We start from the raw sequence: 102,065 nt of genomic DNA, 5'->3' as shown, positions 1-102,065 counted from the left end.
GGCCGTATGAAGAAGGGCTTCATCGTGAATGAGGCAATCATTTGGTGACCAGAACCAAAAAAGAAGAAAACAGAAAAGAGTAAGATCTGTCTTGGGAGGTCGTTGGCCAGGGGGAGTCACACAAGTCTTTGAGCAGTGTTACCATTTACTGTCCCTCCCACCCCGAAAAAGCTAAACTCAAAACTATAGAGAGAATACTTTGGCTGATTATGTGACTGGTTAAATAAGGACTGCAAAGGAGGCAACCTCTGAGACCTGGGTGGTAAGTATGCGGAAGGCACTTGCTCCCCAGGGAGAGGGCCGCGGGTCATGAGGCTGGACAGCCAGGGCCAGCAGCAGGTCTTGCGGGGCCCAAGCCTGAGAGGTGACTGGAGTGAAGATCATCTGTGTGGTTAGCCAGACAGGTGAGGGTCAGTGTGATTTCACAAGTAGAATAAAATAAAACATTGTTTAATGGAAAAAGTAACCGCCTCTTTTTTTGTTTGTTTTTTTTTTTGTAAAGGGGAGACTTAGCAAAGGGAAGAATATGAAGCAGTTTTTTTCACTATTTACAAAATGCCATTTGGAGTGTATGTGGCCTCCTTCAGTAACTGAGGAAATGTCTTTCACATGAGGTGGTCACCGAAGTGTGGTTCCTGGAACTGGCTCAGAAAGGCCACACACTGTTGTGGGTGGGAGAGTCCCCTGCTCTAGGGAGCACCAGAAAGGCTCAGTCTTCCGTCTCCTCATACGTAGTTTCATCAAAGGGCCTGTCCAGTAAAGGCACCAACCGATGACGGGAGTATTTCAGCTGCAGCAGGTCCCCGACTTCATCTATCTCCTTTAAAGCCTAAAACACACAGAACAAGACAGAGGTCAGCTGGCCAACAGGACACAGACATGCCCAGTGCTTTACTGTAGTGACTGAAAAACAGCGGCAAGGTCATGCTTAGGGGAATATGCATCAAATGCTAGTAATCAGGTAAGAGTGTAGATAGCTGTGGCTGGAACAAGGAGGCCTTTAGGTTGCCCATGCAAAATGAGTTGGACATAACCAAGTATGCAGATAAAGGACGTAAAGAGAAACACGCTGCCTGTTCTGTACTGTAACTATGATTCTGTAAGAAAATGTAGTATGCCTTATATTTTAGAATTGATTTCAGAATAAGAACATATTTACTTTGTTCTTTAAGCTTTAAATTAGCATGTAAAAACAAAATAACAAGGGCTATAGAGATAAGATGGTTTAGTGGTTAAGGCATTTGCCAGCAAAGCCAAAGGACCCAGGTTCGATTCCCTAGTACCCACATAAAGCTGGACATACAAGGTGGCACTTGTGTCTAGAGTTCATTTGCTGTGACTGGAGGCCCCAGTGTGCCCACTTTCTCTCTGTCTTATGTTCTCTTTCTCTCTAATAAAGAAATAAAATATTAAAAAAAAAAACAAAATACGAGTCACATTTTCTTACATGTTTTAGGACTAAAAAAAAAATATATGTATTTTTTGATTTCTAGGTAGGGTCTTTCTCTAACCCAAGCTGGCCTTTAATTCACAGTGATCCCCCTACCTCTGCCTCCCAAGTGCTGGGATTAAAGGCATGCATCACCACACCTGGCAAGAAAAATACTCTTTCTTCTAAAATGTGCAAAATATAAAAAGCAATTAAGAGTTATTCCAAGAGTGATACTTTTTTTTTTTAAATTTATTTATTTATTTATTTATTTGAGAGCGATAGACACAGAGAGAAAGACACAGATAGAGGGAGAGAGAGAGAATGGGCGCGCCAGGGCTTCCAGCCTCTGCAAACGAACTCCAGATGTGTGCGCCCCCTTGTGCATCTGGCTAACGTGGGACCTGGGGAACCGAGCCTTGAACCAGGGTCCTTAGGCTTCACAGGCAAGCGCTTAACCGCTAAGCCATCTCTCCAGCCCAAGAGTGATACTTTTGAAGTTTGAAAACTCCATATGGAAATAATTTCAAAGTGAATTTCAGGTGGTAGAACCCATTAACTGTAAATTTCCCTGATACATACTAATAATTATTAATTTAAAACTGTACATGACTTAGAACACAAAAACATTTATGAATGGTGACTTCAGAACGATCTATTTTTTTCCATCATTATAAAAAGAAAATGATTAGACTAGGCAGGCAACAAGCCAAAACAAACTCCTAGTAGCCCAAGGAGAACTAGGTTGTAAGAGTTCTTCTGACCATCCATGTATGCATGCATGTATGTATGTATGTATGTATGTATGTATTTGTTTTTAGGTACAATCTTGCTCTAGCCCAGGCTGACCTGGAATTCACTATGTATCTCAGGGTGGCCTTGAACTCACAGCCATCCTCTGCCTCCCGGGTGCTGGGATTAAAGATGTGCGCCACAACGTCCAGCTCCCGTACCAAATATTTTAAAGCCATTGCTTGCTTATTTGAGATAGGATCACATGTAGTTCAGGCTGGCCTCAAATTTGCTGGCCCACGGGTGATTACCTTGTACTTCTGATCTTCCTAGCTCCACCTCTGGAGTACATGGTACCACTCCTGTTTCATGCAGTGATGGGGATCAAACCCATGCATGTTAGACAAACATTCTACCACTGATTCACATTCACGGACCTGAGCATTTTATCCTTATGCTACTATATACTGCTTTCAAGAAAAGACTTACTATGTATACAGCACAGACTAGCCTTGGATTCATGATCTTCCTGCTTCTGCCTCCCAGGTTCTGGGATTGTGGGTCCATAGAATCTATCGTAGCTTGAAACTCCCTTTTCACTGTGTATTGCTGGTATATACTTTGCCAAATTCCTTTATTACTTTTTGTGTATTCTATAGAATTTGGTATATACTGGCCACTTTGCCAAATTCATTCATTACTTTTGTGTATTCTATGGCATTTTCTTTTTTATTTTTGTGTGTATGTCTCCCCCCCCCACCCCCCCCCCCCGCCAAGGTAGAGTCCAGTTCTAGCCAAGACGAAACTGGAATTCACTATGCAGTCTCAGGGTGGCCTCCTACTCATGGTGATCCTCCTACCTCTGCCTTCCAAGTGCTGGGATTAAAGGCGTGTACCACCACGTCTAGCTGGTATTTTCTATATAAAGAATTATGCCACAGGATTCATTACTGAGTTAAGAATTCATTTAAAAAACAAATATTTGTTTATTTCAGAGAGAGAGATTGAGAGAGAGAGACAGACATGAAGAGGTCGATAGAGAATGAGAACACCAGGATCTTCTGCCACTATAAACTCCAGGTGCATGCACCACTTAATGCATCTGGCTTTATGTAGGTACTAGAGAATTGACCCTGGGTCGTTAGGCTTTGTGGGCAAGTGCCTTAACTGCTGAACCATCTCTTCAGCCCCTCCAAATTCATTGTTTTAAAATATGACTTTATTTTTTAATTTGAGAGAGAGGCAAATAGAATGGGAACACCAGGGCCTCTAGCCACTCCAAACAAACTCCAGACACACATGCCACCTTATCTGGCTTTGTGTGGGTACTATGGAATTGAACCTGGGTCCTTTGGCTTATGGATTTGTCGGCAAGCACCTTAACTGCTAAGCTACCTCTCCAGCCACCCCTTCCCCAATTCATTTTTAAAAATGGTCTTATAGGACTGGAGAGATGGTTTAGCGGTTAAGGCACTTGCCTGCAAAGCCAAAGGACCTTGGTTTCATTCCCCAGGACCCACGTAAGCCAGATGCATAAGTTGGTGCATGCATCTGGAGTTCTTTTGCAGTGGCTGGAAGCCATTCTCTGTTTTCCTCTCTCCCCCTCCATGTCTTTCTTTCAAATAAATAAGTAAAAATATTTAAAAATGGCCTTGTAGCTGAGTGTGGTGGCACATGCCTTTTATCCCAGCACTTGGGAGGCACAAGTAGGAGGACAGCCATGACTTCGAGGCCACCCTGAGACTACACAGTGAATCCACGTCAGCCTGGGCTAGAGGGAGACCTACCTTGAAAAATCAAAAAAAGGAAAATAAAATGCAAAAAGTATTTACTTACCGTATCAAGTATTTCTTTGGTATGAGCAGCTGACAGGCAAAACCTGGCTCTGGACTCAATAATTGGGGTAGCAGGAAATCCCACCACGACTACACCAACGTTTCGCTTCAGCATCTCTCGTCCAAAGGCGCTGTGATGGAGAAATAGGAGAAGAAACCAAGTAAGTGGAATAAAGCACACAGAACAAGGTATTACTGAACTGAATGATTTAAACTCTTGCTGCTATATGTATCAGTGACTTCTAAAAGGAATTTTTACTTCTACAGTTAAACCTAAAAGCTCAGAGGCTGGGGAGATGGCTCAGCAACTAAAGGTGCTTGCTTGAAAGTCTGCCAACCTGGGTTCTATTCCCAAGCCAACCATATAAGCCAGATGTAAAAAGTGATTCAAGTATCTGGGATTCATCTGTCTGATGGGTACACGCGTGTACACCCCCCCCCCCCCCCCCCACACACACTTTAAAAAACCCTGACAGTTGGGCTGGGCAGATGGCTTAGTGGTTAAGCGCTTGCCTGTGAAGCCTAAGGAGCCCGGTTCAAGGCTTGATTCCCCAGGACCCACATTAGCCAGATGCACAAGGGGGCGCATGTGTCTGGAGTTTGTTTGTAGTGGCTGGAGGACCTGGCGTGCCTATTCTCTCTCTCTCTGTCTCTCTCAATATAAATAAATAAATTTAAAAAAAGAATAAAACAACCCTGACAGTTCACACAAACTCCATTTATCGGTTCTATGGTACTCTTCTTCCACATGGCTTCCTTCCTTCACAAAGGCCAAAGAACATATTGGCAAGACCCTGGTCTTCAAATAATAAACTTGGCAGCGTAAAAGCTTCATAAGACTACCAAAGGGTCAGTCTTCCTCCCTTTCCCCCCTCCAGTCCCCGTCACCTGCTGTGCACTGGTCAGGATATGACTGAGTGCCCTGCCCTGCGGCTCATGCTCCCAAGCGGCTGCATTCTCTTCACAGCTCATTTATCCATCATGCACACAGTGTCACCTAGGGACAGGTCAGACGCAATCCTCTCTAAAGGAAGGGTTCTAGACCAAGTCCTTCAGATCAGGTTATCAAGCTTATCTCTAACTCCATAGTGAATAATGAAGAAAATCTCCCATTATCTTCATTGGAAGACATAATGCCAATAGTCCTATGACTTGGTAGTGAAAATCAAGCTCCTTTTTCCTTCATTGGGCACTTCTATCTCATTTCTTTCCACCTTTGTAATTACCATACTTGTAAAGCTTCTGATGGAATTTTTTTCTCTTGATATTCAATAATGTTTGCTCAGCACCCTGAGAGTGCAGGGACTATGAAATTGGTGGGTACTGGGAATCAGCAAAGAATTACCTTCCTTTAACGAGTGCAACCAAATCTGAGAAAGCATCCTTATTCAATTTCACCACTGAGATCCAATTCAAAATTTACCCACCCAAATAATGTACCCTTGGCACAATAAAGGTGAAAGGACTTCTGGTGTCCAGGAGTTTGGGACTAGTCTGAACAACCTAACAAGAGCTTGTCTCAAAAACATCTAGAGTTGGGCATGGTGGGACATGCCTTTAGTCCTAGCACTCAGGAGTCTGGGGTAGGAGGATTACTGTGAGTTCGAGGGCCTGGACTAGAATGAGACTCTACCTCAAAACAAAACACAACAATCTAAAATACAAAATCTCAGCAACAAAAGATGGGCATTTTATTCTTTTAAAAAATATTTTTATTTATTTATTTGCAAGAGAGAGTGACAGAGGGAGAAGGGGGGAGGGAGGGTGGTGAGAGGGAAAGAAAGAGTGGCCAGGATCACTTGCCACTGCAAACAAACTCCAGACACATGCACCACTTTGCTCATATGACTTTATGTGGGTACTGGGGAATCTAACCCAGGCCATCAGGCTTTGCAAGCAAGCTCCTTTAACCACTGAGCCATTTCTTCAGTCCCATGAGCATTTTGTGAAACTGTACTCACTCTTATTCTACAGCTCCAGTGCAATTTTGCATATAATTACATATGTCCAATATATAGTCAATATAGTTGTGGCTTATTTGGTTTTCAAATGTCATTTGGTTTCACCGTACATTTGGATTTCTAATACACTAAAAGCTCTCCCAGGTAAGACCCACTTGACTCTTGTCTGACTAGCATGTAAATTTCACAAGGATAGTAATTTGTGTATTTTTTTTTTTCACAGATCTCTCTCAAGCACCTGAAAGCATACTAAATTCAAATGTTTGTTTAACAAAGCAATAACATTAACATGGAATTTGGTTTTGTGTTTGTTTTTGGCTGACATGGAATTCACTATGTAGTGTTAGGATGGTCTTGAATTCATGGCGATCCTCCTACCTTTGCCTTCCAAGTGCTGGGATTAAAGGCACAGGCCATCACACCTGCCTATAATGCAATTTAGAGTCTACTTTGTTAATTACAGTATGTCCAATAAAACACAAGAAATAACAAAATACATAACCCTAGTCTTCCTAATATAGATTTCTGAAGTCTAATGACAGAACAGCCTGTGACATTCAACTGAACATACCCTATTTTGGCTGGCATATACAGCATCAAAGGCACCACTGGAGAATCTTCATTTCCATAGATGATGAACCCCATCTCCTTCAGGCGTCTCCTGAAATATCTGGTGTTCTCAGCCAACTGCTGCACACACTCTTTGCCTGGAAAATTGTACAAGAAAGAAAACAAAATAACACTAAGAAAAAAGGCATGGAAGAAAAAGAGCCATCTTCTCTGTCTTCATTTTATCTACTCAGGCCTGTCTCCCCCCCTCCCTTCTTCTGCAAACAGTGTCTCACTAGGCAGTGCAAGTGAGGGTCCCAATGCTGGGATTCCAGATATACCCCATCACTCCCAGCTTGTCTAGTTGTTTCCAATCCAACAGAAGTAATTTTTCCACAGCAAACTATGGAATATAAACATTCCTTACTGGAATTCTGTCATTCTAACTTGTGATCTTTTTTGTTTCGTTTTGTTTTGTTTTAAGTGCTGGGTATTGAACCAAGGGTCTCAGGCTAATATGCAAGAGCTCTGCCAACGAACCACACGCCCAGCCTGGCAGCAGGTTTCAGATCAGATTTCATACTGATATGCAAAATAAAGCCTGATGACTAAAGACTGGGTTTGTAGAGAAGTTACGTAGCATGTGCAAAGCTCTTGGTGTGCTCCCTAACACCACAGAAACAATCCTTTAAAAGAAAAAAAACTCATCAGGGATGGAGAGATGGCTTAGCGGTTAAGGCACTTATTTGCCTGTGAGGCCTAAGGACCCACGTTCAAGTCCCCAGGTCCTATGTAAGCCAGATGCACATGATAGTGCATGCATCTGGAGTTTGTCTGCAATAACTAGAAGGCCTTGGTGTGTCCATTATCTTTCTCCCCTCCTTGCTCTAACAAATAAATAAAAATAAAATATTTTTAAAAAGAAAAAACTTCTGGGTGTGGTGGTGCGCGCCTTTAATCCCAGCACTCAGGAGGTGGGACCTAGTTAGAAAACATAGGTCATGGGCATGCCTTTGGAGTTTAGACTCTGTCTGTATGCGCACGGCCCAGCACAAGGGGGAGCTCCTCCTCCCCCATGACTCTGCCCAAGCCCACCAGTGCGGTGAGCAGGATGGAGGCCTCTGAGACTGTGAGCCAAGATGAACCCTTCCTTCTTTACGGCACTGGACATAGTGATGAAAAGCACAACCAGACAAGCACCTTAACCACAGCATAATCTCTCCAGCCCAAAAAGTACATCTCAGATATCAAATTTGTTCTTTTCCTCATCCTAAGGAAATTAAAATTACCAGTGAAAGAAAATATGGAAAACAGATATGTAAAAACCTCCACATACAGATTCTCATGTTGTCTGTTAAGCAGTATTCCATGGTGAAGATATACTACAATTTTGTTTATTCATTAGTGTGCTGGTGGACATAAAGAGTTGAGATTATCAGCAGGGTGTGGTAGCGCACACCTTTAATTCCAGCACTTGGGAGGCAGAGGTAGGAGGATCACTATGAGTTCGAGGCCACCCTGAGACTACATAGTGAATTCCAGGTCAGCCTGAGCTAGGGTGAGAGTGAGAATGAGAATGAGACCAGGCCTTGAAAAACCAAAAAATAAAAAAGTTGAGATTATCAACTTTCATTTGGCAGCCATAAAGTTCACATAAAAAGGAATCTGGGGCTGGATAGATGGCTTAGTGGGTAAGCACTTGGCTGTGAAGACTAAGGGCCCCAGTTCAAGGCTTGATTCCCCAGGACCCATGTTAGCCAGATGCACAAGAGGGCACACGCATCTGGAGTTCATTTGCAGTGGCTAGAGGCCCTGGTGTGCCTATTCTCTCTCTCTCTTTGCCTATTTTTCTCTGTCTGTTGCTTTCAAATAAATAAGTAAAAATAAACAACAACAATCTGTCCACTGGGCCAGAGTGAGACCCTACCTTCAAGGGGGGGAGTACAAAAAAAAAAGAATCTAACTTTAAGAGTGCTGAGCCAGGCATGGTGGCACATGCCTTTAAGTCTAGCAACCCTGAGACTACATAGTTAATACCAGGTCTGCCTGAGCTACAGTGAGACCCTACCTCAAAAACCAAAACCAAAAACAAAAAATATTTTTTACTCTTGTGGTTTGTTTTTTTTTTCTCCTTCAAAAGCATTTTATAAAACTGCCTTTTCCAAGACATCTTAAGCTGGAACATGAGAAAGCAATGGAAATAAGCTTAGATACTCTCAATGTCCCTGCCTGTGTTATGAATGGGTCTTCACTGAAGCCTAAAACTAAAGCTTGTTCTTAAAGACAACGTGTACAAGTGTGTCTAACAACAGGGAAGTCACAACAAGGTGCAAACTTGGTTTTAAACATTAATCTTGTAGTAATTATTAGGGAGGATCTTAGTAAAGATTCCCCTTTAAGGCAAAGAAGGTATGTAACATAGAAAGCACAGTGCCAGATTCAATAAATATTTGTTCCTTCTTGAATTTTCCAGTAAAGTAATTTCTCATCCGGGAAATTCTATTTTGTTTCTGCATCTCTATATGCTACTAGGCCAACCCTTCAGATCCCTCTTGCGCTGAATACTTGTGCCATGGATTTATACAATACCATACCAATGATTTCTAAGAGGAAAACTGGACTTAGGCTTTTTCCATGTCTCCCTTTTAGAAGCAAAGCATATCTAAGAATTATTTCACAACTGAGAAGCTAAGCTGCTGCCTAGAGGTTAAGTAACTTCAAGTGGAGGATGGGGATTGAATGCCCCAGCCCTTCTAGCTTGCCTGCATGTGGCACACTGATATTCTAGCTCTTACTGAGGGGGTCTGAAGAAAGGCAACATTCGGCCCATTATTTCCCCACCTTTTTGACCACATCAGTGCTCTGTATCTCTTTGATATCCTGCCTTTACTCCATCAGTGGAGGGTCCCTGGGAAAGAGGGGGAGTACTGCAATCTTCCTTTTTGTTATGTATGTTCCTTTCTAATTTCTTTCTTAAAAAATATTTTCTGGATTTATTTATTTACTTGAGGAGGGGGGAAGGGGGGGAGGGAGGAAGGGAGGGAGGGAGAGGGAGGGGGAGAGACAGAGAGAGAGAATATGGCATGCCAGAGCCTCCAGCCACTGCAAACGAACTCCAGATTTATGTGTCACTTTGTGCATCTGGTTTATGTGGGTCCTGGGGAATCGAAGCGTGGTCCTTTGGCTTTGCAGGCAAGTGCCTTAACTGCTGAACCATCCCTCTAGGCCTTCCTTTCCCACTTCTATTCTAAGATTTCTGCCATCTCCCACCTTCCAGAGGGAGGCACTGAATAAATTCCACTCAAGCCATTTCTAGTGTTTCTCAGTGGGCTGCTTGCTAATGGCAGTGCTAATACACAGGGCAATTCCTGGTTGTCAAGGTTTTCCAGTGCTCTGCAGAACATTTAGAATGGCTGACCTGTATGCCATAAATGTCCGTAATACCTTTCTACAGCCCAGTCTGTGACAAAAAGGAAAAAAAAAACCTGAATTTATTCACAGGCTTCCTAGGAAGGTGCTGTACTTGGCTGCTTGAGAACAGCCTAACCCTAATGGTTACTTTCTCAAATGGACTGAGTTCCTTTTCTCTTTTATTTATTTATTTATTTTGGCTTTTTGAGGTAGGGTCTCACACTAGTCCAGGCTGATCGGAATTCACTCTGTCCTCTCAGGGTGGCCTTGAACTCACAGCGACCGTCCTACCTCTGCCTCCCGAGTGCTGGGAGTGCTGGGATTAAAGGTGTGCGCCACCACGCCCGGCTCTCTTTTAATTTTTTTTTGGGGGGGAGAGAGAGAAAGAAAGAAAAAGACAGAAATTGGCATGCCACCTTTCACTCAGCACAATGCTCTCTCTCAATGTTGATATGTGTTGTAGGATATACCACAACTTCATTTCTTTCTTGCCAAATAGCATTACTCATATGGATATACTACATTGTATGTATTCATGAGCTGATGTGCACTTAGCCTGTTTTAAGTAGCATGTATAATGCTGCTACAATACTTAAAAAGTTTTTAGTATACTGAACTTAGTGACTAAAAGCAGTTCTGATGCAGACATGAAGGTCTGAGGTAAGGTAATGGGTTTCTAGACAAAGATATGGACAAAGTGATATAATGACAGACCTCAAACAGCAGATGTGTCTGGGAGGAGGAATGGGTGGGGAAGAGGCACAAGGAAGGCTTCTGGGTGACTGAGAAATTCTACTGTGACCTGAATGACAGGTGAGTACAATGTGCACCTAGTATCTGCTAGTGTCTATACTTTGCTGTGTAAATATCAACACAGTAATAAAAATTAAAATAAAATTCTAAATGCCTAGTAAATCACCTGAGGTTAATAAACAACACCTGGAACTGAGGCTACTTTTGACCTCTCTATTCATAATGTTACATATAACCAAGTACCATTTATTTTTTTAATTGTTATTAGCATTTTCCATGATTATAAAAAAATATCCCATGGAAATTCCCTCCCTCCCCCCCCACTTTCCCCTATGAAATTCTATTCTCCACCAAGTACCATTTAATACTAACTTTTTATTAAAGAAAAAGCCAACAAAATGGAACCTTCTGGGCATTATAGGGCTGGGCTTTAGGCACTCTTCTCTTAGCCTTTGTTGCTTAAAACAAACCTTAAAAAATAAAACAACCCCCCCCCCCCAAGATTTTAATGCTGGGTGTTCCTAGAATTTGTAAGACAGAGGAAGTGTTACAAAAACACCACTTCAGACTTAAAGCCCTTGTTGTGAGGCAGGAAATGAAAACATAAAGGGACAGTTCTTCCTTTCTTTCCCCTTTATTCTGTAAAAACAATCCTGCGAAAGATACACAGATCAGACAATGCCTGGCTATAAAAACATTTATTTTCTATCTACTTCCCCTTCCAATCCCTAGATATTTTAGTATTAGGTTTTTCTTCTGCATACTCTGCCAAGTGGGAGAAGCTGCTGGCAGGTTGGCATAGTTGGTAACAAGACAAACCTTGTTCAGACTGCTTTCTAGGAGAATGGCAGAGCAGGGTGCAAAGAAAAGAGCAGAACAAGTTAACATGACACCTTTAGAACACTAAAGTAAGAGCCAATCTTCATGTTCATTGAAAAGGTCAACTGGAGGTGTAAAAAGCTTAAAATAACTGGATGAACATAACATATAAGAATCAGCAGTTTTTGTAGGGGAAAACATGCTCTCTACAATGACTGGAATCTGAGATTGTGAACATCAAACATGGCAGCAATGGTAAATGCAAGCATTTCTCAGGAATGCCTTCATGGGATTCGAGTGTTCAGCTGCCATCTTAAAAGGAAAAAGCTGAGCAAGGATGTGCAGGCAAGGTGCATGGACTTGCACAGGGCTTACGGTGTTGCTGAACTTATGAAGTAAACCTTAGGTCAATAGGACATTCTTTACATATGCCAGCAAATCTTTTAATAGTGGGAATTGCTAAGATTCTTGACTTCACATATTCAGGAAATCAGATTTCCAAAAATAACTTTTAACTCTTCCAAGAAAGGGGAAGAGGGCTGGGCAAGAAAACATTTAGATTTGATACCAAAAAAAAAAAAAAAATACTCAAGTTTCTGGGTTTTTCTAGTACCCAGAGAAAATCAACTGTACTTTGAATTCTCACTGTAAATGTTATTTATATTACAAGTATATATGTGTATCTCTAAGTCTCAATAAACTATGTAAATTTGTTCTACCTCACATTCCTTACTTCACATAATGAAACATGTCCTTAAATTTAATAACTCAATAAAAAAGTGCTCAAGCCAGGCGTGGTGGCGCACTCTAATCCCAGCACTTGGGAGGCAGACTAGGAGGATCGTCATGAGTTTGAGGCCACCCTGAGAGTACACAGTGAGTTCCATGTCAGCCTGGACCACAGTGAGACCCTACCTTGAAAAACTTAAAAAAAAAAAAAAAAAAAAAGCTCAAGCCAGGTGTAATGGTGCATGCCTATAACCGCAGCACTCAGAAGACTGAAAGAGGAGGGTAAGTACAAGGCCAGCCTGGGCTACACAGTGAGTCCCTGTCCTCAAAGAAAGAAAAAGTATCCATTAGCTGGGCATGGTAGCATATGCCTTTCATCCCAGTACTCAAAGAGGCAGAGGTAGGAGGATTAATTTGAATTTGACGCCATCCTGAGACTACAAAGCGAATTCCAGGACAGCCTGGGCTAGAGAGAGACCTTACTTCAAAAAATAAATAAACAAACAAACAAACTAAAATAAGAAGTGCTCAAAAAAAAAAAATCAAAAAGAATGAAACTTGCCAGCCATGGTGGCACAAGCCTTTAATCCCAGCACTCGGGAGGTAGAGGTAGTAGGATCACTGTGAGTTCAAGGCCAGTCTGTACTATAGAGTGAGACCCTATCTTGATTTGGGGGGGGGGGAATCAAAAGGAAGAAAAGGAAAGAGAGGGCTGGAGAGATAGCTTAGCGGTTAATGTGTTTATCTTAGATTCTCCAGGACCCACATAAGCCAGATGCACAAGATAGATGCGTCTGGAGTTGGTTTGCAGTGGCTGAAGGCCCTGGTGCACCCATTCTCTCTCAAATAAATAAATAAATAAAATATATTAAAAAAAAAAAGCCGGGCATGGTGGCGCACACCTTTAATCCCAGCACTCGGGAGGCAGAGGTAGGAGGATCGCCATGAGTTCAAGGCCACCCTGAGACTCCATAGTGAATTCCAGGTCAGTCTGGGCCAGAGTGAGACCCTACCTCGAAAAACCAAAAAAAAAAAAAAAAAAAAAGAAAGAAAAAAAAATATATTAAAAAAAAGACAGAGAGAGAGAGATGAAACTTCTGGCTGGGGAGATGGCTCACTCAGAGGTTAAAGGTGCTTGCCTGCAAGGCCTACTGGTCAAGGCTTGATTTCCCAGCACCCATGTAAAGCCAGATGCACATCTGGCAGTGGCTAGAAGCCCTGGTGTGCCCATTTCCTCTCTTTCTCTCCCAAATAAAAAAAAAGGAGGGGGCGGAAAAGATGGCCAGCCTGCCTACGCTGTAAAGACCTTGACTCAAAAAGGGGAAAAAAAAAAAAAAGGCTGGGCATGGTGGTGTACATCTTTAATCCCAGGATTTGAGAGGCAGAGGCTTACGTAAATTTGAGACCATCCTGAGAGAAACTACAGTGAAGTCCAGGCCAGCCTGAGCTAGATCGAGAACCTACCTTAAAAAAACAAAAAAAGTAGGAGGATTGCTGTGAGTTTGAGGGTAGCCTAAGACTACACAGTGAATTCAGGTCAGCCTGGGTGTGTGCCAGATCCTAGCTCAAACCGTTCCCCTCCCCCAAATGGGAAAAAAACCCCACACCTTCACCACAAACAAAGCCCACCCCCAATTCTGTCAAGACCAAATATGCAAAGGGCGAAGCATTCCTTTCACCTTTGGTCAGCTGCAAACCCAGCCCTGAGGTGTCCAGGTGAAACAGCGCCTGCCACTTACAGGGGACTGGCAGGGCACACTGCACAGTGCTTACTAAAACAAAACAAAACAAAAAAACCACTTACAGGGTACTGGCAGGGCACACTGCACAGTGCTTACTAAAACAAAACAAAACAAAAACCAGTGGCAAAATTGAACAATACAATTATTTTTAGCCATGCCCTGTATATGTTTTTATGAGAATAGGAAGTACTACCTATTTAAAAAGTGAATGGCTGTGCCAGGTGTGGTGGTGCAGTCCTTAATTCCAGCACTTGGGAGGCAGACATAGGAGGTTCACCGTGAGTTCAAGGCCACCCTGAGACTCCATAGTGAATTCCAGGTCAGCCTAAGCTACAGTGAGACCCTGCCTCAAATAAAAAAGTGAATGGCTGGGAGTGGTTGACACAGGATCCCAGCACTCAGGAGGATGATGTAGGAGGATTGCTATGAGTTTGAGGACAGCCTGGAGCTATAGACAATTCCAGGCCAGCCTGGGCTGGAGTGAGACCCTGCCTCCAAACAAATAAACAAAAATCCAAACACCTGAATGATGATTAAAGGTTTAAAAAAATCATTAATGAAAACAATCTTTTTGTAGTGGTGGCAAACATCTGATGATGCTTGTAAAATTAGATAATTTCAAAGCCAGGCATGGTGGCACACCTCTTTAATCCCAGCTCTTGGGAGGCAGAGGCAGGAGAATCTCTGTGAGTTTGAGGCCACCTGAGACTACATAGTGAATTCCAGGTCAGCCTGGGCTAGAGTGAGACCCTACTTTGAAAAAACAAAATAAATAAATAAATAAATAAGGACTGGAGAGATGGCTTAGTGGTTAAGTCTGCAAAACCTAATGACCCAAGTTCAATTCCCCAGTATCCACATAAAGCCAGATGCACAAAGTGGCGCATGCATCCATCTGTAGTTCACTTACAGTGACTAGGCCTTGGTGCGCCCATTCTCTTTCTCTGCTTGCAAATAAATAAAAATAAAAATAAAAATTTTAAAACTTTAAGCAAGACACCAACCAAAAGAAATGTTAACTAAAATGCAGGACAAATTGCTATTAGTTTCCCCAGGAATTCCAGCTAAATAGTACTGGGAAATTGTTAGAAACCTCCAAGTCCCAAAGGAAAGGGAAATAAATGAACTTCCCACAGGCTCCTTACAAGCTAAGATAGCCCCATGAGACTTGTAAAGGGGATAGTTATTAGGGCTTCTAGGAAGCGAGAGCCTAGTAGTGTCCTCAGACTGGAACAAAGCAGTAGGTTCACCAACTCAGAAATGCAGCCTCTATTTTGCTAGAATGCCGAGGAACACCAGAGTGCTCCCCCTGGGCCACTGATGGGGAGACTGATGGACAGTAAAGCAGGCAGACCCTGTGTCTCCATGCCCTGGGAGACAGTTCCAAAGCAGCCCTTTGGCTTTCTATGTCCATATAAGAGTAGCTTTTGCTAACACTAAGCATGGTAAATTCCTCCCACAAGTAGGGCTGATTACCCCTCCCTCTTAGTGCCTTAATCCGTTGGTTCATTTCAATGCCAAAAACTAGGATTTCCTGAAGACTGCCACAGGATGTGCCACAAGCAGCAGGGGCAAAGGCTTAAAGTTGTTGATTCAATATAATCAAAAGTTTAAAAGAATGGTTGCTAATGCACAGCCAGAAACATAGGCCCCAAACAAAAGGAAGAAAAGAGGCCAAGTGCCTTTGAAACAGTAAGGACCCGAATTTTCAGGGGTGGCACTCCAGCTCAGTCAGGACAGGGTTGTGAGTATTTACTGCTGTTGTTTGAGTTTTTCAGTGTTGATTCAGGGTCTCTAAGAGCATGCTGGGCAGGCAGTCTACCACCAAGGTACATCCCACCTAGGGGGATGTACCTTCATTTGTCCAAACATCCTTTTACTGTCCTCTGATGAGGCCCATGCCACAAGCTACTTGTAGCCAGAACTACAGTAAGGGGTGAGGCGTTTCTGCTGTGCCTAAGGCCAAGCAGCATCCATCTCAGAGGGGGAAGGCAGTCACTGGGAACAGCTCACGTGGGCTCAATCTGGCCGTTTCAGAGGTAGAAGGCATGGCAGTAAGTTTATAAACTCATTAATACAGAACATTAATTTGTTCTTTTAAGTTGGGTCTTACTCTAGCCCAGATTGACCTGGAATTCACTATATAGGATCAGGGTGGCCTTGAACTCATGGCAATCCTCCTATCTCTGCCTCCCAAAGGCTGGAATTAAGGCGGGTGCCACCACACCTGGAGAGAATTTGGGATTTTTAATTAATGGGCTACAAAAATATGAGTAACTTAAAAAAAAAAAAGAGGGGAAGGTCAAAATAATTAATTTGAGCAGCCTCATGAACACTGGACTACAGGCCTCTGAATCCTTAGTTCTCCCTTCCCTAGTTGATTTCTAACTTCTCCCCTTTGTTGCTGATTCCAACTGTTTAGCAGGTTTAGGAAGGCAGTTAGAATTCCAAATCATGAAAACTGGCAACTTAGCTTTCCAACTCTTGGCCCACAGGGCAAACATTTCTCAAATTTCTTGCCTTCCAATACCTTTTCCTTCCTTACCAGCAACCAGCTGATTTGGTTTTACCATGTAAATCAATTCCATCTATCACTTTTAACAAATGATATGTGTCCTGAGACGTTCTACCAATTCCAGCACTCTGGAGATGAAGGTAGATGGATCACCATGAGTTTGAGGCCAGTCTGGGCAAGAGCGAGATCCTGCTTCACTGACTCCCATCTGCTTTGTGCCTTCAGTCCCCATTTGTCCTGTTGCACCTAGAATTGAATCTAATAGCTGTTGCCTAATGCAATGCCCCACTGCAATGGTCCCCACTGAACAGAGTCTGCTTTGCTATGTTAAATAAGTGTCATGCAGGAGAGGCTGTGTGGCTCGGTAGTAGTCACTGCCTAATCTGTACAAAGCCCTGAGTTCAATTCCCCAGAACTGAAAAAAATAAAAAAGTATCATGATTAATTTCTTCTTTCTCATTACACTGCTAAAGTAGTTGGCAAGGATACAAATTAAACATTTATAGATAATTAGAAAAACCAGAGGGGCAATTAAAATTAAATCAATTCCTCTCTGGAAAGTTCTTGTGTCTGACTGGTGAGATTTCAGAAGGGTGTCTGGTCCATCCATCATGTTACTACCCTACATGAACTAAGCTCTGCTGTAGCAACAGACTGTTGTGAAGCTTTACAACTGCTGTCTTCTGGACAAAACCCTCAGAAGCAATTCTGGGGGGAAAGAAACAATGATAATCATACTATGGCTTGCAAAGTCAGATTTGTTCAACAAGCCACAGAGATTGAGCTGTGAAGGCCACAAATTAGGAGTGATGAGAAGAAAGAGCATTAGTAAAGGTATTTGTGCTATTGTGATTCAGGTGTCCCAGATAAACTTAAGTGTTCTGAATGTTCCAAACTGGTGGCAATTTGGGAACTGGATCCTCCTGGAGGCAGTGTGTTGTTGGGGACAGGTTTATGGGTGTTATAGCCAGCTTTCCCCCTTGCCAGTGTTTGACACACTCTCCTGCAGCTATTGTCCACCTGATGTTGGCCAGGAGGTGATGTCTACCCTCTGCTCATGCCATCGTTTCCCTGCCATCATGGAGCTTCCCCTTGAGTCTATAAGCCAAAATAAACCCTGTCCTCCCACATGCTGCTCTTGGTTGGGTGTTTTCTGCAAGCAACTGACTGCAACAGTATGTCTCAGAGGGGGAAATCTTTAACATAAATTTCATTATGAAATAAAACTAAAGTAATACACCTACTTCAGTGCTTAAAATGTTTAAAAAGAGTTTGATTTTCTTAAGGCATGTAACCACAGTTCCAAACTGAGTGCTTCTAGGCTCCTTTCCCAACCCAGGGGAATGCAAACTCTTGACTTATGTTTTGTTCTAGGAACAATGTTCTACTTAATGGCAAGTGTACATTGGTTCAAAGTTTGCTTCCGGCCTGCTGCCTGCGGACACCTTAATAGCTAGCTTAAAACTAACTGAAACAAGACACAAAAAGGAGTTTCTTATTACAAGAAACTTTTACTTGCATTTGGATTTAGAAGAAAGAGATGGGGTGAAAGAAGGAGCAGACAAACCACGGTGCAAAGCTCTTGAGTGTTCAGAATAGATTTCCCAACAGAGAGGTGGTAAAGGGGTTACTGAGCCATGGAGAAGAAACAGGTAGGCAAATGCTCCAATGGCTGTCACTGGCCAGCTGACCACTCATAAGGAAACTCAGCTGTTCTTTGGAAGAGGGCAAGAATCAGAAAGTTACAAATAGGCTATAAAACTGTATGTTTTCATAAAAAGTTAAATACCATTAATGCAACTTCCAAGGTCTAAGCAGATGGAATTAGGAAGCCACATCCTATTTGGAGACAAGATATTGAGAAAACGTGCCCCATAGGTGAGCTCAAATTTCTTCACCTGTAATGTGGTCTTAATGCTTGCAGATTTACAAAGACTTAAGCCACTGGTTGAAAGGCCCTTTGTGCTAGACAAAAAAGTAGCTAACTTATAAAGGAGTTTCTCTTTGACGGTAGTTTACGCCAGTGCCCACAGACAAATTTCACTCACATAAAATGTTTGGTAAGAAATTTAAGATCAGAGCTTGCTTCAACTAATTAGCCGGCTTTAAGGCAGCTGAAGATACTTGGGGAAGGGGGGGAGGGCAGATCAGGGAGGGAGGAGGCTGTCAGGGAGAAGGAAGGAAGAAAGAAACTGAGAAAAGAGGAAGGTGAGCAGAGGGATTTTTCTGTGTTCTCTAAAACCAGTTGCTCCAGAACTGTCCTATCAGGATGGATGGTCAGCTTCTGCACAGAGCAGGGGCCACAGACCTATCACTTCAACAGAAGTAACTGAGACATGATATGCAACAAACCTAACAAGTTGTAGGCAGACTACAGCATAACCAGTGTACGTAACACTTGAAAACATGCAACAATACTGACAATCCTCATCATCAGTATGTAGTCTACTCCTAAAAGTACGTCAGGATGCACATTTTCAGGAGTGGAACCTATAGTATTAAAATCAGGAAAGAAAATACTGTGACCCTGACTCACGCAAAAACGTTAATCCTTACAAACCATTAAAACATGTAATTATCTACATAACTATCCACCAAGACTTTCTGTAAAATATAAAACATATAAGACACTAACTACTGGCTCTAAGACCTAGAAAACCGAGAACAAATGTGCATTTATTTCCCAGCAACACTGCACAGTACAGAACTTGGTGTATCTCCCACCTGGTGCCTGCACGGGTTTCAAGAAGCCTTACTGTGACATTCTTTTCAATGTACACTGTTTGGGTTTTTCTACTCTTCACAGGCATTTCCATGTCACAGGACATGTTCAGTATTGTGACATACTCAGTATGACTTGGAGAAGGTGACTGAGACATGACACATCACATTTCGAGGACTCAAGCAAGAGATGTGAGGGCAAGGCAAACCAAGACAAACACACACTGCACAAGCCCCCCCCATGGCATGCTACGCTGACCGCACTTTTGGTGGTGTGTGAGGAAGGCTTCTGACAGTGGGTTTTGGTTCAGATAGTTAAATCCCTGAAGCATTTCTGTAAGTTATTATACCAAGTACAGTGAGCCTTTAAACAGCAAGGGTTACTTAAACTATACACTATTTACGAGCACATATAGTAAAAGTATGAGCATAAACATACAGGAGACAATTTCAGAATTTATACCAAGGAAGTGAGTAGAAGAGAAATAGGATCAAGAAAAGATGATAAGGGCTAGAGAGATGGCTTAGTGGTTAAGGTGCTTGCCTATGAAGCCTAAGGACCCAGGTTCGAATCCCCAGTACCCATGTTAGCCAGATGCACATGGTGATGCATGCATCTTGAGTTTGTGTGCAGTGGCTAGAGGCCCTGGTTCTCCCATTCTCTCTCTCCCTATATCTTTCTCTCAAATAAATAAATAAAAATAAAATGTTTTCTAAAAAAGAAAAGATAATAAAATTTTATATACTTTTTGCATTTATTTTTATTTTATTATTATTATTATTGTTTTTGGTTTTTCAAGGTATGGTCTCACTCTAGCCCAGGCTTACCTGGAATTCACTATGCTGTCTCAGGGTGGCTTTGAACTCATGGCGATCTTCCTACCTCTTAATCCCAGCACTTGGGAGGCAAGGGGTGTGCCACCATGCCCAGCTTATTTTTATTTTTTACTTTGTTATCATTATTATTAATTAATTAATTTATTTGTTTTGGGTTTTCAAGGTAGGGTCTTGCTCTAGCCCAGGCTAACCTGGAATTCACTTTGTAGTCTCAAGGTAGCCTCAAACTCAGTGATCCTCCTACCTCTGTCTACAGAGTGCTGGGATCAAAGGCTTATGTCACCACATCCAGCTTTCTTTTCTTCTTCTTCTTTTTTTTAATTAGTTAAAAGCCTAAGGATACAGGTTTGACTCCCTAGTACCCAAGTAAGCCAGATGCACCAGATTGAGTCTGCTTGCAGTGGCTAGAGGCTCTTTTGTGCCCATTCTCTCTCTTTCCTTTGTCCTCTTTCACTTTCTCTAATAAGAAAATACGGGAATAGGATTTTTTTTATATGAGAGAGAGACTGAATTGGCACACCAGGGTCTCCAGCCACTGTACTTGAACTTCAGACATGTCTATGTCCTTGCACATGCGTTACCTTGTGCATTTGGCTTATGTGGGGATCTGAGGAGTTGAACATGGGTCCTTACGCTTTGCAGGCAAGCACCTTAACCCCTAAGCCATCTCTCCAGCCCTAGGGTACCTTTTAATGAAATCAGAAGAGCCATGAAATCAGAAGAGGCAATAATAAATTCGTTAACCCACCTAAAACAGGTACAAGCTTCTAACATGAAGCAGCCAATGGAAATTATTCAGAAACTTGAACTTTATACTACACAGAGCAAGGGAAACTAGTGCATGCCTGTGTTTTTCAGCCACTCGACCCTTCCCTCCTGACCTCTTCGTTGACCACTCATATCACCCACAACTACGCTCCAGCCATCCTGTCCATCTTGCTAGTCATTCCCCTCCAAGGGCCTTCAAGCGCTGGATTTTCATGTCTAATCCTTCCCTTCCCTTCAAGCCCTTGACAAAAACCTTCTTTCTTTAAAGTCACAAACTGGGTTCCCAGAACTCCTGACTCTCTCTCACCTTCTCTGCTTATTCCCCAAACTCCACCCTTAACATTTTCTAGCACACTTAAAATTCACTGCCCCCACCAGAGACCCCAAAAGTAGGATATTTCAGAGATTAGAAAAATTTATTTATTTATTTGCAAGCAGAAAGGAGAGAAAGGGAGAGAAGGAATGGATATGGGCATATCAGAGCCTCTTGCCACTGCAAACAAACTCCAGTTGCAGGCATTACTTTGTGCAATTGGCTTTACATGAGTCCTTGGAATAGAAGGGCTATCAGGCTTTGCAAGCATCTTTTTAACTGCTGAGCCATGTCTCCAGCCCAAGATGTTTTATCTTTTTAAAAAATATTTATTTATTTATTTATAATCAGAGAGAGAAAGAGGAAGGGCGGGAGGGAAAGAAAGGACACACCAGGGCATCTAGCCAATGTAAAAGAATTACAGATGCATTTGCCACTTTGTGCATCTGTCATTACGTGAGTACTGGGGAACTGAACCCGGGTCATCAGGCTTTGCAGGCAAGCACCTTAACTGCCGAGCCCAAGATATTTTATTTTTGATGTATACAAGTGTTCACAGCAGTATCTAGCACACAGCCTACACTAAAGGTTTGGTGAATAATTAGGCAGCCTTGTAGTAATTCTGTGCTACAGTGCTGACTGGGACTAATACAACGGCCAACCTTCCCCGCAGCCACAATGCTGTTCAAGTGTGCATTTCTTTTAAATTGTCTGGCTGTATGCTCACTGCCTCCAGACTAGAGTCTAGCACACAGTAAGATAATCAGTGCTTTAGGAACTAATGAAACATGAGATGTGATTTCTCTTGAGGTAAGACATTTTCCCAACTATACTCAAGCAATCAACTGCAGAGATTGCTTTCTAAAGGTCACCTTAAGACACAGTCGAAAGGCTGATGCCCTGGCCACACCTTTATTCTACAATGATATTAAAAAGATACATTCAACAATGTCATAAAAATAAGGAGTATTGGGCTGGAGAGATGGCTTAGTGGTTAAGCACTTGCCTGTGAAGCCTAAGGATCCCGGTTTGAGGCTTGATTCCCCAGAACCCATGTTAGCCAAATGCACAAGGGGCACACGCATCTGAAGTTCGTTTGCAGTGGCTGGAGGCCCTGGCACACCCATATTCTCTTTCTCTCTCTCTGCCTGTTTCTCTGTCGCTCTCAAATAAATAAATTTTAAAAAAACAACAAAAAAATAAGCAGTATTAGGCTGGGCGTGGTGGCACAAGCATTTAATCCCAGCACTCGGGAGGCAGAGGTAGGAGGATCGTCATGAGTTTGAGGCCACCCTGAAACTACATGGTGAATTCCAGCTCAGCCTGAGCTACAGTGAAACCCTACCTCAAAAATCCCGGAAATAAATAAAAATAAAAATAAAAATAAATAAATAATAAACAGCATTGGGCTGGAGATATGCCTTACCAGTTAAGGCACTTGCCTGCAATGCCAAAGAACCAAGTTTGATTCCCTAGGGCCCACATAAAGCCAGAAGCACAAGCTGTTGCACGCATCTGGAATTCTTTTGCAGTGGCTGGAGGCCCTGGTGTATCCGTCCCCTCCCTCCCTCCCTCCCTCTCTCTCTCTCAAATAAATAAATAAATATAATATTTTTTTGAAAAAAAAAAAGCAGTACCTGAGCTGGAGAGACAGCTTAGTGGTTAAAGCGCTTGCCTGTGAAGCCTAAGGACCCAGGTTCAATTCCCTACTACCCATGTAAGCCAGATGCACAAGGTAGCACATGTGTCTGGAATTCATTTGCAGTGGCTGGAGGCCCTGGAGTGCCCATTCTTCTATTTGCCTCTCTCTCTTTCTCTTAAATAAAATAAAATAAAATAAAAAAGCAGAACCTTAACACATGAAGGAATCAGGGCACCTTTAGTCAAGGTCATGTAGCAGGTTTTCTGAGAGATGGCATTTTTGGTTTGTTATTAACCTCTGTTTTGACAGAGAAATCATACAACTATCAATTTATATGGCATTAGTGCTGGCCTTGAACTCATGACAACCCTCCTGAGTGTTGCTAATTAAAATATTTATGGTACATGTTTGAATGCATTATTTAAAAGCTGGTGGGAACCTTTCTCAAAGTGGCTACAAATTCTCTGACATGTCTCCCATTTGGAAGGTGAAGTCCAATTCTCAAACCACTTCAGTCTGGGCTGGCTAACAGATGAGAAAGAGTCACGGAGTTTCTGCACGGTTCTTTTTGAATGTCTGCTCTGAGCCTTTAATCCTAGCACTTGGAGGCAGAGGTAGGAAGACTGCTGTGAGTTCAAGGCCAGCCTGGAACTACTGAGTGAGTTCCAGGTCAGCCTCGGCCAGAGTGAAACCCTACCTCGAAAAGAAGAAAAGGAAAAAGAAAATAAAAAAGGAAACTGAATGCTCTGCAAAGTGTTATTTGTGTTTACCCAGTCACCATGCCACACACAGAGGACACATAGAGGTGCTATACTCCACGTCACAGCAGGTCACGTGACACAGGATGAAGAAGTCGTCAGATGATCCCAGCCCCCAGCCATCTGAGTCTCCTCAACACTTGAGTCTTCCTACCTCGCCCTAAGCACTGTGCAGCAAAGACAAGCTATCCCTGCTGTGTTCTGACCGAATTCCTGACCCACAGAATCTGCGAACATAATAAGATGGCTGTTGTGTCGCGCCACTAAGCTGGGTGAGGGGGAGGGTGGACAAAACTGAAAAACTACTGCTAACCCAAGCTTTCACCTAACTGCCACATTGCATTTTGTCACCAGATAGTTTCAGTGAGTACAGATAACTCATTTATCCAGAAGTAATATATCACACTGATCCATGCTCTAGGATAAGACAAAAAATTATCCAACGTTAACTTCTGTAAGTTAGTAATCAGCCTTTTCTTAGTTACCTAAATCTGCATGAGGAGCCAATAAGGTAAACATACCTGTGACGTAACTCCATAAGGCTAGGGCACATACTCTCTCTCTCTCAAGTTACATGTGTGTCTCAGATCAAAGATCAGAACAGAGGAAATGAAGTTGTAGCTACTGTTAACAAGGAGCTACTCATATGGCCACAAATCTGTGTGCAAATTAATGAGGTATTTTCTTCCTGAAGAAATAAATTCATGAAACTGAAGATGAAAATAATTTGTTATTTTCAAAAATCTCTCCCTAGTCATAGCAAGGATCTATGACAGATCAGAACAAATACTAGGGGAAAATTCTGGATTAACAAAATGGTATTTATCAAAATCAGGCATATTACTTTTATATCTTTCAATGTAAACTGTATAAAATTTGGAGTGTTATATACCTATAGAGTGGAGAGTTCAAGGCAGATACATAAAATCTTTCTTTTTCTTTTTTTCATTTTTCAAGGTAGGGTCTTTCTGTAGCCCAGGCTGACTTGGAATTCACTATGGCCTTAAACTCTTACCTCACCCTCCAGACTGCTGGGATTAAAGACATACCCACCATGCCTGGAAGTAAAATCTTTTATAAGAGCCAAACAGTAGGTATGATGGTATACATCTTTAATCCCAGCACTCAGGAGGCGGAGGTAGGAGGATTGTTATGAGGTCAGCCTGGGACCACAGAGTGAGTTCCAACTCAGCCTGGGCAAGAGTGAGATCCTATCTTGAAAATGCCAAAGAGCCATGCATGTCTCATACTCGCCCATGGAGATAGTTACTTGTCCTGTTTGTTACTGTTCCAGAGAATGTCTCATGTACATTAGGCTGGTCTCCAGTTACCATTTCAGAGAGTGTCTCATATACGCTAGGCTGGTTTCCAGCTCACTCTGTAGCTGAGGCTGACCTTTAACTCCTGATCCTTCTGCCTGCACCTCCCAAGTGCTGGGGTTACAGGTATGCAGCACCATATGTGACCCCTGGAAAAACTTTTTAAAGTAAAAACAGCAAAAACAAAGTGTCCCCCCCCTTTAATGTAATTGCTCTGCAGTCAACACTGCCCTCTGGTGATACAAAATAATAGTAAAAAAAAAAAATCAGCATTATCATTTTAGTTAGGTTTAAGACAATCCATCTCATCTGAGTACACATCCCACCAATGATAAAATAAATAGATTTAACATGCCCTTCATTATTTTATGCTAAATTAAAAAACTCTAAAAAGGCATCAAATAAAAGGCACACAGTCAGGTGTGGCAGTGCACGCCTTTAATCCCAGCACTTGGAAAGCTGAGATAGGAGGATCACTGTGAGTTCGAGACCACCCTGAGACTACATACTGAATTCCAAGTCAGCCTATGAGACCCTCCGTCGAAAAACCTAAAAAGGGGACAACTTGTGTGCCAGGAAGCAACTCTTAAATGTGTTAGTAATGAAATACCACTACAGAGTAAATTACTCTCACACAAAATTATACAATTTAAGGAAGACCTGAAGGCATCTATCCTATGAGTTAGGAGTGAAGCAAGACAGTTTGGGAAAGCCTCACATGCATGTAAGAAAATTCCACAGGAGGGAGCCAGGGTAGTTCTCAAGGCACTGTGTATCTAGCACACTGAGCAGTGTCCATGGAAACCAAGGCCTCACACATATACAACAAGGCCCTATAGAGAGCTAGCAACACACACACACACACTCACACCACACACACACAAACACACACACACATACACACACACACACACACACACACACAAACCTGTAAGAACACAACTGACTGCTAAGTATTCCCTTAGCTTAGAAAATCTTTCATGAACAAAGACTCACCAAGGCTGGTGCCATCCTGCCCCATGATGCACTTCATGGAGGTGATGATCTGCTCCACCACAGGTGGCGACAGGGACGTGGCATACACGGCACTGTGAGAATGTGTGCGCAGGTAGTCTATCAGCTCCTAGGGGTCAGAGGTCAGAGGCAGATAATCAGAGGCAGTTCTTGAATTTGCTGCAAACGAACTCCACGTGCATGCTCCACTTTTGGGTCTTGCTTTAAATGTGTACTGAGGTGTTGCACCTGAGTTAGCAGACTTGCAAGCAAGCACCATTAACAGCTGAGCCACATATCTTCCCAGCCCTCTTCTTTAAATAAACTACACAAGAAGCGTATTTATTTCCTGCTGGGTGTGATGACGCATGCCTTTCATCCCAGCATGTGAGTGGCCAAGGCAGGAGGACTGAAACACCAAGGCTACCTACATACTTGATGGAGTCTAAAGGAAAAGGAAAAAAGCAGTAACAGCAAAGGACCTCAGTTCAATTTCCCAGGATCCACGTAAGCCAGATGCACCATGTGGCACAAGCATCTGGAGTTCGTTTGCAGTGGCTGGAAGCCCTGGCATGCCCATTCTCTCTTTTTCCTCTCTCTGTCTTTTTCCTTCTCTCAAATAAACAAACAAAATATTTTTTAAAAGTCACAAAATACTTATGAAATAAACTGTTACTCTCAAAATTCTAACCCCACAAAACACATGCACTTATATGAACTCCCAAGACAGTATTTGCTATCTTTTTATGCACACAACAGATTTAATTAAAGAGCAATTCAGGGTTGGGGAGATGGCTTGGCAATTAAGGCGCTTGCCTGTGAAGCCTAAGGACTCAGGTACAACTCCCCAGAACCCACGTAGGCAAGATGCACATAGTGGCACATGCATCTGGAGTTCACTTGTCGTGGCTAGAGGCCCTAGCACACTCATTCTCTCTCTTTAAAAATAAATAAGAAGTAAAATTATATATTTAAAACAGCAGTTTAACTTTCCACAGAGAGCTAGTCTCAGTAGCAAGAAGGTAAAACCTGAGGCTAAAACTATCAACTGGCTGAGAACCTGCTGAAAAATGGGTTTTCTTTAACAAGCAATCAATTATTAATAGATGTTTTGTTGTTGTTGTTATTGTTGTCTATTTCAAGGTAGGGTCTGGTTCTAGCCCAGGCTGTCCTGGAATTCAGTATGTATTCTCAGGCTGGCTTCAAACTCACAGTGACCACCCCACCTCTGCCCAAGTGCTGGGATTAAAGGTATGTACCACCATGCCCGGCTTATTTACTATATTATATTTGCAAGAGAGACTATGAATGGCATGCCAGGCCCTTTACCTGCTGCAAATGAACTTCTGATTCATGTGCCATTTTGTGCATCTGGCTTTACGTGGGTACAGGAGGATGGAGCCTAGGCTGTTAAGTCTTTGCAGGCAAGAGCCACTTCTTTAGCCCTAGAATGACTTTTTTAATTAAGCAAGCTGCTGTTTTTATTTCATTATTATTTTATTATATTTTTGAGTCAGGGTCTCATGTAGCTCAAGCTGTTCTGAAATCCTGATGTAGCTGAGGATGATCTTAAACTTCTGGCTCTCCTGACCACCTCCAGGGTTAGGTGACAGGTGTGTGCTAACATGCCCAGTCCTTATTTATGTGGTGCTGGGCCTGAACCCAGAGGCTTGTGCATGGTAGATAAAGATAAGCACTCTATCAACTGAGATACATCCCCAGCACTAAGCAAACTTTTACTGACACACTGTGTTCCAGAAATGCATTTCAAGGCCAGATGTTTTGGCACATGCCTTTAACCCCAGCACTTGGGAGACAGAGGTAAGAGGACCATCATGAGTTCAAAGCCATCCTAAGACAACATAATGAATTACAGGTCAGCCTGGGCTAGAGTGAAACCCTACCTCAGTTTAAGTCCAACCTGGGTAACTTAGCAAGCCACTCTCTCAAATTAAGTTATATTTTCAAAACTGGCTGGGGAAGGCCAGGCGTGGAGGTTTACGCCTTTAATCCCAACACTTGGGCGGCAGAGGAAGGTGGATTACTGTGAGTTCGAGGCCACCCTGAGACTACATAGTGAATTCTAGGTCAGCCTGAGAGTGAGACCCTACCTTGGAACCCCCCCCCCCAAAAAAAGGCTGGGGAATATAGCTCAGTTGTTGACTGCTTGCCCAGCATGTCTAAGGCCTTAGGTTCAATCCCCAACAAAGCAACAAACAAGCCATTTCACACATATAAACTCAACTCCAATGAAGAGAGAAATTCTGGCACCAACATCCTATCATACTAGGAAAGGTTACTATTCAATTTACAGTTTTCATTTTTCTAGGTTTTGTTCTATACAAATTTGTGTAAATTTTCATCATTAGAAAAAAAATGAATGTGTTTTCTAACCTCAAAATCCACCTCCTTGAGCACTAATCCTCACAAAATAGGAAGTCAGTGCATTTAGCTGCTGTGTTCACTCAAGTTAAACTGATAAAACTGGCTGAAAGCTTCAATGAAACATTCAACCAACAGTGTGTTCAGTATTTAAGTCACGGCAGTATTCCAACCACTTGATTTTGAAATAAGAAGATTCTATGTTTAGAAACACTTTAAAAAGGAGGAAGAGTTCACTTTATAAGAACATAATCAACTTTGTTCTCTCAGTTGTTTAAATGTAGCTAAAGGATGGCAATGTTTAAAAAATATTTATCTGAGAAAGGAAGGCAGATAAGAGGGAGAGCCACTGCAAACGAACTCTCCAAATGCATGTTGCCCCCTTGTGCCTCTGGTTTTACGTGGGTACTTGGGAATTGAACCTGGTCTTTGGGCTTTGTAGACTAGTGCCTTAACTGCTGAGCCATCTCTTCAGCCTAGAAGACAACTTTTAAAATCCTGTATTTCTAGTCATGATTTCAATGTAAAGTGTTGCCCACAGGCTCTTGTGCTTGAACACGGCCTGCAGCTAGGGCTGCTGCTGCAAGAGGGTCCAGTCTTCAGGAAGTGGGGTGTAGCTGGCAAGTAGGAAAAACAGCCTGAGGGTTATAGTCCACCTCTGGCTCTGGTCTAGTAATATGGGTGGAATGTTTTCCACCACTTCCTTTTGTTGTTGTTGTTTTATTATTATATATTTCACTTTCATTAGTATTTATTTATTCACTGTATATGGTAATGGGTTACATAAGGACATCTTCACACAGGGTCTTGCTATGTATCTCAGGCTGGCCTGGAATTCACTGTATAGCCCAGAGTGGGGACAAATTCAGCATTCTCCTGACTCAACCTCCCAGATGGCAGGATTATAAATGTGTACCACCACACCTGGCTGGAATCATTTTCTTAAAAGAATTTATGGAAGAAATTTAACTCCTGTGGTTTAAAAAAAAAGCACGAATGAAGTGAAAGTTGGTTTCAACAATATTAGCAGCAAGTATGATTTAGGGGTGTAGGGAGATACCTCAGTTTGTAAAGTGCCTATCTCAAAAGCAGAAGGACTTGAGTTTAAACCCGAATACCCATGCAAATGGTGGTATATGCTTATAATCCCAGCCCCGGGGAGGCAGACACGAGTGGGAGCTTACTGGCTAAAACCAGGTTACTCTAGCTGGTGAGCTCTAGGCCAGTGAGAATGTCTCAACAACGGTGGGCAGTGGCAGAACTGAGAGTGGCACCTGAAATTGTTCTCTGGCCTCCACATGCACATGTACACACATGTGGGGGGTATGCTCTAGAAAATGGGGTGTGCTATAGTCACTTCCTGAAACACTACCTCCTAGAGGCAGAAGTGAGGTTCTTCGGACTAGGGGCTTCTGAAAGGTAGAATTCGGAGGTGCCCTTCCTAAGGTTGTACAAACATGACAACAGCTGGAAAGACAACACTACACTGCCAACGTGCCAACAAGATGTGCAAAGAGCACCAGGCATGCAGTTTTCATGAGTTGCCACCCATGCTGAGGTGGGTTTTCAGTGATAGAGCTGCCTTTCAGTCACCCGTGCTTCTGTAGGTAACCTCCCTCTGCCTACTCCTGTAAGTAACCCCAATAAACTCATGGGTTCACTGAGCTAGAATCGGGTAGCACTGAAAGACCAAAGAGGTCTTTCACTGGTGCCATAGCTTAGGTGAATAGGCGCTTGTCACACAGCACAGAAGTAGCTGGATGTAAAATTCTGGCAGCAACTTAGTGGAACAATCCCAGATGGTAGGCTGAGGTCAACACCTAATGAGAATGGAAGCTTTGTTTGTGGAGATTTTTGACTACACATGCAGACATATACTGTGCACAAACAAAACTGAATTGCTTTCCCAAGTACTATAAAGTTTCATAGAGTAAAAGATTTTTTACTACATGTACTTCAATTCATAACAAGAGTGGTACAGAATACCCAAACACAGACTATTCATGCATTTCTAACCAAAGGATCCAGGTTGGATTCCCCAGGACCCACATAAACCAGATGCACAAAATGGCACATGCGCCCAGAGTTTGTTCACAGTGGCTGAAGGCCCTTGCGTGCCCATCTCTCTCTCTGTGTCCCACATAAAAAGAATAAAAATAGGCCAGGCGTGATGGCGCACGCCTTTAATCCCAGCACTTGGGAGGCAGAGGTAGGAGGATTGCTGTGAGTTCAAGGCCACCCTGAGAGTCCATAGTGAATTCTAGGTCAGCCTGGGCCAGAGTGAGACCCTACCTCGAAAAACCAAAAAAAAAAAAAAAAAGAATAAAAATAGGGTCGGAGAGATGGCTTAGTGGTTAAGGTGCTTGCTTGCAAAGCCCAAGCACCCATGTTCAATTCTCCAGATCCCATGTAAGCCAGATGCACAAAAGTGAGGCAAGCACAAGGTCGCACATGCTTACTAGGTGGTGCAAGCATCTTAAATTCAATTTTAGTGGCTGAGACCTTGGCATGAAAATTCCTCTCACTCTCTAAAATAAAAAATAAGGGCTGAAGAGATGGCTTAGCAGTTAAGCGCTTGACTGTGAAACCTAAGGACCCTGGTTCGAGGCTTGACTCCCCAGGACCCACCTTAGCCAGATACACAAGGGGGTGCACGTGTCTGGAGTTCATCTGCAGTGGCTGGAGGCCCTGGCATGCTCAATCTCTCTCTCTGCCTCTTTCTCTCTTGCTGTCTGTTGCTCTCAAATAAATAACTAAAACATAAACACATTTTTTTTAAAATGAAATAATATAAAAATTTAATAAAGAAATTCTATCTCCTCCTGGAAATCCTGGTGTGGGTATACTTGACGAGAAGGCTTCATGAAATTCTTATCAAAGTAAAAGGTTTGAACTGAGTGAACCCACTGTAATCCTAGTGAGCTTCCCACAAGGAGACCAGTGCTTTCTTTCAGCACCACACGTATTCAAAATGTCTTGCAAACAAACTTCAATGAATACATATGCTTCTTACTTGTTGATTTTTAAAAAAATGTTTTATTTTTTTTTTTTATTTGATACAGAGAAAGAGGCAGGAGAGAGAGAGAATGGGCATGCCAGGGCCTTCGGCCACTGTAAATGAACTCCAGATACATGTGCCTCCTTGTGCATCTGGCTTACGTGGGTCCAGAAGAATCAAACCTGGATCCTTTGGCTTTGCAGGCAAATGCCTTAACTTCTAATCCATCTCTCCAGCCCCTTGCTTGTTGATTTTTGTCATTATGACTGAATGTGTATTTTCTTGTGTATATTCTTCAATAGTATAATCCATTCACAACATGGAATAGTGCAAAAGATGTCAAGATTCATGGTTTGTGTTGGACTGCTGATAAGAGAACCAAATTTCCAAGAGTTTTCAATCCCTTCCCCCCCACACACAAAGTGCTGCTTCTATCACCCGGAGATTAGCAAGCAAAAAAATAAACTAACTCAGAAAATCAACTCTATTGAATCTTATCTCTTCTCCTACAAGTATTGCCATGGTTACTAAACTTCAAGTTTCCCTAATTTTGGGATAACTTTTTTTTTAAGGATGAATAAGACCTGATGACTTACTGCAAGTGAAGCTAATTTTCTCTCTGGTGGAAGGACAGGCAGACACAGCTCAGTCTCTTGTAGTCCAGGCTTTCCAGTTAAAAGAATAGGGCGGGCACTAGCTCATGTCAACAACCATATTGTGTCTGCTGAGAATAATTGTTCTTCAAAAGTCTCAGTGTTGAAGGTTCTTTATTATATACTTATTTGAGGGTGGGGGAAAAGGAGAGAACAGGTGCTCCAGGGCCTCTAGCCACTGCAAAGGACTTCCATATGCATGTACTACCTGTGCAGCTGGCTTATGTGGGTACTGGGGAATCAAACCTTGGTCCTTGGGCTTTGCAGGCAAGTCCCTTAACCACTAAACCATCTCTCCAGCCCTTGCAGGTTATTTAAATGTTTATTTTGCATAAGCACGCATGTGTCATGTGCATGCATGTATGTGGGGGGGTGCATGTGCAGGCAAGTGCCTATGCATATGTGTGTCTATGTGGGGAGACCAGAGACTGATGTCAGGAGTCATCTTCCAGAGCTCTCAACCTAATTTTTTTAAGACAGGGTCTCTCACTGAACCCAAAGCTCACCAATGTGGCTAGTGAAGCTAGTCAGCGTGCCCTGAAGATCTTCCTGTCCCTGTCTCTCAAGTGCTGGAATTACAGGCACACCACCACTCCCAGCACTGATGTGGGCACATGAAAACTCAGGCCCTCATGCTTGCATAGCATGTGCTTTACCAACCGACCTACCTCCCCAGCCCCCAATGTTGAGGTTTAAAGAGGAATTTAGAATATTTATGACTTCCTCCTATGTGCAGTGTTTGACATGCAATGTTTCTTAAAAATATATTCTTGCCGGGTGTGGTTGTGCATGCCTTTAATCCCAACACTTGGGAGGCAGAGGTAGAAGGATCACTGTGAGTTTGAGGCCATCCTGAGAATACATAGTGAATTCCAGGTCAGCCTGGGTTAGAGTTAAGTCTCTCTACCTTGAAAAGCCCCCTCCAAAAAAAAAAAAAAAAAAATCTTTTCATGTACTTATTTGAGAGAGAAAAGAGAGAAAGAGAGAGAGAGAGAGAGAGAGGGAGGGAGGGAGGAAGGGAGGGAGAGAATGGGTATGTCATAGTCTCTAGCCACTGCAAACAAACTCCAGACACATGTACCATCTTGTGCATCTGGTTTACATGGGTCCTGCAGAATTGGACCTGGGTCCTTTGGGTTTGTAGGCAAGCGCCTTAACCACTAAGTCATTTCTGTAGCCTTTGTTTTGATAATATTGAAATGAGTTTTTAAAATAGAATTTGGGCCGGGTGTGGTGGCGCACGCCTTTAATTCCAGCACTCAGGAGGCAGAGGTAGGAGGATCTCCGTGAGTTCAAGGCCACCCTGAGACTACACAGTGAATTCCAGGTCAGCCTGGGCAAGAGTTGAGACCCTACCTCAAAAAACCAAAAAAATAAAATAAAATATAATTTGGTTTTCTGTGCTCCTAAGGTTTGAACCTAGGGCCTCAAGCAGGCTAGGCAAGCTGCTCACTCCTGAGCTACAGCTCTAGATCAAGTTTTGTTTTTAAATAAGAGGTTTATTGAGCTATATACCACATGACATCATATGTATCTCTATAAAGTACACAATTTAATGGTTTTTGGCATATTCAGAGCTGTGTAACTTTTACTGCTATCTAATTTTAGAACACTTTCCTCACCCTAAAAGGAAACCTGGTACACATTAGCAATCTCTTTCCATTTCCTGAATCCTCTTAGGCCCCAACAACTACTGTCTACTTTCTTGTCTACACCTATTCTGGATAGGACAGGAAAACAGAAAATCACCAGGTAATATGGAACCATTTGGGGCTGACTTCCTTCTGTTAACATGTTTTCAAAATGTTCCTATGCTGTAGCCTAGGCAAACATTATTTTTTAAGCCCTTACCATGGTATTGGCAAACTAGGCCTGTTTATCTATACTAACAAAGAAACTAGAAGGCTAAATGCTTTCCCAAGGTCTCACAAAGCAAGCAAAGACACATTTAAATATAGGCCTCTGTTTCTATGGTTCCCTACTTCTATCATGTTACACTGCTTTTTAGCTGCCCGAGTTCACCATATAATTTTTAAATTGAGAGAGAAATGCTTTGTAGTGCCTTTAGAGCTAGCAAAATCTTTTCTTTCTATTGCCACACTCACCCACAATGTGTGTGACTCCAAGGGCAGGGCAACTGGTCTTCAATTCCTATTGGCTCCCATGACAACCCAACTACCTTTGAAACCATGAGTAGAACTCAAATCCAACAGAAGACTGTGGGAAACAGGAAACACCACTGTGCGCTCTTTCACAAAAGAGGATATTCTATATCACATCAGAGTGTAGTCTAGAGAGAAGCTCAAATAAGCAAACAACAATGAACAGAGCTAGCCTTAACCTCAGTGAGGCAGCAATCCCCCAGGCAACTGGAGTGGGAAGCCAATGGTACGAGAAGCACAGACTACATATAGACCAGGCTCTCCACAGCCCAGCTGAGGAGCCCACTGCTAGACACTCACCAAATCCAGCAGCTGCCCTTCATCTCTAATAGCCCACTCCCAAGGCTCGTTTACCTTCTTGCCTCCAATGTATCCTCCAGAAGCACCGAAGCTCTTTGTGAACGTTCCCATCATAACGTCTACATCCTCAGGATCCAGGCCAAAGTAGTCTACCACGCCTCGCCCAGAGGGGCCGAGAGCCCCAATGCTGTGTGCCTCATCCAGGTACAAGTACGCCTTGTACTTCTTCTTCAGGGCAATCACTTCAGGAAGGCGAACAATAGACCCCTCCATACTGGCGAAACAGTTAAAACATGTACACGGAGACCTTTAAACTCAACATTAACAACTCACCACTTTACTACTAACGTTTTGAGGCTACAGCTTTTCTGATAGTCTGAAAATTCCACCTGTAGGGTTGTGAGATAACTTAGTCTTAAGGTCCACACTACCATAGACCTTATTTCAGAACAGAAAGAATTAAAAGCACAGAAGACTGTCCCTTTCTGGGGGGAGGTGGTACTTGGGATTTGAACCTGGGGCCTTGTGCATGCTAGGCAAGTCAAGCACTCTACAACTGAGCCCCATCCCCAAAATTCTTCTAAAGTTTGCAATTACAAGCAACCTTAGACTTTGTATTATACCACACATGAAATTAAAGTTATAAAAAGTATAAAAATATTACAAAACAATAAGTGTAAGGGCTGTCAAAACTAACAAAAGAAAAACATGTCTTAAAGTTAAAATGTAGCTGGGCGTGGTGGCGCACGCCTTTAATCCCAGCACTCGGGATACAGAGGTAGTAGGAGGATCACAGAGACTTTGAGGCCACCCTGAGAGACTACATAGTGAATTCCAGGTCAGCCTGAGCCAGAGTGAGACCCTACCTCGAAAAACAAAACAAACAAACAAAAAAAAAATGTAGCCAGGCATAGTAGCACATGCCTGTAATTCTGATACCCAGAAAGTGGAGACAGGGGATGAGTTTAAGGTCAGCCTGGGATATATATGAGGCTGTTTCTCAAACAATATTTTATTGTTATTATTATTATTACTATTACTGTTTTGCCAGCACTCGGGAGGCAGAGGTAGGAGGATTCCTGTTGAGTTTGAGGCCACCCTGAGACTACATAGTGAATTCCAGGTCAGCCTGAGCTAGAGCAAGACCCTACCTTGAAAAACCAAGCTGACCTGGAATTTTACCATGTAGTCTCAGGCTGGCCTTGAACTCACAGTGATCCTCCTACCTCTGCTTCCTGAGTGCTAGGATTAAAGGCATGACCCACCATGCCTGGCAAAATTTTTAATAATTTATTTTTGGCAGTACTGGGGATTAAACCCAGTACTTCATGCATGCTAGCCAAGAGCTTTACCACTGCACGAGGTCCTTGCTGCGTAGCCTAGGTAGAACTCAAACAAATGAACTGTCCTGCCTCAGCATTCTGAGTGCTGGAATTATACTTATGTACCATCATGCCTAGCTACGTAATTTAAGAGATTAGAATCCTCATTTTTGTCTCTTCATGTAAGATTTCTACAAATAGCTGGAAAAGAAAGAGCCCAGATAGACCAGGGATTTGGAGACTGTGGAGTATACATACACAAAGACTTTCATGGTAGTGTCAGGTATTTTAACAAGCCATTAATATAGCCCTAGAGTTTCCAGAGGGCTAGTCTAGCATTCCCTGCAGCTTAAAACTTCTATGATTTCATGGGCCCAAGTTTAAAAGGTAAGAGCAACACAGTGGGATTACCTATATATGCCTTCCACAAGGATTAGGATTTTCTTCCAGGGCCTTCTTGTCCGAGGCTGACCATAAACAATGGCATCTTTCAAAAGCTTCTCTAGGCTTTGCATATCTATAGCACACAAAAAAACACTGAGTCCCAAAGTATCTTCCTTCTAACTTTATTATAAAAACAAAAATATACATTTCTTATTTAGGAAGTATCTCAGATAGCAAAGGATAATAATAGCATAATTAGAGGTAAACAGAAAAGACAAAATAGGTGAATTACTGCCACTTTCAGTTTAAATCTCAATGTGACAAATGCTCAAAGCCATCAACAGAATTAAATGACCATGAAGTCGACTGCTCTGGCTGGTTAGGTTAGCATGTTCACTGCTTGATGTTAAATATCCTATCTTTACATTAGCTTTTATGTCTTTATAACTGAACTGTATCTCTAATTCTATTGTGTTATTAAGAAGCTACGGTATGAAGAAGACCAAGCAAGAGTATTACTAATGCACCATGAACACAACGTGTGGGAGGAACTTCGGTTTCATGCTCTTCTTCCTTTCACCTTGATGTACTCAACAGCTGCTTGTTAAAACATTCTTTGTGCTGGATTTAATAAATACCAGCCTGGATGGGCATAGTGGTGCACATCTTTAATCCCAGCACTTGGGAGGCAGAAGTAGGAGGACTGCTGTGAGTAGACCAGCCTGGGACTATATAATGAATTCCAGGTCAGCCTGGGCTACATACAGCTGGACCCTACTTTGAAAAATAAAAAAAGTTAAAGAGAGATACACCAGCACACATGAGGCCATACTTAAGGCAGCTTGGTAATCAGCTGAGACTGTTCCATGTTTGGCTCCATCCATTGTACATATATTAAAAGGTTTTGTGCCTCTCTTGGTCCCTAAGATGATTAACAGATCTAGGAAACCACTTGATTGGTGCTACCATTAATGAGGATTATAATTTTCCTCTTGAAGACAAATGATGCTACATACTTCATATTTTAAATATTTGCTCTGAATGATGCCCTTGGGGGGGGCACCTAACTTGGGCTAAGCAGTTCAAGGCATTTGCTAACAACATCGGCCATCCAGGAGTACATTCCCAATACCCATACAAAGCCAGCTGCACATAGTGGCACATGTGTCTGGAGTTCCTTTGTAGCCTGGTATGCCCATTCTCGAGCTTTCAAATAAATAAATGAATATTTTAAAAAAATAATTTTAAAAGCTTCCCCAAATCTAAGCAACATTAATGACTGAGGTACAACCAATACTGATGGGAAACAGCACATCATCAAATTGGATTTTATACTCTTTATTGCTTATCACTGAAGGAAGAGGTTACTAAATTACATGACTTTGTCCTTTTCATAATAGGACTTTGACAGAAAAGAGATAATGTAATAAAAACCACACAACACAAACAAAAACAATGGCCAAAGGTTGTAACTATGTTAGGCTCCACTATTTACAGCACAGCCATCAGCAGGCTGCCTGAGACAGGAGGCACTCCTCCAGCAGTCAGTCCCTCGGCCCCGTGTGCCCATCTGCTGTTGTTGAGATAGTGCTGTGGGTAATCAGCAGGAGACAAGCAAATCTGTACTTGTTTTAGTTCCCCATGTTTATACATAGACAGGAGGCAAAAAATGAATACTCATCCAAATTTTCAGTCAAAAAGAAGAAAAATTAAGGCCAGGGGCGCAGGCTTATAATCCCAGCACTGAGGGTGAGACAGGAGGACTTCTATGAATTCAAAGACACCCTGGTCTCTTTAGTGGGTCTCAGGCTAGCCAGGGCTACATAGTTGCTGTTTGTTTATACAACAACAACAACAACAACAAAAAGCTTTAGACACAAAGTAGCTACAGCTTGGACAGGTTCTCTACTTAGGAAAACAAAATTCAATCTTTCACATCAAATGTCAGATAAACTGCATGTAACTTTAAAAATATGGGCTGGAAGCCAGGTATGGTGGTGCATGCCTTTAATCCTAGCACTTGGGAGGCAGAGGCAGGAGGATCACTATGAGGTTGAGGCCACCCTGAGACTACATAGTGAAGTTCATCAGCCTGGGCTAGAGTGAGAGAGACCCTACCTCAAAAAAACAAAAAAGGAAGGGAAGGAAGGAGGGAGGGAAGGAGGGAGGAAAAAAATGGGCTGGACTGAAGGGATGGCTGAGTGGTTAAGGTGTTTGTCTGCAAAGCCAAAGCACCCAGGTTCGATTCCACAGGACCCACTTAAGCCAGATGCATTAGGCACATGCATCTGGAGCTCGTTTGCAATGGTTGGATACCCTAGTATGCCCATTCTCTCTATGTGACTCCACTCAAATAAATAAATAAAAATGAAATATTTAAAATAATAAATAAATAAAAATATATCACAAAACTCCCAAAATAAAGTTTAAAAGAAAAGCATCGTAGCCGGGCGTGGTGGCGCATGCCAATAATCCCAGCACTGGGGAGGCAGAGGTAGGAGGATCACGTGAGTTCGAGGCCACCCTGAGACTCGTGCTCTTCAGATGAGAAAGGTATTAAGTAGGATATAAAAGTCACAAGCCAGTAAGTTTGACTAAACAAATTATTTGTTTATTTATTTGACAGAAGGAGAGAACGAGAATGTGAGCACCAGGCCCTCCAGCCACTGTAGACGACTCCAGATGCACGCCCACCTTGTGCAGCTGGCTTACGTGGGAACTAGGGAATAGAACCTAGGTTCTTAAGCTTGGCCTTCAAGCATCTTAACAACTAAGTCATCTCTACAGCCCTAAATAAACAATATAATGTGTCAACATGACAAGACACTAAAATAAAAAAAGGTGCTGGGCATGGTGGTGCACGCCTTTAATCTCAGTACTTGGGAGGCAGAGGTAGGAGGATAGCCTTGAGTTCGAGGCCACCCTGAGACTCCATAGTGAATTCCAGGATAGCCTGAGCCAGAGTGATGCCCTACCTTGAGAGGGGGGAAAAGAAAGAAAGAAAGGAAGGGAGGGAGGGAGGGAGAAAGGAGGGAGGGAGGGAGGGAGGGAAAAGAAAAATTAAAACCAGGTGTGGGAATGCAAACCTTTAGCCCAGTACTCAGGAGCCTTAGATAGGATACTTGACTTCAAGGCCAACCTAGTACTACAGAGTGAGTTCCAAGTCAGCAAGGCTAGAGTGAAATCCTTAAAAAAAGAAACATAATAGTCCATGCTAGCTAGTTAGGAGCTACAGTCACTGCCATGGTATCTGTGCAAAGAAACTTGGAAAAGTATTAAAAATTTACACCCTTTGTGCTCACTTCGGCAGCACATATCCTATATTTTTAGAGAGTACTGGTAATAAAGATTCTAATTCAAAAAAAATTTACACCCTTTTTATTAGATATTCTGGGAGTGATAGGCACAAACAGATGACTATGACCTGTGAGTGTAGAACTGCTTCTAATAAAAATGTTCAGAAAGTATCAACTTAAGGTCCAAACTGAGCACATCCAGACACTGATTGACACTTCACATTAAAAGAAGACAATCTAGGTTGGGTGTGGTGGGGCACATCTTTCATCCTGGCACTTGGGAGGCAGAGGTAGGTGGATCACTGTGAGACTACATAGTGAATTCCAGGTCAGCCTGGACCAGAGTGAGACCCTACCTTGAAAAACAAACAAACCAAACAAACAGAATAGAGTCACACAGGTAATGACAAACTCTGTTCAGTATGGTTTTATGGCTCAACAGTTAGGGGTGCTTGCTTGCAAAGCCTGAAGGCCTGGATGCCATTTTCCAATGCCCATGTAAAGCCAGATGCAAAGTGGCACGTGCATCTGAAGCTTGTTTGCATTTTGTATTTTGTTTTAAAGAAAGCTTACACAACAATGGTGTTTTTTTTGTTGTTGTTGTTTGTTTTGTTTTCAAGGTAGGGTCTCACTGTAGCTCAGGCAGACCTGTAATTCACTATGTAGTCTCAGGCTGGGATTAGAAACAAGAGCCACCACACCCAGAAACAATGTTAATTTCAATCACCTACAACAAAACACTGTTCTAGTCTCATTGTAAACCATTTCATACAAGAGAGAATAAATAAAGCTATTACCATCCATAATTCTGCCCTCCAGAAGTATAAACCTAGCATTTTGGTATATATTCTTCTACACTTTCATCTATACATACGCATTTTGGCAGAAGATGTGAAATATACAGTTGGACAATCTTTTCTTCCTATGATGCTTGAATTATGAAAATTATATGTACATTGTATGCATGTCTATATGTGGATATGGTGTGTATATGTGTGAGCATACATGAACCATGGCACACACGTGGAAGTCAGAAGACAATGTCATGGCATCAGTCTCTGGCTTCAATCTAGTCTGAAACTCAGTCCCCCTTCTTTGCTGCTGCACATGCCACACTAGCTGGCCCATGAGCTTCACCATTCTCCTAACCTCCTCTCATTTTTTAATCAGGTACAATTGGGATTACAGATATGGCGCGCTCTGGCTTTATGTGGGTTCTGAGGATGTCAACTCCAGTTGTCAGACTTGTACAGCCATGACCTCACTCTCTCTTCATTTAATAAACATGATTCACTATATTACCCAGAATGGCCTTGAATGCAAAATCTTTGTCTCAGCCTTCCAAATGCTAGCATTATAGTTATGCTCCAACATAACTTGATTTTTAACCTCTGTTTTTATTTCAATGAAAAAGAAAATACTGGAGCTGGAGAGATGGCTTAGCAATTAAGGCATCTGCCTGCAAAGCCAAAGGACTCAGGTTCAATTCCCCAGGACCCATGTAAGCCAGATACACAACGTGGCTCATGTGTCTCGCTTTCTCTATCTGCCTCTTTCCCTCAAATAAAATAAAACAAAATATCCTTCTAAAAGACTGGGCCAGGGCTGGAGAGATGGCTTAGCGGTTAAGCGCTTGCCTGTGAAGCCTAAGAACCCTGGTTCGAGGCTCGGTTCCCCAGGTCCCACGTTAGCCAGATGCACAAGGGGGCACACGCGTCTGGAGTTCGTGTGCAGTGGCTGGAAGCCCTGGCGTGCCCATTCTCTCTCTCTCCCTCTATCTGTCTTTCTCTCTATGTCTGTCGCTCTCAAATAAATAAATAAAAAATGAACCAAAAAAAAAAAAGACTGGGCCAGAACATTTTCAATGTTCTACTTTAGTTTCACTTTCATTATGAACGTAACTTACGTTACCACCAAAGAATAATCAACACTATGGTTGGTGAAACATTCTTAGACAAACTCACTGTTATGTTTGAAGATTCGAATGGTTGCTCCTGACAGCCTGGCTCCTAGAACCAGTGATGCATGGTTCAGTTCATCACTCAAAATCAGGCAACCCTGCAAAATCACAAGCACAGGAATTTAAAATGTTAAGTCATATTTTTATTCTTTAAAAAGACACCTTAGAAGTAGATGTAAAATCGTAGCCTATATATTATCTTCAATCCAACAACTTAAATATACAAATATATAGTAATAGCGTCTTATTTATACCTAAAAAATCTGGTACATCAGGCAGTCTTTAAAAAGGTTTTGGTTTGATTTGAGGGAATTTTGCTGTATCATTTATATGTAGGTAAAGGCAGATACAGGGGTAATGCTTGTAGAAATGCTGCATTTTCGCTCACTACTACCAACCATATCAAGAGTATAGGAACACATGGTCTCAAGTTTCCCTTTAAAATCTCTGAACAAAGGGCTAGGGAGCTTGCTCACTGGTTAAGGGCATTTCCTTGCAAAGCTGCAGGCTCAGGTTCAAATCCCAGGTCAGAGGAAAAAAAAAAAAGAGACACAAAAACTGGCTCATGGGTCAAGCATTTGTTGGCATATTTTTCTATTTTTCTTAATTGGAATTTTGTGGAACAACTGTTTCTTTTCCTCTGGACATAATGAGCATGAGTTAATGACTTTTATTTCTTGTGTGACAATCTAACATGATTATTATTTGTTGTTGCTTGAGGTGATTCAGTTTTGGTCATTGGGATTTTTTTATTATTTTATTTTTTAATAAAGTTTATTATTTTCTTGTTTTTAGTAATTTTTTGTTTTAAAATATTTTTTGTTCATTTATTTATTTATTTATTTGAGAGTAACAGAGAGAGAAAGAGGCAGAGAGAGAGAGAGAGAGAATGGGCACGCCAGGGCTTCCAGCCACTGCAAATGACATCCAGACGCATGCACCCCCTTGTGCATCTGGCTAACGTGGGTCTGGAGAATCGAGCCTCGAACTGGGGTCCTTAGGCTTCACAGGCAAGCACTTAACCGCTAAGCCATCTCTCCAGCCTATTATTTTATTTTTATTTTTCAAGGTAGGTCTCACTGTAGCTCAGGCTGTCCTAGAACTCACTTTGTAGTCCCAGGCTGGCTTCAAACTCACAATGATCATCTTACCTCTGCCTCCTGAGTGCTAGGATTAAAGGCATGCACCATTATACCTGGCTCCATTAGGATATTTTGAGGTCATTTTTCTTTCTTTTTTATTTATTTGAGAGAGCGTGCAAGAGAAAGTGGAAAAGAGAGAAAGCAAGAGAGAATGGGTGCACCGGGGTCTTTAGCCACTGCAAACAACAAATGCATGTGCCACCTTATGCATCTAGCCTATGTGGGTACTGGGAAATCGAACCTGGGTCCTTAGGCTTCACAGGCAAGCACCTTAACCGCTAATAACCACTAAGCCAACTCTCCAGTCCCCCAACCCCCCCTCCTTTTTTAATTTTTTTTTTTTATTTGAGAGTGACAGACACAGAGAAAAAGACAGATAGAGGGGGAGAGAGAGAATGGGCGCGCCAGGGCTTCCAGCCTCTGCAAACGAACTCCAGACGCGTGTGCCCCCTTGTGCATCTGGCTAATGTGGGACCTGGGGAACCAAGCCTTGAACTGGGGTCCTTAGGCTTCACAGGCAAGCGCTTAACCGCTAAGCCATCTCTCCAGCCCCCCCCCCTTTTTTCAAGGTAGGGTCTTACTCTAGCTCAAGCTGATCTTGAATTCACTATGTAGTCTCAGGGTGGCCTTGAACTCACAGTGATCCTCCTACCTCTTCTTCTGAGTGCTGAGATTAAAGGCAGGTGCCACCATGCCTGGCTGTCTTTTTTTCAAAGGTTTTGTTGTTGTTGTTGTTATTTACTTATTTGAAAGGATTTATGTGACAGGGAGAGAGTGAGAAGAGGCAGACAGGACCTCTAGCTACTGCAAAGGAAGTCCAGATGCATACACTACCTTATGCATCTGACTAAGGTCTATATTACTAGCAATGTAAACGACAGCATTCATCCTGACATGATGCACTGAGACAGGCATCAACTCTGTGGTCCCTTTTCTGTACTGCATGGCCTCTGTCAAATCACGACCACCCAAACCAAGAGACATTCTATAAAACAAGGGTAGTGCTCTCATGAAAATCACAGTAGTGAAAGCCAGCGATCTTAGAGTGGAGAAGACTGGGTAACGGCAACAACTGAAAGCAATGCGGAGACCTAACATAGCCAGGAAGAGAAAACGGGAAAAGTGGTTGGTGAAAAGGAAGTAAGTTTGGCACATTACTTAATGGCACTGGGTCACAGTTAAATTTCTTAGCTCTGAGAAATGTTCACTGTTACGTAAGACATCACTCTGTAACTTCTTTAAATTTGAAAAAAAAAAAAGGTTAAAATTGGGGGGAGAAGGAAAGTGGTTGTAGTTCTTTTTTGCAAGTCTTCATATTCTGTACTGACCCTGGCACTCTAGTGACCTTAACAAACACACACCCCTCACCATACAAATTACTGCCGTCTCGCTCCATCTTTTCCATCCGTTGATTTTCTGGTAAAGTCTGTAAAATCTTTTGTCTATCAGTTTTTTACACAACCGCAGTTCACCATTTCTACATACCACTTTGGTTTTCTTCTAATCTACTTTGAGGTTATTTATATCCTTGGCTTAAAAATAAAATGAATATTCAATATTAGGAAGTAGGGCTGGAGAGATGGATTAGTGGTTAAAGGCAATTGCTTGCAAAGTCTAACTGCCTGGGTTCAAGTCCTTAGTACACACATAAAACCAGATGTACAAAGTAATATTTGCATCTCATGCATCTGGAGTTCATGTAGGGGCAAGAGACCCTAGCAAACCCATTCTCATTCTTTTCTCTTTGTGTTTGCAAATAAATAAATAAAAATATTTTTTAAATATCAGGAAGTAACATTTAAGTGCATGTGTTCCAAACGGTATGTCAAGGGGTATTTTTTGCCTGTGTGTGTATGTAGAGTATGTATGTGTGGTGTACGCACGGAGGCCAGAGGAGAACTTAGAATGCCATCTGTTGCTCATCTGCATATGGCCTTGAGATGGAATCTCTCCCTCAATCTCTTCCCATTTTTTGGTTGAGGAGCCCCAGCAATTCTCTGGCCTCTACCTGTTGTGCTGGGGTTACAAACAAGCATGGGTATGCTCAGCCTTTTTTTTTTTTTTCCAAAGTAGGGTCTCCCTGTAGCGCAGGCTGACCTGGAATTCACTATGCAGTCTCAGGATGGCCTCAAATTCACAGCAATCCTCCTACTTCAGTCTCCCAAGTACTGGGATTAAAGGCACACATCACCACACCCAGCTTTTTTTGTTTGTTTGTTATTGTTTTTTGAGGTAGGGTCTCACTTTTTAGCTCAGGCTGACCTGGAATTCTCTATGCAGTCTCAGAGTGGCATCGAACTCATGGTGATTCTTCTTCCTCTGCCCTTTCTCCCCCTCCCAGTGCTGGGATTAAAAGGCATGCACCACCACGCCCGGCCACACCCAGCTTTCTATGTGGGTTCTGATGAGTTGAACACAAGTGGTGTCAGCCCCTCCCAGGCCCCCTAGCTATTTTAAAGATGTATTATTTATTTGATAGAGAATGAGGGTGAGGGAGGATGGGGAATACAAGGTCTCCAGCCACTGCCAACGAACTCCAGATGCTTGTGTCACTTTGTGAATCTGGCTTTATGTGGTTACTGGGAAGATGAACCTGGGTCCTTTGGCTTTGCAGGCAAGAGCCTTAACCACTAAGGCATCATTTTAGCCCAAAATTTATTTATTTATTTAGGAGAGATACAGAGAGAATGAATATGAATGAATGGACCCACAGGGTCTTCTACTGTTGCAAGTGATGTCCAAATGCATGTGCCACTTTGTGCATCTGGCTTTACGTGGGTACTGGGGAATTGAATCCAGGACTTCAGGCTTTGCAAGCAAATGCCTTAACCTCTGTGGTAGTTTGATTCAGGTGTCCCCCATAAACTTAGGTGTCTTGGATGCTAAGTTCCCCAGCTGATGACAACTGGAAATTGAAGTCTCCTGGAGGTGGTGCATTGTTGGGGGCAGGCTTATGGGTGTTATAGCCACTTTCCCTATGCCAGTGTTTGGTACACTCTCCTATTGATATGGTTCACCTTATGTTGGCCAGGGGGTGCTCATGCCATCATTTTCCCCTGCCATTGTGGAGCTTCCCCTTGAGCCTATAAGCCAAAATAAACCTCTTTTTCCCACAAGTTGCTCTCGGCTGGGTGATTTCTACCACCAATGTGAACCGGACTGCAACAACCTCTGAGCCATAGCTCTAGCCCTGTTCTCTTTATTTTTGTGTGTTTCTGTGTGCATTTGCATGCCAGAGTGAGTCACATGTGGAAATCAGAGGACAACTTTGGATATCGGTCTTTGCCTTTCTCCCTTGCTTGAGGAAGGGTCTCTTGCTGCATAAACCAGACTAGCTGGCCTGCAAGCTTCTAAGGATTATTCTGTCTCTGCCTCTCATAGGTACACTGGCATTCCACACATGTACCATTGCATCCAGTTTTACATGAATTCTGGGGATCCAAATTCATGTCCTCATACTTGCACACAAAGTGGTTTACCCACTGAGCCATCTCCCCCACCACCGCCCTGCTTTATTCATTTATTTATTTAGAGGGCTGAGGACCACACCTAAAACAATTTGCATGCTAATCAAGCACTCTACCACTGAGCTATATGCCCAGCCATTCTACACATCTTTACTTATCTACCTATTTTTCTGTTTGGTCTCAAGAAGTCCCTCTACCTTTCAAATAGCAGGGTTTACAGGGACGTGACACAGTGCCCAGTGTTATCCTTTTACTGTTAATCTCTATGTTTTTATATTTACAATAAGTTCATATTTACTACTGAAAATCTGCTTAATTTTATCTGAGAATGTCTGCTTTCTACTTCAATGTATAAAACATTCACATCTGGTGTCAATATAATTGGGTTTAAATCTCTTATCCTAATATTTGTTTCTTATTTTTCTCATTTATTTCTTACATAGCCACATAGCTATAACTGAATTACAGGTACACTTACCCATTTACAAAGGAAGATTTGAGGACCAGAAAACGTACTGGACATTGTTTACAGTCACATAGTCATATAGTTCCACCATATGGTCAAAACACAAATAACCACAACTTGAATTCTTCTGCTTTTTTCAATATAGCATTCCTGAACATCAATGTTAAGATAAAAACTAAAAATACCCTCAAAGGCACTTGACAATGATAATATGCTACAATGCAATTTACAAAGTAAATCACTTCAACTGCTTCCTCACATGCTCTATCTGAAGAATGGATGAACATACTATCTACATGTCTGTGTGTATATGTATTATGTTTACATATAATCTGCTTACCTATATGAAATATATTTTTTCTATGTAAGCAAAACCATCTATTAGCTCTCTGGACTAAACTCTCTTTCATCATGAATTTTAGGAGTCATAGGTTTGTACTCTTCAGAACCCCTGCAAAACTGTATGGGAAATGAAGGCGACAGTGTCACTTCATGGAAGAGGGGCAGACCAGGTGATCCAGACAGAAAATGCCACAAAATGATAAAGGGTTCCACATGACATACTGGTCCAAAAATATGTGATGAAACTATCTTTGAGCAAACTATGCTTAATCTGTAGTTAACATTAGCTTTTGGCTAGGTCTAAATGCTTTTCAAAACAAAATAATATATATAAGTGAACTGTCATAAAGACAAAAAGACACGAAAATGAGAGAGACGGGGGGAGGGGACAAGATGGAGAATGGAGCTGTGAAGGGAGAGGGAAGTATCATATTTTATTGTCAATAATTTTTAAAAAATTAAAAAATTTAAAGTTCCTTACTTTGCCAACAAGAGCAGGAATGTTCATTGAATTTGTTGCAAATCCCATTCCATAGGCCATAGCAGCTTCTACTCCCAAGAACCTTGCTACAAGTGTCTCTAGTTCTTCATGCTTGTCCAGGTTTCCTGTGTAAAAAAGTTCATTAATGAAGTCAATACTACAAAATCTTGAATTTAAGAATTGCCACTTTATAGCCAGGCATGGTGGCACACACCTTTAATCCCAGCACTTGAAGGCAGAGGAAGGAGGATCACCATGAGTTCAAGGCCACCCTGAGACTAGATAGTGAATTCCAGGTCAGCCTGGGCTAGAGTGAAACACTACTTTGAAAAACCAAAAAAGAAAAAAAAAAAAATAGGATTACCACTTTATAAAAAGAAACCAATCCATGTGTGATAACTGTTTTATTTGCCGGGGGGGGGGGGGCACTACAGGGGTAACTGAAGGAAGGTCTCACTCTAGACCAGGGTGAGCCAGAACTCACTCTGTAGCCCAAGCTGACCATGAAATCACAGCAACACTCCTATCTCCGCCTCCTTGGTGCTGTGATCAAACGGTTGGGCTACCATGCCTCGCTGTTACAGCAACTAAGTTCCCAGGGGAGTCAATACTAAACTGCATTAGCATATAAAGAACACAACCATTGATAAATTTGAATTCAGCAACCCCAGTGAAAAAGAGGTGCCAACAACTTCATGTTTGTACATGCTAGTCACAGCTCGAGGCCTAGACTCAGCAGAGTCATGCAAAACAGGAGAACTGGCCTGTTGGAAGAGAGGATCTATGGAGAGGGGCTCTGCAGGATAAGGTGGCACTGGCAGCAGCACTATTAGCAGTTCTGTGGGCTGGCGGAGATGCCCAACTGGGAAGCTAAGCCCTCCAACCTCCGTGATAATGGACCCTTGAAACCATGTGGAGCAGACATGGCATAGAGCCCTCCTCAAACTGCACAACCACAGGCAATGTATTTCTGGTGGTTTTTTTTTTCAGGGGGGAGGGTTGGTTTTTTGAGGTTGGGTCTCACTCAGGCCCACGCTGATCAGGAATGCACTATGTAGTCTCAGAGTGGCCTTGAACTCATAGTTAACTTCCTACCTCTGCCTCCCAAGTGCTAGGATTAAAAGCATACCAGTATACCTGGCTTATTACTGCTGTTTTAAACCACTAAGTTTTGGGATAGTTTGCTATGCAACAAGATAGGTAAAAAAAAAAAAAAAAAGTGGGGCTGGAGAGATGGCTTAGCGGTTAAGCGCTTGCCTGTGAAGCCTAAGGACCCCGGTTCGAGGCTCGGTTCCCCAGGTCCCACGTTAGCCAGATGCACAAGGGGGCGCACGCGTCTGGAGTTCGTTTGCAGTGGCTGGAGGCGCTGGCGCGCCCATTCTCTCTCTCTCCCTCTATCTGTCTTTCTCTCTGTGTCTGTTGCTCTCAAATAAATAAATAAAAAATTTAAAAAAAAAAGTACCTGTTCTCACTTTGAATTGGTAAACTTATACTGACTTTCACAGTAGCATTCAAATCCTTAAGGACTGAATAACTTTGAGGAGAGAAAGATACTGTGAAAGAAGACCCACAAACTTGGATGCAATATATCATGAAGACTTTATCAAGTCACAATGTCCGGAGGACTATTTTTTATCTGCTAAACATTTACCTATCTACCTTATGACACTGTTTTGAGAATCAAAAGAGATTGTTCAAGCAGTTTATAAAATACAAAGTGGTGGCACACACCTTTAATCCCAGCACTTGGGAGGCAGAGGTAGGAGGATCACTAGGAGTTAGAGGCCACCCTGAGACTACATAGTGATTCCAGGTCAGCCTGAGCTTGAGTGAGACCTCAAAAAAAAAAAAAGTACAAAGTGTCATGACAGTGTAAGTTACGTTTATTGTACATCACCACTGTACAACTCTCCCTCAACCACATCACTAGATTTAAAAGCCTGTGCTATCTCAAGCATCAGCTACAAACTTTATTTTTAAAATGGGGGATTAGCCTGGCGTGGTGGCTCACGCTTTTAATCCCAGCAATCGGGAGGCAGAGGTAGGAGTTTGAGGCCACCCTGAGGCTACATAGTGATTTCCAGGTCAGCCTGAGCTACAACGAGACCCTACCTTGGAAACCCCCCCAAAAAAAATAAAAATAAAAATGGGGGATTAGGGGCTGGAGAGATGGCTTAGCGGTTAAGTGCTTGACTGTGAAGCCTAAGGACCCTGGTTCATGTAAGCCAGTTGCACAAGGTGGTGCATGCATCTGCAGTTCGTTTGCAGTGTCTGGAAGCCCTGGTGTGCCCATTCTTCTCTCTCTGCCTCTTTCTCTGTCTGTTACTCTCAAATAAATAAATAAAAATAAACAAAAATTAAAAAAAACCTGTAATCCTCAACACAACTAGTGAAAATGGAAAGCATACAGATGGTGTTACGAATTGAACTGTGTTTCAGTGAAGGTATGGATCAGAGGCTGAGGGCAGCTCTGTGGTAGTGCACATGTGTGACATGTACAGGGCCCTGAGCCTGAGCTTCAGCAACAAAGCAACAACAACAGTGGAAAAGTCCTAACCCTGCCTCTCAGAATGTGACCTTGGGAAGCAGTCTGTATGAGATGATCAAGATAAAATAAGGTGAAGGGGGTGGGGTTAATATTCTTATAAGGGGGGAAACTGAGACAAAGAAATAAATGTGTATGGAAGAGTCACAGAAGACAATGACTGACACATGGGAAGCCAAGGACACAGAGGACTGCTGGCAAGCACTAGAAGCTGGAGTGAGCAAGGTCCAGCCAACACACTGAGCCCACGCTACTAACATCCACAACTACTAAGGTTCAGGACACCCAGTCTGTCATTCACTGTTAAAGCAACCCAGGGGGCTGACCAAGTTGGGGCTTTTAAGGGCTAAAAGGCAGGCTGGAGAGATAGCTTAGCAGTTAAGGTGTTTGCCTATAAAGCAAAAGGACCCAAGTTTGATTCTCCAGGACCTGCATAAGCCAGATGCATGTGGTGGCATGTGAGTCTGGTGTTCATTTGCAGTAACTACAGGCTCTGGCATGCCCATTCTCTCTCTAGTAAATAAACAAATAAATCTTACTCCCCCTCACCTCCCTCCCCCAAAAAAAGAGAGAGGGAGAGGGAAGGAGGAGGAAGGGAAGGAAGGAAGGAAGAAAAAAGAATTAAAAGGCCCAATTTACACCTTTACAAAGTGGACATTCAATGAAACCAAGCACCATTACTGCGTGGACCACTGGAAAGGCCTAAAGCTGGAGGCAACTGTAATCAAAGCAGACAAGGGTTAAAGTTTGGCTACGAATAAATGTTTGAAAGATGATTAACACACACACAAAGCCAGGTATAGTAGTTCACACCTGTAATCCCAGTAGTTGGGAGGCTGAGGCAGGAGGGACTACAAGGTCAAGGCCAGCCTGGGCTATGAGGACTGACACTGTCTACCCAAACCCAAATTCAAAAACCTGGGAGGCAGAGGTAGGAGGATCGCCATCAGTTTGAGGACATGCTGGCATGACAGAATAAGTTCCAAGTCAGCCTGGGCTACAGTGCAACCCTACCTAAGGGGGGGGGGGAAGGCATGGTTAGGTAAACACCTGTAATCCCAGTACTAGGTGGAGACAGGAACATCAAAAGTTAAAGGTAGGGTTGGAAAGATGGCTTAGTGGTTAAGGCACTTGCCTGCAAAGCCAAAGACCTGGGTTCAATTCTCCAGCACCCAGGTAAGCCAGATGTATAGGGTAGCACATGCATCTGGACTTCACTTTCAGTGGCTAGAGACCCGGGTACACTCATTGTCTCTCTCTCTGCCTTTCTCTCTCTCATAAATAAATAAAATATTTTTTAAAAAATTAAAGGTCTCACTTGGCTACATATCAAGTTTGAGGACAAGCTGGAAAACTTGAGGCCTGTCTCCATAAATATATAGAGCTGATAGGGAAGAAACAAAGTAATGCAGACTCACGCCGACCTCTACTCGAACAGCCAGTTAGTGCCCCTTCTGGTCCCTACCCAGCCAAATAATGCCCCTTCTGCTACCTAAACACACAAGTCATGTTTCCTTTTATCACCTCCATAAGCAACATATGAGGTTCTAACTTAAGGACATCAGATATACAACTGTGTGTATGTAGTTGGCAATGGGCTGAAAATGGTGAAAGTTTATGTGGACCTTGCCTAGTGAATTTCTCAGAAACAAAATTGAAAGAGAGTAAAACCAGGCATGGAATATAATCACAGGATAAACACTAGGGATTTATAAATAATTTCCAAAAGTTTGAGAAAAAAAAAATACTTGGAAAAGTATAACAAAATCAAAAGATTTCATTCCTCCTCTTGTAATGACCGAAGCACAAAAACAGCAGTTTGTAAGCAGACTCACAGTAAGGCACAATTTCTTGATGCACTCAAGGGAAAGAAAAGGTTTCAAAAGCTTGCTAGACAGATGTGCAAAGTGGTTTATGTATCTGGAGTTCACCTGCAGCAGCTGCAGGCCCTGGCATAGCCATTCTTTCTGTCTCTTCTGTTTGCAAATAAATAAAAAAAAATATTTTAGGGGCTGGAGAGATGGCTTAGTAGTTAAGGCACTTGCCTGCAAAGCCTAAGGACCCATGTTCAACTCTCCAGATCCCACATAAGCCAGATAGATGCACAAAGGTGAGGCAAGTGCAAGGTCACACATGTCCACTAAAAGGCACAAGTGTCTGGAGTTCAGTCACAGTGGCTGAGGCTCTGGCACACCAATTCTTTTCTGTCTCTCTTAAATTGGGCTGAAGAGATGGCTTAGCAGTTAAGGCACTTGCCTGCAAAGCCTAAGGACCCATGTTCTAACCCTCCAGATCCCATGTTAGCCACACACAAAAAGATGAGGCAGGTGCAAGGTCGCATGCCCACTAGGTGGCGCAAGCATCTGGAGTTTGATTTCAGCAGCTGAGGCTATGGTGCACCAATTCTCTCTCTCTTAAAAAAATAAAAATTAAATTAAAAAACAATTTTTAAAAATAGAGCTGGGTGTGATGGCACATGCCTTTAATTCCAGCACTCAGGAGGCAGAGTTAGGTGAAATGCTGTGAGTTCAGGGCCAGCCTGAGAATAAGAGTGAATTCCAGGTCAGCCTGATCTAGACCTTACTTTGAAAAAAAAAAAAGAGAGAGAGAGGTAGGAGGCACATTGGAAAGAAGAAGGGATTGTATTTGGGAGGGAAAAAGGGAAGATTGTGGCTTATGATAATGGCATACTGTCTATACATATGGAGCTTGTCAATAAAGTTTTTTTAAAAATTTAATGGTGCACACCTTAAATCCTAGCACACTCAGGAGACAGATGTAGGTGGATCATTAAAAGTTTGAGGCCAGCCTGGGACTACAGAGTGAGTTCCAGGTCAGCCTGGACTAGAGTGAGACTCTACCTTGAAAAACCAAAACCAAACCAAACAAACAAACAAACAAAAAAAAAAAAAAGAATTTAAGATGTAATAAAATATCCCACTAAGGCTTCTCTAGCATTAAGCTGGCATAGCATCTGACAATTGAAGCCTTCATGATATAACTAAAAAGCACATTCCACACTTTAGACATTCAGATCAAAAACTTTCATTTTTAAAAAAGAAAAAAAATCTTATTTATTTGAGAGATAAAGTGAGGCACATACACACACATGGGGGGGGGGTTGCCAGGGCCTCCAGCCACTGCAAACAATCTCCAGACACAAGAGCCACCATGTGTATCTGGCTTATGTGGGTTCTGGGGAATCAAACCTGGGTCCTTAGGCTTCACAGACAAGTGCCTTAGCTGCTAAGCCATCTCTCCAGCCCAAGACCAAAACCTTTCAAACTACGTGTAAACATAAAAAAGCAAGCTTCTTATGCTCAGATACTACAACAGAACATCTAAGGGTCCTTAAGGTAGCTAAGAAAGCATACTAGCTTAATTTCTATGAGCCACATAATCTATGAAAATCTAAGGGTGGGGGGTGGACAAAATGAAACTAAACATAAATTCTCTCAAGAACTTACTTTTAGTTGAAATCTGCATGAAAGCAACTCTGAATATTTTCTAGGAAGAGATGCTTATGCTTCTTGGCCCAGGGCAAATTACAAACAGACTTGAGAGATATGGGAGTTAAAATCATGTGCCCAGGTATGGTGGCTCACATCTATAATTCTTGTACTCAGAAAGCTTAGGTAAGAGGATGAATGTGAGTTCAAGACCAGCCTGGGCTACAGAGTAAGTTCTAGGTCAGCTTGGGCTATAGTGAGACTCTGCATTAAATAATAATAATAGCCGGGCGTGGTGGGGCATGCCTTTAATCCCACCACTTGGGAGGTAGAGGGAGGAGGATTACTATGAGTTCGAGGGCACCCTGAGACTACATAGTGAATTCCAGGTCAGTCTGAGCTAGAGCGAGACCCTACCTCAGAAAACCAATAATAATAATAAGAAGAAGAATAAGAATAATAAACCTCACCCTTCCTCCAATCCTAGCATGAATGAATGAAGAAACTGCCTAAGAAGTTTTACTAGCAATAGGAATGGAATCTCCCCCCACCCCGCAGGTAGGGTCTCACTCTGGTCCAAGCTGACCTGGAACTCACTATGTAGTCTGAGGGTCTTGAACTCTTGGCAATCCTCCTAACCTCTGCCTCCCGAGTGCTGGGATTAAAGGCGTACGCCACCACGCCCAGCCAGGAATGAAATCTTAAAAGATCTGAAGCTTGCTCAGCATGGTGCCACATGTGTTTAATCCCAGCACTCGGGAGGGAGAGGTAGGAGGATCGCAGTGAGTTTGAGGCCACCCTGAGACTCCATAGTGAATTCCAGGTCAGCCTGAGCTAGAGTGAGACCCTACCTTGAAAACACAAGAAACAAAAAACAAACAAAAAAAGACCTCAAGTTCATATATAAGGTTTGAAAAGACCAACTTGAGGTGATAATGCAGAGAATAGAAGAAGCTGCATAATTCCATCTGTACTTTTTCTTTCTACACTTCATTTTAAATTTACTGAGTTAAGTTGCTATAGTAGACTAAACTGGATGGGAACCTTTTCATCTTTTTATTAAGAGAGTCTATTAGTTACTTTTCTTATTGCTGAGATAAGTGCCTCACAAAGCAACTTAAAGAGGGTTTATTTGGGCTTGTCTTTTGAGAGGATGTAGTCCAGCTGGCTGGCAAGGAATGGAAGCAGAAGAAAGAAAGCTAATCACATTCGGTTCACAGTCACCAAGCAGAGAGATGAACACAGGTGCTCACTTAGCTATCTCCTTTAATGCAGAGGAACCTAGCCCATGGAATGGGACCTCTCACATTTAGGATGAGAGTAACCTCATCTAGACCCTCCCTCATACATATGCCCAGGGTTTTCCACTGTAATTCTAAATTCCAACAAGTGACAAAATTAACCATCACAGAAGTAGCGTCCAATCCCCAAAGCTCTTGAACATGGCCTGGCCTTAATGACTGGCTTTGACCAATGGGAAAGAGGTTAGTGATATTGTGAACTTGCAAGGCTGAGGCAGAAAAAAGTTTCAGTTTTCAGTCAGGTACTTTTGAATATTTATTCAGGGAAAAACATGCTGTCATGCAAGACAAATGATTTTTTTGAGACCACTTTGCCATGAAGAAGCCCAAACTAATGACACAGAAAAGCAACAGAGCTCCAGCCATTCCAGCCCAGGTGACACACAGGAAGTGTGCTTCAGCCACCACTGACTGCAGCGAAGCATGGGACCCTGGGCTTGGAATACCGCATTATAGTGGCAATCCCTAGACCTGTGAGAAGAATGAACTGTTAATTCAATCCACTCAGCTTGGGGATGGGTCATGTACTAAAGATCCAGAAAACTGGGCTGGCTTTGGCAGGACATACACTAAGATCCAGAAAAGTGCCTTGTACCTGCTGTACTTATTTCTGTAACAAAACAGAACTTGAAATTTTCCTTTGAATTAAATCTCTTTACATAAGATTGTTAATCCTTTATACTTTACAGACTAACATTTATTAAAGTGTTTACTACAGTCCAGGTAATTCATAAGTTAGCTTCTTGAAACAGACCTATCAGGCAGTAGTTACTATTAACTCCGATGTACCAGAATGAAAACAGATTTACCCTCATAGTACTTATATACTAATAAGGGAACCATTATTATTTGCAAAAGTCAATAAAATCAACATTAAAGTTACAAAAGAAGCAAATTACAGAACTTTGCAAGGGACTGTCTGTACATTTAACACTGCAAACATCCATGACTTCAGAATAAAAAAACACCACTCTCTGATCTAAGGCACATCTCAAACTATGTGTCTGGGTTCTCACTGCTCTGGCTCTGTATCAGAATTACTCCCTCTAGAGTTAAGGTCAAAAGCAGGACAGCTTCACTTACCAATCTCCTGCCGAGTGCTGCACACTCCAGCCCCATACTCCTCTAGAATTTTGGCAGCTGCTTCCTGACATGATCCAGTGTTTCGGGCAAATCCAAGATAGTTGTAGGAACCCATGTTGATCACACCCTTAATTATATTCCCTGTGTACCTGTGTTAACAGCACAAAAGTTAATGACACTCACCAGCAAACCCAGGGCTTAAGTATGATACACGCTGGTAACATGAAAGGAAGCACCGCCACAGGAAGCAGAGAGCAGGACAGAAAGCTCAAGCTTTGCTACCAACAAGGAAAACGGAATGTACAAAGAAAGTGGTAACTATTAAAGGTAGTGATAGCCAATGTGGGCAGACACTCTCATAAACTGGATAGCAGCCAATATGTTCTTTTGAGGACAACTTGGTAGTAGTACTTATACACTGCAAGTACTTATACACTGCTCTGACTCAGCAATTGCCACACATGAGCACATACGTGTAGGACACTTTAAGAGTCATTATGCAATTTTCTTTTTCTTTCTTTCTCTCCTCTTTCTTCCTTCCTTCCCCTCTCCTCCTTCTTCTTTTTGTGTGTGTGTGTGTGATGTATATGCATGTATGTGCCCATCAATGCCCCACATGCTTGCCTGTAGGGACCAGACGGGAACGTCCGATGTCCCCTCCGTAGCCTTACACCTGAAGGATTACAGACATGCATGGCCATGCCCATCTGTTTATGTGGGTCCTGGGGATCAAACTCAAGTGGTCTCCCAGGCCTCCTTAGGCTATCATGTTTGCTCTTAATGGCAAAGCCATCTCTCCAGTCCTATTATGCAATTTTCTATGGCTCTTCTCTAGGCCCAGGGAACCACTGACATTCAATGATAAAAGCTTAGCCAGCCTGGGCGCCTGAGTAAGGACATGATGTTTCAGTTGACTGATGGTTCCCCATCAACCTATGGCAAACAGGATGTGCAGATAAGAAATAAAGTGGCCAGTAATTTAAAAAGGAGACCTAAAGGGAAGAGAAAGGAAAGGAGGAGGGTACTTAATAGGTTGATATTGTATATATGTAAGTACAATGATTGAGATGGGGAGGTAATATGATGGAGAATGGAATTTCAAAGGGGAAAGTATCAGGGGGGAGGGAGGGAATTACCATGGGACATTTTTTTTATAATCATGGAAAATGTTAATAAAAATTTAAAAATTTAAAAAACAAAAAGAAATAAAGTGCTTTGGCCTAACTTCCCAGGATTTGAAACTTATAGCGTAGGATGACCCCGAATGGTTCCCCTACATGACACAATACTCACAATACTCTTAGCCACTGCAGACAATGAACTTGTAGGAAGCACACACCGAGGAAAGATAGCACTAATATGTTAGCAACTAATTAGTAATAATAATAATTATTATTGTTATTTAATCCCATGTTTGTGTCTCAGAAAACTACCTTACACCAGGTGTGATGGCACACGCCTTTAATTCCAGCACTCAGGAGGCAGAGGTAGGAGGATCAACATGAGTTTGAGGCCACCCTGAGACTACATAGTGAATTCTAGGCCAGCCTGGGCTAGAGTGAGACCCTACCTCGAAAAACAAAAAACAAAACAAAACAAAAAGAAAAAACCCTACCTTAGGCAGGGCATCGTGACACTTGCCTTTACTCCCAGCACTCATGAGGCAGAGGTAGGAGGACCACTTTGAGTTCAAGGTCACCCTGACACTACATAAAAATGCAATGGTCACCTCTGGAGACTGAAGGTCTAATGAGATAGTGAATTTTCAGAAGTACCAGAGTTAGGTGCCACAGGGGAATTTGTTTGTTTGCCTTCTTTTTTTTTTTTTAACTTATGTATTTATTTATTTTTGTTTATTTTTACTTATGTGAGAGCAACAGACACAGAGAGAAACAGGAAGATATATAGAGAATGGGCACACCATGACCTTCAGCCAGCCACTGCAAATGAACTCCAGACCCATGCGCCCTCTTGTGCATCTGGCTAACGAGGGTCCTGGGGAATCGAGCCTCGAACTGGGGTCCTTAGGCTTCACAGACAAGCGCTTAACCGCTAAGCCATCTCTAGCCTCATCCACTTTTTTGAGGTAGGGTCATGCTCTAGCCCAGGCTGACCTGGGACTCACTATGTAGTCTCAGGCTAGCCTCGAACTCACAACAATCCTCCTACCTCTGCCTCCCAAGTGCTGGAGTGAGAACCTACCTAAAAAAAAAAATCTGAGTAAGGGCCAAGGATGTTGCTTAGTGTTATAACACTTACCTAGCATTATGTGAGGCCTTGGGTTTAATCCCAAACATCCCCCTCCAAAAATAATCCAATAATAATAAACATTATGCAAGGAAACTCATCATAGTGTATCTAGTTTTGAAAGAATACTGTTCCTAGTATCTGCTCAAATGAAATTCCTTTTTTTTGCTAAGACATCAAATCCAAACACTACTCACTTACTTGAATGACCAGTTGTAGTCATGAGACTGTCTCTCCATGATATCCACCCTGGCTCCAGGCACACTACAGATTGGTCGGTTCCAGTTGTCTCTTATTCTCATGTAGAGGTTCCTTGTATAGAAGTTTTCAAAATCCTGATACAAGGATACAAAGTCCTGCCAGCAAATAGTGAAATGGCATAAATTAACATAAAGAATTAGATTAAAAAAAACTTCTTACTTCCCTTTTCCAATCCAGACCACCATGAAAATTTTATCTAATTAGTTGACATACCAGAAAAATATTTGGAGGGCTGGAGAGATGGCTTAGTGGTAAAGGCACTTGCCTGCAAACCCAAAGGACCCAGGTTTAATTCCCCATGACCCACATGAGCCAGATGCACAAAGTGGCTCATGTGTGTGGAGTTCATTTGCACTGGCTGGATGCCCTGATGCACTCATTTTCTCTCAGTCTCTCTCTTTCTATACTTGCCTCTTTCCCTCTCTCTCAAATAAATAAAAATAAAATATTAAAAATTTTTTTTGGAGGTAATATGATGGAGAATGGAATTTCAAATGGGAAAGTGTGGGGGTGGGGAGGGAGGGAATTACCATGGGATATATTTTATAATCATGGAAAATGTTAATAAAAATTTAAAAATAAAAAATAAAATAAAATTTTCTTTATTTATAAAGACAGAGAGAGAAAGAGGCAGAGGGAGAAAGAGAGAGAATGGGCGTGCCAGGGCTTCAAGCCACTGCAAATGAACTCCAGACGTGTGTACCCCCTTATGCATCTGGCTAACATGGGTCCTGGGGAATTGAGCCTTGAGCTGGGGTCCTTGGGCTTCATAGGCAAGTGCTTAACCATTAAGCCATCTCTCCAGCCCTAAAAATAAAATATTTTAAGAAAGTAAAATATTTCAAAAAAAAAAAAAAAAAAAAGCCAGGAGTGGTGACATAGGCCTTTAATCCCAGCACTTGAGAGGCAGAGGTAGGAGGACTGCTTTGAGTTTGAGGCCACCCTGAGACTACATAGTGAATTCTAAGTCAGCCTGGGCTAGAGTGAAACCCTGCCTCAAAAAAACAAAACAAAAAAACCACTTGGAAAGACATTAATTTTCTATGTTTAACACAACCCCCGATCAGGTACGCTTACTGAAGTTTAACCTATATTACATGGTTTTAAATAACTGACCCCATGAATGTGGAACCAACAGAGTTAATTTAATACAGTTTGTCTCATAAAAATAACATTCAGTCATATAATTCTGCCTTCAAATGGTTTCTTAAAAATTTGAAAAGGACTGCTCTTCTAACCTCCCTCCCTACAATAATATATTAAGGAGAGTGTAGTGTTTGATTCAGGTGTCCCCCATAAACTTAGGTGTTCTGAATACTAGTCCCAGCTGATGGAGATTTGGGAATTAACGCCTCCTGGAGGCAGTATTGGGGGTGGGCTTGTGGGCATTATAACCAGTTTTCCCTTGCCAGTGTTTGGCACACTCTCCTCTTCCTATTGTTCACCTGATGTTGGCCAGGAAGTAATGTCCACCCTCTGTTCATGCCATCATTTTCCATGTGCCATCCTGGAGCATCCTCTTGAGTCTATAAGCCAAAATAAGCCCCTCTTCCCAAATGCTGCTCTTGGTTCGGTGATTTCTGCCAGCAATGTGACTACCAACAGTAAATGTTGGTACTGAGAATGGGCTCATTTGCTGCTAGACACCTGACTGTGGCTTTGGCTTTTTGGAGCTGATTTTCAAGAGGAATATGGAAGGATTTGAAACCCAAGAGACGCCTTGTAGTGCTGTAAGTACAGCTTGATGGGACTATTCTGGTCAGAGTTGGAAGAACTGAATGCAATAAGAACTATGGACTGTGAGGTTTGGCTTATGAGGGTGAAAAGGAGCTTTGTCTGAACTGGGCTAGAAGCAGTTTGTGTGAGAGGCTTGCTGCTATGCCTGAGAACTTGTACAGGGTTGCCATGCACAGAAACAGACTGGTGTGTGTAGAGGGATATGGCACAGAAAGATATCTTTGGGCCAAAACTTCCATTTGTTTGTTTGTTTGTTTTATATAGGTGTTAAGAAAAGAAATTGTTCTAAAAAATGAACTCCCATTCCCACAAGTGTACTTTCTCTTTCATCCCTGAGATTAAAATGTATATAGAAGTCTGTAAAAAATGAAGTCACAGTGGAGCTGAAATGAAAGCACAATGCTATGTCCAGTGTCATATGACTCCTGCCCAGAACACATATGATCAGTTCATATGAGATCTATTTCAACTCTCAGTTCTTCAAGCTGAAGGGTAAATTAAACAAAAAGGAAAAGAACTATATATGGTTTACTTATAGTCAAGCACATCCCTGAGCTTCTACCAAACTACATTTACCTGTTAAGTAATCAAAAACATTTAAAAATCGGATACTTCATTTTGTAAAGATTTTCACTATGAAAAAGACTACATAAATTCTAATATTAACTCTTTACAGACTAATAGGACTCTACTACAGAAGTCTCAGAGTAGATACCATTTCCTTAAACACGTGAAGCGTTGTATCCTGCCGATTTGTAGCAGGTGATACCATCTCTCTCAAAATTCCTAACAACTACCTTTTCCATGAGACAGTAAATATTCATTAATAATGCATCTGTCATCACTAAGTCAAGCTTTTGCCATGTAGGCATGATACCCAGTACCACACCACATACAAGCTGCCTGTAACCACAGCGCTGGGGAGGTGGATACAGGAGAATCCCTGGGGCTTGCTGGCTAGCTAATCTATCTAAATGGGTGAGTTCCAAGTTTAGAAAGAGACCCTCTTTCAAAAACTAAGGTGGAAAGCAGAGTGTTGTAGCGCATGCCTTTAGTCCCAGTTCTCAGGAAGCTGAGATAGGAGTATCACAGTGAGTTGGAAGCCAGCCTGGACTACATTGAGACCTGATTTAAAAAAAAAAACACACACAAATAAACAACCAAGCAAGCTAACAAACAAACAAGCATCCTACATTAACATCAGAAGAAGTAAAAAAACAAAACAAAACAAAACAAAAAAACAGGTTCTGTTCTAGATTCCAGAGGAGTTTTCAAAAGCCAAGGCAGAAAAAAAGGCTGCAGGCTAGAGCATGGTAGACCTTCACAGCTCAGCCTTAGACTATGGAGATGAACAACAATCAAGTTGTCTATAGTCAGGAGAGGACTAGACAGAACTGCTATTCCGTTGTCAAGAATCTCCATTTTTTTTTTTTTTTTTTAATGAGAGAGACAGAGAAAGTGAGACAGAATTGGCACACCAGGGCTTCTAGCCACTACAATCTTATTCCAGACATGTACACTACCATGCGCACATGCATCTAGCTTACATAGGTTCTAGGGAGTTGAACCTGGGTCCTTAAGGCTTCACAAGCAAGTGCCTTAACCACTAAGCCATCTCTCCAGCCCAAGAGTCTCCGTTTCTATACAGCGTCAATGAGAACAGAGTTACGTCCTTGAACACTAACACATAGCAAACGAGGAGAAGTAGTCACACTGAGGGAGGATGTTAAGACCAACAGTAATAGGACAGAATAGTAGAAATTTAGCTTCTCTTGACTCCCTACCTAAGGTCTAGGTAGTAGCTAGCTTAGGTTGCAGTTATATACGGAAGCAGATAGAAAGGTGGCTAGCCCGACTCCATGTAGCTTAGCCAAGACGAAAAGGGATAGGAGGGCTGGAGAGATGGTTTAGCGGTGCAGACAGTTGTCAACAAAGCCTAAGGACCCAGGTTAAATTCCCTAGTACCCATGTAAGCCAGATGCACAAGGCGGCACATGCATCTGGAGTTCATTTGCAGTGGCTAGAGGCCCTGGCATACCCATTCTCTATCTGCCTCTTTCTCTCTCCCTCTAATAAATAAATAAATTCTTTTTTTAAAAAGGATAAAAAGACTATTACTGAAGATTTCAGTTCTAGGCAATGGAATATTTACTGTCTATAAACATCTTGAACCTTTAAATATTCTATGACTAGTGTTAAAGGTCACTAATTCACTCATTCAAATATCATTTAGGGTGGGCGTGGCTACACATACCTTTAATTCCCAGCACTTGGGAGGCAGAGGTAAGAGAATTGCTGTAAGTTCAAGGTCAGCCCAGACTAGAGTGAGACCCTACCTCAAAAAAAAAAAAAAAAAAAAAAAAGTATAATTTAGTGAATACTTGATGTATGTTCAATTCTCTGCTAGACTTTAAGGGTATATTAAAGAACAAGCTAGCTGTCTCTTCAAGCAATAAAATTCTCACTAATTCTACCCCCAAGTCCACCATTTCCTGCCACACCTCCCCCTTCCTCCTCATGGCTTAGTCACTGTGAAATGACTTTAGTCAGAGCAGACCTAATGCTCAGCACTCAGTCATGCTCAGCCACATTCAGAGAGAGCATTTCCTTCCAGGCGCACGCTGAGCACTATGAAGGTAATGAAGCTGCCTCTCCACTAAGCAAGACTCCTTCACAGAGGAGTCACACACACAGCATTGTCAGGGGCTGTCCAGAGACAGTGAAGATTCCAAACTGGTAGGTAAGGACTGAGATCCCAAATTCAGGCAACATTCTTTAATGTACTCTTCGTGGACATTCTTCCTGCGGTCCCTCAAGCACAAAGAACAAATAGATAGAGAAAACAGTCCCTTCCTGAGACTACAAGCTAGAATATTGAGCTTAAAGCACTCCTGTAGTCTTCTGTTTGTTTTTTGAGATAGCATTTCACTCTAGCCCAGGCTGACCTGGAATTCACTATGTAGTTTCAGGGTGGCCTCGAATTCAAGGTGATTCTCCTACCTCTGCCTCCCAAGTGTTGGGATTAAAGGCTTGTGCCACCATGCCTGGCTTCACTTTTTTATTCAAAAGATAAACTCAGGCTGGAGGGATGGCATAGCGGTTAAGGTGTTTGCCTGCAGAGACAAAGGACCCAGGCTCAATTCCCCAGGACCCACGTTAGCCAGATGCACAAGGGGGTGCATGCATCTGGAATTTGCTTGCAGTGGCTGGAGGCCCTGGCATGCCCATTCTCTCTCCCTCTATCTATCTACCTGCCTCTTTCTCTGTCACTCTCAAATAAATAAAAATAAATTTTAAAATTCTATTTAAGAGCCACGGTGGTTCATGCATTTAAACCCAATATTCAGGAGGCAGAAGTAGGAGGATTGCCATGAGTTCAAGGCTACCCTGAGACTACACAGTGAATCCCAGGTCAGCCTGAGCTGTAGTGAAACCCTACCTCAAAAAATAAAATAAAAAAATTTAAAAAGTCTATTTAAGGGCTGGCAACATGGTTCAGCAATTAAGGCACTTGCCTGCAAAGCCTAAGGACCAAGGTTTGAGTCCCCAGTACCTACGTAAACACAATGCACAAGGTGGCACTTGAGTTTGGAGTTTGCAATAGCTAGAGGCCCTGGTGCACCCATTTTCTCTCTCTTTTTCTACAAAGTCTTTACATGGCGGTTCCTAGAAAGCATCCTACATTGTATGAAACAAATAGATTCCACCTTCCTTAGAATCACAGGGAAAGGATGGGTATTCCCACTGTCAGAAAGAGGTCCGTGTAAGCTAAGTGCAGTTCTGTCCCAACACAATTGTCCATATGCTATCATATAAGGAGGAGGAGGAGGAGTAACCATTTTGATGGTACTTATTCACATTTAGTTCTAAAGCAGCCTTGTGAGCAGACTGTGGATATATGGTAACACAATTTGGAAAGAAGAGATCACTTCTTTTGGACCAGCACAGGAACTACACACCAACAAACTTCATGCTGGCAGCACCAACTGGATTCCACATTCTACAACCAAGACGGCAGCACCAGAGCACTGGTAGCAGAAGCAGTTTCCCACTTTGAGGTGGCTCACTAGCCGCGAGAAAGAAGCTCTTCCTGACCTCGCTGCCCTAGCTTTCCACAGTGTTAGACAAACCTAGTTGCCTGCTTACTTAAACAGTAATTTGGGATAATTCCACAGACAGTTCACTATATCAACAGCATAAACACTGTAATTACTGTTGAGAAACAAATATTTAGTAAGTTACCAGTGTTTTATAATTAAGAGAATAAAAGTTAAATTATTTGTCTATGTTAACCAGGCACTAAGTGATACATGTGAATGGAAACTCTAAGAGCTATTACATCCAATGAGAATTCTCAATGCCAATTCTAATTTAACAATTTTTATTTATTTCAGAGTTTAAGTGTTGGGATTTTAGATCTAGAATGACTCCCAAAGGTCCATACATTAAAGACTTGGTCAGCTGTCTGGCACTGTGGGGAGGGGCTTCATGGAAGGAAGTCACAGCACCAGAGGGGACAGCTTTCTAGTTGCTCTAAGGTGAGCAGCTGTGTCCCACATATGCTCCTCACCAAACCTCATCAGAGGGTCAAAGCAACAGAGCCCAACAACCACGGACTGAAACCTCTGAGATGATGAGCCAAAATAAACAGTTCCTTCTTAGAAGTTGTTTATCTCAGGATTTTTACACAGTGAAGGACACTTTAGGCACAAATCACAATATATCAAAGATTTCTCTCAAATGTAAGTATATGAGGAAAACAACATTGCTTTGATGATGAGATAAAAACCTTAGAAGGAATGTTCACACATGTTTCAACATCAAGATGATTTAAAGTTCTACCCTTGACATTCTGTGTCAAGTGTGCAGGGAGGAATAAAAGTGAAATGCATAAACTGGGTGTGGTGGCCCATGCCTTTAATCTCAGCACTCAAAAGGGTGAGGGAGGAGGACTGTCATGAGTTCAAGGCCATCCTGGTACAGTGTGAGGTACAGGTAATCCTGGACTAGATGAGGTCCTGCTTCAAGAAAACAAAACAAAAAAGTAAAATACATAAACTAACTCTAGCAATAACAGCTCTTAAGAACAAACTACTATCAAAATTCTAAAATAAAGCCGGGCATGGTGGCACATACCTTTAATCCCAGCAGGAGGCAGAGGCAGAGGTAAGAGGATCTCCATGAGTTCCAGGCCACCCTGAGGCTACACAGTGAATTCCAGGTCAGCCTGAGCTAGAGTGAAACCCTGGGGTGGGGGTGGGGGTTGTCTAATACTGCTATTTAAAACTTGAGTAAGAAAAAACTGAAAAGATGAAAATCTACAACACCATAGTATGTTTTAAAATATTTATAGAATCTTTTTTTAAATATTTTTTAAATTTGAGAGAGAGAAAAAGGCGGAGAGAAAATGAGTGAGTATGGGTGTGCCAGGGCCTTCTGCCACTGTAAATGAACTTCAGACACGTGCACCACTTTGTGCATCTGTGCACCTACATGGGTCTGGGGAAATGGAACCTGGCCATGAGGCTTTGCAAGCAAATGCCTTCAACCACTGAGCCATCTCTCCAGTTCAGTCCTACAAAATGCTTTTAAAGGATCAATCCTGAAAAAACAAACAAAAAAATAATAATAAAGGGTCAATCTTTTTTTTTCTTTTTTTAAATTGTGTTGGTGCAATTGAGCATGGGATTGTGTTTTTTTTTTTTTTAATTTTCATTTATTTATTTATTTGAGAGCGACAGACACACAGAGAGAAAGACAGATTGAGGGAGAGAGAGAGAATGGGCGCGCCAGGGCTTCCAGCCTCTGCAAACGAACTCCAAACACGTGCACCCCCTTGTGCATCTGGCTAACGTGGGACCTGGGGAACCGAGCCTCGAACCGGGGTCCTTAGGCTTCACAGGCAAGCACTTAACCGCTAAGCCATCTCTCCAGCCCATCAATCTTATTTTAAAAACAGGCTGGGCTGAAGGGATGGCTTAGCAGTTGAAGCGTTTGCCTGCAAAGCCAAAGGACCCAGGTTTGATTCCCCAGGATCCACATTAGCCAGATACACAAGGGCACAAGCATCTGGAATTCATTTGCAGTGGTTAGAAGCCCTAGCATGCCCATTCTCTCTCTTTCTCTTTCTCTGTCAAATAAATAAGTAAAAATAAAATAAAATATTTTTTTAAAAAACAGGCTGGATCCAGGTGTGGTGGTGCACGGTCTTAATACCAGCACTCGGGAGGCAGAGGTAGGAGGATCACTGTGAGTTCAAGGGCACTGTGAGATGACTCAGTGAATTCCAGGTCAGCCTGGGCTAGAGACCCTACCCCCAAAACCAACATGCTCACTGAAGCAACTGGATAGCCACAGATAAAAATAAAAAATGAAACCTTAGCCCTTATGACAGACACTGTTGTCTAAAGAGCTCAGAGAGGCTGACCACAACAGGGCAGACATGCAGAGAAAGGGCTGACTGGTGGCTCTGAATTCAGGCCAGTCTTTCAGCCATGCAGGATAAATAAGGAAGTTGCTCAGAATCCCTATGGAAATGTTTTTCTGAATTCCACAGGTCAAGGGCCAAGGCTCTACTTTCCTGAGGCCAGTTTACTTCTTCCATGAAAAAACAGGTGCTAATCATAATATAAGGAAACAATTCTTTAAAAAAAAATAGTTTATTGGGCTGGGTGTGGTGGTGCACTCCTATAATCCCAGCACAGGCAGATAGGAGGATCACCATGAGTTCAAGGTCACTCTGAGATTACACAGTGAATTCCATGTTAGCCTGGGCTAGAGCGAGACCTTACCTCAAAATAAATAAATAAATAAATAAATAAATAAATAAATAAAATAAAATAATTTATTTATGGGGTAGAGAAAGAATGGGCATGTCAGGGCCTCCACCCACCTTATGCATCTGGCTTTACGTGAGTACTGAGGAATCAAACCTTAAGCCATCTCTCCAGCCTAGGAAGCCAATATTTTTTCCTTTAGATTTTCAAGGTAGGGTCTCACTCTAGCTCAGGCTGATCTGAAATTCACTATGGTCTCGAACTCAAGGCGATCCTCCTACCTCTGCCTCCCAAGTGCTGAGATTAAAGGTGTGTGCGACCATGCCTGTCCCAGGAAACAATTCTTTTATTTATTTAATTAATTTTTATTAATATTTTCCATGATTATAAAAAAATATCCCATGGTAATACCCTCCCCCCCCCCCCCCACTTTCCCCTTTGAAATTCCATTCTCCATCATATTACCTCCCCACCCAGGAAACAATTCTTGATGTGAATTAACGATTCCTATCACAATCTAAATTTAACAATTACAACCCATATTATGTACCTAAATTCTATTTCTCTGTGTGTATGTGCGTGTGCCTGAGTGTGAACAGAGGTCAGAAGATAAAAGTTTCTGTTTTGGGAGGGAATTACCATGGGATTTTTTTTATAATCATGGAAAATGCTAATAAAAATTTTTTTTAAAAGTCTCTGTTTTGGGCTGGAGAGATGGCTTAGCGGTTAAGTGCTTGCCTATGAAGCCTAAGGACCCCGGTTTGAGGCTCGGTTCCCCAGGTCCCACGTTAGCCAGATGCACAAGGGGGCGCACGCGTCTGGAGTTCGTTTACAGAGGCTGGAGGCCCTGGCGCGCCCATTCTCTCTCTCTCCCTCTATCTGTCTTTCTCTCTGTGTCTGTCACTCTCAAATAAATAAATAAAAAAAAAAAGTGTCTGCTTTGCAATGGTGGGGACTGAACTCAGAGCCATGTGCATGCTAGGCCAACACTCTTCACTGAGCCACACTCCCAGCAAAAGGCAGAGGAGGGCTGGAGAGATGTCCTAGTGGTTAAGGAGCTTGCCTGTGCAGCCAAAAGACCTCAGTTTGATTCCCCAGGACCCACGTAAGCTAGATGTACAAGGTGGCACATGCATCTGGAGATCATTTGCAGTGGCTGGAAGCCCTGGTGCACCTATTCATTCCCCCCCATCCCTCCCTCTTTCCCTCTCTCAAATAAATTCCAGGGCTGAAGAGATGGCTTAGCGATTAAGCACTTTCCTGTTAAGCCTAAGGACCCTGGTTCAAGGCTTGATTCCCCAGGACCCACATAAGCCAAATGCACAAGGTGGCACATACATCTGGAGATCCTTTACAGTGTCTGGAGGCCCTGGTGCACCCATTCTCTGTCACACTCAAATAAATGAAAATTAAAAAAAAAAAAAAAATCCAGGTCAGCCTAGGCTAAAGTGAGACTCTACCTCAAAAAAAAAAAAAAAAAAAAAAAAAAAAAATCAAGTGAAGGAACAATCACAGACTAAACAACAAGCACAACAGTAGTAGTGAGGCAAGGGTATGCTTGGAGTGCTCAAGGAATTGCAAAGAGGACAGCAGATGGGGTGGTCAGGCACTTGGGCAGAAATGCATGTTGGTATGAAGTGACTAAATACAGGCTTGTCAGTGGACCACACAAGATGCGTAGAAGAATCAAAGATAACCCCAAAGTTGTTAGTCTGTTACTGGAGTTGGGGAAACCAGCTAGCTGATTAGATGGTATCTCAGTTCAGTTTCTGATATGCATAGCTTGAGGTGCTTATGTGGAAATGTCAAATGGGCACCTAGATATAGTTCAGGGAGAAAGTCAGTGATGGAGAAATTTTGAAGTTATCAGCACACAGAAGAGATTGAAAATACTCACCAAGGGCTAGAAAGATGGTTTAGTGGTTAAGGTACTTGCCTGTGAAGCCTAAGGATCCAGGTTTGATTCTCCAGGTCCCAAGAAAGATGCACAAGGTGGCGCATGTATCTGAAGTTCATTTGTAATGGCTACAGGCCCTGGCACACCCATTCTCTGTGTGTGTGTCTCAAATAAATAAATAAAAATTTTTTTTAAAAAAAAGCCAGGTGTGGTAGCGTACACCTTTAATCCCAGCACTGGGAGGCAGAGGTAGGAGGATTGCTGTGAGTTTGAGGCCAGCCTGAGACTACATAGTGAATTCCTGCCTGGGCAAGAGCGAAACCCTATCTCTAAAAAAAATAAAATAAAATAAAAAAGATGACAACAAAAATCTATTTTGGGCTGGAGGGATGGCTTAGCTGTTAAGGTGTTTACCTGCAAAGCCAAAAGACCCAGGTTCAATTCCCCAGGACCCACATTAGCCAGACGTACAAGGTGGCACATGCACCTTGAGTTCAGATTCCACTGATGAAACAACTTTGGCAACTACATTCAGCTCTGAGTAAAGGGCTTTGCCTGCATTAGGTCTTTAAAAAGGTGGGGGAGGATGGGAAGATGTCTTAGGAGGTTAAAGGTACTTGCTTGCTCAGGTTCAATTCCTAGTGTGCACATAAAGCCAGATGCAGCCAGGCATGGTGGTGCATGCCTTTAATCCCAGCACTTGGGAGGCAGAGGTAGAAGGAATGCTACGAGTTCAAGTCCACCCTGAGATTACATAGTGAATTCCAGGTCAGCCTGGGTTACAGCGAGACCCTACCTCGGAAAAAAAAAAAGAAAAAAGAAAAAAAGAAAAAATGGATGCAGTAGGAAACATGAACAGAAAAGACTGTGTGTGGCTTTAGCATTTCACATTTACATACATTAACTAAACTTATCAATTTTGGCTTTATAGACTACCAAATAGAGATAGCAACTTCATTAAGTTCTTATAGCATTTAAAAGTGCTTTAAAATGCTTTGATCTGTCCATGCCTTTAACTTTGTTTTCCGCTTTCTTTCTGGAAGGCTTTCAGTAATCTCTGTTGTTACTCTGCTTTATTTTGTTTGAGACAGGGCCTAACTCTATAGCCCAGGCTGGCCTGAAATTCATGACAATCACCCTCTTGCCTCAGCCTCCCAAGTGCTGTTTTCACAAAACTCAATGGCATTTGGAGTATTTGTCTTAACATGTGCCCAAATTTCTAAGGAAAAAAAATGTGTGTAAACACTAAGATTTCCATGAAAGGATTCCATTTACAGAACAGACTCTCTCTAACAATTACCTTTTGTTCTTCTCTCTCTGTTGCATGGTGGCACTTTTCAATTCTCCAATGCCTCAAGAAATCTCGAAGATATCCAAAGAGGGTGAGTACACCATACCCCACATATGTGAGCACAGCAACCAGCATGGGTGTTTCTTCAAAAGCTTCATTAAATGGTCTTTTATACAGTCCTCCATTTTCTGTAACATGATGGATCTAAAAGAGTAGTTAAAAATATTTATTTTAATATCAGCAAGAAAATAATTTTGACTTAAAATCTAAGCACTCAGAGATTTGTACCTTGAGAATTAAGTTTGCAATACATAGTCCAATGAAACACTAAGATCTAAGCAGGGTAAGACTTGTTTGCAACAAAAATAATTTAAAAAATTGAGTCTGGGTAGATGGCTTAGCAATTAAAAGGCACTTGCTTGCAAAGCCAACTAGCCCAGTTTTAATCTCCCCACAGCCATGTAAAGTCAGACACAAAAAGTGACACGGCATCTGGCGTATGTTCACACAGACACACACAGGGAAATAAATAAATAATAAAGATCATTCATGTACACTAAAAAGAAAAAAGGGGTAGTAAGAAGGACTGACTCAACAATGTCTAACACTGATTGTTATTGTAATTTTATTTTCTGAAATGCAGTCTAAAAACACTAGAGAAGCATAAATTTGTTTTAACAAAGAAAAAAAAAAACTAGTTTGAAAAATACTGTTTTATCTTACCAACAAAGTGCCCAAAGGTTCAAAGTAAATTCTGTTATAAATGTTTCATTACTAGCCATCCTGAAAACCACTCAGAAATAGTATTCAAAGTAACGATCAACATTAGGCTGCTGTGGAAATGCGTGGTTCATCCTTCCTCAATGTTAACCCAAGTAAGTGATGCGGAAAAGTAAAATATGGAGCTGGAGAGATGGCTTAGTAGTTAAAGCACTTCCTTGCGAAAGCCTAAGGACAGAGGTGTGATTCCCCAGTAACTACAATAAACCAGATGCACAAGGTGGCACATGCGTCTGGAGTCTGTTGGCAGTGGCTAGGGGCCCTGGTACACCCATTCTCTATCTGCTTCTTTTGCTCTCTCTCTCTCTCAAATAATAATAATAAAATTCTTTTAAAGGAGAATAAAATGTGTGGCTGTGTGTGGCCCAGCACTGTGTAGAAGTAGAAAGAGCCAGGGACGGCAGCACCACCTGTACGTCCAGCTACTTTTAGAGGCTGAGGCAAGTTGGTTGCCTGAGGCCAGTCTGAGCAACACAGAAAGATCTCTAAAAAGACAAAAAACAACATGAAGAGGTGGTGAGATCTACCTTAAGAAGGACAACTCTTAGATTGACCAGTAGGTGTCATGAACTGCTGTCCTCCATCATCTTGATTTAAGCATTCTTTTACAAAAGAAGCATGCTAAAGCCAGCGTGGTGGCTCAAGGCTTTAATCCTAGTACTTTGGAGGCAGAAGTAGGTGGATCACCAAGAGTTTGAGGTCACCCACAGACTACATAGCAAATTCCAAGTCAGCCTGGTCTAGGGGGAAACAGTGTCTTGAAAAACCAAAGGAAAAAAAAAGAATAAATGAAGGCAGCATGTTAAGATTATCCCTGTTTTTTATCCTTGCCAAGTACCTTCTTTCTCTCTTTTCTTTCCCCCACCTCCTGCCTTCTTGTTCCTTCCTTCCCTCCTTCCCTTACTCCCTCCCTCCCTCTTTCCTTCCTTTCTTCTTCTTCTTCTTTTTTTTTTTTTTTTTCTGAAACAGGGTCTCACTCTAGCCCTGGTTGATCTGGAACTCATTCGGTAGTTCCAGGCTGGCCTCAAACTCACAGCAATCCTCCTACCTCTGCCTCCCCAGTGCTGGGACTAAAGGAGTACACCACCATAGCTGGTGCTCACTCACATGCTTCCTCCCCCTCACCCCCCTGACATCATCTCATTATGTAGCTCAAGCTGGCCTCAAATTTATGATCTTGCTGCCTCAGCCTCCCAAATGCTGGGATTACAGGTGCATGTTACCATGCCTGATGGCACTTATAATATATAAATACCAAGCCACATGCAAGAGTGGCACTACTTGTAGGAGGTAAGCAACTACTTTCTGACCGATTAAGGCCTGATCTACATCGCCTGCAATGGCTAAAGGCTTCTGTCACTATTCTTTCTGTTTCTGATTAAAAATAAATAAATATTTTTATAAAACTGCCTTGTGGGCTGGAGATGGCTTTGCAGTTAAGGTGCTTGCTTACAAAGCCTAAGAACACATGTTCGAATTTCCAAGTCCCATGTAGCAGACAGCAGAGTGACATAAACATGCAATGTCACACATGTGTACAAGGGGGCACACACATCTGGAGTTTGTTCACAGCAGCTAAAGGCCCTGGCATGGCCATTCTTCCTCCCCCCCCCCACCCGCCTCTTTCTGTCACACACACAAATATAAAATAAACAAATAAAACCACCTTGGGCCAGAGAGATGGCTTAGAGGTTAAGCCCCACTTGCTTGCAAAGCTTTCCAAATTCAATTCCCTAGCACCCACATAAAGCCGTGCATGTGTGTGTGTATGTGTGCATGCATGCGCATACACATGTGCCCACAAATAGATGACCTGAAAAACCAAAATAAATAAATAAATAAAAAACCACTGCCTCAGGCTGAGTACTAAAATAGCTCAGCTGTTAAAGGTGTTTGCTTGCAAAGCCTGCAGGCCCAGGCTCAATTCCCTAGTGCCCACTTAGGGCCAGATGTACAAAGTGGTGCATGCATTTGGAGCCTGCTGGCAGGGGAAGTGGCCCTAGTGCGCCCATAGTCACTTACACATTCTTTCTCTCAAATAAATAAATTTAACTAATAAGTAAATACTGTGTGATTTCATCAAAATCCTACTGAAATTAAAATATGCATTTCCTCCCTTCCTTTTTTTTTCTGAGGTAGGGTCTTGCTCTGGCCCAGGCTGACCTGAAATTCACTTTGTCATCTCAGGCTGGCCTCGAACTCACAAAGATCCTCCTACCTCTGCTTGCCAAGTGCTGGGTTTAAAGGTGTGTGCCACCATGCCCAACTTTGAAATTAAATGTATTTTAAAGAAAAGCCAGGCGTGGTGGTGCACGCCTTTAATCCCAGCACTAAAGAGGCAGAGGTAGGAGGATCGCCAAGAGTTCAAGGCCACCCTGAGTCTATACAGTGAATTCCAGGTCAGCCTGAGCTACAGCGAGACCCTACTGAGAAAAGGAAGGAAAGAAGGAAGGAAGTTCATTTGCAGTGGCACCATGCCCTAGCATGCCCATATTCATTCATTCCCCCCTCTTTGCTTGCAACTAAACAAACAAAAATTTTTAAATTTACTTAAAATAATTTTTGAAAAAGAACTGGAGAGATAACTCAGCAGTTAAGGCACTTGCCTGGAAAGCCAAATGATCTGGGTTCAATTGCCCAGTAGCCACACAAAGACAGATGCACAAAGTAGCACATGCACCTAAAGCTCATCTGCAGTGGCTGGAGGCCCTGATGTGCCCATTCTGTTTCTCTTCTCTCTCTCTCTCTCTCTGCCTGCAAATAAAAAAATAATAAATATAAAAAATAGCTGGGTGTGGTGGCACATGCCTTTAATCCCAGCACTCAGTAGGCAGAGGTAGGAGGATCACCATGAGTTCGAGGCCACCCTGAAACTACATAGTGAATTCCAGGTCAGCCTGAGCTAGAGTGAGGCCATACCTTGGGAAAAAAAAATTAATTAATTAATTAAAATAAAGGGCCGGATAAATGGCTTAGCAGTTAAGGTGCTTGCCTGCAAAGCCAAAGTACCTAAGTTCAATTACCCAGGACCCATGTAAGCCAGATGCACAAGGTGCCACGTGCGTCTGGGGTTTGTCGCAGTGGATGGAGGCACTGGTGCGTCATTCTGATCCTTCCTCTCCCCCCCTCACTTGATCCCTTCCTCTCTCAAATTAATAAAACATTTAAAAAATAAAAATATAGGGCTGGAGAGATGGGTCATTGGTTAAGGCACTTGCCTGCAAAGCCTAACAAGCTGGGTTCAATTCCCCAGTACCCATGTAGAACTAGATGAACAAATGATGCATGTGGAGTTCATGTGCAGCAGTTGGAGGCCCTGGTGTGCCCATATTCATTCATTCATTCTCTCTCATTGCAAATAAATAAATAAAAATTTAAAAGACAATAGAATAAGCTGGGTGCGGTGGCACACACCTTCTATCCCAGCACATGGGGAGGCAGAGGTAGGAGGATCACTGAGTTCACGGCCACCCTGAGACTACATACTGAATTCCAGATCAGCCTGGGCTTGAGTGAAACCCTACCTCAAAACAACAACAAAAAAACCCAAAATAATAAAATAAAATAAAGATTATCACTACCTCATAAATGTGTAACATACCATGAGGGAAGGACCAAGCCTGTTTGGTTCACTACTGTACATCTGGCACCAGGATAATTACTATTAACAAGGAATTAATGTTCAACAACATTTCTCTCTCGTTTATTTATTTAATTTATTTTGGTTTTTTGAAGTAGGGTCTTACTCTAGACCAAGCAGGCCTGGAACTCTGGGGCATAGGCTGGCTCCAGTCACAGGGATCCCCCAACCTGGCTTTGTGAGTGCTGGGACTAAAGATGGTGTGCCACAGCACCTGACTAATAAAATTTATTATGATTCTAGAAAATGAGATCTCATAGGAACACAGTAAATATCTGTTGAAGGACTAAATGAAAACATATACTATAGTCTCTCAAAACAAGTACCCTGGCAAAGAAAAGATTAAGCTACAATAATCACATAAGTAACATTAGGGCATTTCTAGAACCCACATCTGACACCTTAATATTGTGACATGACATCATTTACAATATTCACTGTGCAAATGAATGAGGGAGGGAAGGAAGACAGGGAAAGGAAGAAGACAAAAATGACAAGCCATTCCAGTATTGCATACCTATGATCCCAGCACTTGGGAGTAAGTCAAGAGGATGAGAAGTTGAAGGTTATCCTCAGCTAGCTAGTGAGCTCAAGGCCACCCTGAACTACATGAAACCCTGTCTCAAAAAACAAAACAAAACAAAAAAAAAAACAACTAAAACTAAAAAACAGAAAAAGAATCACACACACACAGTCTCACGATGTGCCGCTTACAGTTTGGGTTGGTTTGCACTAGAAGCTATCCCAGGTTTCATGCAGCTCCTGGGACTCTAGTGAACTGCCGGCGAAATCAAGCTCTCTGAAAACGGAGTACAGGCTGCAAATTCTCAGTGTATTTCAAAGTCTGGATGTATCAAGAGGTCCCTTAATTTATAAATCATGCTAGCACAAGGGGAGATTTAGGAACACCAAAATACATTCGCTTTAACAATATTACTTTCGGTTAAGCGCTTGCCTGTGAAGCCTAAGGACCCCGGTTCGAGGCTCGGTTCCCCAGGTCCCACGTTAGCCAGATGCACAAGGGGGCACACGCGTCTGGAGTTCGTTTGCAGAGGCTGGAAGCCCTGGCGTGCCCATTCTCTCTCTCTCCCTCTATCTGCCTTTCTCTCTGTGTCTGTCGCTCTCAAATAAATAATTTAAAAAAACAGTATTACTTTGTGAAGGGGAATAAAAAGGTAGAGGAGTATCTTCCAGCTAGCACCATGACACACCATGAAACACTTGTAAGACAAGAAGGAGCAGATCAAACAGGCTATTTTATCCACAGCCTGCCAGCTGCCAACCATGTTCATAAAGTGCTTAAAAAGGTACTCTTTTTTTTGTTTTGGTTTTAAAGGCAAGATCTTACTCTAGCCCAGGCTGACCTGGAATTCACTATGTAGTCCCAGGGTGGCCTTAAACTCATGGCAATCCTCTTATGTCTTCCTCCCAAGGACTGGTATTAAAGGCATGCACCATCATGTCCAGCTCCAAAAAGGCACTCTTTATTTTTTCAATTATTATATTTTATTTATTTTTCAAGGTAGGGTATGACTCTAGCCCAGGTGGATCTGAAATTCACTCTGCAGCATTAGGCTGGCCTCAAACTTGCATCCTTCTACCTCTGCCTCCCAAATACTGAGATTAAAGGTATGCACCACCATGCCCAGCCCAAAAAGGTACTCTTAGACAAAGCCGCAATGGGAAATATAACCAATAGTTAAACCACGTACATCCATAAATGCTGTGTACAACCTAAAACTGTGTGGAAAGCAACATAAGAAATCAGCATAGAAACAGATAAGCAGAGAATGGACCCTTCAATACAATGTTCTAAAGTAGTTTCATTTTCCTTTTTACATACACTCAGCACATATTGCTGACACTGATTTTATTCACAATTTGGGCTAAAACAACTAGCAGCAGCACATGGCTATCATAAAACTGCCTCCAGACCTCAGGTGCTGGTGAAGAAGCACAGCCCCAAATTTCCTTTCGGAACTCCAAACTGACAATTCCACGTGCCTCTCTCTATCATTTAGATCCCATGGGCACCTCAAACTCAACAAACCTAAGGCTGAACTTGTTTCCCCATCTAGCCCCTCCCTCCAGCCCAGTCTGAGCCTCCTCTTCTATTATTACCTATTTTGGTCACCAGCATCACCATCCAGTCTACCCAGTCTCCCAAGTTTAAAGTTATCTTTAACTCCACCTTATTTTCTGGCTTCTAACCAGAATTAGTAATAAATTTTTATGCCTCAGATCCAGATCTTCTTGTTTGGCACCAGGGAATTTTGTTTACCCTCGTTTTACTTTTTTTTTTTTTTTTTGAGCCAGTGTCTCGCAGCCCAGGCTGGCCTCCAACTCCCTCTGTAGATGAGGGTAGCTTTGACTTCCTGATCTCTTTGCCTCCACCTCTCATGTGCTAGGATTACAGTGTGTACGACCACATCCAACTGTCACCAGGAAAGTTTAAGCAGCACGAAAATGTTGCCTATCTTGACACAGCACACACCAAGGTTAAAATTCACGTAACTATGCACTTCCACTATAGGCTAGCTTCTTGTACATAATACTGGTTCACGAAAGTAGCAGGCAGTGTGGTGGCGCACGCCTTTACCCCAGCACGTGGGAGGCAGAGGTAAGAGGATCACCGTGAGTTCAAGGCCAGCTTTGACTAGAGTGAAACCTTTCCTCAAAACAAAGGAACTTAACCAGGCGTGGAGGTGCTCGCCTTTACTCCCAACATTTAGGAGGCATAGATAGGAGGATTGCCATGAGTTTGAGGCCAACCTGAGACTACATAGTAAATTCCAGGTCAGCCTGAGCTAGAGTAAGACCCTACCTCAAAAAAGCCAAAAGAAAAAAAAAAAAAGAACAAACTAGTAGATCTAATTCCATAACAAATAATAATAATAACAATAATAATAAATCAGACTGGAGAGATGCCTTAGCGGTTAAGGTGCTTGTCTGCCAAAGCCTAACAACCTGGGTTTGACTCCCCACAACCCACATAAGCCAGATGCACAAGGTGTCACATGTATTTGGAGTTCATTTGCAGTGACTAGAGGCCCTGGTGTACCCATTCTCTCTTTCTCTCTCTCTAATAAATACATAAATAAAAATAAAATATATAAATAAATAAATCTCAGAGCCACTCCCTTCAACAGAGCATTGCAACATCCTCTTGCCATCTGGTTTTCCTTCTGCCAGGAGGACTCTCTCCACATTTCAAGAATCCTCCCCAAACAAACAGGCAAGCACTCCCCTACTCAAAAATTCTAGAAGAAAAAGTTTCAAGTCACCATGATGGCACCAACTAAATTTACAGCCTCTCTCATGGCACTACTGGTTCCTTCTTCCCACCTCCTAAATATTTCTTTCCATAGTCTTTCAAAAAAAAAAAAAAAAACAAAACAAAAGAAAACCTGAAATACTCCATAAATAATGTCCAATACTGAAAAGGAAAGAATACTCTCATGAATTTCTTTAGCCATTATCTTTAACGTTTTGTTTTAATTTTTTTGAGTTTTTCTTTTTTTTTTTTCTTTTGGAGTAGAGTCTCACTGTAGCCTAGGCGGACTTGGAACTCACTCTGTAGGCCTCGAACTCACAGTGATCCTCCTACCTCAGCCTCCCAACTGCTGTGATTAAAATTGTACACCACCATACCCGGTTATTTTTATCTTTTAACATTTGTTTCTTAAAAACAAAACATGAGGCTGGAGAGATGGCTTAGCGGTTAAGCGCTTGCCTGTGAAGCCTAAGGACCCCGGTTTGAGGCTCGGTTCCCCAGGTCCCACATTAGCCAGATGCACAAGGGGGCACACGCGTCTGGAGTTCGTTTGCAGAGGCTGGAAGCCCTGGCACGACCATTCTCTCTCTCTCCCTCTATCTGTCTTTCTGTCTGTGTCTGTCGCTCTCAAATAAATAAATAATTTTTAAAAATTTTTAAAAAAACATGATCTTATGTAATTACAGTAAAATTATCAAAATCAGGAAATAAATGTAATATAAATGGCTAGTCTACATATTATTGAGTTGTTGACAACTGTCCACATGTTGTACTTTATAGTAAAGTAAATTCTAGATTAGGTGGTGCATTCTGTCTCTAGTCTCAGGGAGGAAAAATCCAACAAAATTTAACTACAGTTTAAGTGACTTGGGACCCATTCAGGAAAAAGTTTTCAAGAGCCCAGCATGGTGGCACATGCCTTTAATCCCAGCATTTGGGAGGCAGAGGTAGGAGGATCACTGTGAGTTTGAGGCCACCTTGAGAATACATAGTGAATTCCAGCTCAGTCTGGGCTAGTGTGAAACCTTACGGGGAGGGGGGAGGGAGGGAGATTTTCCCAGACCACCAAAACACAAACTATGAAGTAAAACTTGGTAAATTTGATGATATAAAATTTCTGTATAGATCAGCATCAGAAATAAATTTTTTTCTAACTTCACATAATATCATCAAAAATTGAATAGGAGGACTAGAGAAATGGCTTAGTGGTTAAGCGCTTGCCTGTGAAGCCTAAGGACCTCGGTTTGAGGCTTATATTCCCCAGGACCCACACAGGCCAGATACACAAGGTGGCACATGCATCTGGAGTTCATTTGCAGTGACTGGAGGCCCTGGCGTGCCCATTCTCTTTCTCTCTCTCTCTCTGCCTGCCTGTTTCTCTCTGTCTGTCGTTCTCAAATAAATAAAAAGATACTGTATTTTAAAAAATAATTAGGACTGGAGAGATGGCTTAGCGGTTAAGCGCTTGCCTGTGAAGCCTAAGGACCCCGGTTCGAGGCTCGATTCCCCAGGACCCACGTTAGCCAGATGCACAAGGAGGCACATGTGTATGGAGTTCATTTGCAGTGGCTGGAGGCCTTGGCGTGCCCATTCTCTCTCTCTCTCTGCCTCTTTCTCTGTCTGTCACTTTCAAACAAAGAAACATAAAACAAAAATTAAAAAAAAATAATTAATAGGAGCCAGGTGTGGTGGCACACCTTTAATCCCAACATTCAAGAGGCAGAAGTAGAATTACTGTGAGTTCAAAGCCAACCTAAGACTACATAGTGTATTCCAGGTCAGCCTGAGCTAGAGTGAAACCCTACCTCGAAAACAACAAAAACAAAAAATTTAAATTAAACCTCCTCCGTGTAGACCAGCTCACAGAAAGCTGGAAAAAGCCACACTGCATGCAGTGCAATGGGGGGAGAGAGAAATCACCAGTGAAGATACTCAACAGTGGACACTGCAAGCCTTATATTTGGCCAGCCAGGCCAAATGAGCCAACAGCTTCAATAGTGGCAAGTCTGTTATGGGGGAAACCAACTGCCCTCTAATTGGACTGCAGGCCCGCTCCATGGGAGGGAATACATCCCTGATACTGAAAACCTACAACAGGGGTAGTCATGAGCCCCAGGGGTATAATGTCTGCTGCTGCCTGGCTAAATGTATATACTATATCAAACTGCTCAGTAAGCACTTCTCTTAATGTTCATACTCTCATATTAATGCTACTCTCACTTTTGGTTACAGAACCCTCTCTTTTCAAATGGCAATGACCTGGGGATGACTCAGAAAGCATCATGGTGCTGAGAAGATGTGACAGAGGAGTGCTCAGCACTGAAATATCTCAATCACACTTTCCAAGGCTCAGGGTCCATTGTGGAAGAGGTGGCAGAAAGAGTGTAAGAGCCAAAGGAAGGGTAGGACTCCTTACAACGTGCTCCTCCAGACACAAAATGACCTGGATATCTATGACCTCACAGAGCCTGAAACTATCTACACAAGACCATCAAATAGGAGGAAAAGATCATGACATCAAAATAAAAGAGAGACCGATTGAGAGGGGGAGGGGATATAATGGAGAATGGAGTATCAAAGAGGAAAGTGGGGGAAGGGAGGGAATTACCATGGGATATTGTTTACAATCATGGAAGTTGTCAATAAGAAAGAAAGAAAAAAAAATTATAGGAAACAAATTAATGAAAGAACGTCAAGAAGCCGCTTTGGTGCTTCACGGCTGTCACCTCAGTACCAGAAGGCTGAGGGAGAATCAGAGGTTCAAGACCAGTGTTGTATGGTGAGACCCTGCCCCCCCCCAAAAAAAAAAAAAAGCTGATGATGCCAGATTCCCATGCTACCATTCCTGCCCCATTTAAAGCTAAGCTGCCCCAAAGATTCCCACGCTACCACTACTGTCCTGTCGTAATCTGCACCGTCCCCCACACTTATGTTTTGTATGCCTGGTTCTTTGCTGATAGCACTACTTTGGGAGAGCCTGGAAACTCTGGGAGCTACAGACTTGCTGGGAAAGTAGAATACTGGTCTCTGGAGGTATGCCACCCCAATCTACTTCCTATCTTACTCTCTGCTGCTGCTGCTTCTTTATTTTTTTTTTCTTTTTACTCTCTACTTCTTGATTTGCCATGTGAAAGCCTGCATCACACGCTCCTGCTGCTGTGATCTGCCATGCTTCTCTGGCATGTCGAACTGCACCTTCTAAAACTACAGGGCAAATTGGGCTGGAGAAATGGCTTAGCGGTTAAGCGCTTGCCTGTGAAGCCTAAGGACCCCGGTTCGAGGCTCAGTTCCCCAGGTCCCACGTTAGCCAGATGCACAAGGGGGCGCACGCGTCTGGAGTTCATTTGCAGAGGCTGGAAGCCCTGGCGCACCCATTCTCTCTCTCTCTCTCTCCCTCTATCTGTCTTTCTCTCTGTGTCTGTCACTCTCAATTAAATAAAAAAAAAAAAAAACTACAGGGCAAATTAAACAGTGGCTTACATTGCTTGTATTAGATAACTAATACAGAAAAAGTATACAGAGGAGTGGGGTTCACTGCTGTAACAAAACGTATCACATGGTTCGTAGGCCTTCAGAACTGGTGTGTGGGCGAAATTGGTAAGGGTTTGGGATGAGAACTAGAAAAGCCCCAATGCCTTGCTCCACTGACTAGATGATTCCGATGAAGAGTTCAGAATACTGGAATGCCCACCACCTGGCATGGTGGCACACACCTTTAATCCTAGCACTCCTCAGGAGACTGAGGCAGGAGGACTGCTATGAGTTCAAGGCCAGACTGGGGGTACAGAATGAGTTCAAAGTCATCCTGGGCTAAAGTGAAACTCTGCCTCAAAAAGAGAGGGACTGTAAAGATGGCATGGTGATTAAGGAGCTTGCCTGCAAAATCTAAGGACCAGGTTTGACTCACCAGTACCCATGTAAGCAAGATGAACAAGGTGGTGCATGCATTTGAAGTTCGTTTGCACTGGCTAGAGACCCTGGTGTGCCCATTCATAGTCTCTCTCTCCCCCAAATAAATAAATAACACGAGCTGGGTGTAGTAGCACATACCTTTAACCCTAGCATTAGGAAGCAGAGAGAGGAGGATCACTGTGAGTTTGAGGCCAACCTGGGACTACACAGTGAGTTCCAGGTCAACCTGGGCTAGAAGAGTGAGACCCTACTTCAGGGGTGGGGGGGACCTGATGCCTCTGAATATACTTCAATGTATCTATATAATTTTGATGGAGAACCATTATTTTAAAATGTCTTCAAGTGGGCAGAGAACAAATTCCTCAGTAGTAAAGCACTTGCCTAGCATATAAAAAAGCCTGAGTTCAATCCTATTCATACACACACAAACACACAAAAATGTCTTGCACCTCTAGAAGCTTACTGGCTATGCAAACTGAATAAACTCCCTAGAAAAGTATAGAAAAGTTCTAAGAGCTTTGATTTTATTCTTTAAAATATTTTATTATTTATTTGAGAGAGAAGGAGAGAGGCAGATAAAGAAAGGGGGAAAAAATGGGCACGCTAGGGCTTCTAACCACTGCAAAAGAACTCCAGACCCACGTGCCACCTGGTGTATCTGGCTTATATGGGTCCTGAGGAATCAGATCTGGATTCTTTGGCTTTGTAAGCAAGTGCCTTAACCACTAAGCCATGCCTCCAGCCTCTAGGAGCTTTCAGGATAGAATCTGTAACTGTTGACCTTTTCCAGTTGAGAGTAATGAAAACAGACTGTAACAAAGCTAAAAACTTATTCAAAGAATATGGGTATACAAATGAAGGGGAGAGGGAGAATTGATGAGGACAAGGCTCAGAAGGATAGAAACTAGGAAACTCCGGCCTCTGTGGCATTAACCAGTGAATCTTTCCTTCTGGGCCTTGCTGGTCTACTGCACTTCAGACTCTCTTTACCAAAACTAAATTCTTTTTTTTTTTTAATTTTTTATTTATTTATTTGAGAGTGACTGACAGAGGGAGAAAGACAGATAGAGGGAGAGAGAGAGAATGGGCGCGCCAGGGCTTCCAGCCTCTGCAAACGAACTCCAGACGCGTGCGCCCCCTTGTGCATCTGGCTAACGTGGGACCTGGGGAACTGAGCCTCGAACCGGGGTCCTTAGGCTTCACAGGCAAGTGCTTAACCGCTAAGCCATCTCTCCAGCCCAAAACTAAATTCTTGAGAAGTTATTGGATTCCTTTGGCAAAGGTGTAGCCCTGCTAAACTGTTCCGGCCAAGGTGACCTCCCTACATACCAGGAAGTATTCTCAGTGAAGGGAAAGGGACGCAAACCGGGCTGGCTGCCTCTGCAGCAGTATACTCTGCCACACTAGGCAGGCTTGTGTAGGAAGGGCAAAGTGAACAGGGTAGACAACATGTCAGGAGACCAGGAGAGCACAGACTCTGTGGCCAAGCTGCACTTGTAAGCCAGGCTCCTGCCTGCATCTATTATATCCGATACTTACTGAGAGAGAAGAGCACTACAGAGGCAGCTTAGGTGGCAAGAGGGCAGCAGTAAGGCTAACACGGGGGCCGTGCCCCTCAGGTCCATGTGTATGATTGGCCCCCAGCTGATGGCATTCTGGGAAGTCAGAGAGCCCTAGCTCTTTTGCTTCTGATTCCAGTCTAGAGTTCCCGGCTTCCTAGCCCATGGCCACAAGGGCAACGAGTGTCTCCACTCCCGTCTGTATGGAACTGCTCTACCACGCTTTCTAACCGTGATAGACCGAACCCTCCAAAACTGTGAGGCAAAAGGACTCTTTCCTGCCTTAGGTATCACATATTTTCTTTTAAAATATTTGCATTTATTTATTTGTAAGCAGAGAGACAGACTAGATGCATCAGGGTCTCTTGCCACTGCAAACCAGATGCATGTGACATTTTATGCATTTGGGTTTATGTGGGTACTGGGAATCAAACCCTGGCCAGCAGGCTTTGCAAGCAAGCACCCTTAATCACTGAACCATGTCTCCAGCTGTGTCACATATTTTGTCACATGAGGAAATTAACGAAAACAGACAGACATCCTGCCCAGTGTGCACAGAATGTCGCTCAACTGGCATGGTCCAGTCTATACATAAAAGTCTCAAAGACTCCAGTTTGAGATTTTTAGTAGGAAACAGTCATGTCAAATGATGAGTGCTCTATAGTTACCTAGCTTCTGAAGTACTTCTTGGTCTGTTTTACATCAGATGTATATTGGCAAAACTTAAGAAATTTTAATTGCAAGCCAGGCATGATGGTGCACACCTTTAATTCCAGGAGGCAGAGTTAGGAGGATCACCATGAGTTTGAGGCACTGTGAGACTACATAGTGAATTTCAGGTCAGCCTGAGCTAAAGCAAAACCCTACCTTGGTGGGGGGGGGGGTCTAATTGCAAGCAAAAACACAGTCTCCATACTTCTCAGATTTTCCCTGTTGATAAAAGAGGACACTTCTAGAAGCATGCTCAGAGTGTGGTACAGCTTGTGTGACTGGCACAATTATTCTCTCCAGTATGTGTGGTATGCTGGGGAGAGGCTAGCAGACTTCAGTGAAATTCCAAAGAAAGGTCAGCTTCTTTAACCAGTTCTCAAGAGATGAAATCTATTGCCTTCCCTAATATCTAACTTAAATTCTCAAAAACTACCAACATAAGCCAAGCATTTAGCCCCAGTACTGAGTCTGAAGTAGGAGGTTCACCATGAGTTGGAGGCCAGCCTGGGCTAGAGGGAAACCCTGCCTTAAAGAAACAAACAAGCTGGACATGGTGGCATACGCCTTTAATCCCAGCACTCGGGAGGCAGAGGGAGGTGGATCGCTGTGAGTCTGAGGCTACCCTGGCACTACATAATGAATTCCAGATCAGCCTGGGCTAGAAATAGAGATGGTACCTCAAAAAGCCAAAGGGGGGGGGGACATAAAACAAACAGCCCGGTGTGGTGTCATATGCCTTTAATCCCACCACTCTGCGGAAGCAGAGATAGGATCCATGTAAATTCAAGGCCAGCCTGAAAGTGCACAGTGAATTCCTCCTGGTCAGCCAGGGCTAGTGTGAGAACTCACCATGGAAAAAAACAAAAACAAACAAGGTGCTGGAGAGACTGCTCAGTGCCTGCTTGCAGAGCCTGACTGTGCAGGTTTGATTCCCCAGTATCATGGAAAGCACAAAGTGGCACATGCACCTGGAGTTTACTTGCAGTAGCAGGAGGCTCTGGCATACCTATTCTCTTTCTCTCTGCCTCTTTCTTTCAATTATTTATTTGTAATAATTATTTATTTATTTATAAAAATATTTAAAAACAAGTACTGGAGAGATGACTCAGCTGTTAAGGCACTTGCCTGCAAAACCTAAGGACCTGGGTTTGATTCCCCAGTACTCATGTCAATTCAGATGCACAAAGTGGTGCATGCACCTGGAGTCTGTTTGCAGCAAGAGGCCCTGGCGCACCCATCTTATAAAAAAAAATAAAAGAAAGAAGGCTGGAGGAAGCCTTGCCCACAGTATGCACACAAAATAATGAATTCCATGGCTTCTGATTGCCTGAAAACACTGTGTGTCCTCCTTAATGAAATAACCTCCATATCCTTAGGCTTTCTCACAGCACTTCCTGTCAACTGCATTTTTTGCACACTTGGTTTTCAGCAATATACATGGGAGGGAGGGGGCTGCATGTGTGTCTACTCCAAGGAGCACCCTTGGTACCTCTTCTAGCTTAAGGCTCTCCTCTATCTACTTTGCCAACTCTAAACTTCAACTACCACCCATTCTCCCAACGAACATGTCCTGACCTATTACACAGCATGCACAATGTCAAATCTCAGATGTTTGGTTAAGAATTTACTAATTAGTCTGCAACAGGATTCTTTAGACTGATTCAAGATCATCACATTTAAAGATTAGCACTTTATTCAACAGCTTCTAACCTTTCCAGATGACAAAAACTGTTGCAACTTTCCCCAGTCTCAATGTGGAGTAAGGCTGGAACACAGCTACAGTCACAGTATAACTGCATATCTCGTTGCACTTACAAGTTATGTTTATTTATTTGTTTGTTTGAGAGACGGGAAGGAGGGAAGGGGGAGGGAGACAATGGGCATGCCAGGGCCTCCAACTGCTGCAAACGAACTCCAGACAAATGCACTACCTTATGCATCTGGCTTACATAGGTCCTGGGGAAATGAACCTGAGTTCTTAGGCTTTGCAGGCAAGTGCCTTAACCAGTAAGCCATCTCTCCAGCCCACACTCAGAAGTTATCAAAAATGGTACTACGGCTGAAGAGATGACTTAGCAGTTAAGGCACTTGCCTGCGAAGTCTAAGGATCCAGGTTTGATTCCCCAGTACCCACAAAAGTCAGATGCATATTGTGGCACATGCATCTGGAGTTGGTTTGCAGTGGCTAGACGCCCTGGCCTGCCCAGTCCCTGATAATAAAAAGACGATGCTAATGCTTTAAGACCCTTCAGTAAATCTGCAGTAGTCCTACAATCATAGTGGGACTTAAAAGTAGCTTTAGAGACAGCAACCAGGGTCAAGAGCAAAGAGCTTCTTAATCATCACAAATTGCAAATTGTACCATAAAAACTTCTGAGAAACTATTCAGAAGGCAACTGACCTTTGTGGCCACAAACCATTTATTTAATCAAGCAAGGCACACCCACTCAGCAGGCCAACACTGCTTCTTCCCATCCCTCTCAATTGCCCATTCTACCAATGAACACTGCTGCTTTCTTTCAAACACTGAATCTAATTCAATTAACCAATTAGCTCTCTTGCTCAGAACACAGAGAGCTTTTGGTGTACCTGAGGCCACCTTAAAAAATGAGCAAGTCTAGCCCTCCCTGATCATCCAAGTTTTAAAATACCATCTGAAGAACGAAGTTTATACATTTCCTAATTTTTTTGTTTTGTTTTGTTTTTCAAGGTAGGGTCTCACTCAAGCCCAGGCTGACTTGGAATTCACTATGTCAGTCTCAGGCTGTCCTCAAACTCACAGTGATCCTCCTCCCAAAAATTCTTATTAAAGAAACTTCCTGAATGCCACAAATGACTGGAATCACTGAGATCCACTTGGTTAAATCCAAATGTTCTTGGAGCATAATGTTCAGGAGCATAATGCACCTGAAATGAAAATGTTATCATACAAGCCATCAGTAGTTACATTACTTGTGCAAAGTCCTGAGGCTTTCAGGATGTCTCATTAGGCCTGTCAAACCTGAACAGGGACAGCGCCTGCTCTGGCTACTCCTCCTGCTCTCCTGCCTCACCACCAACCTCTCCTTCCCAACTACCACAGTGAAATTCCCAGTTACTGTTTCCCTTCAAGGCAAACAAAGCTAGTAGCTATTCAGTAAACGACCTCAGTTATGTATGCATGACCTTTTCACCTTGTATTGCTTCCCCTTTGCTTATCTTACTACACAGCTCTGCTCCATTGCCTCCATGAGACAGACTCCTCCTTACTAACTGCTGTCTGACCAGAAGACTTCCATTCCTCTACCACTTCATTAAAAGTCTCCCTAAGGGAGGGCTGGTGAGATGGCTTAGCAGTTAAGGCACTTGTCTGCGAAGCCTAAGGACCCAGGTTCAATTCCCCAGAACCTACATAAGCCAGATGCACACTGTAGCACATGAGTCTGGAATGCACTTGCAGTACCTAGAAGCCCTGGCACACCCACCCTCTCTCTATATATAATAAATAAATATAAAATATTTTGCTGGGTGTAGTGACACACACCTTTAATCCCAGCACTGGGGAGGTAAAATGTCTTCCCAAGGGGAAGTTAAACTCAAAACTGTCCCAAAAGCAGACTGTTTTCCCCCTTTCATACTTACTGAGTCCTAATCTAAAAATTTCTACAAAACTCTGGATTTGAGGTCAGCTCTGCAGGAGGGAATTCATGCCTAGCACTGAAAACCTACTCAAAAGCCTGTGGCTGGGAATGTCATAGGCCCTGGGGGTTTGACGGTTGTTTGGCTAAATGGGTATGTTGTACCCATTGAAACTGCCCTCTAAATATTGATGTTGATGCCCACATATTAGTGCTTCTCTCACTTTTGATATGAGAAGCTCCTCTTTTCAGATGACCATGATCACTGGAGAGACTCAAAACCCATCACGACTGCTGAAAAGTGACAGCTGAGGGTGCAACATTAAATAAAACATTTCTATCACACTCTCCAAGGCTCAGGGACCATTGTGGAAGAGGTGGAAAGACTGTAACAGGCAAAGGATGGGGAAGAGTGCTTTGCAATACATTCTTGACTTCACAGGGGCCGTTGTTACCTGCATAATACTGGTCTCATCAACATGTCATGGATTACGGTGGGGAAAAAAATGACATCAAAATAGAAGATGGACTAGTTTGAAAGAAGGGGCTCATGGGGTAGTAGGTACATAAAGTAATGAGAGGGGAGTATGATCAAAATACATTAAGTACATGTCTGAAAATTACATATTTTTAATTTGCATAAAGAATGGAAGGTCTTTTAAAAAGTGTTGGTGGGATGGAGAGATGACTTGGTGGTCAAGGCACTTGCCTGCAAAGCCTAAGGACCCATGTTCAAATTCTCCAGGTCCCAGGTAAGCCAGACAAAGATGAGGCAAGCACAAGGTCACACGCGCCCACTAGGTGGAGCAAGCGTCTGGAGTTTGATTGCAGTGCCTGAGACTGTGGTGTGCCAATTCTCTCCTAGACCCTCCTCTTTCACTAAAATGAAAAAGTAAAAATAAAAAGTGTTGGTGGGCTGGAGAGGTGGCTTACTGGTTAAGGTGTATGCCTACAAAGCCTAAGGACCCAAGTTCAATTCTCGTAAACCAGATGCACAGGTGGTGCATGCATCTGGAGTTCCTTTGCAGTAGCTGGAGGCCCTGGTGCACCCATTCTCACTCACTCACTCTCTCTCTCTCTCCCCGCCTCTTCCTGTCTCAAATAAATAAAAAAAAAAAGTAAAAATGTTGAAAGTGTTGGTAATGTGTCTTGCAAATAAAGTTTTCTAATAAAACAAAATGTGGCTCTTACTTGTTTAATCAAATGTTAGATTCACAGAAAGAAATCCTTAGCAATTAAGCTCATGAATAATGCAATTTGCTATCAAATAAATTTGCTGCAAATGCCTGAATGTCTTTAAAAACAAGATAGCAGGCTGGAGAGATGGCTTAGCAGTTAAGGCACTTGCCTACAAAGCCAAAGGACCTAGGTTCAATTCCCCAGGACCCACATAAGCCAGATGCACAAGGTGGCACATGTGTCTGGAGTTTGTCTGCAGCAGCTGGCATGCCTATTCTCTCTCTCTCTCTCTATTTGCCTCTTTCTCTCTTTCTCTCAAATAAATAAAATAAAAGTAAAATATAGAGCTGGAGATGGCTTAGCAGTTAAGACACTTGCCTGCAAAGCCTAAGGACTGAGGTTCAATTCTCCAGTACCCACATAAGCCAGATGCACAATGTGATACATGCGTCTGGAGTTCATTTGCAGTGGCAAGAAGCCCTGGCACAGCCATTCCCTCTCTGTCTGTCTCTCTTCTCTCTACCTCCCTCTGCTTGAAAATAAGTAAATATTTATATATATGTGTATGTGCATGTATGTGTATATATATATATGTATGTATGTATGTATGTGTGTGTATGTAGGCATATACATATTTTAAAAAAACAGGATAGAAGGCTGGAGAGATGGCTTAGTGGTTAAGACACTTGCCTGCAAAAATTAAGGACCCAGGTTCGATTCCCCAGTACCCATGTAAGCCAGATGCATGTGGTAGCACATGCATCTGAAGTTCATTTTCAGCAGCTGAAAGCCTTGGTGTGCCCATTCTCTATCTGCCTCTTTCTCTATTTATTTATCAAATAAATAAATAAAAATAACAGCCTGGAGAGATGGCTTAGCAGTTAAGCGCTTGCCTGTGAAGCCTAAGGACCCCAGTTCAAGGCTCAATTCCCCAGTACCTCCATAAGCCAGATACACAAGGTAGTGCAAGCATCTGGAGTTCACTTGCAGTGGCTGGAGGTTGGTGCGCCCATTCTCTCTTTCTCTGCCTCTTTTTCTCTCTGTCACTCTCAAATAAATAAATAACAAGAATTTAAAAAATACCAGCTTTGCATGGCCACTGAGAAATCCTGCTAGAACTGACCTGATAACCTCCTCCATGTAGACGAGTTGACAGAAAGCTAGAAGAAACCATTCTACATGTAGTTCAATGGGAGAAAAGAGATACCACCAGTGAAGATACTCAACAGTGGACACTGCAAGCCTTATATTTGGCCAGCTAGGCCAAATGAGCCAACGGGTGCCATAGTGGCATGTCAATCATGGTGGAAACCAACTGCCCTCCAATTGGACTGGAGGCCCACTCCATGGGGGGAAACACATCCCTGATACTGAAAACTTAAAACAGGGGTAGTCATGAGCCCTAGGGGTGTAGCATCTGCTAATGTCTGGATAAATGTATATATTATGCTTATCAAACTGCCCAGTAAGCACTTCTCTTAATATTCATACCCTTATATTAATGCTACTCTCACTTTAGGTAGAGAATCTTCTCTTTTCAAATGGCAGTGACCTTGGGACAATTCAGAAGGTATCATAGTGCTGGAAAGAAGTGACTGGAGTACTGAGTAACATCTTGATCACACCTTCCAAGGCTCAGGGTCTAATGCAGAAGAGGTGGTGGAAACAATGTAAGAGCCAAAGGAAGGGTAGGACTCTGTACAATGTGCTCCCTCCAGACATAAAATGGCCTGGATATCCATGACCTCATAGTGCCTGACATTACCTGCACAAGACCATCATAAGAGGAGGAAAAGATCATGACATCAAAATAAAAGATGGACTGATTGAGATGGGGAGGGGATATGATGGAGAATGGAATTTCAAAGGGGAAAGGGGAGGGAGGGAGGATATTACCATGGGATATTTTTTATAAGCATGGAAAACGTTAATAAAATTGAGGAAAAAAATACCAGCCTAGAGCTGGGTGTGGCGGCGCACGCCTTTAATCCCAGCACTCGGGAGGCAGAGGTAGGAAGGAGGATTGCCATGAGTTCGTGGCCACCCTGAGACTCCACAGTGAATTCCAGGTCAGCCTGAGCTAAAGTGAGACCCTACCTCGAAAAAGAAAAAAATACCAGCCTAACAAAACAAAAAATTGGTCTTAGCGAACTTTTACAAAGGATCCCTTAAAGGTTCTTTCCAATTCTATTTCCAGCACTTTTCTTAAGGCTAGTTACCTTTTACCTCAAATAAAGACCAATCAATGCTACTCCCACGCCTTTGAATGACAGAGGAAAAATGACTCTTCATTGTTCAACTACTACTCTTGTGAAAACTGTGTCTACTGTCATCACTGAACAGTAGTAACCTCTGACTGTTTCATAACTCCTATGACAGCATCTGTTTAACCAAACTCAACCCCAGTCCAGGAAGTACTCTTTAAATACATGCTTCATCCCTTCAACCTCCTAGAGAGTGTGCAGAAAACTTACAAGCTGGCAGAGTGCTTCCTGGGTTCGCCCCAGCACCGCATAAGCCAAGGATGACAGCACATGCCTGTAATCCCAGCCCTGGGGAACTGGTGAAGGGGGATCAGTTCAAGGTCATTCTCTGACAAAAAGGGGGCCGAAATCCAACCTGGGCTACAAGTCCTGTTTCAAAACTCTTAAACTGGGTATGGTGGTGCAGGCCTTTAATCCCAGCACTGGGGTTGGCAGAGGTAGGAGGATTACCATGAGTTCAAGGCCACCCTGAGAATACATAGTGAATTCTAGGTCAGCTTGGACTAGAGTGAGACCCTACCTTGAAAAATAAAAAGTAAAATAAATTAAGTTATTTTAGAAGTGACTGCTTCTCAGGCTCAAAGTTCACTTAGCAATTAAGGCACTTGCCTGCAAAGCCCAAGGACCCAGGTTTGATTACCCAGTATCCATGTAAAGCCAGATGCACAATGTGGTGCATGTGTCTAGAGTTCATTTATTGGTGACTGGAGGCCCTGGTGTGCTCATTCTCTCTCTCTCTCACTCTCTCAAATAAATTAATTTAATTAAATTAAATCTTTAAGTGGCTGTTTCTTCTTAAAAAGAAAAAGCCTGTAAATGTTCAACATCTCTCCTATTCATTAAAAGGCAAATGTTGGGACATGTAATGACTTCACATTCCAATCATGTTACACTCAGTGTCACAGAGAAATCTTGACACCTGCCCACCCAATATCTTATTAGGTGTATTTTGAGATGTAACTGACAGCACCCCACCCTGAATGAAAGGCGAGACAGGCACAAGTGAGACAGAGCATTAGCACCTATCTTTAACAAATTTAAATTTTTGTTTCATTTTTTGTTTTTCCAGGTAGAGTCTCACTCTAGTCCAGGCTGACCTGGAAATCGCTATGTAGTCTCAGGCTGGCCTCGAACTCATGGCGATCCCCTTACCTCTGCCTCCCAAGAGCTGGGATTAAATGCCCCACAAACTTGAAATATTTTTGTTACTAGATCTTATCCCTCTAGACAAATGTGTACAGGTCTACAGAGGGGAAGTCTGTTTTAAAACAATCTGTGAAAAAACAGTTTCTAGAAGGGATACTACAGCCCTTAGAGCAATCCACTAGAACATTCTTCCAAATGCCACCAATGTGCCTTGAGTGAAACTCTTCACTAAAATAGATCCCAAAGACTCAGCCAGATGTTACTGTCATGAATTTTTATTTGGGAGGAGGGGGAGCGGGAAGGTTAAAGACTAAGTTTCATATGTATCATATGTACCCCAGGCTAGCCTTGAATTCTCTTTCCCACCTCAGCCTCTCAGGCCCTGGATGACAGGTGTGCATCACCACACCCAGCTAGTCAGAGTTTTAAATTTCATTTTAGCAACTTGATATTTCTTCATCTTATTAATTGGCAATCTCTAAGAAATACCATACCTACAAATGCCTAAATTGTTGATTTCCAAGGGAAGAACTTGATTTACTATTTAATCAGACTAGAACCTGGTGACTGAAAAGCACACTCCAACACAAAGCACATGCCACTAGCTTTTTCAGACCTCCTTTTTCCTCTTAAAAACCATACCTCATTCGCTTGTTATTTTCTACCTCTAACCACTGAATTTCTCTGATACAGTCTATACCACAACAATGCTGTCCTATCAGCCTTTTATGCTACTAGGAAAAACAAATTCTTCCACAGCGCCTAATGAATTGATTTTTATCACATCCTCTCTTACATAATTATTTCTTAAAAAGTGTACTGTCAGCCTCAATACTTCCAAGTGACCTACAGATATCCTTTATTTTCCATGTCATAGCAAACAGTAACACGTTTATCTATCACTGCTACTGTTTGGGGGAGCAGGTTACTGGAGACCGATGCTACAGCCTATCATCAAAAAAAATAAATGGATAGATATGGAGCCTGTCCCCATCCTATCGAAACTGCAACAGTCACAGTCCTGCTAAAGCAAACAGGGCACTTACAAATGTTTCAGAGCGCACGCCTTTAATCCCAGCACTCTGGGAGGCAAAGGTAGGAGGATCGCGGCGAGTTCGGGGCCAGCCTGAGACTACATAGTGAATTCCAGGTCACCTCGGGCTAGAGTGAGACCCTACCTTGGGGGTTTGCGAGGAAGAGTGAAGTTGATAATTCAACCTTGGTTACTTAATCACCCTCTGTACGGTACCTCTGGGCTCCTGGGCTCCCGAAGTCCAGCCTGTGGGGAGCACGGGCTGGGCGGGGGTGTGTGTGTGTGTGTGTGTGTGTGTGTCACCCCAAGTAGAGAAAGAGGACAAGGCTTTCCAGGAATAGTAGGGGGTTTCCTTGGTCAGATGGACGGTCCAAGCGGGGTCTTGTGGATGGAGGGAGCCCACGATGTGGGAGGAAGGAGCTGCCTGGATGTGCTTCCACCCGCCCACCTCCTAACTTTCCCTGATGCCTCGCTGGCCCCCGGGGCTGGCTTTCCTCGCAGGGCTGCAGGACACTCGAGGAAGCGGCTACGGGAGGGCGTTGAGGAGGATCCCTGCCGGGCTCCGAGGACTCCCTCGGTCTCCCCGCACTTGTCGGGGTGCGGGATCCGCGGAGGGGAAGGAAAGCCGGGCCTGCCGCGGGCGGGCGGGCTGGGCAAGACCTCCAGACGCGCGCACGCCGGCAGCCCCGCGCTCCCGGAGGCCCGCTCACCCGCCGCCGGCGCACCTGAGCCGCACCCGGACCACCGCGGCGGGCGACCCGGCCCCACGCCGCGCCTTCCGCCTCCCGCCCGGTCCTGGCGCCAGCTCGCGGGGTCGCGGCCCACCGCCTCGAGTCGGCCCGGCCTCACCCGGCCGCCCGGTCCGGTCGTACCTGACTGGCAGCGGCGGCGGCGGCGACGGCTCCGCTCCTCACGTACCCGTTCCGCAACTCCCCGTTCGCCACGCAGCCGTTCGCCCGCACGGGGCGGCGACAACAGCAGCCTCCCGGCTCCGGCCGCATCGTCCCGGTAGCACCAGCCGTAGGGTAGACTCTGCGGAGCGCGGCGGCGGCGGCGTCGGCGCCAACTCCCGCTCCGCACCGCACCGCACCGCACCCACCTCCCCGAAACCGGAAATGGCTGCAGCGCCGCCGCCAATTCCCGGTCGGGCCGTCACTCGGGGGCGGGGCCAGCTGAAAGGACGCGCGGCTCACGCAAGGACCGGCGATCAAGGGACCTCACGGGCGGGGCGGGGCCTGGGGGGGGCCTAGGACATCTGACCAATCGGGTGGAAGGGAAGGTTCCTTTTGACCAATCATGGCAGAGAGCAAAGCTGCTTGCCGATATAGAGGGGGCTTCTTCGGGGTGATGGAACGCGTGAGCTTGGCACCTGATTGGAGCCCAAACCAGATCATAGGTAGGGCTTTGCTGCTGAATGGTCCAGACTTTGGAGGGGGCGGGGCCCAGAGAGAAGTAGCCAATTAAAGTGGGAGGAACGGATGAGGGGCGGAGTCTGAGTTTCCAGCGGCTCCCGGTTCTCCCGCACAGGTGGTGCAGGTAACCCTCTCGCTGCCCTTTCCTCCAGGGAGGTTCTTGGCTTGAATCCAAGCCCAAGACGGGCATCGCCTTTATTTCATTAGCAAATTCCTCTGCGGGTGTCAGTAGAATGTCTTTTTGGCGATACCATACCATTCATCAGTATACACCACACATCACAGTTCTTAAGTAAAAATTCGAATGTCTCCTTGGGCGCAGTACTTGGCTCAGGTTTTTCGCTTACAATTTCCTTTAAAGACTTTCCTTGAAAGTCAGGAAGTTTGACCCAGTACCAAGTCTTCCATGAACTGAAAGCTAAAGCTTCAGGATTTAACTACTTTAAGAGTCAGCGTCTTTAAAAATGGAGTTAATACTGCCTGCTCCCTAGACTCATTGCACAAATTATGTTAGTAAAACACCTGTCAAAACTCCTGACCCTGGGGCTGGAGAGATAAGCCATAAGACCTAAGGCGCTTGCCTACCAACCCTAATGACCCGGGTTCGGTTCACCAGCACCCATGTAAGCCAGATGCACAGGGTGGCGCGTGCATCTAGAATTCGCGTGCAGCATCTGGAGGCCCAGGCATGCCCACTTCTCGCTTTCCCTGAAAAAAATAATAATAATAAGCGGTGGCTCACGCCCTATCGCCGTGAGTTCAAGACCACCCTGAGACTACACAGCGAATTCCAGGTCAGCCGGGGCTAGAGTGAAACCCTACCTTAAAAAACAAAATTAATTAATTAATTAAAATATTTGTAAATACCTGAGCTGGAAAGATGGTTCAGTGGTTAAGGTTAGGCGCTTGCCTATGAAACGTAACAACCAGGGTTCCATTCCCTAGTACCCGCATAAAGCGGGAGTCTGGAGTTCATTTGCAGTTGCTGAAAGCCCTGGCACACCCATTCTCTGTCTGTCTCTTCTCTCACTCTCTCTCTCTCTCTGCTTGCAAATAAATAAAGATGTTAAAAAAAAAAAAAAACACCTAACCCAATTTTCTCATGCATTTAGTCCTAACTTCCCAGTAAGGAAAGGAGATTGGGATTGATGATTCAAGGTGCTCGCCTTGCAAAAGCCTGCCCTCACAGAGGGATGTTCATTTGCAGCAGCAAGAGACCATGGCGTGAACATACTCATATGTACAAATAAATAAATAACAAATAAAGTTTAAAAGAAAGGATTCTTGTTTGCCGAGGGCATGGTGGTACATGCCTTTTGTTCCTGCACTTGGGAGGCAGAAGTATGAAGATCGCCATGAGTTTGAGGCCACTCTGAGACTACATAGTGAATTCCAGGTCAGTCTGAACTAGAGTGAAACCCTACCTTGAAAGACTAAAAAATAAAAATAAAAATAGTGTCATAATTAAAAAGTATGGGGGATATGATGGAGAGTGGAGTTTCAAAGGGGAAAGTGGGAGAAGGAGGGAATTACCATGGGATATTGTTTAAATTATGGAATTGCCGGGTGTGGTGGTGTATGCCTTTAATCCCAGCACTGGGGAGGCAGACGTAGGAGGATTGCTGTGAGTTTGAGACCACCCTGAGACTCCATAGTGAATTCCAGGTCAGCCTGGGCTAGAGTGAGACCCTTACCTCAATAACAAACAAACAAAAAAGTATGGAAGTTGTCAATAAAAAAAATAAAAGAAAAAATATTAAAAGTATGAGTCATTGTGGGTTTGAATCCTGGCTACCTCACCACCTAGCTGAATGACCTCTATGTGTCTTCCTCTGTTCAGGGGGATAATAATAGTTGACATGATAATCTAATGAGTTAGTGTTTATAATGTATTTTGTACAAGACCTAGCAGTTAGTAATTATTCATTAAGTATAGGTTATTATTAATTGCAGAGTGCATCTATAGAGTTGCACATTTTCCCTCTACTTGGTACACTGGAGCTTTAGAAATTAGTGAGCAAAGTAACTGTTTAACCTGATTTAGGAGCTAACCAGTTTGCAGGGCACAGATCCTCTGAGTCACAGACTTTCTGATCCCAAAGTGAACGTAAGTATGTGAACGAAGGTTAAAAAAAAAAAAAAAGGAATGCCCCATGCAGCTTACATTCTAGAGAGAAAGCAGATGCACCCATATGAAAGGAAAACTGAATAGGTGGACTGAAATAATAATAAAATAATAGAAGCTGGGCGTTGTGGCACACACTTTTAATCCCAGCACTTGAGAGGCAGAGGTAGGAGGATCGCCATGAGTTCAAGGCCACCCAGAGACTATGTAGTCAATTCCAGGTCAACCTGGGCTAGAAGTGAAACCCTACCTCAAAAAAAAAAAAAAAAATCAAATAATAAAAAAATAATAGTTGGCCAGATTAAGCAATAGTTCTGATGAGGGAACAGGATGACAATAGCAAGTCAATTTTCCATAAATAGAGGAAGATTTCCAGGTAGAGGTCTAGTTGAAACCCAGCTGAGGGGTCTGACAGAAGCTTAGATAGTGTGCTGAATCAATCTGGAAAAGGTTGGAAATAAAACGTGGAATGAGCCAGTTCTTGAAGGATGAGCGAGACTTGGGTAGCTGGAACTGAAAAAGAAAAGGATAATGTTCTGGAGGGAGGAAGTCGGCTGAAGCTCAGGCGCAAAGGCTGTGAAGAACAGTGCCTGAAGTGGAGCCCAGGAAGGAAAGGCATGTTTTTTTTTTTTTTCCTGATAGTCTGTCCCTCCCTTTGGAGGACAGGACACCACCAGCTACTTGTCTTGTTCTGCCACTTACCATGTGTGGTCTTGAGTGAGTCATGCATGCTCAGCCCTGGTTTCCTCACTCGCTATCTGAGGTTAATCCTGCACTCCTTCCCTCACAAGGCTGTGGTGAGCACCTATGATTTAATACACAGTGATCCGATTACTTCATATCCCATTGCTAAATCACCATAGGAAACACCCCAGGCTCCGTGAAAATAGGAATACTGCCCCTGCCACATGCACAAGCAGCCTCATTACCATCACTTTACAAAGGATATATGCTGGCCTTGAACTCACACAGATCCTCCTACCTCTGCCTCCAGAGTGCTGGGATTAAGGCGTGTACCACCACACCTGGCTACTAAAATACATTTTTTAAGTGCCCAGACCTGTTATATAACACTTAATGAGTATTGGCAATTAATAGTTGAATAAATGAATTATTCATTAAGTGCATGAATACATAACTGAATATATAAATGCCAGTAGTTAGAGAGCAAAAGCCCTGGATTCAGTCTTTGGGGTTCTAACACCTAGGATATGCCTGACACAAAATAGATAAGGAAGTTTTGGGGGGTGGTTTCTTTCTTTCATTTTTTTTGTTTTTGTTTTTGTTTGTGTGTTTTTTGAGGTAGGGTTTCACATTAGCTCAGGCTGACCTGGGATCCACCTACCTCTGCCTTCCAAGTGCTGGAATTAAAGATGTGCACCACCACACCCAGCTTCTTTTATTATTATTATTTATTTATTTAACAGAGAAAGAGGGAGAGAGAGTGAGAATGGGCACTCCAGGGCCTCCAGCCACTGCAAACAAACTCCAGATGCATGTGCCCCCTTGTGCATTTGGCTAACGTGGGTCCTGGGGAATCGAACCTGGGTCCTTTGGCTTTGCAGGCCAATGCCTTAACCGCTAAGCCATCCCTCCATCCCTCTTTCTTTCTTTTATTATTTTGGGTTTTTTGGAAGTAGGGTCTTGGGCTAGCCCAGGCTGACCTGGAATTCACTATGTAGTCTTAGGGTGGCCTTGAACTCATGGTGATCCTTCTACTTCTGCCTCCCAAGTGCTAGTATTAAAGGCATGCACTACCATGCCTGGCTGTTTTCTTTTTTAAAAAATATTTTATTACTTATTTGAGAGAGAGAAATAGACAGAAAGAATGAATGGGCACACCAGGGCCTCCAGCCACTGCAACTGAACTCCAGGCGCATCTGCTACCTTGTACATTGGCTTACATAGGTCCTGGGGAATTGAACCCAGGTCCTTTAGCTTTGCAGGCAAGCACCTTAACCACTAAGCCATCTCTCCAGCCCAAGGTAGGAAAGTTTTATATTCAGGATGCTTTTATATCTCAGCAACAGAGAACTGTAGACCCTTCTCCTAGCATCAAACACCTCTGACGTTTAGTGCTCAGCAAGCTGCAACCTTCATGTTCTTTAGGTCAAACTTCTGGACTCTCAAGAAAGGGAATTCTGGGGGCTGGAGGGATGACTTAGCGATGAAGGCACTTGCTTGCAAAGCCAAAGGACCCTGGTTCAATTCCCCAGGACCTACATCAGCCAGATACACAAGGTGGCACATGTGTCTGGAGTTTGTTTGCAGTAGCTGTAGGCCCTGGTGCACCCATTCTCTCTCTCTCTCTCTCTCTCTCTCTCTCTCTCTCTCTCTGCTTCTCCCTCCCTATTTCTGTCTGTCAAATAAATTAAAATAATATATATTTAAAAAGAAAGGGAATTCTGTTTGGCCCAGCTTTAGGTGAGATGGATAAGTCTTACCAATCAGAAATGACCATAGCATATGGTCACGTCACTGAAGGAAAGGACACAGAGAAGGAAAGGACAAACTCATCCAAGCCCATTACAAGGGGAATGGTAAGTTAGAAGAGGCTTAGCACCTGGGACTGCTGCCTTGGAAGAGAAATAGATGGCAAGAATCCAGACTATCTGGGTGGAGTTAGCAGCTAGCCTCCGCTATCGCATAGACTCTTGGTTGCATGAAGTGCAAGAGCCAAGGCTGGCTGAGGAACACAGGGAATTCATTGGGAAATTATCAGCAGCTCACATAACTGCCTGACGAAAATAAATGACTACTACCCAGCCTTTTTGTCTGTGAGACACTTGGTCAAGGTCCTGCAGATAGCATCTGACTGGCCCAGTTTTGGTCCCACTGGTCCATAGAGGCTGTGATTCCTTCACCCGTCGTGGTAGCAAGTACTTGCCAAGATTCACCTTCCTGGGCTGGGGAGATGATGATTCAGTGGTTAAAGGTGCTTGGCTGCAAAGCCTGTAGGCTCAGGTTCTATTCCCTGGTACCCACATAAAGCCAGGTACACAAAGTGGCACATGCATCAGGAGTTTATTTGCAGCAGCAAGAAGCCCTGGTGCCCTCCTTTCATATTCTCTCTCTCTGTCTTCTTGGAAAGAAAGAAAGAGAGGAAGGAAGGAAAGAAGGAAGGAAGGAAGGCAGAAAGGCAGGAAAGCAAGTTTTGCCTTCCCAAGAAGAAAACACACACTGAGGAGAGGTGATTTCCTATAAGGAAATTGGAAACCTAATAGAAAAAGGCAATGGACAATGGGAAAAGACAAAACTGGATCCTTAACTATGCCACAGACAAGAATTTCAGGACAGCTCAAGACGGGCACTGCACTGAGCAGGAGATGGGCGGAAGCGGGAGGCTTTTTAAGACAAGGTTCTCTGTCTGGACGTGGTGGCGCACGCCTTTAATCCCAGCACTTAGGAGGCAGAGATAGCCATGAGTTTGAGGCCACCCTGAGATTACATAGTGAATTCCAGGTCAGCCTGGGCTAGAGTGAGACCCTACCTCGAAACAACAAACAAACAACATCAAAAAGACAAGATTCTTTGTTCTCTGTAGTCCTGACTGCTCTGGATCTCTCTATGTCACTCAGGCTGGCCTCAAACTCTTCACATCCTTGTCTTGTAGCTCAGTCTCCCAGTTGTTGGGATTACAGGTGTGAGCCACCAAAATAGGCTCTATACTTTGTATTAGACCCACTCCACTGCAACTACCCTGCAGACACAGCCATGCTGATTCCTTCTTTTTTTTTTTTTTTTTTTTGTTGTTGTTGTTGAGGTAGGGTCTCTCTCTAGCTCAGGCTGACCTGGAATTCAGTATGTAGTTTCAAGGTGGCCTTGAACTCACGGTGATCCTCCTATCTCTGCCTCCCGGGTGCTGGGATTAAAGGCATGCGCCACCTCGTCCAGCTTTTCTGTTTCCTTCTTAAAAGGAAAAGAGTGGTCTTTCTGTGCTAGGGACATCTGTGGTTCAGAAGCAAGAAGCAGGGGACATCATTCCTGACTTCGTTCCCAACCCTATTTTGTAACTAGTTGATTTCCTATGGCTTCACAGTTCTGACCCTAGCCTTTGCTCTCCTAACTGTGGAAGCGAGGGAGAAATAGATGGCCCAGCTAGGGAAAGGCCCAGAGAGAGGTAAGGAAGAAATGTCACCCCACCTGTTTTGGCAGGACTAGAATTCAGCATCTGATCCAGTGTCGTCCCTCAGCAACAGCGTTTTCTGCTTCCCCAGTCTGACATTCTTAGGCATACTGGCCTCTTTTTTTTTTTTTTCTCAATTTTTATTAACATTTTCCATGATTATAAAAAATATTCCATGGTAATACCCTCCCTCCCTCCCCCTTTTCCCCTTTGAAATTCCATTCTCCATCATATCCCCTCCCCATCGCAATCAGTCTGTCTTTAATTTTTTTAATTATTTATTTATTTATTTGAGAGCGACAGACACAGAGAGAAAGACAGAGAGAGAGAGAGAGAGAGAATGGGTGCGCCAGGGCTTCCAGCCTCTGCAAACGAACTCCAGACGTGTGCGCCCCCTTGTGCATCTGGCTAATGTGGGACCTGGGGAACCAAGCCTCGAACCAGGGTCCTTAGGCTTCACAGGCAAGCGCTTAACCGCTAAGCCATCTCTCCAGCCCTGTCTTTAATTTTGATGTCATGATCTTTTCCTCCTCTTATGATGGTCTTGTGTAGGTAGTGTCAGGCACTGTGAGGTCATGGATATCCAGGCCATTTTGTGTCTGGGGGGAGCACATTGTAAGGAGTCCTACCCTTCCTTTGGCTCTTACATTCTTTCTACCACCTCTTCCGCATTAGACCCTGAGCCTTGGAAGGTGTGATCCAGATGTACTCCAGTCACTTCTTTCCAGCACTATGATACCTTCTGAGTCATCCCAAGGGCACTGCCATCTGAAAAGAGAAGATTCTCTACCTAAAGTGAGAGTAGCGTTAATATAAGGATATAAATATTAAGAGAAGTGCTTACTGGGTAGTTTGATAAGCATAGTATATACATTTTTCCAGACATCAGCAGATGTTGCACCCCTAGGGCTCATGACTATCCCTGTTTTAAGTTTTCAGTATCAGGGATGTATTCCCCCCCCCCCCCATGGAGCAGGCCTCCAGTCCAAATGGAGGGCAGTTGGTTTCCACCATGACAGATGTGCCACTATTGCACCCATTGTCTCATTTGGGCTGGCTGGCCAATTGTAAGGCTTGCAGTGTCCACTGTTGAGTATTTTCACTGGTGATTTCTCTCTTTCCTATTGAACTGCATGCAGAATGGCTTCTTCCAGCTTTCTGTCAGCTGGTCTACATGGAGGAGGTTATCAGCTCAGTTCCAGCAGGATTTCTCAGTGGTCTTGCAGCCCAAGTATGTGGAGTCTTCCATGCTGGCCTCTTGGGCCAACTTTTGACTCCAAACCACTGAGCGCTCCCCCAGACTCACCTGACTGGATGGTATGGTGTACCCCAAAAAAGCTTACCTATGGGGCCTACCTGGTGGGCAAGACTTCTTCTTGGGTGTTTATTTCTCCTCACCTGAACTCAAGGTCCCTGGGAAGGGCCAGGGGCAGATTTTCTCCTCTTTTTTGTCACTCTCCTCTAAGTTATGGGTCCTTTACTCACTGACCTTAGCTTCCTTTTTTCATAATGTGAAGAA

At 43.1% G+C, this 102,065-nt stretch overlaps 1 protein-coding gene across 1 annotated transcript; it reads right to left on the bottom strand.

Annotated features, from left to right (window-relative positions):
• Nucleotides 1-434: 434 nt before the first annotated feature.
• Sptlc2 (serine palmitoyltransferase long chain base subunit 2) lies at nt 435-93,957 on the bottom strand. The gene is made up of 12 exons (XM_004649379.3): nt 93,756-93,957; nt 69,778-69,972; nt 58,008-58,162; nt 55,560-55,708; nt 47,182-47,306; nt 41,288-41,381; nt 36,055-36,160; nt 34,376-34,595; nt 25,830-25,956; nt 6,529-6,664; nt 3,998-4,127; nt 435-829 (listed from the first exon to the last, which is right to left on the bottom strand). The coding sequence occupies exons 1-12, from the start codon at nt 93,882-93,884 to the stop codon at nt 710-712; spliced, it is 1,686 nt and encodes a 561-aa protein (XP_004649436.1). The 5' UTR covers nt 93,885-93,957; the 3' UTR covers nt 435-709.
• Nucleotides 93,958-102,065: the final 8,108 nt, after the last annotated feature.

Source organism: Jaculus jaculus, chromosome 7 (assembly GCF_020740685.1).
Source record: "Jaculus jaculus isolate mJacJac1 chromosome 7, mJacJac1.mat.Y.cur, whole genome shotgun sequence".
Taxonomy (NCBI): Eukaryota; Metazoa; Chordata; class Mammalia; order Rodentia; family Dipodidae; genus Jaculus; species Jaculus jaculus.
Note: the sequence above shows the minus strand (reverse complement) of the source record. Positions and strands in the feature narration are given on the sequence as shown.

Excerpts from the sequence above, each read along its gene's own strand:
- Sptlc2 (XM_004649379.3), bottom strand. The coding sequence starts at position 93,884 with ATGCGGCCGGAGCCGGGAGGCTGCTGTTGTCGCCGCCCCGTGCGGGCG. Across the intron at positions 34,596-36,054 it reads CTTGTGGAAGGCATATATAG|TATGGAGGGGTCTATTGTTC; the intron begins GTAATCCCACTG and ends CTGTTTCGCCAG. Across the intron at positions 25,957-34,375 it reads GATACATTGGAGGCAAGAAG|GAGCTGATAGACTACCTGCG; the intron begins GTAAACGAGCCT and ends TCTGACCCCTAG.